Source organism: Wyeomyia smithii, chromosome 2, assembly GCF_029784165.1.
Source record: "Wyeomyia smithii strain HCP4-BCI-WySm-NY-G18 chromosome 2, ASM2978416v1, whole genome shotgun sequence".
In the NCBI taxonomy this organism is placed as follows: domain Eukaryota; kingdom Metazoa; phylum Arthropoda; class Insecta; order Diptera; family Culicidae; genus Wyeomyia; species Wyeomyia smithii.
Genome location: NC_073695.1, coordinates 2,006,587 through 2,150,765, shown reverse-complemented (window position 1 = coordinate 2,150,765; position 144,179 = coordinate 2,006,587). Strand labels below are relative to the sequence as shown.

Below are 144,179 nucleotides of genomic sequence, written 5' to 3'. Positions count from 1 at the left end.
TTTTCGCTGTGCGAATTGTAACGGCAACCATATGTCAAATTTTTATCAATGCCCAGTCCGTTTAGCAATTGTTAAGGCAAGGCAAGGTAAACAAAATTCAACTTCTCAATTAAAACCAACTTCAAAACAAAATTCTCCAAGCGTACCAGTGACGCATAGTTTACCTACTCCTTTGCATACCCGTTTAACTTATGCACAGGTTACAGGTAGTTCGAACATTATACCGCCTAGTGTTGGTAGTTCGAAAATGACCGTTAATATGGGTAAGCAAAACACGCTAGAAAATAATTGTACACCTATCACTCCAGCTAATATTGCTACCGAAAATATTTTTTCTAATGTCAACTGCCTGGGGCCTATTACGGCAGGTAAACTTTCTTTTTTGCAACAGGCAATGTTCGATCTTATGAACGCCATGTTGCAGGCAAAATCAATGTTTGAAGCCATTCAAATAGGCACAAATTTTACTATTAAAATTGTTTCTAATTTAAAATTTAGCAATGATTTTAAATAAAACAATTAAAATATTAAATTGGAATGCTCGCTCATTGAAGGCCAATGAGAATGAGCTTTTTAATTTTTTAACAGTAAATAATGTGCATATTGCAATTATTACTGAAACATTTTTGAAACCTAACATAAAATTAAAATATGATCCCAATTACGTGGTTCATAGATATGATAGGATTCAGGGTTCCGGCGGTGGAGTTGCAATTGTTATTCATCGCCGAATCAAACATCGTGCTCTTCCCCATCTTGAGACGAAAGTTATTGAAACTTTGGGAATTGAAGTTCAAACTGAACTTGGGATTTTATTTATTGCCGCAACATATTTACCATTTTAATGCACACGCGAGCTCAAAAATTATTTTAAAGGTGATTTACAAAAACTCACCAGAAATCGTTCGAAATTTTTCATAATCGGCGATTTTAACGCTAAACATCGTTCATGGAATAATTCTCAAAGTAATTCCAATGGCAACATTTTTTTCAATGATTGTTCTTCAGGATACTATTCTATTTTGTCTCCGAATAGTCCTACATGCTTTTCTTCTGTAAGAAACCCTTCAACTATTGATTTGGTGCTTACAGATCAAAGTCATGTATGTAGTGATTTGATCACACATGCTGACTTTGATTCTGACCATCTTCCAATAACTTTTTCTTTATCACATGAATCAGTTTTAAACCCTATGAGCTCTGTTTTTAATTATAACAAAGCTAATTGGGAAAGATACAAAAATTATATTGAGAGAAATTTCAATAATGAGCTTGATTTGCAAAACGAAGTGAATATTGATTCCGCTTTGGAAGCATTAAAATGTGCAATTGTTGATGCCAGGAATTATTCTGTTCCAAAGGCTCAAGTGAAATTTGATTCACCAATAATTGACGAAAATCTTCAACTTCTAATTCGTTTGAAAAATGTCCGCAGACGTCAATATCAACGTTCTCGTGACCCTGTTTTTAAAACTATTTATAAAGATTTACAGAAAGAGATTAAACATAGATTTACTCTTCTGAGAAATCAAAATTTTGAGACTAAAGTTGAAAAATTGAAACCATATTCAAAACCATTTTGGAAGCTGTCGAAGATTCTTAAGAAACCTTCAAAGCCTATTCCAGTTTTAAAAGATGGTGAACGTTTTCTTGTATCCAATGAACAAAAGGCTCAAAGACTTGCTCAGCAGTTTGAGAGTGTTCATAACTCAAATTTGAATTTTGTGAGTCCAATTGAAAATGAAGTCACACGTCAATTTGATTTAATTTCTTCCCAGAATTTTTTACCTGCAGAAATAATTGAAACTAACTTGAATGAGATTAAATCAATTATTAAAAATTTCAAAAATATGAAAGCACCTGGTGACGATGGAATCTTTAATATACTAATCAAACATCTCCCTGAGAGCACAATGGAATTTTTAGTGAAAATTTTCAATTGCTGCTTCAAAATTGCATATTTTCCCAAATTATGGAAAAATGCAAAAATTACTCCCATTTTAAAACCGGATAAGAACCCAGCTGAAGTTTCAAGTTATCGACCAATCAGTTTGCTTTCTTCAATAAGTAAACTGTTTGAGAGAATTATTCTTAACAGAATGATGTCACACATCAACGAAAATTCAATTTTTGCAAATGAACAGTTTGGATTTCGCCATGGGCATTCCACAACTCATCAATTGCTCAGAGTTACTAATATGATACGAGCTAACAAATCTGAAGGTTATTCCACTGGAGCTGCTCTTTTAGACATAGAAAAAGCATTCGACAGTGTTTGGCATAAATGTTTGATTGCGAAATTGCAAACTTTTAATTTTCCAATTTTCCTAATCAAAATTTTAAAAAATTATCTTACTGATCGAACTCTGCAGGTTGTCTATCAGAATTCAAAATCTGATAGATTATCTGTCAGAGCAGGTGTGCCTCAAGGTTCAGTCTTGGGTCCAGTCCTGTACAACATATTCACTTCAGATCTTCCTGATTTGCCTCCAGGATGCACAAAGTCATTGTTCTGCGATGACACAAGCATTTCCGTAAAAGGAAAAAGTCTTCGTGTCATATGCAGTCGATTGCAGAAAAGTTTAGATATTTTTTCTTCCTACTTGCAAAAGTGGAAAATCTCTCCCAATGCTTCTAAAACTCAAATGATAATTTTTCCGCATAAGCCTAGGGCTTCTTTCCTCAAGCCAAACAATAATCACGTTGTCAAGATGAATGGGGTTATTTTAAGTTGGTCCGACAAGGTTAAGTACTTGGGACTAATTTATGATAAAAAACTTATTTTCAAAGAGCACATTGAGAGTATACAAGCCAAGTGCATCAAATATACGAGATGTTTATATCCTCTCATTAACAGGAATTCTAAACTTTGTTTAAAGAACAAACTTTTGATTTACAAACAAATTTTTAGACCAGCAATGCTTTATGCTGTACCGATCTGGTCAAGTTGCTGCTCAACAAGGAAGAAAACGCTCCAAAGGATTCAGAATAAAATTCTGAAAATGATTTTGAAGCGTCCTCCTTGGTTTGGTACACTCGAATTACATAGACTTACTGGTGTTGAACCATTAGAAGCTATGTCAAATAAAATTATTAACAATTTTCGACAAAAATCGTTGCAATCCTCAATTGCTACGATAAGCTCTCTTTATAGCCAATAAGTTAGCAATTAAGTTAGTTGTAAGTTTACTTCCCCTTTTCTGACAAGTAGGTTTAAATCCCTACGAATGATAAGTCCTAATTGCGAAAGCAAACAAATCCTAACAATTGAAATTACAAATTTCTAACAGTGTTGAGAAGTCACCATTTGTGATTGGACACACATACTCATTATTTACTAATATTTATCATAAATACTTAAGCTACTAACAAATCCCCCCTTAAAAAAAAAAAAAAAAATTAAAAATCAATCGTGTATCGGTTTCAGTTGTCATTTCGCTGTATCGTTAGAAAATTTATTAAGAAATCGTTCTTCAGATGAAAACATTTTTCAAGTGGGGTATACGTGTTTTACTCTGTGAATCTTTTTGAAATTGATGGAAAAGGTAAGTCTTCGTCGTTTTCGAGCTGTATATTGTCTGGTGAATAGTGTAAATTGTATTTATTCAACAAAAACTGTGCCGTACGGATTTTGATCCTTGTTAATTGCTTGAATCAAAATCCGTACAGCGTGTGTATCATGCATATATTGTTGAACTTTCTTCTTGTTTTCAGCATATAATGGAAGAAAACAAGTATAAATATACGGCAAACAATTTCGAAGGAGCTGTGACTGAGGTGCGCTAGGGAAGTCGTACCGGGAAGCTTCGAAAGCTTCCGGCGTTTCGGTTGCTACAATAAGGTGTGCCGCAACGAAACGCTACGAAAAATTGCACTATTTCAGCTGATATAAAAAATTAGAAAACCGTGTGAAACTTTAGGAACAAATTGATCCTCAAAATATATTTATTCGTAAATTTAAAGATAAATTATAAATAAAAGATGTTCATTTATGTACTCTAATACTCTAATGGACTCTAATCCAGTCTATATCGCGTGTGTGCGGATTTCGATTCAAAAGTGTACGGGTTTTGATTCAGACAAAAAACTGTGTACGGATTTCGATTCAAAACATGTTCTATTAAAACATGATTTTTTCGAGTTTCAGAGTGATTTCAATCATTTTGCTCGGAAACAGTGATAAAATATAAGTAGACTTATAAGTAAACATGTCAGTTTAAAGCAATATGTGATTTCTTGATTTTATAATGACCGTCGAAGATTATCATGTGCTTAGGTGTACGGATTTCGGTCCAGCACGGTACAGCTTTTTGGCAGCGCTCTCACCGTGTATCGATGCGATCGCAATCAGAGCAATAGTTCTAAGACGCGTGGTGGAGGAGTTTTGATTGCTGTGTCTAACCGTTTTAGTAGCTATTCTGACCCCGCTCCCGTTTGTAATACTCTCAAACAGTTGTGGGTATTAGTTACAATGCCGCTTTACAAAATCAGTGTCGGCGTTATCTATTTGCCTCCTGATCGCAGAGCCGATGTTACTGCTATTGAAAATCATGTCCAATCCATCGGATCTGTTTTGTCTCGTTTGAACCGGGACGATCCCGCATTGCTATTTGGTGACTACAACCAGTCTGGTTTGATTTGGAGTTGTAGAAATGATAATATGCCAGTTATCGACTATATCCAGTCGCAGATCTCAGCTGGGAGCTCAGCCTTGTTAGATGGTTTCAGCCTAAACCATCTGTCTCAAATAAACTACGTGACTAATAGTAATGACCGACTCCTTGATTTAGCCCTGACTAATAATGAAACATTATGTGCACTTTCTGAGGCAGATGAGCCGCTAGTACCTCTAGACTTCAACCACCCTGCGCTGGCAATCACGGTCCAGCAATTAGTGCCCGTTGAATTTGAGAATTGTCCAACCGAACAAAATTTAGATTTTCGCAGAACTGACTTCGACCATTTGAGCTATTTAATTTCTCAAATCGACTGGCAATTTTTGGAAAGTGGAACATCAAGACTACACTTGTTCAGTGTGTTCCTGTTCGCCGGCCAGCACCTAAGCCTCCATGGTCTAACACTCGCTTGCGTCAACTGAAACGATAGCGGTCTTTGGCACTACGCAAATATTGCAGAACACGTAACCCGTTAACGAAACAAACATTCAATCATGCTAGTAACTCCTATCGGATTTATAATCGCTACCTGTACAAACGGTATACTCTTCGGATGCAGAGTTGTATCAGACGAAACCCCCGACGTTTTTGGTCGTTTGTTAACAGCAAAAGGAAAGAAGAAGGTCTACCGAAGAACATGTTTTTGAACAATCGTCAAGGAAACACGACATTCGAAAAGTGTGCTTTATTTGCTCAACATTTCCAGCAGATCTTCCGCTGCTCTACTGCTACAACTACAGAAATAGATTTAGCTTTAGATGGTATCCCCAGAGACGTCATTGACTTCAGCTCATTCACGGTTACCGACCGCCAAGTGGAAGCTGCAATCGACAAAATGAATTCCTCTTTCGCTCCTGGGCCTGATGGCATTCCTTCTTGCGTCCTGAAAAAATGTAAAGCTGTTTTCGTACGCCCACTATGCTTGCTATTGCACTTGTCGCTTCGACGATGTGTTTTTCCAACCAGTTGGAAAATATCACCCATGTTTCCGGTGCACAAAAAAGGTGACAAACGCAACGTGCAGAATTACAGAAGCATAACCTCTCTTTGCGCTTGTTCAAAAGTACTTGAAATCGTTTTTTATGATGCACTTTTCGCTAGTTGTAAACACTATATCTCGATCGATCAGCATGGTTTTTATCCAAAACGCTCTACCGCTACTACCCTAAAATGGTATCCTGCTCGCTAAGATGGAGAAACTTGGAATGACCCCCGCTCTGGTACAATGGCTGAGGTCCTATTTGGTAAATCGTACACTCTACGTGAAGATTGGATCGCAACATTCTGCTAATTTTTCAAATGTATCAGGCGTTCCGCAGGGCAGTAATTTAGGACCACTGCTCTTTGCCTTGTACATAAATGATGTATCGTTAGTGTTGCCAGAAAATTGCCGAATGTTTTTTGCAGACGATGTAAAGTTGTTCAAGACAATAAGAAATACTTCAGACTGTCTCGAACTTCAGCGACTAGTCGACGTTTTTTTAAAGTGGTGCTCCATTAACCTGTTGACAGTTAGTATCCTGAAATGCTGTGTGATTTCGTTCCATAGGAAAAATGTTCCGGAAATGTTCAGCTATACTATGCTTGGTCAAACTCTGACAAGGGTTAACCAGGTCCGAGATTTGGGTGTTACGTTGGATTCAGCCCTGTCCTTCAGGCCACACTATAATGAGATCATAGCAAAGGCGAACCGACAACTCGGTTTTATTTTCAAGGTAGCCTCGGGTTTTCATGATCCACTGTGCCTCCGATCATTATTCTACACTCTGGTGCGATCTGTCCTTGAAACAAACTCCGTAGTGTGGTGTCCATTCAACGCAAACTGGATTGCAAGAATTGAATCCGTGCAAAGGAAATTTGTACGGTACGCTTTACGTTTTCTTCCGTGGCGAGACCCGCAGCAGCTACCGGCGTACTCGGATCGCTGCCAGCTTTTGGGCATGGAAACACTGCAGCAAAGACGTTTCGATTCACAGGCTGTGTTTGTGTCTTCAAAATTTTAACCGGTGAAATCGACGCCCCGGAAATTCTGCAGCAGTTAAATTTATATGCTCCGGAAAGGTCTTTAAGGCGGAGAAACTTTCTATCGCTACCGCATCGCACTGCATCATATGGACAACACGACCCCGTTCGTTTCATGTCAGCTAGCTTCAACGTCGTAGCAGACTCATTCGATTTTAACATCTCAGTAACAACATTCAAACAAATTCTTCGCAGACGACAGGTTTAATTGTTTTTGAAGCGTGTTTCAATTGTTTTTAAAGTGTTTCTTATCGTTTGTAAATATTAATTAGCATTTAGTTAGTAATATATATTATCATTAAGACCACCAATGTGTCAGATGATTTAACAATAAATAACAAATAACAAATAACAAAACAAGCAGCATTTTATTTGAGTTAGTCATTTGTCTATCAATTGATTTTTGTGAGCATGAGCATGAGCATGATTGACCACCCGCGGTTGCTACTCCGTTATTGCCAGATCAGCTGTAATAACACAGAGAACCAGCGGATGATGTTTGGGATTAACATTCATCCTCAATGTGTTAAAACTGGTGACCTTAATCTTTATATTAGGCAATACCAGCGCCGGCCGCATCCGAATGCAGGTCAAAGAAGGAGTATGTATAGGAACATGTTGACGTGATACTCGCTTTCTTGGAAGCCGAGAACACCTCTGCACTTCCACGAGAAATCACTGGGATGTTGGAGGTGAGGGAAGGGTTTGCAGCTGGGTTCGTTTTGGTAAACGATGCGCTGATTTCGAGCACCGGGTTCATAACAACTAATATCGCGCCTATAAAATAATTATATTCACCGCGAAAATTAAAACGGGTTCCGAACTTATTCTGTTTGATGATGTCACACTGAAAAACGAAACGCACGCGACCTATAATTGAACGCACACTGGACCTATAATTGAGTTGATCCCGGACCTACAATTGAATTGAGACAACTCAAATGTTCGGACATCTCCTTACGAGGTCATAATGTAACTGTAACCGTATGTAACCGTGAAACCGAAACGTATCTTTTATTGATTTATATTAGTCAACTATATAATGTTACTAAAGCTACGAATCACGAAAGTTGTATCCACGTTAATGCCCCTCCACTCCTATGTTGTGTTGAAGTGACCCTTTTGGCTACCAACAACTATTACGCGTTGATGATCAATCTGTAGAAAATACGATCTCATGGATGGTATCGACGCGGAGTAACCAGATATTTGGTCACCAGCACATCTGGCGTTATGCCTAATAAATTTCTCGTATACTGTTCGTCTATTTAAAAAAAAACTATTTCATGATTTGGGACCGATTAAAACACGAAATACCATGGAAAAATGTGTGTGGTTTACTTGGAAGAAATACAAAATTTATAATTTCGTTCATGGAATCGAATTAAACCAACAAGCAATAAGTATGTTGTTGGGGCCACATACACGTGTGCGTGGTTTGTATCATAAAATATACAATTTCTATATAGCGCTTGAACGAGTCCGTTGATACGATGAGTAACCTGTGACACCTATGAAGTATGAAAACTGGCAGAGTTGCATGCATTCAAAGCCTTATAATTTGAAAAATGCAAATATACAACCATACATAATACAAACAGTGTTTATTTACAAAGGGCCAAATCAATAACAATCCGAGTATAGCTAGTTTCATTTCCACCTATAAGATTACAATATGGTGAACTGAGAGAAAAGTTTATTTGTAATAATATTTGCGCAAAAGCTAGAAAAATCATAAATTGCAAAACGGTAACGATCATATATTACCTAATCTCGCGCGCGGTAAATAAATATTTGACTATATAGTTGGACAATCGATATATAAGTGGAGCGGAATATTTAACTGACCGGTTCTGGCTCATTCATATTTACTAACGTTCTGCTTATCACGTTCAAAGATTTTTAGCACGCGCTCATTACGGAAAATAGTACATTTCGGTAAGCCGAGGTCGAGCGATTGATCGAACGGCTCAAGAAAATGAACCCAGTTCTTTGCGCGCTAAAACGGATGGTTCGCCCGAGACCGAAGTTTACCGAAACAGCACGATCCATCAATCTCGCGAATAATTGTTAACTATGAGGTGTTTATTGAGACGGTGAGTGACCGGTTCAGAGCCGCTTTCGGTAAAGAACTGTTTTGCCCACTTCTACTTCAGATTGCATGTAAAAGAACACAAACACCGATACTTATCTTCCAATTCCCTTTCCATTTGTGAATCGTTGGGCCAGTGCGAGCAGCAGTCCCGGTAATTTGATACACACTATCCAGATATGCACACTACCACCACAAAACTGCGAAACAAAGAGCCGCGAGACAATAACACAATCTAAAGTTTTCTGAACAATTTAACCAATTCCGCTAGAACAATCATAATTTCACCGATAAAACGCACTAAATCGATTTCACTACACTCGATTCCCGTTTCGTCCAATTTTTCTCCCGAAAACTAGGTATATGAATTTTTCATCATCTCTCGACGTTCAATTTTCCAACTTGTTCAACTCTTTCTACACACACAACACACAGTGATGAGAAGCACACTAAAACCAGCTGCAAGCGACGGTGGCGTAGTACCACTCTATATGCTATTGCAGCCATTTTGTCAATCGATGTTTACGGCATTACTACACTCAATTGGTGGATGTTTCGCAACAAACATAACACAACAAGCCGCAAACTCTTCCAAAAAACACTTGTAAATTTAAAAAAATAAACGCACTTCGCGATAACATTTATAACGAACACGCACAACATTAAAGCAGTTTTCTTCCTATATAACACGCGAGCGAAAATTTGTACGACCGATATCGGTCATGGCTTGCTCGAATCAGATCTTCAGATTATATCTTGTCTATCAATTGATTTTTGTGAGTGAAAAAAGTAAATTTTTACCCGAATGGATGGTACATTAAGGATCATTCTCTACCTTCCCTCTCCTTTGACGTCATCCCTGCCTTAAAAATCATCATCAACAGGCTTTTTTCAAAATCGAAACTTGTCTGAATGGATCTAAAGAACAAAGTTTCAATAAAATTTGAAATTACATCGTTCATTTTCTGCACTATGCAACATACTGCGCCGTTTGGAAAAGTTAGTCGTTTAATAACACTCGAAATGTGACTTTCAATGTTTCAAACCCGTATTATTAATGATTGAAATAGTATCACAATGAGCTTAACATCATTCAACAACTGTTGAGTGGGGAAGTTGCTCTTCGAACCAGAGAGGTCAGATCTTATTGGAGGATTTGGCAAAGCTCAACCTAGATCTGCCTAATATTGGGAACAAATGTACATACAGCAGAAATGATGCGGAGTCGATCATCGACGTGACGAAGAAAGCAACGTGCGCAAAACGAGGAACAAAAGACTGAGCGCCGCGCAGCATTCGGTTCTGCAAAAGCAATCTGCAAGGCTATGCGCTAGAGATGGTCGGCCGATGGTCGGAGATGGTCGGAGATGGTCGGCCTTACTTGACGGGTTCGGGTCGGGTTCGGGTTTGAAAATTTTTGAAAGTGTCGGGTACGGGTCGGGTTCGGGTTTTGTGAAAAAAATATTTTCGGGTTCGGGTCGGGTTCGGGTTTGAAAGCGTCGGGTTTAGGGTATGAGGGTATGAAAACCCGAAACCCGTCTGTAACATCTATGAAATCTCGGGTTCGGGTTTCACAATTTCGGGTTCGGGTCGGGTTCGGGTTTCAAAGAAATAAAATTTTCGGGTTCGGGTCGGGTTCGGGTTTGAACGAAAAAAAAGTTTCGGGTTCGGGTCGGCCTCGGGTTTCGACCGAAAAAAAAATTCGACCGAAAAAAAAACCATCTCTACTATGCGCGAGTGCCAATACGAACCCGTGGGGTAACTACAGGATCGTAATGACCAAGGCAAAATGCGCGCTGGCGCCTGCAGAGCGATCACCAGCGTTCAGACTTCAAAACGGTCAATATTTTCATTTAATCTCGCTTCCTTAGCGTGCGTCAAAGTAGGCTTACGCTCGTTAATGTTAAACAACCGTCGCCTCTCAAACAAAGACATGGATGGTCATTCGACACTCGCGTATCAGATAGATGCACACTGTCATTCGTTTGTCGATGTTGTTTTGGTCTATTTCTGTCTACTTCGTTCTACCCATTACAAGATCAATGATATAAACAATTTCCAAAATATCGTGCGTAATTCTTATTTCAAGAAAATATGTGAAAATACGTTTGTGGACAGAACAGCGCTGCCTGTGATCGCATAATTGTAACATTCGACATTTTATGGATTTCGTGCTTTTTATTGGGAAATGCTTAGAATAGTATGTACTTTTTAAATCTGGAAAAATATGCTTATGTTTGTGTGAAAAAAGTCGTAAAAAATACCAAGTTGTTTTGTCACATAGCGTAAATAACCGCATAATTGTCACACTACTTAACTTTTTCAACTTTTTTGTCGAAAAAGTTTCCATCCAAATCCACATCTGCATCCTTTGGAACTCGGAAGTTATTCTGGTCCGGTAAGCAACCACCGGTGATCCGTTTCTGATGTTCAGCGCATGCTTGTTGAATACATGAAAAACTTCTTTTTCCATGTGATATATTCCAAAAGTAGCTTGAAAGTGACGGCATAAATGTATCATTGCAAAAATTTCAACCAATTTGACTTCAAAAGTAATATTCAATGTATACATAGTGTAAAGTAGTGCTTTCTTCATGATACTAAGTTTAGTTAAAGTGTCTATTTGCGAGAATATATTAGTAACAATGCATTTAAGGTCAAAATATAAAAGTGCGAATTGCTCGAACAACCAATTTTGCAAATGTTACAAATATGCGATTATGGGCAGAGCGAGCCTTGGTAGCGTCAGAAGAAGAAGAAGACAATTATCGTAGTGAAAAGTGGTTCTGCCGTGATCATTCCGAAGCCTGCCAGTGATGCTGGAGCGTATAATCGGGGGACTCTTTCCACGCCACGAGCCCAGTCCTTGGCCTCCGGTAGTCGAGTGTCACGTCCGACGTTCCAGTATCTCAGGCACAGATGGTCGGTCAACCTGCCGAACATCCAATCCGTGAGCGACGACAGCCGTGTCGAGATCGAGGGAGAGGTAAGGATTGCGAATGAGGAACTCATCGTGATCGCCAACTTCCTAAAGGTGAGCAAGGCACCGGGACCGGATGCAATCTTTAACCTGGCAATCAGGCTGGCGTTAAAAACGGCTCCAGGCAGAGGTAAGTCTTACTGCCGAAAGCTGGGCAACCGCCAGGGAACGCATCGGCATACAGGCCTATCTGCCTGCTGGACACTGCGGGCAAGGTGCTTGAGAGGGAGAAACCTCAACAGACTGGTGAGGTACACGGAGGGTGTAAACGAAAATTACTTCCAGAATCGAGCACTTGTTTACAACACGCGGGAGTTCAAGTTCTCTGTAGGAGTTGTGATCGTCGGCTTTGCAGACGATATAACGCTAGGGGTCTACGGTAAGTCAATCGAGGAGGTCGAGTAACAGGCGGTGGTTAGAGTCGGATACTACACCATTATCTCAAAGCAATCTGAGAAGCTCTTGAGGGTTTTGATGATAAGCTCACATTTAAGAGTCACGTCAACTATGCTTGCAAGAGGTCTTCAACGGCTATTGCAGCACTATCTCGAATGATGTCGAATAGCTCAGCGTTGAATGGCAGCAAGCGTAAACTTCTTGCCAGCGTGGTTTTGTCCACACTTAGGTATGGGGGCCCAGTGTGTTCCAAAGCGCTAGGTACTAACAGTTATCGTGTTTCACTGGAAAGTACCTAAGGGGCTCATGTGCCTGAGTCCCGTCCGGCATGATGCCTATCAGCATAGCCATTAGAGAGGAGGTACAATGCTTCGACCAACGTGACATAAGACGCATACGAGGTACAAAAAGATCATTCTCGATGAATGGTCCAATTCTGCGAAGAGTAGATGGACGCACCGACTAATTCTGGTGGTATTCAAATGGGTCGAGAAGACACAGATCCTGTCAGGTCATGGTTGCTTCAGGCAGTTTCTACACAGGTTCGGGCATGTGGGATACCCCATATACCCCGAGTGCGTGAATGCGGAAGAAACTGCTAAGAATATCTTCTTTTCATGTCCTCGTTTTGCGCGTGCGTGGAGTGACAATATGGTAGAAAGCGGGCCAGGCACTACTCCGGACAACCTAGTTCGGAGGATGTGTGAAGACTCGAACTTCTGGACGGCGGTTTGTTCAGCTGCCTCTCAAATAGCTACAAAGAAGGCGACAGGACTTGAGACTTGATTGGCCAGAAGGTTGCACAAAGCATAAAAGTCGCTCCCCGAAACGTTACGATGACATACTCACCATGCACGTGTGAAGAAATTGTCGTGCTGGTTTCGGAGTAGACGGAGAATTCTCTCATTTATGGTGTCCACACTGTCGTATAAGTATCCTATGTATCTTAGGGCCTTTGGCAGGTCCTTCGTGAAGGTAGGGAGCACGGTTTAAGAAAAAACGCCGTAGTCTCCAGCCATCTAACGGTGTCGTTGTCGGCACAGTCAAGTTGTAGGATACCGTTTTTTAGATGGCAGCTCATGAACTTGGGTCTGATGGTAGGTGATTCCTGGTCCGCAATGCAGTCCAGAGTGGCGTCACGAATAGTTTTTAACTGTTCAGGGGTAAGTAGAGAAGCTGGATAGTCGATCGATCTGATTGACATGCCTGTTGCCTCCAGCATCTCCCTATAAGTCCCTAAGTTTGTCGCGGTGTAGTGGGCTCCATGCATGCCAAGTCCTAGAGCTTTTTGCTGCTCGGGCCCTTGGAGCCCGTGCTTGGCGACGTTGTCTCAAGCGACCGCTTGGTTACGACCTGGCCTGAGCGATTAGCCTGGTCGACTGGTTGACGAACTAAGCTAGCGGCCTCCTCGCGTGAGTGGAATCGGGCTCTCCTCTTTCCCGCTAGGATTAGTGATGAAACAGAAGGCCCTCCATCCAGTGATTTGCTGTCGAGGATGAAGTCCTTCTCCAGTTCCATCTCCTCGATTCTGCATGTTTCGTGCAGCCTTGTAGGGCTGCACGCCATGGGGCTAATTTGTTACGTGTTGCGGCGGCCTAATGCAAAAGGCTACAATACTGTGAAGGGAGCCAGAAACGTACATCTTCATATTGATTCTTGCAACTCGAACGAGTATGATGATCGTATGATAAAAGAACTGCCTGATTAACCTCTCGATGGCCGTTGTAAAACAAAAATGTCTTATAGTAAAATAAACAATAAACAAAGATTTTATTCCAAAAAATATTTTTTTTATTCTGATTAATATGAAACCAAAGTTTTAGAAGAAAAAAATGAGCAGATAAACATTTCATCAACTCCAACAACAAGCCCAATTTATGACCCGATATTGAACGATTGTTTGAACGTTTGTTATGTTTTGGTAAACAGTACACGCATTGTATTAGCTTATCAAGCCGAAAGTCATCTTCAAGTACCTGTTGAGGTGACATCGTGTGAAAGCTTATCATATCGTCGTTCGCCTATTGATTAGTTGTCGTTTGGCTTCGGTAGTATTCAATCGTCCCACCTCTTACCTGCTAGAGGTAATCGTTGTAAAAGTGCACAAAATTAACCGAAGAATGTAAACTTTGATTCAAAACCACCCAACTTAAACCAACCAGAAAACATGGATCAAAATCAGGAAACTGAAGCGGACTATTATGCGTTGAAAAAATGGGAGCTAGGATTTCTGAGAGTAAGTTCGAGTTGTCACAAGTACAGATAGCAATATTTAGTGACGTATCTTTAATCACGTACTACAAAAAAAAAAACAGAGAGAATGCGTGAATCTCGGACTGGAAGCGTTCTACGATAAGTACATGGCCAGAGTACAGCGAAGCTATCTGTCGATATTTGTTGTTCTACACACCTTCGTCAGTGTTGCTCATGTGGTAGTAATTGTTACTGGAGATGAAGTATGTTGAGCCCGCCATCATAACTCTCCTGCTTTAATGACCCAACATCCCATCGTTACAGCATCCCCGTGCCGCGATACATCCTGATCTGATTTGCTACACGTTCGGAACTTTGATAGTGTGGATTTCCCTATTCGCTGCCTTTAAGGAAGGATTGATCAAAGCTTACCCCTGGGTCCCGTATGTGACGTCATGTGCCGCAGTTTTCACGCTTATCATTACAGATTTGATGATACCCCTGTACCATGCTGTTGTGAGTTTCATTCATCCCCCGCTGAGGCCATCCTACGCGAGTCACATCATATTCGCAATCTACATGTTCCTTCCGCTGAGCGAGAATCTTCACACCATTATTCTAGGCAGTGCAACCACCGTTTCCTATTTAATTATAATGATACTTATCACTTACCGGCTGGAAACGGACATGGGCGTCAAAGTGGTCACGGAACTTGTCTATTTCGTATGTTTGAATCTGTTTGGATTGTACTTTAGGCTGATCAACGAAGCTGCGATCCGTAGAACCTTTCTGGACCGACGGGAGCTCGTCGAAGGAAATCTTTTGCTGAAGTTTGCCCGGAATCAGGAGGTCAGTTTAGAATTGGTGTTTATTTTTTGGTGTCACTAAAATTTGTTTCTCATTCAGAAAGAACTGCTACTCAGTATACTGCCGGAGCATACAGCGGAACTCATGGAGAAGGATATCCGAGTTATGATAGAGAAAATGCGCCATGGCCGGCGGGATACAATCAACACGCAGAAGTACTACAGAAATTTCATTCAGTTTTAGTTCTAGAAGTTTACTAATTTTCGTTGTTTTTTAGTTTCTTTAAATCAGGCACACAGTGGAGATCCATCAAGTAAGCGAAAGCGTCGTTTTGCCGTGAACAAACAACTAAACATGAATTTTCATTTCAGCAAATTATACGTACAAAAACATACCAACGTTACAATTTTATACGCCGATGTCGTTAACTACACCCATATCACGACTCAACTGCCAGTACGAACACTCGTTGATGTGCTGCACGAATTGTTCGTCAAATTCGACGAAGCTGCCAAAGAGTATAACGTGCTGCGGATCAAGTTCCTGGGGGATTGCTATTACTGCGTATCCGGCGTACCCGTGAAGAACAAGTACCACGCGAAAAGTTGTGTGGACTTAGGCTTGCGAATGATTAAGGACATTCGGGACGTTCGCATGTCACGTGAATTAAACATCGACATGAGGATTGGCATCCATTCGGGGAGCATCATATCGGGAGTGATTGGTGCCTGCAAGTGGCAGTACGACATCTGGTCCAGGGATGTGATCATAGCGAACAAACTGGAATCCACCGGTGAATCTGGGTATGTAAAGTTAAAGCTTTTCAATGAGGACTACTTTTGCGATGTGATGTGACCGAAAATTTCAGAAAAGTGCACGTTACTATGCAGACACTGGAGCTATTGGATGGAGAATACATCTACGAGGAAGGGACGGAAAAGGCCAAAAACGACCCGATACTAAATAAGCACAACATACAAACGTTCCTCATTGTTCCTCAATTTTACGATGACAGTAACGTAAGATAATGTTAATTTACTAACAAAAGACTATTTTGAATAATATTTTTCCCAGTATTATATGCTGCAAGATTCCACGCCCAGTAGTCGACTGTCGGTGGGAGTCAAAAGAAAAACGGTTCAGAACAAGGTAATGAAATGATCAGCATACGCATCCGTTCCTAAAAGTAGCGTTCCAATTACAGAAAGAAAGAAGTCTCATCAGTCGTAACTTCATGCAAAATTCGATGGAACAGTTCCGGGATATTATGAAGCAAACCAACGTTGAAATGGCACAAGAACTTGAACGCATGCCTATCGGTAGATTTCAGTAAGCCTTTTTTCAATTCCATCCACATTCATAAACCTAAATAATTTATCTATTTTAGGTTCAATAAAATCTTTTCAACTTCTCGTTCCTTAACACATCATACGACTTTGAACACGACATCTAACTTTAACCGGTACAGCAATGGTGATAGTCGTTTGGATAATATATCGCCATTTTTCATGTGCTTCGGAGAAAAGCGCTGGGAATGGCCGTACATGAAGGAACCCGATTTGATGCTGAAGTATAGCGTTCTGATGAGCTTTATTGTTTTCCTTTGCATTTTTATTATTCAAGTACTCAATAATGGGTAAGTAACGGAATTAACTCAATTGCTTAGAGTAAAAAATTCTATTTGCTCGCGCTGATTGTAGATTCGGTTTTTATTTCTGGATAATCATGCTCACGTCCGGTGCCGTACTGCTGACCTTCATTCCGATAACGTGGTTCAAAAAACTCTGGGACGTCTACACTCCGTACTCATCGGAAGATTTGCTTCGGGTGCGAAAACCACAATCCGCCATTTTGAAGCGACTCTACGAGTTCTCCAATGGTATCATGGAAAATTTTCCGCTGCGAACTATCATCTACCTGATCACGATAATTATACTAGCCGCCTGTTCGCTGATTTATCTGGTAAGTTAAATTATTCCACATCACTTGCCTAAATTTCTGCTTGCTTGTAACTGTAAATCATTCCTAAAATATTTTTTATAATATGGCACTTTCTGACAACCAAAGTAAGCATCGATTAATCGGTAATCATATTACAGTAGAAGTGCGCCAAAAATTATTCCCAGCATTTTTTTCGATCAGATTTGCCACTTTTTTGTAGCCCCTTTTCAGATTGCGTCAAAGAAAAGGTTGCTAGGATACTACACTCTCTTGTTTGTTGTAAAGTTAGAGCTTATCATCCAACGCAACTTTTAAAGAAATGTTAGGAAAAGATTTGTTTGATGTGTGGCTGCAAGAACCTAGAGATTTAAATGTGACAGCTGTAATTTTTTTCAAACCGAGCGTCTTTTGGATTCTTGTGGAGAAATCATTACTGAGCATTCCACGGGGCCGTTTTCGGCTATAAATTATAGAGATTCGGTAGTGAATTCCAAAGGTACTGCTACACGATGCACAAAAGTTATGGGATAGTTCACAATAACATAGCCGTGATAGATTTCTATGTAGTACAACTATTAAAATAGACTATATATAGTCCTCGCCATCTTCACTGATTTGGAGTTCGTCATTTTGAACTTTGTCAGCATTGTTTCAAGGCTTCCTCATCCAATGATATGGCATCTTTGGCTAAGGTAATTCAGATCCCGACAGTTCTTTGCGGTGCCCAAATCCTTCATCATGAATAGTTCAACCATGAATGCCTTTGTTTGCGTTGTCGAGAAAGGGGCCATCCACATACCACGCGGACAGATTTTCAACGATTTTGACGCCCCCCCCTCCCCCTCCGTGGACAACTGCCATATAAATTCTAAAAAAAATATATGGGCCGTGGACATTAGCCAACCCCCCCTCCCCCCAAAGCTGTCCACGTGGTATGTGGATGGCCCCAAAGTCAAAACATCGTCTACATGAACGGTTACAAAGATTCTGTTGAAGCCTTGGATGCGATAGTATACGCAAGGGCCGTACTTTACTTGAGTCAGCCTGTACTTCTTCAGTAGTTGGTTCCGCTTTCTGTTCCAGACGCGGCGTGACTGCATTAGCGGATTTTGACGGTCTTTGAATAGCGGGGGTGGCTCCATCCACTGGTTCGACATCTCAGGACCCAGGGATGAACTGCTCGCCTTACCAATTATTTCAACCGTGGATGTATCAAATCGACATAATCGGATGCAGGAAGTTGGTGAATAATAAAAGGGGGCAACCCTTGGCGTGATACAACAGAGTCATTGGAAGTTCGTGCTCTCGATCACTGCCGCCTCAACACCTGTGACCGAGGTGGATTTGAAGTTTGTCGCGATGGAGTCACTGTATCACTCGAGGAACTGCTAACGTTGCTTGTTGTAGCTTGCTCGAAGTCGCCGTCGTCCCAATCGCTTTCAACGACATCGATTCATTCAGCCAGAGCTCCCTCAGCAATCCGATTTCGACGGTAGCGAGAGTCAACAACGTCTTCAACGGCCAGCATGATGACCATCGGCTCGCTGTCATTAATTTCCAAAACTTGGGAAACACATCAGCTTCGTTGATGAAAGGGACATCACGGCTTTTGAATGCCTACTTTGTCCATGGATTGTAGACACGACAGCCCTTTTGTGTCCTCGTCGAAGCCAACCATGCGGCACTCGTATGCTTTGAGATCCAACTTACGGCTCTGTTGTTTCGAAATGGCAACAATATTTTTCGCCGCAACGATCTGTACAGCCATGCCGTTTTGCTGAAGGTGTAGACTTTCGTTCATTGATGCCAAATACCCAACTTTTCAGGTATAACTCTGGAATTTCTCGTTGGTGTAACGTTTGCGGTAAAAAAATGGACAAAAATTGCCGATTTTTCCTTCGACCTTCACACGCTTTGGTGAAAAAACCCATGCTACATCAATCACAGTAATCCATGAGTCAGCAGAAAAAAATTGACAGCTCTATCAGTCGAACTCTAACCGTGATGGCGAAAACAGTGAAGCTACTCCATTCAGAAGTGTGCGCGTTCAAAGAACGGTACCCCGTCGCGTCGAAAACAGACATTATGCGGCAGTTCATGAACACCGGATACGCCTGTTCCGGCATCTACAACATTTTAACACTAATGAACAACAATCATAAAAAGAGCCCGGTTCCAGACGGCTGACGACCCTGAGCGACAAGAAGCTCCAAAGGATACTGAAGAAGAAGACCGAGGGAAAAGTGGCTACATCGCTAGGTGTGCTCAGCCGGGAGGTCAGAGCAACCGGCCAAACTATGAAAAAGTACCTGGCGAACATGAACGTACATGTCAGGAAGCAAAAGTCCCGTTGACTGGTCTCGGAGCTGCAGGCAATGACGCAGCGGCGGCGCTTGAATAAGATGGTCAAGTTAATGTTTTCGGCAAATCGCGCGGTTGCGGTGGTGATGGACAACGAGATTTGTCTCACCCTGGATGGCGACGACTGGCAGGGCACTTCGTATTTTGTTTTCCCCCACGAAGGAAGTGAACTTTGAGGTGAAGTTCATTTCACACACCAAGTTTCCCAAGAAGGTGGCACCTTTGGCTGACAATCAGCGAGAAGGGAATGTCAAAGGCGCTCTTCTTTCGCCTCGGACTGGCCGTGAACGTGGAAATTTATAGTACGAAGTGCTTGTCGGAAGTTGTGTCGTTCGTCAAAATATACTATAAAGCAGATGACACGGTGTTTTAGTTGGATCTGGCGTGGGCCCATTACTCGAAGCGATCGTTGGAGGAGATAGAGCGGTTGAATATTGATGTGGTATCCTAGTTAATGAATCCGCCTACACGCATGCTTTCGACCGCCATGGCGAATGTTCCGGTTAACTGTCGGAAGGCCACTCGCAAGGGCGTAGAATTTTTTTTTTGCAAATAAGCTTACATATTTACCTTTCATGGAAAATTTATCAAACTCAATGATAGACCGCACCAATAAGTATGTACACACTTCGAAATAACTGAGTAATGAGTATTTCGATCTCTGAGTTCAACTTTTACTATACAAACATTTTCTCAAATATATTCACTAACAAATACTGCTTTATACTGATTCTCATCATTTACCGTATCCAAAATGGCGGACTTTTCCTCTAACCGTCTTCATAAAGTTCTGCACAGATGCTCTTCCAACGAGAGTGGCCATTTTGATCCAGTCTTTTTGAATTTTTCCACTTTATCTGTTTATCTGACATATTTCCTGAGGTTTGCTTTCACTAATGCCCAAAATGTCTCAACTGTGCGTATTTCCGGGCAATTTGTCGGATTCATGTGCTTTGGCACAGAAATGACCTCGTTATCTTCAAACCACCATAATACTACGGAACCTGTATGTTGACAAATCATGGGCAGCATTTTTTTTTGCAAGCATTCCTCAGTGTTCATAGTATCATTTTTCAGTTGTAATGAAGAACTGAAAAAAATTACCACAGTCGCATATTGCTTGCCATACAATAGCCTTTTTCCAAAAATTTTCGGTGTAAATAGACGTCCTTTCTTTCCCAAGGGTTTTTCCTTCTCGTACCGTGTAGAACTGTGATCCTGGCAAATTTATATAGTTCAGTTTTACGTAGGCTTATCATCATTTATGCAAAAGATGTCATCGTACAACTTTCTGGCTCTCGGTTTGGCCGATGCGGCTTGTTTTGGACTTCTTTTCGGCATGCGTTGCTAATTGTATGCCTTCAGACCTTAGCACGTAAAATGTTCGATACAGATGTACCCACCTTTTTCGCTACATCACGTACAGACGCTGAGTTTTTACGATCAAACATTTCGTTGATTTTCTTGTCAATTTCCGGACATACTGGACCACGTTTTCGGTCACTTCTCGGCGAATACTGGAAAGTGGGTTGTTGCAATAAAGTTCTGTTAATATAGATTTAAACACGTTTTGTACATGAAAACAAGAGAATTTAGAAGTCGGCTTTGATTTAAAATTCGAACGCTTCAACGTAAACACTAAGAGATAGATAAGCAAACCGTCTGAATACTGACTGTCACTTTTTTCAACGCCTGCTATTTGCCTGGAAAAGTCTACTTTAAAACGGATTTAGTTTAAGGGTGTTACAAAACCGTAATTCATCGATTGGTTTCAAAATAAATTTGAGGTTTTGACCGTGATTTGCTCTAGAGTGGGCCAACAACAGTTCTAAATCGCCAAGGTTTTTGTAACAGCTGTTGATATTCCACTGTATAGAAAAAAGTTGGTTGCTGCGATCTCCCCGGTTTGGAGATTCGAGTGGTTAGATTGGCCGATGGAATGGTGTTGGAGGGGCCCAAGACTCTGTTAGGTTGAAAAGCTCTGACTATTTCCTTTCTTGTAGTTTTGCGTGGCAGGGGTTTAGTGAGATTTTCACACGACCCCAGAAAAGGTTGAGGATCGGGAGTTAGTATTGACGGCATTACGGGGCGTGATCTGGTGGACGCCAGAGTTTCCAAAAAGGCCGGTGGTTCTAATTTTGGTAGATTGATTTTCGTTCTCAGCGGTTGGTGATATGCTCTTACGATTGCGACTAGGTTTTGGGGTTATAGGAAGTGTTGTTTGTCGATCGGTGTGAATGACGACGACCAAGCTGAACACGAGATTGAACAAGTTTTAGTGGGATTTCAACGAATCCATTGGATTCATTGGTTTATCGCCTTATGATATCGCTAGGTCTAGATTTTTAGTAGTACCCAGGAGAATGTTACCATTCAGGCTCAGAGTTTTTTCAAAATCCGAAAAGATAATTGGTGAATCAGTTCCTTTTCTTCTTTTTGGTTTCATATTCTTCTGTGAAGCGGTTTTTTCTTAGCTCCTGTGTTCTTCGAATGCTTGGATTTTGATTAAGATGTATTGTTACATTGGGTGTTAAATCTTGTATTGGTTTTTTTGTGTTAGCTGGTATTTTCCAGATTTGATTCTATTTTTTTTGTAAGATTTGGACTACTGCGACCATTGTTTTGATCTTTTGTGATATGATTGGTATGATTTGATTCACTCGTCTTTACATTGATCACTGATCACTGGGTTGGTACTGGCTTTGGTAACTCCGGCAAGGGCTTGCAGACCGTTTCAAAAATCATTCTTGCTGCGGGGTCCGAGATTCCCTTATCCACCTGAATCCGCTGAATGGCGTCGTCTTGTTGATATACCGGGCAACTGCAACTAAAGATCGAGTGGAGATTTGTTAGGCACCTGGGGCAGAAAGCGGTTGCACCACAAGGAGTGTTTTCCACAATAGCGTTCTTCTGGGCACAGTGACCATTGGCATCGCTGTTTTGTATGTCAAATAGTGTAGGCTGGGTAGTAAACGCGAGTTTTGCATCGGAGTAATACGATATCAATGTACTCCGGGATCCATGTGCTTTATGCTCTGCACCACTCAAATGGTCTATTTTTGTGGTAATGTTTCTTATAATTTTAAAATACTTTGATTATTCATGAGCAACATTCGTGCTTTATTATACTATGTTCCACTCCCTACGGCGGAAGTTGTTCACCTAACGTTTTCTTTTGATTTCGTAGATAGATTGCCAAATAGCTGGTGAATTACACGATCCGGAGGAGAGCGCGATCCTACAAAACCAAATTTTTGAAGAACTACCACGATGTACGAACTCCTGGGTAAGACAGAAGAAATCTATATAGAATACACTATCAGATTCTGAAATCCAGCGAGTAAAATTTTTAGGCTGTTACGCAGTGTCTTACGTTGGCAATCGGAATGGCGTTTCTTTTCCTCCGTATTCACTATATCCTGAAGGCGGCCTGCGGGATCGCAATCATGCTGTTTTATTCGTGGACTATCTTTTACCGATTTCACACCGTTTACGATAACAGTGCCACCATGAATCCGGGAATGAATCCCAAGGTTGCGCATCTGATGGTGATTGTGTTCACCGTTATCATATTCCACTGGATTGATCGTCAGTCGGAGTATATCGCGAGAGTGGATTACAAGTAAATTTTAACTTTTTCATTCAAAATTGTTTGATTTAAAACCAATTGTTTCAGCTGGAAACGGCAACTCTTAAAACAAAAGGAGGAAGCTGAAGTCACAAAGCAAACCAATAAAATCCTTGTGGAGAATATTTTACCTACCCACGTTGGTTAGTATTGTCAAACTTTATCATCAATATCATTACTCTTCAGCTGCTTCTACATTCTTCAGCGGAGATTTACATCAATCGACAGCTCAAAAACGAATTTTACAACGAAGAGTACAAAAATGTTGCGGTCATGTTTGCCACAATTACCAACATGGAAATCAATGGCGATATTTCGGCAGAAAATGAGAAAAGTGCCTTGAAGGTGCTGAACGAGATCATTTGTGATTTCGACGAAAAGTTGCAATACTTTGACGGTTACCTGAAGGTGGAAAAGATCAAAGTCGCAGGCTGGACTTACATGGCAGCTTGCGGTTTGGATCCGGGCCGTTGCGATTCGTCCTCTTCGCTGGGGCCGTTCTGTTCGGTGTCGGGAATCACTCGTACCTCGCTGATGACGAACGGCAGAAGGAGTTTGAATGCGCGAGCTTCGGAAACCGCCAATCAACCTGCGGATAGTACCAATTCTAATATTCGACAAAGTAACAATGTAACGATCGTGATGGCTGAATTTGCACTGGAATTGATGCGGGTGCTGCGTGATTTCAGTAATGAAAACTTCAAGCAATCAAACCCTGGGCTACTGAGGGTAGGAATTTCCAACGGTAAGGTTATGGCCGGTGTCGTGGGTTCGAGCAAACCGCTGTATGATATCTGGGGAAATGCGGTCAACATGGCATCGCGGATGGATTCTACCGGGATTCCCGGAAAAATTCAGGTTACTAAGGAAAGTGCCGAGGTTCTGCAGAGCTATGGCTTCCAGTGTGAATACCGGGGGAAAATTTTCGTCAAAGGTCGAGGCAAAATACCGACGTACTTTGTGAATGTTAACGAGAATTTCGAATTTGTGAAAAATTATTCGATAGATCTATCGACTCGGTTGTAGAATAGTAGGTATTTGCGTGCATATATTTATTGACTGAAATTTATTAAAAAACATTATTAATGTTGATCAAAGCAAAGTTGATATATATTCTACCTAAATCCATTTTTTTTCAATCAAAATCCATTTGAAAATCCTATAGATAGAATTCAAATCGAATAAAAATCGAAGTGCAAACCCCCTCTAAATCCATTAAAAGTCCTATCCAAATCCAATCCAAATCCAGTCCAAATCCGAATTCAATCCAAATCCATTCCAAATCCAATCCAAAGCCAATCCAAATCCAATCCAAATCCAGTCCAAATCCAATCCAAATCTAATCCACATCCAATCCAAATCCAATCCAAATTCAATCCAAATCTAATCCAAATCCAATCCAAATCCAATCCGAATTCAATCCAAATCCAAACCCAATTTATATCTAGTCCAAATCCAAGCCCAATTTATATCTAATCCAAATCCAATACAAATTCAAGCCAAATCCAATCCATATCCAGTCCAAATCCAATCCAAATCTAAACCAAAATTATTCCAAGTCCAGGCCTGATCCAATCCGAATCCAGTCCAAATCCAAACCCAATTTATATCTAGTCCAAATTCAATACAAATCAAATCCAAATACAATCCAAATCCAACTTAAATCCTATCCAAACCCAATCTAAATCCAAACCCAATTTATATCTAGTCCAAATCTAATCCAAATACAATCCAAATCCAAGCAAAATTCATTTTAAATCCAATCTGAATCCAACCAAAATCCAATCCAAATACAACTCAACTCCAATCCAAATCCAATTAAAATCCAATCCAAATTGAAGCCAAAGCCAAGCCAAAACTAATCCAAATCAAATCCAAAACCAATTGAAATCCAATCCACACCACAGCCTAATCCAATCCAAATTCAATCCAAATCCAATTCAAACTCGATCCAAATTCATTTAAAAATTCAATCGGAGTCCAGTCAAAACCCAATCCAGTCAAACCCAAGTGCAGCCCAAATTCACCGCAAATTTCCCCAAGCAACCAAAAGTTCGGATGAAAGTAGAATTCATAGACTAATCAGCCTATCTAACGATCATGAATAGAATTCTATTCAGCTCAATTTTTAAGTAATTAACCGTACTTTCAAGTTCGCATTTGTTGAATAAACTACGAGTAGCATGCAAAGCAGCTTCTCAACCGAACTAGAAAGTTCACATCAAGTTCGGATAGGTCGCTGTACAGAGCGCTATTCAGCTTGAAAAGAAAACTCCAAAAAACTCAAAATAAAAATCAATTTGCAATTTTTCAATTCCCTCCACTCATTATTCGTGTTGGTATAACCCCAAGATAATCATTTACTGAAGAAATCTAGATCAGAAGAATAATTGCCTGGCTCCATTTATTATTAAATTTCTTTTTTTTTGCAACTTACTACACCAAGCTTCGAACTCGTGTCTTCACTCTTTAAAGCCTAGATTCATACCACTGCTCCGTTCCCGCTATATGAGATCAGCATCGATTTTACTCGATGAGCTGATTTCTCTTCGTTATACACGTTCATAGCTAGGAACATACCGGGTCTCTCTTCCAGTTTGAAAGTTCAGATAAAGTACAGGCGGAACCTCATGCGAACTAGGAAGTTCAGAAAAGGCTGACGCGGAACTTTTTCTGAACTTTCAAGTTCAGAAAAAGTACAGGCGGAACGCAATGTGAACTTAAGTCTGACAGTTCTCTAGTTTGTTTTGCTTTTACTGCAGTTTGTTGGTAATGTAATTGAAAAAGGTTGTGTACGCAATATTTTTCTTTCAAACGTTTGTTGAAAATTTATTCTGGTAAGCAGTATATACAAAATATGATAAATGATCAAAATCGATAAAAACTTTTTAGATTAATAGATATGCTGTTTGCCGTAGTCGAAACGAGCCGTTGGTAAAATAGAAAACTCTCGGTGGTGTCCGAGAAATGGATTCGGACCTCCAGAACCGGCAACCTCATGCTGTGACCGAACGAAAAAAACACCCAAGATTTGGACAAAATGCTCAGGGATAAAAGCATCACGCGTAAACAAGTGTCTAACGGGAATTCACAGCTTACATTCGGTTTATTTTTTCTGTTGATAATTGATTTCCTGTAAGATAACAAAAGAAAGTGTTCAGATAGAGAAAGACTTTAAACACTCTAATATTACCTATTGGAGTTATAGCTTTGTTTTTCTTTTGCCGTTTATTTAGATAAAAAATTTCCGATGATAATAAAATAAACCACTTTTCTTTATTGTTTTTGAATAACTCATTTTTCATCACTAATCCTGGAGCAAACTTCGCTTTCGCCAAAGCCGAGTCGGAATCTAAAATGAACTTTAAAGTGGAAATGAAGTACGACATAGACTTCTCCTGAACTTTCGTGCTGATTAAAAGTACCGATAAAATGCTAGCCGAACTTTAATTTCCGGCGGCTTTGAAGTTCACGTGTGAACTTTATGTAAACTTCAAGGTTCCAATGAAGAGGAACAAGCAGCTTATCCTGAACTTTCATGCTGATTAGAAGTACGGATAAAATGGTAACCGAACTTTAATTTCCGATGGTTTGTGAAGTTCACGTGTGAACTTTATGTGAACTTTAAGGTTCTAATAAAGAGTAGTAAGCAACTTCTACTGAATTTTCGTGCTGATTAAAAGTACGAAGAAAATGCTAACCGAACTTTAATTTCCGGGGGTTTTGAAGTTCACTGGTGAACTTTATGTGAACTTTAAGGTTCCAATAAAGGGGAACGAGCAGCTTCTCATGAACTTTCAAGTTGCTTTCAGGTGTTGACGGTACTTTATTTAGAATGAAGTTCGGTTTGTGAGTAATGTGTCCTGTTGTTCAGCAAGAAAGTTCCACGGAACCAAATCTGTACCTTATGTGAACTTCTAAGTTCGTGTGTTAAGTTAAATCCGAACTTCTGGTTGCTTGGGTTCACCCTAGTCCCAATCCAATCTAATCGAAATCCAAACCAAAAGACAAATAATCCCTCTTTTGAATATTCCTGATTTCATTCCCTCTATGATACGAAATCAACACGTTCGCACATCTATCAACAGAGAGCTCTAGCATCTAGCAGCCATCTGACAGACGAGTCATTTCACGCACGTAGTTGTTACCGGTTTAGCAACTGGTAGGGATGGGAATCGGAAACGAAGGTATCGATATTTGGTATCGCGATATATTGAAACGAACCGAACAAATATATCGCAGTGAAAATATCGATATTTCAATATTATCGCAATATCGAAACGGGTGAAGTGCAGAACGAGAAAACGAACGAAACCGAGAATCAGGCAGTTTTGCTTGTGAGAGAGTTGCATCGGTTTGTTTATAAGCATAATCAATTTTCCAAATTTTCAGATGGATCATATATTTTCAACGGTGTTAGATAAAACAGTAAATTCATTTAAAATGGAATCAATCAAACGTAAATTCCTTGAATTTTAGGAAGTTGATGGAAATCAACTAGAAGACAACATGCGATTGGTGAAGGTCATGATTCTTATAAAAACACGAACGCAGCAGTTGAAAAATATGCTGCTTGTTGGTTCGAATAACAACACCAACCTTCCGGCGCAACAGTGTCCAGAGATTATCTATGATGAAAGGATCGTAGCTGTGACTAACTCCAAAGATTTAACGATATATTAATGAAAAATTTGCAACAAGAAAAACCTAGGGACAATCATTCATATTTTAATAATATTCATTTTCTCGACGATTTTCCGATTTTTTTTCATGATTGTCGATTCTAGTGATAAGAATCACGGACGGTCAGGGAAAATCCACACTACTGTATACGCTGCTAGAGAAAACTGTATATTAGAGAAAAAAAGCACTCATCGTTAAGGCAACTATCAACATCAAAATGAAAGAGCGATTATCGTGGTTTTGAAAATATTGGATGTATTATTTGTATTTCATTGTTTCTATGGCCACTAAATGCCCCGGTAGGATCTGTTCTGGAAGAAATATTTTGAGGGGCATATCACCATAACACCCAAAACCATAAAGATGACCTGTGAAAGTAATTTTATGAACTTTGAACCAATGACTGTTAAAATTCTGTTCAAATATTCATAAAATTGTTTAGTTTCGGAACATATCGCGAAAAACCAGTTTCCCGAAAGTAAATTTTTTTCCTAGCACCGTTGGCACTCATTTCTAAGTAAAGAAGTACTATCCTCGTCGGGCATGTAAGAAGTAGAAAAAATTGGAAAAAAACATTTTCACAAAAAAAAAACAATTTGCGTTGTAAATAGCGAATTTACGTGTGCATGCTTCAAAGCCACGCTTTGAGAAAGATACAAAAATCGCGCTGCTGGTCGTCGCACAAATTTCACGAATTCGCGTTGACGCTGTTGAGAGCGTTAGAAGAGATTTTCAAGGGTTTTGCACCTGCGGTTATTGCGGAAATCTCACATGTAATTGTCATAATGTGCGTAACAACAAAAGAATATTTCCTTCCTTCTTTCCCATGCTTTCGCCTGCAAATATCAGCAACACCGCCTACGCGAATTTTCTTCCGATATTTTTCGAGTATCAAATGAAAATATATCGATATCCGATAATATTGCTTGCTGAAGCATCGATGCCAAATACTCGATATAGCGAAGGAAAAGTATCGATACCCGCGGCATCGATAAAGTATCGCACATCCCTAGCAACTGGACGGACAGACATCGCTTACAAAGTGTTCGCAGTAAAATTTCTATCATGTCCAAGCGAAACAAGTCCAAGAAAAGTGATGAGGAAAAAATAAACGTCCGGGAAAAGCTCACCGAGAATTTCCTAGATCTGAGTTTGATGAATATATCGACAATCCCGGTGGATGAAATTGTAGGTAGCCTCAAATTGACGCTTGTTATGTCCCCAACTGAGTTGTGTTTTTGCTTGTAGAAAACATTGAAGCGCGCAACAATACTGGATTTATCCAACAACATAATTTCAGTTATCAACGTAAGTTTTTAACACTTTCGAAACAATCATAAAACATGAATTGACATTCTAGAAAGACTTCACATCGTTGGTTCAACTGACAAGACTGGATTTGAGCAGAAATCGCATCAGGCTAATATCGGATGACTTCGGCAATCTGGTTAATCTCCGACATCTAGATTTATACAACAATCAACTGGAGCGTTTGCCGCTTAGTTTCGGGCGCCTCAAAAAGCTCAAATATCTAGACTTGAAAAATAACCCATTGAATCCGGCTTTTGCGAAGATAATAGGAACGTGCACCGATCAGCGGGATTGTATCAATGCGGCACGAAAAGCGATTGCTTTTATGGCTGATATTGAGCAGCAGGTCGGTGTCTGCGTGTACCCAATTTGGTGTTTTGCGTGTGTTTGATGATAAGCTTCTTTCCGTTTTGACAGGTCATCGAAGAAAGAAAGAAGGATCGAGAGAAACGAGAACAAGAACAAAAAGAGCAAGACGAGGCTCGCCAACAGCAGGAGCCGCCGGTTTCTAAATCAACTCCAGGTGAGAAGGAGAACGCAAGCAAGAAAGGAAAGAAAAAAAACAATAAATCGAAGATGAATGTTAATGGGAAGGAAAAAACTGATGATAATGGAATCAACGTTGCAGTTCAGGGTAAAAAAAGGAAACAAAACACACGAAAGGTAGCAGAGAAAGCAGGTAAAAGTAGCGGTAAAAAAAACTGTTGGATAGTACTACCGGTTATTGCGGCAGTTTTATTTCTACTTTTCGCTCTGTACATGGAAAAAGTTTTAGAATATTATAAAATGTATATTATGAACTTTATCAACAAGATCAATGAAGAGTATGGAATATGACGGTGCAGTCACTATACAACAAGCTGTACTGAAATCAATAAACTTTAACACAATTTAGGCTGTTTATGATAGACAGGAAAGAAAAGAAATCCTATTGTAGTCTTGTGCAAAATGAGTTTTTCTGTTTTATCAATGCGCATAGGCACCGCAAGTTAATTTTTTTTTTGCTAGAAAAAACTGAATGAACACTAAGTTTTAATCTAAAAAAATGTTGTCGCTGGATAACTTACTGAAGGGCGTATTATATTACAAAAAACCTAAATTGTGTAAATAATTTTGAAATGTCTCAAAAAAGCGGATGCATTGAAAATGTTAGTCACAAAAAGCTTAAGTATTTGAATTGCTCTAAGAATCATTTTACATCATTGTGGTTATTCTCGATCATTCTTGAAAATGTTGTATTTAGAAACTTTAACTTTCTAATTAAAAAAAAGCAACTTGCATTTTTTCATCCCAGTTTTTATATCAAAAATTTCGGAATAACGTCTAATTTCAACAATGACAACAAAATATGAAAAAGGAAGAATAAACGTTTTCATGTTTTGATTTGAATTAAAGTAGCTTATTTTTCGAATTTCTAGACTTAAAATAGAAATAAATTAAAAAAGGATGCATTTGGAAAGTTATTTATGTCGAGCTTTCAAATTTTTACTGCATTTGTTATGGCATAACGTTAACGATCATCATTCGTACCTCTATCAGAGTCGAACATTTTACATATGTTTTGAGCAGAACGTAATGAAACGATTGGGAACAGAAAATACTACAAGGTATACAGCCCTAGGAATGTAAGAAATGGTGACGTGGGACTAAACACTGTAATTAGGGGATTTTTTGTTACAAAATATACAGAGTCTGCAGACAGAATCAATGTGTTTGCTCAGCGACTGTACATATTTTTATTTTCGGCCTCCCTGGAAATCAATATTTGGAATATATTCAACAACACTCAAAAGAACATCATTTATATTTGGCGATATTATGCCTGTAGTATTTTTTTGTGCAAAAAATATGTATTTGACAAGGCACAAGCATATCGTGCTTGTTGAAGAAGCACAAAGAATTTCTCGTAATGCGTCAAAGTCAGAATTAACTCTATATCCTCAAAAACAAATCCAATAATACTTACGTTATCATAATGAATGGTTTTGTTTTATTTAACTGTAATTAAATCAAATATATGGTATGGATCTTACTTTCAAAATAATATGGAAGCCCTTACAAAGGTTCATCAAATAGCAAACAGAAGAAAATATTTTAAACAAAATTATTAACAAGTTCCTGCAAAAAATCGTAGCAATCCACAATTACGTTTTTTTTGCTTGACAATTTTGTTTATTTGCCTACAACTACATTCGCTGTATTACGGAGACAGGAAATATACGTTTATTATGGTAAAGCTTAGAATAATCATATATCATCTAACAATTTTGAAATGTAAAAGAGATTCTGTACGAATCTCACTAAATAAACAAAAAAAATAACAAGCATTCGCAGGCTCTTACTCTTCTATAAATGTATATATTTAGGAATTTACTCTTTCGATACCATCCGGTCAAGATTATTTAGTGAATATCGAAGATAAAATTAAATAAATATCCGTTGCAAAAATTTATAATTCTTGTTGAGTAATTTATGGCAATCATATTTATGAGATAAACTTTCAATCACCATCAACAGCATCATTGTAGTTTTTCCTCAATTGCATACAAATAGAAATGTACGAACAAAAGTGTACCACTGCAATACGAATAGTACCGCTGCAGTACGAATAGAAGTGTACCGCTGAAATGTACGAATAGAAGAGTACCACTGCAATCATAGACGACGAGAGACCTGCGGTTCTTTACTCCACTGGTACTGTTGCTTTTACCGGCATGTTTTCTTTCAAGACATCAGTTTTTATTAGGTTCTTCAGAACCTAACACGCAGGTTTAGAAATTGTTCAAGGATGGGTATTGTTTCAAACTTTTAGGAAAACTTTTACCTTCGAGACATCACATTAGTCTAAGCTCATGGAAGCAAAAATAAATTGACCTATTGGAACGGGGAGACTCTGTCAATTTTTATTTCGAAATTGATACAGGGAATATCACAGGGAACGGATGGTGTCCATTCACGTTGTCTGTGCTAGGAATGCTCGCATGTAATTGGTTCACTATTGACGTAAATTTGTTATTGAAATTTTTCATCAATTTTACCGCTTAGCAATGAAATTAGAGTGATAATTAGCATATTACAAAATTGTTATACATTTCATCTATCCAACAACATATTGGTTATTATTATCCATCATGTGGTTATGCTGTTATTAACGTTTAAAATCTGACGCAACATTTGCCCGTTTCATTTCCAATTTTACAGAATGCATCCCAGTATAGTAAACAAAGACGTGTCCCACGTCAAAATAGAATTTGAATCTCATGCTCAACTTCTTATCGCACATTGCTTCATATCGAAGTACCGCGTTCTCTTAGGCGTCCCTAGGGACACTTCGTGCAAGTATAAGTAAGCAAACAATCTCCAACACATCGTGGCATGCTGTGGATGTATTCCGCACTCTCGCACACGACTCGACGATTTCGAGTGAGAAAACGGTACAAACATTGCCCACACGAGGCATAGCATATTCCGTTCGTTTACTGCCAGCACGGCCTGCGCAGTCTACGTTTCGATTCAACAGTTAGAACTTCATTGATGCGACCGGGCTATTTTTGAGTTATAATATTAGAAGAACGGTACCAGAAGGCACCAGTTAATCATCAGCGACAGTTGCAACCACATCGGAACATTTTGTTCGCTAGTAAATGTTTGATACCATACTTCAGAGAGTTACCGCCTGATCCACACTAAGCCGGCTGTGAGTGTACGCGAAAAGTGATGAATGTCTAGTTCATAGATTTTACGTTTGAAACTGCTAATTGTAGGTTCAGTTGTTCGTTGGACTTCATTGGTTTACAACCTTTCTTAGGTTCTAGTTCAAAAGTTGCATCGAATGTGATGCAAGTGGTTAATTTTCCCTATCACTAATTAGTTTAGTAGCAATAAGGTGTTCTAGACAAATGTTACCTGCAAAGTTTATGCTTTCCTCCTAAAAAAAGACACCAAAATACATATCGGTGCCTCTGAAAAAAAAAACCGGATCGGTTCAGTGATTGTCGAAAAAAAAAGTTCCATTCAACTGGGTAAGTTTTTATCAAATATGTTTTTTCTTCTCGCCACACGGAAAGGTGACCAACATTGACAAGAGCCGATGCACCTTCGCTTAATATAGACATAATAAGAAGCCACGTGTTTTCGGTGAAAATGAAGGGTTTTCATGAGCAGAAAGCACAGTGGATAAAGTGGTGTTGGGTACACTACCACATTAAAATAGGCGGGTTTCCCACGTATGGGAACGGTACACAGAACCACGAAGAAAGTGATTACATTGATAGTTTTTTCGCGAGTAAAGAAAGCATGTGAGAAAAAAAACTAATCGAATTTGGTCTGTTATTTGATATTGTCGCAGTAAACATGAAAAAAAAACACAAACCGCAAACGAGGGGTTCTCAGTTATGCTTTTTTCGGTAGCAGAGTAGGCTAATGATGCAACGATCCAATTGGAACAGTATCCTTAGCGGAATTTTGGAAATTTGACACATCGTCGGGTTCTATGAACTGCGAGTAAAATGATGCAACAGAGTTAAACAGTTACATGTCTACAAGTTCTAATGTTAAGTACAAGCTGGTGAAAATTTGGCACATGTGGTTCTCTAGCAACATGAGTAGCATGATGCAACTAAAGTTCAGTGTTACTGCTAGCTAAATGATTGTAAGCTAACCGACAGTTGCATGTGGCGCAAGATCGTGATGGCATCAAACTAAAGGGCGGGAGAGTGGGTTTATGTTTTACGGCGGCCTCACTCAACTGTTTGAATGTTACACGCACCAGTAGTGTTCTTGATTTAAATTTCTGGGATCCGTCGTTAAATTAATGAATTTTTAGGTGAAAGATAGTTTTTCATGAGTCACTTTTCCAATGATAGATTGCGTTCGAGTAGTTGTTGGGAAATATGCTGCGTCATGCTGATTGTTTAGAAATAATTTTCGGGCGTGCAAGTAATGTAGGTAGAAAGTAAATAAATGTACTAATGAAAATGACGCAATAGATTTCCAGCGTTGCTAATACTAGCGTTTAAGTCTAGTCATTTCTGATAGCAGACTTTTTTTATATCGAATTGGACATCATATCAAGAGTTGACTAAGTGAAACTTATAACTGAATGTGAAATCCTAATAGAAAATATCAAATATGCTGCATCACGCTGATAGCGCGTACTGTTATATGAATGATGATACTGGTCTCATTCAATATGTATTCATCGATTTCTTTATTAGATATTTTTGGACGATAAAAATATAGAAAGCGTAGACTTCACAAATATTTGATGTGAAAATACAGCTCCTTAAACGTTAATTGAGCTGCTTCGAGTTTTAGAAAGTTTACACTGTTTCCAGTATTAATGTTAAAAAAACCGGTTATCGAAACTAAAAAAAAGTCGTTTAAAGCAAAAAATTCCACGCTTTCTTGTTTTGTTTTCTACACTGGGGTACATTCTGTATAAGTGGAATAATGGAAATGAAACCGACCAAATGTTATGTTTGATGTCAAGCGGTAAGAACTGCATAACCACATGATGGATTACAAAAATTAATAGTCCGTCTGATAGATAAAATATTGGACAATTTTTCGATACGTTGGTTATCACTCATTGTTCAACAATTTTACGATAGAATTTCCGCGTTCAATAAACCAATCACTACTCTCGTCGCAGCAGACCAACTTGATGTCTGGAATTGATAGAGAATGGATCGAATTCTCTTTTCTTTATTTTACAATCCCAAAATCGACAACAATATCAAAAAGTGTAAATTACATCATTTGGGTAGCGACAGTCACTGAGCATCTAGTGGCCTAATTTTTTTAAGATTCGCACCAACAACTACTTGTCATACGGACTCTGTAATCTTGCAACTACAGTAACTGTTCGCTAGCTGGGACAGTTCGCTGTTGAAATGACTTCAAACGTCAATCATCGAAACGATCGGGGGCATGTGAATGTGGGAAATTAAAAAAAAAAGATGCTGCTTCCTGATTCTTGGTCTGGCCTTCTAGTTTGGGATCTAATAGCAACGGGAACAGTAATAACACGAACAAAACTTTCTGTCTGGCGATCATCTTAAAAAGAAAACCCCGCTGCTCATATCTATTTTCTAGTAAAATAATTGGTTTGAGCAGAGACAAAGTCTTACATAGCCCAAAAAGTGCATGCCCGATTTACGAGTTATGTAATTCTGTCGAACGTGCTAGGGAAAGTAAGCATTAAGCGACCAATCAGAAGTCGGAATTTGCGTTTCGGACTATTTTCGACAGTACAATAAGGTCGAATAATCAAATTACAACTTTCTGCATTTGGGTGGATGCATAAAAGGTTTTCCAATCGCTTGCTGCAAGAATGAAGGAAATTTATTGAGAAAAATATGTCCAATTTATAATATAATGCTTATACCATAAATTGGACATATTTTTCCCTTTTTCTGTTTAAAGATTTTTATTTTACACTCCAATAAAACCGAACTTCCTGAAAGACGTAGTTCTACGTCAAAAAAAAGATAGAGGTCCCTCTACTATCGAGGGGAAAACAAATAAAAAGGAACCTTGTTTTACCTGAAATTCTTGAAAGTTTCTCAACATGTCTGAAGAACCTTCCCAAAAAACGAAGAGGTTACAGATAAAAGGATTAGCTTTTTAGGCTAGAAATATTGCTCTATAGACAGTATCGGGTACTCAGTATCAAACCGCTGGGAATAGAAATGCTCGAAATAAGTGTTAACTGATTGAAAATTCAGTACAGAAAAATTTAAAAAGTAGAAGATTGTATCTGAGCAATTCGCGCTGGAAATGTGCCATTGGTGACACGAGATCTGTCAAAAGGATATTCTGCTGTCTAAATGATTGAAAGTAGTGAATAAAAAGTAGAGAAAACCACTTTGGTTAGTTCATATTGATGGACCCCCGGGCCCAAGAGGTTAACCATATTTTTGAAAAAGTTGGAATGCGCAAAAACTGGTCGCCTGCAAATAAGTGTATTCTGTTGAAAATGCATTAAAAAACCATTTTGCTCAAAGTTGTGATTTTTCGGCCCTCGAAAATCTACCAAGGGAGAAGTACATGAAATAGGGAGAATTAAAACTTTTGGTTCGATGCCAAATGACATAGAAATGCATAAAACGACGAGATCTGGTGTTATCTCGAAAAAGATTTTTGACCAAAAATCGATTTTCTGGGAGTTAGCCGTTTCCTGAGCAAACGACGGTTTAATATGAAATATTTTATTATTAATTATTTTAATGTAAAACAAAACTTTTTGTAATTTCCCATTTAATAAATATTGCTAGTCATGACACGAGTAACGCGCAACGTTAATGACATAAGTTTGGTCGGTTATTGAAATTCGATGAAGAAATATTTTTCATACACTCATTGCCACCCTAGTGTTGATACAATGGTTGCTATGATGAGTTTTCACCGTTTGGTCTCCAGTTTTCAAAATAACGTTCAAGCAGAAGAAGCAGCGTGTCAAAATTTTACTCGCGCAGCACGAGAATCTGACGTTCTCGCTCGTCAAGTTGGTAAAATTGATGGCTGTTGCCAAACCAAAACAAATATTTAAAAAGTGTTCGGGGAGCTACATCTCCATCCGGGACGTCGCTGACCAGCTCAATGAGAATGATACTTATGTTAAGCTGGATTTCAGCAGCTTCCAAGACAAGAGTTTCATACAGCAAAAGAAAAAGGGAAAGTGACCGAGGTTTTCAACGCCATAAAACTATCGAAGTTCCCGCAAAAAATACTTCGTTTGGCAGGCCATGTGCACGTGTGGTCAAGTGGCATTTCCATCACTACGGGAACCAACAATCAAAATTTCTATGTCCAGGAGTGCCTGGAAAAGCGGCTGCTACCATTCCTAAAGCAACATAATGGACCTGTGCTGTTCTGGCCGGACTTGGCCCAACAACCCAGAATTTTGACCTATCGAACCATATAAAGCCTTGGTCAAATGGTAATGGAAGGGGTTAAGCGTAAGGCGGGGCAGTTCGTATTTGGCAAACCAAAAGAATAGACGTACATGTTTTCTTTCAATTATATGAATTTAATTTTCAATTTTTTGACAGAAAATTTTCACTATTGTCAATGAATTTTTGCGCGTCTTTATTTTGAGTGAATTTTGATCTTTTCATTGATCAATTTATTTCGAATTGGTCATTAAGCTCTCTACAAACAGGACGTTGTTTTTCAAAAGTAATGATAGAGCTGTTTTGAAAAAAAAAATGGCCGACATTTTGGATTTCGTTGCACCATGCCGAAGACCGTAGTCAATCCTCGAAAGTAATTTTGAATATTTCGTACGAACCTTGAAAGAACAGGATTTTCTGAGATGAATCTTGCAACTGTAGACAGCCGCTGCTGCTCTTTCGAAATGGGGAATCCTTTACAATGCAGCTAGTTTTCCTTTTCGTGGTTTTACTGACCACTTCCTGCTTGCACGGAACATTACGGTGGATCGTGGAAGCTTCTCTAATCGAAACACCACTTTTTATTGCTTGGAGATACTTAGTAACAGGTACTTTAGTATATTTTTCACCAATTTTTGGCGTTTTTCGCATTTTAGCTGAAACTTGTTACAATAACACGATCATAACACATCTATGGTAACTATGATTCGCTGTGTTACTTCGATGTAAATAAAAGTCTATGATTGCTCATTTTTTAAAGGCACTATTATTCTACCCGTTCATCAAAAATCTGGTAATTTTAGCTCGGAAAGTGTGATGTCAGAACAGTTTTTGGTAAAGCCATTTATTATGAAAACGTTAACGAACCATGGCAAATCAGGCAGCTGTTATTAAAAGATATTTTTTACAGCTTTAATTAAGAATATTATAGTAAACGTCTGTTGCAACATTTCTGGTAAAGAACATTACTGACATCGTCAAAGAACCTATCAAAACAAGTTTATTTATCATGTGTCATTTGGTAGAAGATGTTTAGATGGTCCACTGGAGGAAGAGGTCTATATTAAGCAGATCTACCTAGGCTTCGCGATGATTTCATACAACAAGTAGCGGCAGCGAATAGCAGCAGCGTAATGGTAACAGCGTGAGTAATAGGTGCAGCGGCACTTCTTTTTCCTCTAGTAAAAATATACCTTTGCACGGTAGCGGCAGCAGATGTATTGGCCAGTTCTTTAGTTAAAGGCTATGCCGTATTTCAACAACACACAACCGTTTTTGGGATGTTGATGATCAAAGCCTGATGGCCGTCAAATCTTCAGCGTGAAAACAGCTTTGTGCGGTGTTATCAGAAGAGTGCCTTTTCTTACTGTCGGGCATAGCACAGAGACAAATTAAATATTTAAATGATAAGTCAAACTTATTGGGTACCAGCAGCGGTAGCTACAGCTGGTACCAGTAGCAGTAATTGTGTTGGCTATGTCAGTGGATACCGCGGCACTTCCAACACTGAAAAGATTCAAAATAGCATCTGAGGTCGGTTTATGGCCATTTAAAAACTCCCGGTTCCTGGAAAGTAACAAAAAATGGCCAAATACTGCTAACCATAGAGAAGGCTCAGAAGCCATTTTGAAATCAAAAATGGCAACTTTCGATCTGAAAAACAGGCATAAATGATCAAACACCACCATTTGAAATCATTTCTCATAAACTTTATTTCAACTCTCTGAGGCACTTTCAACTAAGCTGTGAATCACTTCTTGAATAAATTTAAAACCAATTTTTGCTTCACCATTTTCTTTTTTTTGCCTTTCCCTCTTGTTAAATAACTCTATTACTTTGAACTTAATTTAAGATCTTTTTTTTTTGATTCCGCGAGCGTTCTCGAGCATTTTTAGTTAATTCGGAAGATACTGGATTCTGTTTTTACGCGACTGTTTCTACGTGATTCCATTTTACACGATTATTTATACATTTTAGCGGGGTCTGAATTGACGATTTTTCTGTCCACGTGGAATATGAACGGCCCCTTATTGAACAAACTTGTCGAGCTACGACGTTTTTTATTAACTTATTTCGACGTATTCGAAGAAATGAGTATTACGCCCGTTGTGTGCGGATGAAATTATTTATATCATTGATCTTGTAATAAAAATTTTTCAACAGAACAAGATAGAGTAGACAGAAATAAGCCAAAATAACATCGCCAAACGAAAGACAGTCTGAATCTCTTCGATGCGCGAGTGTCAATTGTCCTTCTGTTCTTAGTACGAGAGCCGACGGCCGTACATTGACGAGCAAAAGCCTGTCTGAAGTTCATAGAATTTGCATATACTGAGTAAAGAAAAATGGACTGCAATATTCACCGCTTCTATTCTTTGTTTTTAACCTCCAGAATCAGCCAGCCTGACCTACAGAAATCATTGGTGAATCTGAATCTCAACGTAGTCAGTGATTGAATTAATAGTGAAAGTGGTGAATGCTTACGAATGTATCCGAGAATATGAATTTCTGTGGCTTGTCAGTACTGAGAGCAACGATTGAATATTTTTTGCAGTATGAAGCACGCCTACTATTCCTAAAGTAGAACTACTACCTACGCTGTAGCCTCCCCAGCTGGTCTCAAGGTACGATGCTGGCCTAACAAGCCAGTCGTCGTAGGTTCGAGTCTCGGCTCGGGAGAGACTGTTAGTGTCAGTAGAATCGTAGCGCTAGTTCCGCAATTGTCCTGTACACTTAACGGTTGGCTGCGAAGTCTGTGTATAGTAAACAGAAGGTCAAGTTCCGAATCGGAATGTAGCACCAAGGCTTTGCTTTTACCTGCGCTGAAAATCACTCACGTGAAACGGGACGGAATCCAAGCTTGGAAGGCCGATGGCTTCTTCCTGTATACTACCGCATTTCGGGAATGCCTCATGAAATTTCGTTAATTTTTCGGTTAACCTGCGATCAATTATTGTTAAACTGCTAAACCCGCATTAGAGCACCTAATTCGATCAATTTGCACATTTGATCTTACCGTGAAACCTTCAAAACGTTTTAATCTTGCTATTTTTCACATCACTATTTTTTTCTCCCGTCGTTGTTTAAATTTTCGCGCCGGTGGCTACTGGAACATTTTACACAAATACCGGCACGTAAGAGTCGCTTAATCACTGAAACTAAGTATATTTTTTTTAATAAACATCGCGATTGTAACGAGCTTTCCCGAAAAATCGGCCAAAGCTGAAACAAGTTTCAAGTCAACTGCGTGTGTCAAGTTGTGCCTCCACACTACAGTGCAGTGCAGTGTCAGCACTGTAAGTAGCAGGCTGCGCTAGCATTCAGAGCGAATAGTTAGAAATTGATTATGTTTACATTTCTAATGTGACATGCTTTTAGTGGTTTTAGCTGATCATCAAACCTGTTTTAAGAGCAGGTAATATGACGAATATAAAAAATGCTTGTACATAAGACATACGTAACACTGGCGTTCTTTTCTGGTACACGTTGCCCCATAGTACTCCGCACCTCGTCCTGTCAAACTGCGCGACGAATAATGAACAAAATGAACTTTCTTTTTCTCGGCTTTATCGAGCCTCAAAGAAAATCCCATGAGGAACCGTCAAAAAGATATTTACAAAATCAATGCAGCATTTTTCGAGTAGGAACGCGACAAATGCAGAGCTGCGCAGGAAAACTGCCTTCAAAAACATTTCAAACAGTGATTTTATACAGAGTGCGGTACCATTCGAGTAGTTCATTTTATACCATTTTTTTCGGAAGATTTTTCCTGAGTGTTACGTATGTTATATGTATGTGGTGAAAGTATTCTCAAGACTATCGAAATATGTCGAATAGCTTTGTTATTTTGAAAAATGAAAAATAACAATGTTCAGCAAAAACATGCATTTTTGGATGGTTGACATTTTTTAAGAAGGTTTAAAAATTCTAAAAAATCCGGGGAAAAAAGTTAGAATTAAAATCGTAATTTTTAGTGCCTAAGTACTACAGCTCTTTGGACTGGTATTTTTCCCATACATTCCATTTAAGAGCCAGTTCGCGAAGACCGCAACTAGGTCTTGTTTCGAGGTTTTCCGATTGGACTGAAACTTTCAGGGTTTGTTCATCTATATAATAGAGCAATGTTTTGCATATTATCAGATTTTTTGAAAAGGGGTAAGTGGGGTAAAATAACCCGCCAAAAATTAATGTCAAAAAACTGCTAAAAACGTAAAATTGCTATAACTTTGAGTAAACCGAACCGATTTTCATGAAAATTGGCATGTTTGTTTTACTCTATAAAAGGAACAAAAAGAGGGCTATAGGAAGTTGCTGTCAAGAATACATGCTGAGAAATTTGCATTTTTCTGAAAATAAAAATGGTGATTTTCACAGCTGTTTTTCTCTCACCAACAGATCTAGGATTAAAATCCAAACAATACGTTTTGTAGTGCAACTCAAGAGCTTTCATTTGATATATAAAAAAAATGCGCCGTTATAAAGATGCGTGAGAAAATCCAATTTTTCTATAACATGTTTTTGACCATTATTTTGTACCAATTGTGGGAGAAGCGTTACTCCGCTATAGTTTTAAGTTTTGTTGAAATTTGGCATGCTATGTTGAGTCAGACCCTGGACCAATATCAATAGTTACTAGAGCAACGTTTTCTTAGAAACCTAATATAATATTTAATCAGAATTAAAAGAAAATTTGATCATTCGTTATCAGTTGCTTGAAGAGCTAACACTCGTAAGTTTCTTGTTCTCCGAAATTCATGATTCGAGATCAAATACTTAGAACATGCTAATTATACTATATAAAATCTAAGAGAAGACAAACGAGGTACAACTGAATTCGCAGTGGATTATCACTTATCAGATTATTTCTTAATAAGTGAAACTGCAAACGTGAAAAAAATGCGAAATACAGCAAAGTGTCAAGCTAAAGAGAAAATCATGTCTGATTGAGTAAGTGAAAGTTTTGAGAATTTCTTAGTGCAATTTTAAAGAAAACAACAACTGCCGCATCTACAACGACTGAAACTGAACTGTATTGATTTTTTTTTTCTTCATCTATAGTTTATTTGACACGGCACAAATACAATTCAATGTTTAACGTTTATATCTGGTAGCTTACTTTCTAAAGTATCTTAATAACTAAAAGCAAATTTTTTATCCTCGCTGCCGACTACGAGCTGAAACTAAATCTAACTTAAAGCTATAATATTTTGCATTAAAAACACTGGTTTACTGTATGCTGGTTTTCATTGCCATAGTTAAGCACATGCTCCGCTGCTGGGCCAAGATATTACGGACTGGCATGTTGGGTTGTCTCCCTCGGGCCTTGAGAGTATCGTGCGGGTCTGATTGCTGTTTCCGGATCCGGGGTCTTAACGTGTTCTTGTCGTTAGGCTGGATGCAGGCGAAAGGGGGTAGGGTTTCAGGAAAACGTATATAAGGGACATGTAGGATAGGTCACGACTCGCCAAGACATCACGAACAGGAACAGCCGGCTGCCTACCTTCGGCCTGCAGGGAAGCTATTAATCTAGACCTGGCGTCACGGTGTACAGGGCATGACCAACCAACGTGCTCTATATCGTGATAACCTTCACCACAGGCACAGATACCACTTTCCCCGAGCCCAACACGACGGAGATGCGCGTCAAATCTATAGTGATTGGACATGAGCCGGGACATCACGCAAATGAAATCCCGACCTACATCCAACCCCTTGAACCACGGGTTCGTCGACACCTTGGGGATTATGGAATGTAACCACCTTCCCAATTCCCCTCTGGTCCAAGCATTTTGCCAACTGATGATCGTATTCTGACGTACAAATGCGAAAAATTCATTAAAAGCAATTGGTCTTTCATAAATTCCACCGTTTGTTGCGCCCACCTTAGCCAAAGAGTCCGCTTTCTCATTGCCCGGTATCGAGCAGTGAGAAGGGACCCACGCGAAGGGAATCTGATACGATTTTTCGGATAAAGCACTCAGATGTTCCCGTATTTTCCCCAGGAAATACGGAGAGTGCTTAACATCTTTTATCGATCGGAGAGCCTCAATGGAACTGAGACTGTCCGTAAAAATGAAATAATGGTCCGTGGGCATTTTTTCGATAATCCCTAGGGTGTACTGAATTGCAGCTAATTCTGCGACGTAAACAGAAGCAGGATTATCGAGCTAATGGGAGACGGTTAAATTGTTATTGAAGATACCGAAGCCAGTGGACCCATCAAGAAGTGATCCGTCAGTGTAGTACATATTGTCGCAGTTGATGTTTCGATATTTATTGGAAAAAGTTTTAGGGATGCTGCACGCGTAAATGATCCGGGATTCCACGAGTTTCTTCTATTATGGATGTATCGAAAAACACAGTAGAATCAGAAGTATTTGATAAGTCGACACGATTTGGAATATTCGAAGAAGGGTTAATATTTTGGGACATGTGATCGAAATACAATGTCATAAAACGGGTTTGAGAATTAAGTTCGATTAACCTTTCAAAATTTTCAATCACGGGACGGTTCAAGACCTCACATTTGATTAGAATACGAGAAGACAGGCTCCAGAAGCGGTTTTTCAATGGTAGTACTCCAGCTAAGATCTCCAAACTTACCGTATGGGTCGATTGCATGCAACCCAAGGCGATACGCAAACAACTATATTGTATTCGCTCCAGTTAGATCAAATGTATGTTTGCTGCGGAGCGGAAGCAGAAACACCCGTACTCAATAACAGACAGTATCGTTGTTTGGTAAAGCCTTATAAGGTCTCCTGGATGGGCTCCCCTCCATTGTCCGGTTATTGTACGAAGAAAATTCACTCTTTGTTGACATTTTTTCATCAGATACCTCACGTGACAACCCCAGGTGCCTTTAGAGTCGAACCAGATACCAAGATATTTGTGTACCAAAACCTGAGAAATCGTTTCACCCATTAATTGTGTTTGAAGCTGAGCAGGTTCATGCTTCCTAGAAAAAACTACTATCTCAGTCTTCTCCGGAGAGAATTCGATACCTAGCTGTAAAGCCCAAGCAGACAAATTGTCCAAGGTATCTTGCAATGGTCCTTGCAAATCGGCAGCTTTGGCTCCTGTAACAGAGATTACACTGTCGTCTGCAAGTTGTCTTATCGTGCATGAATTTGCCAGACATTCGTCGATGTCATTTACATAAAAGTTGTAAAGAAGGGGGCTTAAACATGAGCCCTGGGGAAGACCCATGTAGCTAATGCGAAAAGTTGCCAAATCGCCGTGCGTAAAATGCATGTGCTTTTCGGACAACAAATTGTGCAAATTTTTTTCAAAATTGGAGAAAATCCTTGTCAGTGAAGTTTACCCGAAAGAATGTCAATAGAAACGGAATCAAAATCCCCCTTAATGTCCAAGAACGCAGACGCCATTTGTTCTTTGCGAGCATACGCCAGCTGAATATCTGTTGAAAGCAACGCAAGACAATCATTCGTCCCTTTGGCGCGGCGGAAGCCAAATTGAGTATCCGATAGTAGGCCATTTGATTCAACCCAACGGTCTAAACGACGGAGTATCATTTTTTCCATCAATTTCCGGATACAGGATAGCATTGCAATGGGCTTATAAGAGTTGTGATCAGAAGCTGGTTTCCCTGGTTTTTGGATGGCGATCACCTTCACTTGCCTCCAATCCTGCGGTACAATGTTTTGCTCCAGGAACTTATTGAACAAGTTCAACAAGCGCCTCTTGGCATTGCCGGGGAGATTCATCAACAAGTTGAATTTGATTCTATCTAACCCAGGCGCGTTATTGTTACAGGACAGGAGGGCAACTGAAAATTCTGCCATCGTAAAAGGTGATTCTATCGCGTCGTGGCCCGGAGACGCATCGCGAATAGAGGTGGGCAATCCGCTCACGAACTAATCTAAAGAGCTGGTTCTTCAAAGTGAGCGAATGATCTATCGCTCTTTTTTAAAGAGCGGTAACTCACCCCTTACTTCAAGCAAAAAGCTGAAGCCGATTTTGTTGATCAAACACCGCAAGCGAGAGCCATATCAATGTTTTACACCCCAAGCGCAAAGCGGCGTGCGACACTGCAATAGAACTCCCAGAAAATAGCTGCCGCAGGCTGCCTGCTCTTCTATGTATGCATAACCATCCATCCGCCGCGGGAATAAAAAATTAAATCTACTTGCCACAGTTCACACACAGCACACGGGCTGGCTAACGCCGGAACGCAAACGAAAAGTGGAACGAAAAGAGCGAAAGAACTGGTTCACTGATCTTTTGAAACTATGCAGACAACCCGCTCCCGAGCTGATCAGAAAATCAGTTCTTTAAAAGATCGAAATCTTCTGATCGCGATCGGATTGCCTGCGAGCTGAACAAAAGAGCCATCGGAAGAACCAGTTCTTCTGAGAGCGAAAGATTTCGCTCTTTCAAAGAACTGAATCTTTTGATCAGCCTGCGAGCGGATTGCCAGATCAGTGAATCAGTTCTTTCGTTCTATTCGTTCCACATCCATTCGTGTGCGTACTCGGCGTTAGTCAACCCGTGTACCTGTGTATGGACTGTTGCAAGTTGTTTTTTTGCATGCTCTTGCGGCTGGCTGGTGGCTGGGTGATGAGAAATGCAAGTCATGCATATCAGGGCAGACGTTTGGTGGCAGCTTGTTTCTGGGAGTTCTATTGTAATTTTGCGCGCGACCTTGCGCTTGGCAAATCGGGTGTAAAGCTTTCACCTGGCTCTTGCTTGCGGTGTCTGATAATTAGCTACACTGATAAAAACCAAAAATTATGTAGGAACGAAAAGAGCGAGTGAGCAGTTAAAAAGAACTAGTTCATCTTAGTGAGCGGAACCGCTCTGATCCGCTCACTATAGTGAACCATTTTTCCCACCTCTAATCGCGAACAATGTTTTGCTCAGGAACAGAGTCCGGACATACTTTCCTGGCAAAATCAAATATCCACCGACTTGAAGACTCCTCGTTTTCGTTGACCGTTACGCGATTTCGTATTCTTCGGGCTGTGTTCCAAAGAGTGCTCATCGATGTCTCCCTCGACGTCTCGTTTACGAACCGACGCCAATATCCGCGTTTCTTTGCTTTAGCCAAACTTTTATGCTTGGTATCAAGCTCCGAATACCGTAAATAGTCACCAGGTATACCTCCCTTCTGGAAGGCCAAAAACGCGTCGGATCTTTGCGTGTAGACATCGGAGCACTTTTTGTCCCACCACTGAGTGGGAGGCCGCTCTTTGATCGTTACGCCGGGATATTTCTTCGTTTGAGCTTGCAACGCGGCGTCGAGGATTAAGCCCGCGAGGAGGTTGTATTCTTCAAGTGGTGGGTGATGTTGAATCGACTCGACCGCTTTTGAAATCATTTCCTCGTATAACTTCCAATCGACATTCCGTGTGAGGTCATACGGAATGTCAATTGGTCGCATGCGAGTTGACCCGTTTGTAATTGAAATAAGAATAGGCAGATGGTCGCTACCGTGAGGATCGAGGATTACCTTCCATGTGCAATCCAGCCGTAGCGACGTCGAACATAAGGATAGATCCAAAGCGCTTGGGCGCGCTGGAGGTTTCGGGATACGTGTCATTTCACCGTTGTTTAAAATAGTCATGTCGAAGTCATCGCAAAGGTTATAGATCAAAGAGGAGCGGTTATCATTGTAAGGGGAACCCCAAGCCACACCATGAGAGTTGAAGTCTCCCAAAATCAAACGTGGCGAGGGAAGAAGTTTTATTAAATCAAAGAGCAGCCGTTGCCCAACCTGTGCTCTGGGAGGAATATATATTGAGGCAATACAAAGCTCTTTACCTTGTATTGTCATTTGACATGCGACAACTTCGATGCCTGGAATCGAGGGGAGGTTAATACGATAGAAATAATAGCACTTTTTAATCCCTAAAAGTACTCCTCCATATGGGGTGTCTCGATCAAGGCGAATAATATTAAAATCATGGAAGTTGAGATCAATATTTGAAGTAAGCCAAGTTTCACAAAGGGAAAATGCATCGCATTTGTTTTTATTTATCAAAACTTTAAACGAATCTGTTTTTGGTAAAATACTCCTACAATTCCACTATAAGACAGAGATAGAATCCTTCATATACGCAGTTGAATTAGGCATCGAAGGATACAATCGCTGCAAGGAGGGCCATTGGGCAGTCAACTGCTTCAAAAATGATCTAACTGTTGGGAGGAATGCTGTAAAAAAAATTTTTAATTGGATCGGGTACATTGAAATTTTCAAAAATCCAGTCCACAATGTCAGAAAATTTCACTAATCCAGAGTTTGTTTCATCAACTGGATGTGCAAAAGGAACAACTGGGGTTTTAGATGTTCCTGGCAGTGCTGGGAACTCCTTCTGGGACTTTAAATTTGCAAGCCCAGGAGGATTTAGCTTCGGTTTTTCCAACTGTATTGATTGTTTGCGTAGTTTTCAATGAATTTCCCATGGAAGGTAATTACACAGACAAACAGACTCGATGACGATTTCATCGACCAGAAAAATAACGATTATTTTGAAATTTTGCTTAGTGAGCAGTAATGCCGCTTGTGTTGCTATAAGTAAGCGTGCACATTCTTTTAAAAAGCAGAGCAAAGCCTTGGTGCTACATTCCGTATCGGAACTCGACCTTCTGTTTTATTATACACAGACTTCGCAGTCAACTGTTTAGTATACAGGACAATTGCGGGGCTAGCGCTATGATTCTACTGACACTAACAGTCTCTCCCGAGCCGGGACTCGAACATACGACGACTGGCTTGTTAGGCCATTTTTTTTTTTTCATTTTATCGTGTTACTTCCAGAGTAAGCCGAAAGTAATTACATATGTTACGATGTGAGCAGTTTTTGAACACAAGATTTTTGAGAGCTTGTTTACCCCACTTACCCTTTTTTCCAAAAACCTCAAATTTCGATATAACATTGCATAAACAAACGTAACCTGGAAATTACAGCCCAATTGAAGAACAATGACACAAAACGGAGTAACGCTTCTCCCACAATGGGTACAAAATAATGGTCAAAAACATGTTATAGAAAAATTGGATTTTCTCACGCATCTTTATAACGGCGCATTTTTTTTATATATCAAATGAAAGCTCTTGAGTTGCACTACAAAACGTATTGTTTGGATTTTAATCCTAGATCTGTTGGTGAGAGAAAAACAGCTGTGAAAATCACCATTTTTTTTAGAAAATTACAAATTTCTCAGCATGTATTCTCGACAGCAACTTCCAATAGCCCTCTTTTTGTTCCTTTAATAGAGTAAAACAAACATGCCAATTTTCATGAAAATCGGTTCGGTTTACTCAAAGTTATAGCAATTTTACGTTTTTAGCAGTTTTTTGACATTAATTTTTGGCGGGTTATTTTACCCCACATACCCCCTTTCAAAAAATCTGAGAATATGCAGAACATTGCTCTATTATATAGATAAACAAACCTTGAAAGTTTCAGCCAAATCGGAGAACCTCGATACAACCTCCCTTGTGTCGCGAACTGGCTCTTAAGATGCCAACTACGCACTTCCAATCTTCAACGCAAATATCATTCAGCATCAGAGTAGCCACACACGTGACGTCGTCATATCTACTGTTATCTCTGATGAAATAAAAATTCACCCCAGGAGTGCCAACTCCTCCGCACTGACGTCATTTTTGCTTAAATTTGTTATGCGTAAACGAAACAAAAAAAAAACAAACCGCTCTGGAGCAGGTTTTACAAGCAAAAACAGTAGGCAATGAAATACATCACGAGCACATGTTCTGGCAGCACGAGCAGGTATTTGAGTTTTGAGTTTACCCTAATCGGGGACCTTGCAAAGAATTTCTTTATTGGATTATAAAACTCGGAATTGAAATTGTACCTAAAATTACTACTTGTGCAATTCAACAAGCGATAGGACAAATTTTTAACGGTGATCGAGTGAACATATTATGCCAACAATTCTCTCCGATTATCAAATACTCGTCCGGCGGTGAACGTTCTTGGCAGCAATTTGAGGGGCGCCGGGTTAACCCACATTAGCTGAAACAGGAAATATGTCAACCACAGAAGCAACGAAAAAAAACATGAAATTTTATCTCTCGTCGTTGCGTTGATTGGCAGTCACCGGAAAACAGTGACGCAATGTTGACACCCTTGAAATAATGCATCTAATGGTATCATGATTCACAATGAAATGTGCTAAAAGATGTGCCCAGTGACACCGAAAAGCGATAAAAGCCAATCAATTAGCTGGAGAAAGAAAAAGAGTCCAACAAGAGCAAGATTGAGTTCTAATTTCTGCCGTAATTATCATCACGCTGATAAAACGTTTGTTGGTTTGATAACCAACAACGTATCATAGATAAGACTCCAAGCTCAGAACGACAACCGACGAAAACGAGTTTTGCAGTTCAGTTTGCAGCAATCGTCACGAGGAGTTGCACATTCTTTACCTATCATATTACGTCTGAGGTGCCTGTTTCACATTGAATATTGAAAGGTTTGAATTTGCTGCGGTTAGCATTAGCAAACACTGAGTAAACAAATTACTAGTGTCAGTTCAGTGCGGCTTAAAGAGCGACTGCAGTGCACGTGAACAAAGAACTGAAAATTCAAATGAACAGCTAGCTGCTGAATGCAGTGTAAGTAAAACAAGGCGATCACTTTCAGCGAATGACTCCGCGCGGGGATCATAGTACTAGTTTTGCTTCCGTCAACAGATACTGGATCCACGTGTCACAGTATCAACAAGTCACAGCGAAGCCGAAGGTGATGCTTTTGATTCGCTTATCAGCGAGCTTAGATTCCGGTTCGATGTTGATAGTTGTTATCGAACGGACTGGGGGAAAACACAATCCGTTGTTGGTTCTAACATTTTTCCAATTAACGCGTTAGACGTTATCCATACCTGCGGGTGACGTCCACAGGGTGGTTAAAATAGATTTGACAGACAGATCGGTTCGGACCGAAATGGTAGTCCAAAAAAAAAGCAAAAATTTTCAAGATTTTTTACAATGTGACGCACTCGGTTGCTGATAGCAGAAAAATGAAAGGTCAAAGCAGCAACTTTCAATGTACAAAAATCGTCTGCCGCAGAGTTTCACCGTATCGAAGAACCAACCAACGCGCAGCTGGTTACGTATACAGGAATATGCGGGAGTTCTTGCTTCTAAATTGTGGTGGGGAAATGAATAATCAATGCGACACGTGATCGGACGGAATTGCGAGACGGTTTCCCAATCAGCAGTGGGTCACAAGCCTGTTGTCACAATTTGTCCTCAGCTGGCGATCGTCGTCGACTTCGTCGTCGTCGAAATAAATTAGTGTCTAGTCGATGCATGTCATAATTCGCTTTAATTGATTTGAGCGCACACGAATAGACAGGCGGTAGAAACAGAGCGGACGTTTGCTGTCTGCCGTTACAACTGCGCGCGATATCGATTTAGAGTTTAAAAAAGTCTCATGGCAATTTCAATTTGAAAATCACACTCATTCTGGTATCATCTCTTTTCATTTCAGATTTTTATTCAGTAAAAAAGAAGCAATCAAACCACTAGTATAATGGTCAATGTAAGTAATCCTTTGAGTTATCAACCGAAACATATTTTCAAAATTTTGATTTCTTGCAGGAATATACAGGACCTCCCGCTCAAGAGTTGGAGACGTTTCTCCCGAAAGATGCAAAGAATGGAACATCAAAGTAAGTTATTGATCCAACGTTTTCATTATTCGAGCACATGCTTCCGAACGATAACGGTTGCTAAACCTCTAATCCAGAAACTGTCTGACTGATGAGTACCAAGTGACACTTGATACGAGACGAACTTTAATAATTAAGTACATTAAACTATTCTGCTCATTCGATATGCTAGCAACAAATTTGTAAAAAGTAAACCTTGAATACCACTTGAAATTTGATTCCTTGTAAATAAAACCTATACAGCACTTGCGACGTAACTTTGTTTGCTAGACAATCATACGATACTGAAATAGACATTCCTTGAACTTTTGTAGAACAAATTTTCGAAAAATGTGACATGTGACTCAGCGGCATTTTCTACTTTCAAAGTAATTTGTTTTTATTGCCGTTTGCCGAATTTGAAGCGAACCCACGTTAGAATTTAGACCACATGAAGCTATGTCAGACAGTCTGCGACAGCATCTAAAACATACTCCCCTCCTCGATTGACTTAAGGCCTTGTTTGTCTCTTAACGTTTGGCCACTTCGTCAGATGTACACACCCTCTCGGTAAACAATGACATGCACATACTGTGAGTGCCGCACGTTGGCATGTGCAAAATGACGCATCACAAATAGGTGGGATTCAGCAGGATGAATTTTAAATACCTTGCTGGAGATTTTAGTGCAGCTGCTAATCTGAAAAAATCATAACTTCGAGATATGTATCATATTAGGATATAAGTACGAAATGACGACGTAGCACTTAATTCGTATTCATATATTATCTTAATTTGCGTCCCGTTTTATTATTTGTCGCACGTCATTCGTCACAGATAAGCCCCGCTTTATCTACGATTGATAAAGCTTTATCAGTGTTACGGTAGCAATATTCATTTAAAAAATAATAATAAAAAAGGTTTTCATACGCGATATCTAAAATGTTACCTATAGAGGAAACGCCAACTATGCCATATCGCGTCCATCTTCTGGCGTTTTTTTCTCAAAAAATCACAAGCGTGTAAAAAATTCTCTATCACTGGGCAAAGCTACGCACTAGCCTTTATCTGAGGAGCTTGCAAAAAACACCGCGGTGGATTCTGAAATATCTTTAAAAGAGTTGAGAGCTAATAAACTGATGTGAGCTTTCACACACGAAAGGACATCACGCACAATAACTACACAACAGAGCTCAATGCGTTGCTTTTACTGTATGTCTCTTAAGCATATATCAAATGAGGTGAGCATCTAGCTGGGAAAGTAGATTGCGTTGTTTACTTTGCATCTCGAAACTAAAAAAAAATCCCGCCGCCTGTCACGTATGTTTCTTCTTCGAATGTTATCAAATTTATCTCAGCACTCACCACTCTTGTTTCGATCAGCTGTGGTGTATTAATTCTCCTGCGAGCGGCAGAAACACAACACGAAACAGAAATAAAAGGAGCTTGTAGAAACACGCGGCGCTCATGCTGGGCAAGCCTGTCCATTTAAAATATGTATTAATTACAGAATTTCGTTTGAGAGGAAGGTACAAATTTTCAACATTATAGGGATCAAACTAACCTTCCCTCTACGCATACTCATAGTTTTGGGGAAGCACAGGATATTTTTTTTCTGTGTGGACTCATCACTGCGAACAGAGACATTTGATCTATTGTGATATTGCCCAGATGTTTTCTGTATTCCGCACTTCATATTATTGGCCAGTATCATTTTTATCCGTGCTTGGGTGTGAGATTTTACCCTTTCCGTTTCAAGCTCACTGCTCTACAATACCAATATCGCCAAACTATAATTCCCTAGAGTGAGACTTCACCTAACGTTCCTCTTTGGCCAGGTTTATTCTAATAGGGACAGCACAGGATCTTTAAGTTTAAAATGAATGAAGGTTCACGATTTCTTCCATCCTAACCTTGACGCTGAGATAAGAAAAAAATACTTATATCACAGAATCATGTACTGTATTCTAATGCCCACGCTACTTAAAGACAGCAAATTAAATTCAATACTACAGAAACACACCGCAAATTTGAAAACCTCGGTACACAAATTGACTAGGGGATCGAATGAGCTAGTAGTGGCTAGAAGTGAGTCACTTTTTAGTGTTTAGTGACTAAAACGTAACTAATCACGCCAAAAAGTCACCATTTTAGATCAAAATGGTCACTGAAGTAACTATTGTAGCTCGAAATGAGCAAAAAGTACTATTTCTGTATGGAAAAATACATTGGAAAAATTTACCAAATATTTGAACAGTTCGGTTCGTTAGACTTTTTCCACTGGTTGAATTAATCACCGTGAGCGTTTACTTTTTCGTTTAATTGGCTATTATCGGTGAAGTTTCATACGAACGAACAAACTGTCTAAGAACTGCCAATGTAAAGGCTTATTCTAAAAGCTGTCCGCGTCTTTAATCAGTGTTGCGCGTGAAATTACGTAACTAGTTAATTCCCTTTTCTTCAATCGGATGTACTCCTCTGTTTTGCAGTTGAAAAGAATTTTAAAAAAATCGAAGTTATAGCTCGTATTACAGCAGCTTCGATGAGCAACTCGTCTCATTTGTAATACATGGGCGAAGCGAGTCGATTCGACTTCTGTAATAGGGCCCTTTATCATCCATCCTCGTGTTGGGGCCTCAATTAGTTGGATACATTTGAACATCTAAAAATGCATTAGTTCTATGCGTTTCATAATCCGTACATAAGTACAACCATTTCAATGTGAAAAAACGATAGAAATTTTACTTTTCCTAATTTTAAAGGCTTGTATTAATCACTTTTTGGTCATTATTTGGTCACAATTTGAATGAAAAAAGTCACGAAGGTGACTATTATTTTACTCCAAGTCCGCTACTAGCCCTAAACCTGCTTTCTGCTCTCGTTAATAAAGAAGTACAAAAGGTGTGGAAATACACCAACTTTTATAGAAACACACTTCATATTCAAAAATACTCGTAAATAAACATTGTGATCGGATTTTAGATTGCTGGTTTCGCAATTAAAAAATTGCCTCATAGCACCTCGCCACGCTAATGAAATAGATAAAATTCAAAATCGTAAAAATACATTAGTCAGTATAGCTGCTACTTAGGCGTCGTACTCAATTTACGTGACAGGGAGCTGCGTAGCCGCAAGGTTACAGAGTTCGCTTTGTCAAGCGGATGGTCGTGGGTTCGAATCTTAGTAGAACCAGGCCATCCGATGTCAAAAAGGACTTAAGCATGGGTTTATTCTCAGGCTCCCCACCAGTTACCCTTCGTTTACGCTGAAATCTACAATACCTTTGCGTAACGTCCTCTTAACAAAAAAAAAGTTCCTCTTATCAATAAAACTGGCCAGAAGGACGCACGACGAAACTTCTCCAGGGAATTATAATTGGTGATATTTGGCAAGAGGAACGAGTATCGGTATAGTAGAACAGTAAGCGTGTAAGGAAGAGTATCACATTACACACAAGCACTGATGAACAATAATAATAAGCATGCCACTGCTCAGTAGCGGTATTGCTATTAACAGAAGTGCGGGATACAACAGACACCCGGGCATATCTAACAATAATAGATCTACGATTCTGGTCGCAGTGAGGAAGTTCATACAGGAAAAAAAGCTTACGTGACGCATGACTCATTCTAGATAAACATTTCAAAAGGTCCTATTAGCTTTCATCGTTTTTCCGGAGCGTCCTTTCATTTTGGTAATGGTTCAACTTTAGTAACTCTCCCAAGCGTGGTTTTCGTTTAGAAGGAGGAGGATCTAGGATCCCTCCGCTATCAACTTGCGCAAATAACGTGTCATAAAAGGTGTTCAATAAACCGTGGTGATTGAATGAAAGTGTTCGATCAAAAAATCGATCAACGCAGATAGGACTTTTCGAAATGTTTCTCTAGTATTGTTATATGAGGTGGAAGGGGGTAATTGAGAGACAGTTACGTAACTGTTATGTTTACTCAAAATTGCAAATTTGGAAAGGGCCAGGTTGTTTAGCGTTACGTTATTTTAGGGGGGAGTCATATCGAACGTTACTTATAGTTACATAGGAGGGAGGGGGTCTAAACCTAGGTTTTTAGAGCGAATGACGCCTAACCGAATTTACTAATGATCGATTCAGCGGTTTTAAAATCTGGAAAGGTTGACATCGCTCACTACCCCATCGTCTCAAACGAATATGTACTAACTTTATAGTATTATATTTATAACTATAACGGATGGTATTGGTCATTTTCGGAAACCATAGGTCGCCATCTTGAATTGAATTGCAATTGAATTTTCAGAATGATCATGAGGATTTAGACTTTGCAAAATTAAAAACTAATAGACCCCATATTGCCCAAGCTAATGGAATATAGCGGAACTAATATAACATGCCCGATACGTGAAAACCAAGATAACAACATGCTGATCATGTTTGGTGTTTTGGAGTTTATAACGAACAAATTCTTTGTTGTTACACGCTACTGTAAGACTTTTATCTACCGAATTTAATGATAATCGATAATTGATAATTGATAATTGAACGGTTTTAAGGTTAATAAAGATTGACAACATTCATCCACCCCTCCCATTTCTCTTAAATACGCCCCTGAGATATAGTAAAGTCTCAAGTGACCAAGTAAAGTGTCAAAACCAAGTCCCCTACTCAAAAACAACTATGTACACATTTTCATAATGAACTTTGCAATAATTTACAAATAATAAAATTTAGTAGAGCCCCTCTTACTACGCTCAGGACCATCATCATCATCACTACGCAACTAAGATACAAAAAATCAATAAAAAAAATATGGGTATTCATGTCGAGCTCGTAAACAAATACCCAGCCGTAAAAATACTCACCTCCATTGACGCGTAATGGAAGATACACAGTTTACGGCTGGGTATTCGTATACGAGCTCGATGTGATGACCCCTAATAACATGCTTGAAAACCAACGTATACATTAGGGTGGGACAAAAAATAAATGTTAGCTCCCATGCACTTTTCGTGTTCCTTATGAATCCCGATTTTTAAAGTTTGCATACGATTTTATATGGGAAAATCCACTTTTTCAATACTTATCCTCTAGAGATGTCAAGTTGGCTTTAAAAAAAATATCAATACATGATGTTTGTAGGAAATTTTCCTGGGAAAAACTCTTCTGAAGACCGTAAGGCGCTACGATGCTTGTAGAAACAGCTATTCACCCAAACTAATTGCTACAGCATGCTGCTATTGCAAACTTGCTTAAGTATGAGAAATAATTTCGCGTGGAATTAATTTTCAAAGTGTGATTTTTGCTCAGAGGATCTTCGGGGAAGCCTCCAAGATGAATTTGAGCGATATCATTTCTTATCACATGCAATTTGTAACAGCAGCATGCTGCAGCAGTATTGCTAGTAAAATTCAATGGTGAGCCGTTCGTCTGATATTCAATCAGTCTGGAGTGAATATCTTTTTCCACAAGCAAGGTAGCGCCTTGCGGTCTTCAGAAGAGTTTTTCCCAGGAAAATTTCCTATAAACATCATGTATTGATATATTTTTAGGAGCCGACTGGACATCTCTAGAGAAAAAGTTCGAAAAAGTGGTTTTTCTCATTTAAAATCGTATGGAAGCTTTAAAAATTGGGCGCAAATCTGGCGTTTCACCGATCGATCTGAAAAGTTACACAGTTGTTATAGGACCCATGAGGAACACGAGAAGTGCATGGGAGCGAAAAAATAACACTATCGTCTTTTTTCCCATATAACCGTGTCCCAGTCTAGTAATCGAGTTAGGTTTTAAGGAATTTACAAATAACAAATTTAACAACTCCCCCTTCCTCCTTGGCACGTTAATGGTAAAGATAAAGTTGAAGGTCGTTGACATACATCAGGTATTGTAGATTCTACATACCGAATTTAATGATGTTCGGTTCAGCAGTGTTAAAATCATACAAGGTTGATATCGATAACACCCCCCCCCCCCCCCATCCTTAGTATACCAATGAGATACGGAAAAGTCTCAAATGGCACAGTTATGTCACTAAAATATGCTCAATACTAAAAATGATCTGTATTTAAATTTGCACGTAGAGCAAAACTAATATATTTGTGACACTCCCCGTATTCGAATACATACCCCTATGTACAAATTTTAACGGTATTCGTTTTTGAGTCAATGGGTTAGTTTTGGTCGTTTTTGAGTCTAAAGGTCAGCGGTTCTCAACCTTTTTTTGTCCGCGTACCCCTTGGCGATATTTTCCATATCAATTGTACCCCCTGGCTTGGAATGTTCTTGCAGAGTGGGAAAGAGTAAAGGTAGATCATGTTGTGGTAGTCTAGTTAAGGTTCCAAATTAAACTGTAGCTTGTTTGATTGCTACAGTCTTGTTTTAGGGGCTAGATTGGCCAACAAATGAAGTATTATAGAGAATAATTGCTTTGTCCGCCATTACTGATTTTTCTTTCGCGTACCCTCTTAAGGCTTTCGAGTACCCCCAGAGGTACGCGTACCCTAGGTTGAGAACCGCTGCTATAGGTAATAGACAGACAGAAAGACATTTGTATTTATAGATATAACATTCCACCTCAGTTTTTGCGACCAAATTGTTGTAGAAGATCTTACGTTTCAGGTTTGCCCAGAAATTCTCCATTGGACGCAACTGGGGGACGTTGGGCAAGTTTGCCAACTAGGGTACCACATGAACATTTAGCAGCTCCCTCCCATCCGACGATCGCTTCGAGTAGTGAGACTACGCCAAATACTAAAAATTTCCTCGTTCAGGCCAGTCCGGAGCGAAAGAAGTGCGGCTTCAACATCCTCTTTTCACTGATGATCAGTCACAGCAGCACCTTCTTGGGGGACTTTGTGTGTAAAATGAACTTCACCTCGAAGATCATTTCCTTCGTGAGGAAGTAAAATAAGAAGTGCCCTGCTGATTGTTTCCACACAGGGTGAGATAGATCTCTTAGTCTATCACCACCACCACGTCACGATGCGCCGGGAAAATCGACTTGACCATCTTTTTCAGCCGCTGCGTCATAGCCCGCAGCTCCGAGACAGTAAACTGCCCGGGCAGGATAAAATAGCAAAACCACAACTCATCAATAACGCACCTATTTTGTTATGATTTCTTATCGTGTTATTCGAAAGACATTCACATTTCTAACACGTATATGAAATTAATATCAAATTTTGATAATATACCTTGTTTTGCTTCTGATTAGATGTTTGATTATTTGTAATATGTTCAGTGATGCATTTAGTATCCTGTGATTCGAGAATATCTGAACCGGTTATTTTCATGATTATTAATGCAAGTTATGGGTTTGTTATTAGAATATCGAGATCAGTACGTCTTGAACTGTCCTACAGATCAGACGTTTTTTCGGTTGCTTGTGGACTGGTCTTTGACTGCCTATAGCTTCAAAGTTTGTGTTTTGTCAGTGTGTCTTTTAAAGACTACCTGAAAGTTATTTCCCATCAGTCTTTCTCAAGACTACCTACTTTTGAATTTAACATTTGTTTTAACTTTTTTCGTATCACCTGAAATGGCTGGACGGAAAAAGAAACCTCGCATCGCTGCGGGGAGGAAAAGAGAGGCATCTCTTTCTGACACATCGAGTGTCTGTAGTGACAATCCTTTCGATATTTTGCCTGAGCAAGAAGCTGGTGAAATGGAAGTTACCAATAATTAAACTATACAAAATATAAAATCTTAAAAAAAGGAGAAAGTTACACCTATTGTGGTAACTATTTCTTCTGAATTTAATATATTCAAAAAGGAACTTTCAACGTTTGTTTCTGACGTTAAAGTTACCTATCAAATTGGCCGTAGAGGTGAATGTCGCTTATTAGCCGACTCAGTAAAGGGTCGTGATCGTCTTGTTCAGTATTTAACTGACAAGATGCACAAATTTTTTACATATGACACCAAGAACGCCAAGCCGTTCAAGGTTGTCTTGAAAGGTCTCACCAACGATCAAACCGTTGATGAGATCAAACTTACTTTAACAGAATTACTTGGCATAGCCCCTACCCAAGTAATTCTAATGAAACAAAAATCACGAGGCGAAAACAGTCAGAGAACTGGAATTTCCCTTGTTAATTATTTAATTCATTTTAACCGCAATGAGGTCAACAACTTAAAATTTTTTGAAAAAGCACATGCTTTGTATAATGTGCGTGTAAAGTGGGAAATTTATAGGAAGTATGGCGGAGGTGAAAAGCATATCACCCAATGCCGTACTTGCCAACGTTATGGCCATGGTTCCAAATTCTGTAACATGGACCAAAAATGTCTTAATTGTGGAGACTCTTCTCACAAAAAGGACACATGTCCTGTGAAAGAGAGTAAAAATTTTCGCTGTGCGAATTGTAACGGCAACCATATGTCAAATTTTTATCAATGCCCAGTCCGTTTAGCAATTGTTAAGGCAAGGCAAGGTAAACAAAATTCAATTTCTCAATTAAAACCAACTTCCAAACAAAATTCTCCAAGCGTACCAGTGGCGCATAGTTTACCTACTCCTTTGCATACCCGTTTAACTTATGCACAGGTTACAGGTAGTTCGAACATTATACCGCCTAGTGTTGGTAGTTCGAAAATGACCGTTAATATGGGTAAGCAAAACACGCTAGAAAATAATTGTACACCTATTACTCCAGCTAATATTGCTGCCGAAAATATTTTTTCTAATGTCAACTGCCTGGGGCCTATTACGGCAGGTAAACTTTCTTTTTTGCAACAGGCAATGTTCGATCTTATGAACGCCATGTTGCAGGCAAAATCAATGTTTGAAGCCATTCAAATAGGCACAAATTTTACTATTAAAATTGTTTCTAATTTAAAATTTAGCAATGATTTTAAATAAAACAATTAAAATATTAAATTGGAATGCTCGCTCATTGAAGGCCAATGAGAATGAGTTTTTTATTTTTTAACAGTAAATAATGAGCATATTGCAATTATTACTGAAACATTTTTGAAACCTAACATAAAATTAAAATATGACCCCAATTACGTGGTTCATAGATATGATAGGATTCAGGGTTCCGGCGGTAGAGTTGCAATTGTTATTCATCGCCGAATCAAACATCGTGCTCTTCCCCATCTTGAGACGAAAGTTATTGAAACTTTGGGAATTGAAGTTCAAACTGAACTTGGGATTTTATTTATTGCCACAGCATATTTACCATTTCAATGCACACGCGAGCTCAAAAATTATTTTAAAGGTGATTTACAAAAACTCACCAGAAATCGTTCGAAATTTTTCATAATCGGCGATTTTAACGCTAAACATCGTTCATGGAATAATTCTCAAAGATTCCAATGGCAAAATTTTATTCAATGATTGTTCTTCAGGATACTATTCTATTTTGACTCCGAATAGTCCTACATGCTTTTCTTCTGTAAGAAACCCTTCAACAATTGATTTGGTGCTGACAGATCAAAGTCATGTATGTAGTGATTTGATCACACATGCTGACTTTGATTTTGACCATCTTCCAATAACTTTTTCTTTATCACATGAATCAGTTTTAAACCCTATGAGCTCTGTTTTTAATTATAACAAGGCTAATTGGGAAAGATACAAAACTCATATTGAAAGAAATTTCAATAATGAGCTTGATTTGCAAAACGAAGTGAATATTGATTCCGCTTTGGAAGCATTAAAATGTGCAATTGTTGATGCCAGGAATTATTCTGTTCCAAAGGCTCAAGTAAAATTTGATTCACCAATAATTGGCGAAAATCTTCAACTTCAAATTCGTTTGAAAAATGTCCGCAGACGTCAATATCAACGTTCTCGTGACCCTGTTTTTAAAACTATTTATAAAGATTTACAGAAAGAGATTGAGACTAAAGTTGAAAAATTGAAACCATATTCAAAACCATTTTGGAAGCTGTCGAAGATTTTTAAAAAACCTTCAAAGCCTATTCCAGTTTTAAAAGATGGTGAACGTTTTCTTGTATCCAATGAACAAAAGGTTCAAAGACTTGCTCAGCAGTTTGAGAGTGTTCATAACTCAAATTTGAATTTTGTGAGTCCAATTGAAAGTGAAGTCACACCTCAATTTGATTTAATTTCTTCCCAGAATTTTTTACCTGCAGAAATAATTGAAACTAACTTGAATGAGATTAAATCAATTATTAAAAATTTCAAAAATATGAAAGCACCTGGTGACGATGGAATCTTTAATTTACTAATCAAACATCTCCCTGAGAGCACAATGGAATTTTTAGTGAAAATTTTCAATTGCTGCTTCAAAATTGCATATTTTCCCAAATTATGGAAAAATGCAAAAATTACTCCCATTTTAAAACCGGATAAGAACCCAGCTGAAGTTTCAAGTTATCGACCAATCAGTTTGCTTTCTTCAATAAGTAAACTGTTTGAGAGAATTATTCTTAACAGAATGATGTCACACATCAACGAAAATTCAATTTTTGCAAATGAACAGTTTGGATTTCGCCATGGGCATTCCACAACTCATCAATTGCTCAGAGTTACTAATATGATACGAGCTAACAAATCTGAAGGTTATTCCACTGGAGCTGCTCTTTTAGACATAGAAAGAGTGAGAAAGAGATTCGACAGTGTTTGGCATAAAGGTTTGATTGCGAAATTGCAAACTTTTAATTTTCCAATTTTTCTAATCAAAATTTAAAAAAATTATCTTACTGATCGAACTCTGCAGGTTGTCTATCAGAATTCAAAATCTGATAGATTTCCTGTCAGAGCAGGTGTACCTCAAGGTTCAGTCTTGGGTCCAGTCCTGTACAACATATTCACTTCAGATCTTCCTGATTTGCCTCCAGGATGCACAAAGTCATTGTTCTGCGATGACACAAGCATTTCCGTAAAAGGAAAAAGTCTTCGTGTCATATGCAGTCGATTGCAGAAAAGTTTAGATATTTTTTCTTCCTACTTGCAAAAGTGGAAAATCTCTCCCAATGCTTCTAAAACTCAAATGATAATTTTTCCGCATAAGCCTAGGGCTTCTTTCCTCAAGCCAAACAATAATCACGTTGTCAAGATGAATGGGGTTATTTTAAGTTGGTCCGACAAGGTTAAGTACTTGGGACTAATTTATGATAAAAAACTTATTCTCAAAGAGCACATTGAGAGTATACAAGCCAAGTGCATCAAATATACGAGATTTTCACATCCTCTCATTAACAGGAATTCTAAACTTTGTTTAAAGAACAAACTTTTGATTTACAAACAAATTTTTAGACCAGCAATGCTTTATGCTGTACCGATCTGGTCAAGTTGCTGTTCAACAAGGAAGAAAACGCTCCAAAGGATTCAGAATAAAATTCTGAAAATGATTTTGAAGCGTCCTCCTTGGTTTGGTACACTCGAATTACATAGACTTACTGGTGTTGAACCATTAGAAGCTAAGTCAAATCAAATTATTAACAATTTTCGACAAAAATCGTTGCAATCCTCAATTGCTACGATAAGCTCTCTTTATAGCCAATAAGTTAGCAATTAAGTTAGTTGTAAGTTAACTTCCCCTTTTCTGACAAGTAGGTTTAAATCCCTACGAATGATAAGTCCTAATTGCGAAAGCAAACAAATCCTAACAATTAAAATTACAAATATCTAACAGTGTTGAGAAGTCACCATTTGTGATTGGACACACATACTCATTATTTACTAATATTTATCATAAATACTTAAGCTACTAACAAATCCCCCCTTAAAAAAAAAAGAATATCGAGATTTGGTCTTTGTTATTAGAATATCGAGATTTGGTCTTCATTTGGACAATTGCGGGGTTATTTCTGACACTAACAGTCTCTCCCAAACCGATACTCGAACCTAAGACGACTGGCTTGTTAGGCTAGCATCGTACCTTGAGACCATCTGGGAGATTGTAAATGTATGTAAATCATATTATTGCAAAATGAGGTATTGTGTTATCGAGTTTTCAATATCAGGTTTTGATATTATTATGATATTTTCTCCTGCTCGGGTGGACTGCCGCTTCCTGACATGTATGTCCATGTTTGCTAAGGAAGTTTTTCACCGGCCAAAGCTTCATCGACATCCCGAACAAGCACACGCAGCAATGTAGCCACTTTTCCTCGGTCCTCTTCTTCAGCATCCATGGAGCTTCTTGTTTGTTCAGGGTCGTCAGCTGTCCGAAACCGGACTTTCATTCCATACTCTGATTGTTGTCCAATAGTGCCAAGATGTTGTAGATGCCGGAACGGACGTATCCGACGTCAACAAAGTGCCGCATGACGTCCGTTTTCGACACGGCGAAGTACTACTGTTCTTTGAACGGCACACTTCTGAACGGAGTAACTTCACTGTTTTCGCCACCACGTTTAGAGTTCGACTGATAGAGCTGTCAATTTTCTCTGCTGACTCATGGGTTACTATGATTGATGCTGCAGGTAGTGGTAGTTTGATCAATGCATGTACCCATGAAAAATCGGTAATTTTCAAACTTTTCGAATCACGCCGTTTATTGGATTCAGTGATTTTGTTATGAATTTTTGTGGATAACGATTATTGTTATATTGTTTCAACATTTTTCAATAATAGGCGCTATTTTATTTTTGTTGAGGCCAAATTCATTGTCGAGTGCCTTGATTTTATTTGGTCTGGGAAGTTTAGTCCTATGTTTATATTTTTTTTTTCACAGAGCTATGATATTCCTAATGAATTTCGGGTAGTGAAAAATCTGTTAAGTGGATAGATTTAAGGGTCGTGTTACAGATGCTTCGACAATCAACTCGTCACTTTTGAAAAACATGGTCGAGTGAAGTCTACTCGACCCAACCGAGAGATGTCTACTCAACCTTTGTGATGGGTCCCTATATTATTTTTTGTTAACATCCCTCCCTTATGTATGACTTTTAATCGTCCTGTCGAGTGAAGAAATAAGCTTAAATAACTAAAATTCGAAATTAGAAAGGCCTATCAGTTAGTTATTCAATATCACTACACACAGTCATAGCAATTATGAGAATTTAATTGCTAAAAACCACTGGTTTTTGATTGATTTACTTCGCTTAAAGATTGTTCGTTTGAAAAGTGGACTCTATAAAACTGATTAGAGTTATCGTGCTTCAAATTTTTCGAGCATTTTATCAAGCCCACAACATAACATTGATGGATATTGATATTGATGAATGATTTGTGTCTAGAGGAAGCACCAAGTTATCGTATTCTACCATTTTAATTGAACAGCTTAAGGTCATCATGCATTTGAAGGGTACTTACTCGACATTTCTATGTGAAATACTTATGTACATGGTGTCCATCAAATGTTGGTACTATGTTTTTCGTGTTCCAAATTTATTTGATCAGAATATCGAACATTTTCAGCAATGGTTTTCTTTGGCAGGCTTTCTGAAGTAGTCTTACGCCTACTTCAGTAGACCCGCCAAGAAAACCACTGCCAAAGACGTTTGACACCCTTTTATTTTCGATTACGAAACTGAAAAATATTTTCGAAAAATATTTCATATATTATTCATCCTAAGTAATAATTCTCGTTTTATTTGAGGAATGAGAGAAGAATGAAAACGAAGAATTCTAGTGATCGCCATCGAGACAACGATTTTAGTGCGTTTGGTGGAAAATCGTAAAAGCCTGTTATTTTGTGCTATACTGCAAAGAATGTCCTTTTGATTGAAACATAAAAAAAATAACTAACCTCCCAAGTAAAGTTTTTGAAATGCTGGTCATATAGAAATTTTTAAGTTTTTAATTGAAGATTTAATTTTTTTTAAAAATAGTTGATTCGTTTCTGATAAAATATCGAAAGTTACGATAGTGAATCATGTCTCTATTTATCCTCGTGAGTAGTGTCCCAACCTCTAGGCTTGTCTTGTAGAGATGGTCGGGTTTGATGTTTTTCAAACCCGTACCCGACCCGAACCCGAATTTTTTTTTTCGGTCGAAACCCGAGCCCGACCCGAACCCGAAACTTTTTTTTCGTTCAAACCCGAACCCGACCGGAACCCGAAAATTTTATTTCTTTGAAACCCGAACCCGACCCGAACCCAAAATTGTGAAACCCGAACCCGAGATTTCATAGATTTTATAGTCGGGTTTCGGGTTTTCATACCCAAACCAGACCTGAACCCGAAATTTTCAAACCCGAACCCGTCGGGTACGGGTCGGGCTCGGGTTTCGGGTTTCAAAACCCGAAACCCGACCATCTCTATTGTCTTGTGCTACACATTCGGCAATCGGAACTTGACCTTCTGTTTATATTTCACAGACTAGCTTGTTAGACCAGCCGGGAGGCATTCCTAGTACTAACGTTTAAATCTCTCAGAAAAATAAAACAACAACTACTAGAATAACTGATAAGTTGAAAACCGCAATATAGCTGAAAGTCAAAAGGTCCATGAACCGCCAGATAACTAAACCACCAACCAAACCAACTGCTGCTCACCGACTCATTTCCAGTTTTGGTCAAACATTTGCGATTTAGTTTGGATTATAATTCAAACCATTGTTGGCTTGATTAAAAACCCGACATTGATACCGAAGATTCCGGGAACTCTACGCGCGCGCGCGCATCAGGCAACACGCAAACGCACAGCTTCTTGTACATAAGGATAATTTATTTCTCCACTACATTGTGTGCTTAATTGTCTGCTGCTGTGCAGCTCTGCAACCGATTTTTTTTCGTACAAACTACCAAATATGCTGGGCAAACTGGAACCAGATATTGGGGACAACAAACCAGCAGTAAATCGCATTGACATGGAAAAATATGTTGTAGCAGAAATGAGGAATGCCAGCGCGAAAAGAGAAAAGAAGGATGCTCGGACATGCAGTGCCCAAAAAACGACGATGTAAGAAATAAATTTAAAATTTCCTACTGCGTTGCACCGCGAGCATGCCAACTCTTTTCGGAAAGACATGTGCATTGATTACGAAACTTTTCAGTAAGTATGGCATAGCCACTACTTATTATTGGCAATTATCCCTTTTGTTCTCGCTTAATCACACTTCTACAAACATATAGGCCCAGGGTTGACATATATATTCATGCATGATGGTGAAAAGCCTACGATTTCATCATTCGGGGGGATGAAACATAAGCGATGAAGCATAAGTGCTGCTGCAATGTGCGCGCAAAGCAAAGGAAAAACTGACGGTTGGTTGATAGCGTGGTTGATCTCGCGCAGCTATATACTTAGTATTCTTCATGCCGGAGAGAACATGCAAAAAAATTGCAAACCTGAAATCGATTTCAGTGTTGCAACATGCCCTTTGCGCAGCAACATGAAATGAAAACTTCAGTTCAGTTCGTTATCAGTCGGCACTCGATCAAGTTGTTGCGCCGTTGCACACCGTGGAACGAACGCTGGAAACATCAGCATTAGTCCCCTGCAAGCAAGCAGCCAGTATAACAATGGCCAGTGGTTATCAGTTTAATAACAACAATGAATCCGAAGATGATGTGAAGAGGTATTTGAACCATTAGTTCAACAAGTGTTACAATTTAGTGTTTTTTGTAATGATGTGATAGAAATAAGTGATAATATTTTAAGAAAAAAGTTCAAGCGCAAGAAAAACCGTTGTAACTCAATTGAAAAAACGAGTTTTTTTAACATTACATACAATTTTGACCTTTGTCTCAATTTTTTTCCAAAAGTGTGTAAATTTAAGTGTTAATGAACTTCTAGAAAAAAAATGGTTGTTACAAAAGCTTTTGGAAATATATTGGTTACACCAGTTTGTGTTTATATATTCCTCATTTCAAAAAGATGCGTGACACGATCAAAAACAAAAATCAACGGTCACGTGCAGGCATTTCGAAAATCGAGTTTTTAGGAATACATTAAACAACTTCTAGTAACTCTATTGAAGAAGTGTCCGCAACAATTTTGATTCAAAAAAAAAATTTTGGAAGTCAAGACTTGGAATTGAAATCAACAGTCACATGTGCTAAACAAAACTTTAGTGCATTAAAAAAGTGTCCGAAAGTTTTCAAACCAAAAAACAAAATATGTTCTGGAAGGTGCATCTGAAAATAAAATATAAATCAAACATTTATTTTATTTTTTTACAAATTGCGCCAACTCTCACATCTAATTCAATATGATTTTGGAAGTTTATTGAAAAACTAACATGTGAACAAAAATATTGTTCAAAAGTTAACAGTATCATTTCGTTAAAAAAAATACATACAGTAAAGTCTTTTTTACACTGTTTTATTTTACACGGTTTTTTACGACGATTCCCCAAATAACGTGATATTTTTTACGTCGTTTTCTAAAATAACGCGGTTTTGTTACACGTTTTTTGTACGAATTTTCGTCTTCGCGTAAAATTGTTACAGTAAGTAACAGTAACGGTAACAGACTATAGCAGGCTGTTTTTTACACAGTTTCATTTTACACGATTTTTTACGACGTTCTTCCAAATAACGCGTTTTTTTCACACGGTTTTTTTTGCACGGTGAATCGTGTAAAAAAGAGCTTCAGTGTATCAAATTTCGACCGAATATAGATGAATGAAATCATGCTTGGTACGTTCAAAAGTGTAACCATAAATCTGGAACACTCCAACGAAGCAAAAGCCGCCACAGGGTATTGGTAATCAATAAATCACAACACATGTCAACTTTGAATTAACTGCGTTGCTAAACTCTTCCTACACTGTTGGATCTTCCCTTTTGGCCTACTGCTGTGGTGTCAAACTCCAATATGCTGGTCGCCATTCAGTCGTATCAACTCCTCTATCAACGACTCTGAATATAGTCGCATCACAATTACAAGCGTTAGTCCTCTCGGGAAAAATAGATCACTACAAGAAGCTACTTGTTACTACATTCCGATTTTAGTGGTCTATCTTTTTAATCAATCCATTACACAATTTCCTACACGCCATGTAAAACAGAGTTGTCGCGAATCTACATGAAGAACTGATATCATAAAATGACCTCAAAAAGGCGAAATGTTTCAGTGAGATCGGAAATGAAATGCTAAAAACAAATTTTTTGACCTATTTTCCATGGAATGCCTTATATGCCTGCTTTGATATTCCCATTCTAACACTGAAGAAATAATACAGTGTGCGGCGGAAAAAAATACAAAAATTAATGGCGTTTCTTTCAAATGTTATTTGAAGTACTTCTAGGAAATACAATCGACATTTTCAAATTTAGTTATCTGTATGAGGCCCTATTCAACAACATTCACACTAGGGTGAAATGTTTTCAGGCTCTTGCTTCAACATACGCCCAAATTGAATAGTCGAAAGGTTAAGGTCCGGGTTGCTAGGAGCCACAAATCTTTCGTTAGAAACTTTAAATTTTCCACCAGACAGTGTTGGGTCCAATTTGACGTATGACATGGCGCTCCATCCTGTTGTAGCACAACGTATTGATCCTCAAAGAAGTTGACCTTCATCCAGGATAAAAAACAGGCGGCATTTAAAAACCGTTGGACGCTACCAAGCCAAACATCATTACACTAGCCGGATGTTGGTTTGGAACTAAAACTTTACTTTCTCTGGAACATCCTCAACTTTTGTCGACGAAATGAACCGGTCTGTATGGCTGTCGATGCTCAATAGCTTTTCGCCGGAGAATAGGATTATCTTTTCTTTCCTTTTTCAGCGAAGAAAGCAATTTTTTCGAACGAGTCACTCGTAGTTCTTTTATTCGCTCAAGAATCAAGTAGCGTTTCACTATTTCTGGAAGATGCGTGCAAGTCTTTTTTGATGAATCTTCGTTTGGGTTGCTCAGAAAAGGTGGCATCCTTGGCAAGTTTCCTTATACCGGGTTGCAAGAAAATTCGGCATGGACCGATTTGATCACGGTTTGAATATGTATAAACCGAGGACATCCACTTTACGGCTCTCGCTGCTTGGGACCATCCTTCAAAGACATTTTGATGCGATAAACTGTGGCCGAATGACATGGTCTCGGCAATCTCTTTCACACACTGTCCAACAAAACAGGTCATTAAATACACACACTAACCCAATACTAACGTTTAACCGTTAACTAAAGTTTGGTTTTTCGTCAACAAAAAAAAACTTTCACGATTTTCCAAAATTCAAGCTATGTTTAGAAAGCTATGAACTTGGAAAAATTGATAAACACAATGTAAAATTGATTGAACAAGTTGAAAAAACAAACATTTTTCTGCATGAAAATAACAAGAATTAAGGTTAAGAAATGAGCAAACTAATGACTCTTAAAATATTACATTTTGGATTTTTTCTTCTAATACTATAAAAAATGTGGGTTATGGTTTGAAATTGAATTGTAATAAAAAAATAGAGTTCTGTCTGTCCGTTTAATCCATATATATAGGCTTAGAAATGACAGAGCCGACCGGCATGAACTTTGTATGTAGGAGTTTTTAAGATCGGGGAAGGTTTTTATGATAGTTTGAGACCCCTCCCTTCTCTGAAAGAGAAAGCTCCCATGCAAATGAGACACGAATTTCTGTATAACTCGAGAACTAATCAACCAAATGGAACCAAATTTAGCATGTAGATGATTCAATAAGCAAGAAATTTTTCTATGGTAATATGAGACTCCTCCCTGCTCTAGTAGGGAGTGCTCTCATACAAATGAAACACAAACTTCTGCATGACTCGGAAACTAATCCAGCAAATGTATCCAAATTAAGCAAATGTTTCTATAATAAAATGAAGCGGGAGGAGGAGTCCATACGAATTTCTGCATAATTCGAGGACCAACCAAGCAAATTTTTACCAAATTTAGTATGTTGAGGTTTTAGGGGGCAAAAAATGTTTTTATGGTAGTGCGACACCCCATCCTCCTCTGAAAGTGAGCGCTTTCATGCAAATGAAACACGAATTTCTGCATAACTCAAGAACTAAGTAAGTGAATGGAAACACCTCACATATTTCGAGTATTTTGTCTCAATACACACGAAGCTCCATAAGCTGCTTAAAAAAGGGTACCTACCCTACACTGTTAGCGTAGGGAAATCACCAGAGAAAACCTAGCTGGAAGCTATTCCAGTGCCAATTTTTGACACACAAACATGTTAAACATGTTCTGATTCAAAGTAACTGTCACTCCTCGAAGAATCGGATCTCAAACCGTAGTAGAAGAAGATTATGATTTGTTACATTTAGTCTAAAAAATACCAAGGGTTGTATGCAAAGCCACGCACCGCACCGCAAGTTTGACGTAGAGGTTAAGGTACATAAGGTTGTTTGTTACATTACTCGTACATATCAAAAATGTTTGAAACTTTGTGCAAATAGTATAATAAAGGAAAAAAAAGAGTTGAAGTGCTACCGAATTTCAATTTTCACAAACATCACTGAACAGAAATGGAACAAACACTATCCAGCTTTCCATGAGCGATAAAGGCGGACAGTGCACGCAGCCAATTTTGACATTTTCTGTAGGTCAAGGAATTTTAAATCGCAGTAACGGAGTAGAAAATATAACAACGTTGTATCGTAGCATAGCAACTTCAATAAACAATGGCCGTTCTGTTGTGCAAATTTAGTCGTGCGCATGCGCTTATCAAATAAACAAAACTTTTTCTTAAAGTTGCTATGCTACTTTGCAAATTTTTTATGTTTTTCACTCAGTTACTGCGATTAAAAAATACCCGACCTACAGAAAATGTCAAAATGGGCTGCCTGCATTGTCCGCCATTACCGCTCGTGGAAAGCTGGATAGAACACAAACAAGTTTCAACAGTCAGAGTGTGCAGAATGAAATAATACTATCCTTTAAATTCTAGCGCAAAACGAGAAAATATTAAATCTTCAATAATGTGATTGTTGTCCTTATAAGGATAATTGTCTTCCAATTTCATATCGGATATAATGTTGATCCATGGGGGTGAAGTCAAGCAGTCTGTTGTAATGTTGGATCCTCTAACCGAAACATCCAACTCAGTGATGTAGTCTACAAGTAACAAGCTCGGAACAATATTCTCTAAGAACTTACGCTTGCGTTTGTGAAACACACTCAGCTGGGCAGAACTGGAAAGAACACTGATTCTTGCTTTTGATTGGCATTTAGAAGCAAGCCGATTGCATAATCTGCAGATGGAGATTATCCTGCACCACCGCCGACGTTTTTTGTTTAATTGTGGGGAATCTTGAAAATAAGAGTGAGTACACCTTTACAACATGCAGAATTGCGGCTGTAATATTCACCTGTGAGTTCAAATTTAACCTTGACTTCACGCAAAACTAATGACGCTATCGCAGGATGAAATAAAAACCATATTTTTTCTTAGATTACGTAATATGCTAGATACTTATAAACAATAACCTAACATACAAACTCGAAAATCAAATTGCTAACGCGGTTACCAACCCTCACCTTCTGTTGCTTGCGCATGCGAGCAAACGTCAAAGCACCAACGGTTGGTTCCCAAAGGAGGCGATGTTGGGTACGCTGCTTCAATAAGCAATCTGACAGCCACATCTATACCCTGTGTTGATCGCATAAGTGTGCTACCCCGACAGATTATTTTATTTCCTGATAACACAGTTGAAAGCTGGTTCCACACTGAAAGTTCAACAGCCCATATATCTTGAATGTCAGTATCCCAAAACGTTTGAGTGTTGTCAAAATATGGCAACTTTCCATTAGAGGAAGTGCTGGGTGACCCGCTACTGCACAAAGTCAGTTTCTTACTAGAGGAAGTTCCGTTGCACCAGCTGGCCCTGCCGCGATTACTGGTGGTATTACTGCTGATATCACTACTGCTGCTGCTATCCGCTGTTATTGCCATCCGCTGCCACTGTTGCTGCTGCTAACAAGAATGGTTGTAGTCACTGTTTAGAACTAATGTGAACAGTTTCGACTAAAACAAGCTTTTATATAGGCCAAATAGTACATTCTAAATTACTAGGTCTATAATTCTGTCGACCGTGCTTGGAAAAGCAATCATATAACAACCAATCAAAGGTCGAATCCTGCGTTTTGACAAGGCTTGAATAATAAAATTACAATTGACTGCCTTTGGGTTGATCCTTAGAAAATTTTCCAACCGGTTGCTGCAAGAACGAAGAAAATCCATCGAAAACTAACCGATTTATTAGCATTCGAAATTTGACATGTTTTTCACTTTTTTCCGGTTTAGATTTTCACTTTACATCCCTATGTAGCCGAACTTCCTGAGAGATGTAGTTCTACGTCAAAAGAAAGACTTGGGATAAAAATAGCCAAACAGAGGATGTAAAGCACGTATAAATAACAGGAGGGTTGTGTGCAAAGCCACGACCGCAAGGTTGAAGTAGAATACTTTTACAAGAAAGATAACCTTGCGTGTCAGTCATTTTTTCTAGTAAATAAACGTTATCAGATCAATCAAATTTTGCGCTTCAACAAGGATTGACAATTTTCAATAATATAGTAAGTTGCTTGTCATGGTTGGGGCTTGACAATTTTTAAGTTTTGAGATGAAATTTTTTCGGATGTCGTGCTCATGACTGAAGAAAAAGATTATTCAGTACGTTCTGAGACACGGAAATAAAGTAAAATTTATAACTTTTACAAATTTAAAAATGTAAATTAACTCATTATAAAATATTAGCTCTTCAATCAAGTTTTTTTTCCATCCTGAAAAGGACAATTTGTTGTTCAATTTAGTATCGGATAAGATGCCGATTACATCTTTGCGTTATCACTGATAGTGCGAACAAAGCATTCGTTGTGATAAAGTAAACAGTGAAATGCTGATATAACACTCAAAACTAGACGGATCACGTGTTGTCAAAACGAGTCAACTTTTCATTGAAGTCATTTACTAGTGCCCACTACCGCACAGAGACTGCATTTCACTAAAGTGCCTCACTGCATCAGCCGCTATCGATGCTGAGATCCCCTGCAACTAGTGCGCTATCCATATCCATGCCACAGTTGTGGCCGCTATACGCTGCCATTTGGTATCCGCTGTCCATGCATCAGCTGGCCCAGCTGCTATCGTTGCTGGGATCCGCTGAAAATAGTGCGCTATCCATTCCTACGGCACAGCTGTGGCCGCTATCCGCTATAGCTGGTGCTGCTGCTAAGGGAGGACGACTGCTGTTGTCGCTGTCTAGAACTATTATGAGCGGCTTCGATTGATTGATTGATTTCTTTTGAAGGGACTTCAACCCCAATCGGTCATTCGTCCCTAATATGAGCGGCTTCGACTGAAACAGGCTCTTATATAGAGATGAAAAGCTTATCGATAGTTATCGATAGGAGTAAGAAATCATCGATAACTATCGATAGCCGCATCAGTCGATATTTCCCATCGTTACTCTTATACTGACAAAGAGCACATTTCAAATTCCAAAGTCTATGTTTTTGTCGACTGTGTTTGGGAAGCAATCATGTTAACGACTAATCAATCAATCGAATTTTGCGCTTCAACAAGGATTGACCATTTTCAATAATATAGTAAGTTGCTTGTCATTATTGGGGCTTGTTTTTCAATTTTGATTATGCGAAGAATTGATTTTTATGCAGATAGAAAAAGTTTCGGCTGTCGTGTTCATGACTGAACGAAAAAATAATTCAGTACGGTCTGACACACGGAGATAAAGTAAAATTTATAACTTTTACAAATTTGAAAATCCGAATTAACTCATTAGAAAATATTAACTCTTCAATCATGTTTTTATCTCATCCTGAAAAGGACAGTTGTTCATTTTAGTATCGGATGAGATACCGATCACATCTTTGCGTTATCATTGACAGTGCGAATGAAGTGTTCCTTGTGATAAAACAAACAGTGAAAAGCTGATTTAACACTCAAAACTAGACGGCTCACGTGTTGTCAAAATGAGTCAACTTTTCATTGAATGCATTTACTAGTGCCCACTATCGCTCAGAGACTGCATTTCACTAAAGTGCCTCACTGCATCAGCTGCTATCATTGCTGGAATCTGCTGCAACTAGTGCGCTATCCACTGCTACGCCCAGACTTCCTGTGCACGTGTTTTCTTTCAAGCGACGAGAGAAATCTTTCTCTCGCTCGTAGAATTTCCATGTATGTGCGACGAGACGAGACACGTCACATGCAATTTGCAGGTTGCTCTTTCGCTTCTCTTTTGCACTACGAACTGAGCGAGACGCCCGTACTGTACATACTTGATACAGCTTGTGCGCTACAGCTCGTGACTCGTGAGACTTTCTCGTGTACACAGCAGTGCTGATAAAAGTCGTTTTCCCCAGCAAAATTCTTCGGTAATTAAAGCCAATCATTTTCAATTTTCACTTCCAATGATCGCAGCACTCTTTCAAATACACTACATTTTCGTCCTAGTAACGTGCTGTTATACTCAGATGAAATAGATCGCGCGCATGGTTCACGGTTACGGAATAAAATTTGACGACAAATCCAACCAAATGATCTTCACTTCAAAGCGAAAAAAAAAAAACAAACAGTCCACTCAACCAAAATAAACCTCACTGAAACACTTTTTCACTGACACTGACCGATGCCTTGACAATCTTCGTTACCTGATAAACTGATTTTGTTGTCTTGTTTCCATCGCATGAAATATAATGAGATGTTTTGACAGTTCACTTCCATGCAAAAAGCGGGAAGGGAGAACTCTGAAAGGATTGTAAAAAAATAACGTTTATTTATGCTTTTTTTCACTTTCACTCAAGAGTGTCAACAAATATCAACCCTGGTACACAGACTTCCTGTACACGCGCTTTTTACTCAAGCGACGAGAGTTTTCTTTTCTTTTTTCGGTCAGAGACTGCGGCGCACCATACGATGTCTCATAGCTTTACGAACTGAGCGAGACGCCCGTACTGTACCTTAGTGAACTTGTATATTAGAGAAATGACAAAGCATTCACCGTTAAGGAAACATCAAAACGGGGGAGCTGTATAATTTTGCATTGCCGTTATCCGTTTTGATGTTGACAGTTGTCTTAACGGAGAGTGTCTCCGCGTCTCTCTGGTGTATAGGCTGCCTAACGTACCTACATACGATATCTGCCGTCAGACCCTTCTGTAGGTGTATTAATCGGAAGAATTCACAAAACTATATAACTACGATCAGATTATTACGAACCTTCAGAACCTGATTTGCAATATCTAAACACTAAGGTCACTTTTTACGCGGCTTTTTTACGCGGATTCCGGAATTTATTCGGTGTTTTTTACGCGGATTCCGGAATTTAAGCGGTATTTTTTTTGTGCGGATTTCGGTTCCTCTTCACTCGGATTGCAGAATTTACGCGGTTTTTTTTTACGCGGATTCCGGAATATACGCGGTTTTTTACGCGGCATGTATTTCCCGCATAAAAGGCGACTTTAGTGTACTCAATTCGAAAATTCTATCCAACATCAACATGTACTAGAAAATATAAACAATTCTAAAGGTTTTACTATTTTTAACTCCGGAAAACTTATGTTGTAATTTCAAACCACATTTTTTATTCTTAGAACTACAAAACAGAGTTCTATCATAAGATAGTCAATGACATCTAAACCGACGAAAGAAACACTTCTGTTAACCAACGTAACACACTCTGCATCCGGTGAAAAGAAAAATATTACTCATTTTCGTACCGTTAGCATAATAAGTATAGTAACAAAACGTTCTTAATTCATGTTAACAAAAGTCGAATGAATTAATCATAGAATTTTGAATTGATAAATAAATGAACTAGGTTATATCATTGATAGTTCTAACAGTGTTTTGATGCATGCTGCTATAATTCCGTAAATAAAAAAACATAAAATCCCCTGCCTATATCCTTCTGCGCAAAATTAATTTCCTTCTCGCACCATTTGCGCGAAACAACATGCGAGGCAAGCTCGCGAGACGAGCTCACGAGATTTTGCACGCAAGCTGTCTCAAGTACGCGTCGCCCATGCACCGCACTCGTTAAGTTGAGAGAAGAGGTATCTTCGTGTACGTCGCAAAAAATTCCCAAGTTTTCTCGCTCGCACGCTGCACACAGCACGTAGCGACTGAATGAGAAACGAGACTTGTAGCGCAAAGCACACTGTCTCTTCTTTGTGCGAGCGAGATTTCAGGAAGTCTGGCTACGCCACAGCTGTGTCCGCTTTCCGCCATCGCTGGTATCCACTGCACTGCTACTGCTGCTGCTAAGGAATGACTGCTGTTGTCGCTGTCTAGAACTATTATGAGCGGCTTCGACTGAAACAGGCTCTTTTATAGGCCAAATAGCATGTTTAAAATTGCAAGCTATATGATTCTGTCGACCGTGCTTGGGAAGCAATCAAATAACGACCAATCAGAGGTCGAATTTTTTGTTTTGACAAGGCTTGACTATTTTCAATAGTACAATAGTGTGAATAATAAAATTACAATTATCTTCTTTTGGGAAGAATCTTAAAAGATTTTCCAATCTATTGCTGCAAGAACGAAGGAAATCCATCGAATACTAACCGATTTATTAGCATTTGAAATTGGACATATTTTTCACTTTTTTCGGTTTTAGATTTTCATTTCACATCCCTATGTAGCCGAACTTCCTGAGAGAAGTATTCTACTTCAAAAATCCGCGTCAAAACCACGTAATTTCTGAAATCAACAAAAAAACCTAAATTAATCCACCTAGCGGTCAGACCCAGCCTTTCTCATTCAAACTTATTATTTATGAAAATAGATTTACAAGAACGCTTCAATCCAATAAATGTATATTCACTCTTAAGGTTCTAAAAAATTGATGTTGTAATCTATACATATAAAAATGCAGTCCGGTCTGTCTGTCTGTCTGATCCATATAGGCTCGAAAACTACCGAACCGATCGGCGTGAAAATTTGTATGTATGGGTTTTTGGTGCCGATGAAGGTTCCTATGATAGTTTGAGACCTCTCCTTCTTCTGAAAGGGAGGGGTCCCACACAAATGAAACACAAATTTCTGCCCATCTCGAAAACTAATCAACTAAATGGAACCAAATTTGGCAGGTAAATGTTTTTAGTGGTAAAAAATATGTTCATAATGTTTTGACACCCCTCCTTCTTTTGGAAGGGAGGACTGCCATACAAATGAAACACAGATTTCTGCACATCCTGAGAACTAACCAACTGAATGGAACCAAATTTGGCAGGTGAATATTTTTAGAGGTAACAAATATGTGCATGATGGTTTGACACCCCTCTCTTTTCTATGAAGGAGAGGTCCCATACAAATGAAACACAATTTTCGCACAGCTCTAGAACCAATCAAGAAAATACAACCAAATTTGGTATGAGAATGTTTGGAGAGGTAACAAATATGTCCATAATGATTCGACGCCCCTCCCTCTTCTGGAAGCACATGTTTCTGCACGAATTTCTGCACATCTCGCGAACTAATCAACTAAATGGAACCATATTTGGTGATTGAAAGTTTCCAGTGGTAACCAATGTGTTCCATAATTGACCTCAGGTAACATTTTGGATTGTAAGATGGCAACATACGGTTTCTGGAAAACAGCCAAAAATGGCCGATTTCCACCCAATGTAATAATATCCGGATCTAGAATGATACACAGGAGCTCAAATCGACCACAGATACCATTTTGAATTCTAAGATGGCGACTTCCGGTTTCTGAAAAACAGCTGAAAATGACCAAATACCACCCAATATGAGTATCTCTGGAGCCAGAATGTTGCAAGAAGCTAAAAATTGACTTCAGACACCACTATGAATTGTAGGATGGCAACTTCTGGTTTCTGGAAAACAGCCAGAAATGGTCGATTTCCGCCTAACATGAGTATCTCCGGAACTAGAATGATACACAGCAGCTGAAATCGACCACAGAACCCATTTTGGATTCTAGGTTGGCGACTTCCGGTTTCTGGGAAACAGCCGAAAATGATCGAATAACACCCAATATGGGTGTTTCTTCAATCAGAATGACGCTCAGAGGCCAGAAATTATCTTAAATACCATTTTGAAATCCAAGACGGCGACTTCCGGTTTGTGAAAACAGCCTAAAATACCAATCCAATCAGGCACCATTTTGGATTGTCTAATGGCAACTTCTAGGAAACAGTCGAAAATAACCGAATAATACTCAATATGGATATCGAGATGATGCATAGAAACCAAACATTGACCCTGGACACTATTTTGAATTTGAAGACGACCACTTTTAGTTTCTGGAAAACAACCAAAATAACTAAATACCTGTGTCAGATTGATGCCAGAAATTCTGCTGAAAATGACCAATAGCACCCAATATGAATATATTAAGAATTAAGGCGATGTACAGAAGCCAAAAGTCGAGTATGTTGTCATTTCGATAAAACCAGTCATTTCAAACGGTTTGTTATTTTACTTTGATCATATCCTATGGCCGATTCTCCGTGCATTTGCAGACTTTAAACACATCGCAAGGAATCAACAAATTTGGAACGTTCAAATAGTACGATACCGCATTTAAATTGTATTGAGGTCACAAATATCGATCAAAGCAGATATCGTTTTAAATAGTCTTTGAATTTCTTTCCTTTCCATAACTTTTGAGCCACATATCAAATTGTTATGAAATTTGTTATTTGTAAGTTTGAGAGATGACTCGTTCATATGACACTAGTTATGTTCAAATAAGTCATGTAATTTTTGAGATAATAGACTTTCGTTGTTTTATTAACAATTTAATACATAACGGTGGCTTATGTTCGATTATAATCAAATGAAATGGGAACGTATAGGGCAGCCAAACTTTGAAACCACGTGTTCAATCATAATTCATCAGTTAACGCTTAACTAGTCCGCTCGTCTGATAATAATGTTGATTGTGTAGTTGCTGAGATAATGAAGTTTCGTGATTTTCACATTTCGGTACATTACAGACGAAGTTACAGTTCGATTACATTAAAATCAATGGGGTAACAGCTAGACTTATCAATTGACATTAATTTTGTGGAAATCGGTTCAGCCATCTCTGAGAAAAGTGAGTGAGTCCAAGTAGTCTTCGGAATATGTTCCTTTTCAAAGCTGGATTTCACATTTTAAAACATAACAGTCAAAGTAATAGTCCGATTGTAAAACAAATCAATAGGGTCTTATGGGGCAACTAGACCTTCCATTTGACACTGATTTTATGAAAATCGGTTCAGCCATCTCTGAGAAACATCAGTGAGATTAAACAGTCTTCACAACACGTTTTTTTTCGTAACTTTTGAACCACTAGTTCAATCTTTATAAAATTCAAAAGTTAAGGGTTTTCAAGGTAGTCAGTTCATTTGAAACCAATTTTGTTCAAACCGGTTGTGTGGTTTTAGAGATAATGATGTTTCATGATTTTTACATTTTGTTACATAACCTCTAAACTAAAAATCCGATTACAATAAAATTTAATAGGGTCTCATGGGACAACAAGACCTTTCATTTGCAATTAATTTCATGAAAATCGGTCCAGCCATCTCTGACAAAAGTGAGTGAGAATAAAAATCTGCACATACACACACACACACACACACACACACACACACACACACACACACACACACACACACACATACAGAAAATGCTCAGCTCGTCGAGCTGAGTCGAGTGATATATGCCATTTGGCCCTTTGGAGCACTTTTATATCTTCGGTTGTGCAAGTGATTGCTATACCTTTCTAGGAGAAAGGCAAAACTATACTTGTAGAAATATTTTAATCAAACCTCGGAAAATATTTTCTGCAACAAAAAATATTGGTTAATCGATTTGAAATTACAGATCCTTTCAAAATTGTGTACACTCCTGTGCAATGTTGAGTGAGATTGTATAACGGTGCGTTTATGAATCACTTTTATTCAACTCTCTTATGTTTTGAGTTATGATTCTATAAAACCCTGCCCTGAACAGTGCTAATTATCTCTTCCACTCTGTGAATGTTCAACAGATGACACATTAAAGTCACTATACTGCATCCCCTAGAACCTTGACTGTTATGTTTTAAAATGTGAAATCCAGCTTTGAAAAGGAACATATTCCGAAGACTACTTGGACTCACTCACTTTTCTCAGAGATGGCTGAACCGATTTCCACAAACCGAAAAAAAATCCGGGCTACTACGATGTAACAAATGCGATTTATGCATTATTTGAGGAATTTCTTATCACCGTTCTCTGTTCATTCTCGGCTGATCCGGCAAGCTTCGTTCCGTTCATTTTTTGACGTGGGACTACGTCTTTGTTTACTATACTGAGATGCATTCTGTGAAACTGGAAATGAAACTGGCAAATGTTGCGTCAGATTTCAAACGTTAATAACAGCGTAACCACATGATGGATAACAATAACCAATATGTTGTTGGATAGATAAAATGTATAACAATTTTGTAATATGCTAGTTATCACTCTAATTCAATTGCTAAGCGGTAAAATTGATAAAAGTTTCAATGATAGCTTTACGCGAACAATGAACCAACTACATGCGAGCATTCCTAGCACAGACGACGTGAATGGACACCAACCGTTCCCTGTGATATTCGCTGTATGAATATCAAAAAAAATTGACAGAGTCTCCCCGTCCCAATAGGTCAATTTATTTTTGCTTCCATGAGCTTAGACTAATATGATGTCTCGAAGGTAAAAGTTTTCCGAAAAGTTTGAAACAATCCCCATTCTTGAACAATTCCTAAACCTGCTGTCAGAACGTAATAAAAATTGATGTCTTGAAAGAAAACATGCTGGTATAAGCAACAGTACCAGTGGAGCAGAAAGCTGCAGGTCTCTCGTCGTCTATGATTGCAGCGGTACTATTTTATTCGTACATTTCAGCGGTACACTTTTATTCGTACTGCAGCGCGTGGTACTATTCGTATTGCAGTGGTACACTTCTGTTCGTACATTTTTATTCGTGTGCAATCGAGGAAAAACTGCAATGCTGCTGCAGATGGTGATTGAAAGTTTATCTCATAAATATGATTACCATAAATTACTTAACAAGAATTGTACATTTTTGCAACGGTTATAAGTTATATTTATTATATTTTATATTCGATATTCACTAAATAATCGTGACCGGATAGTATCGAAAAATTGAATTCCCAAATATACAAATTTATAGAAGAGTAAGAACCGGCGAATGCTGGTGAACTTTTGGTCCATTTACTAAGATTCATTCCGATTTTTTTCTTACATTTCAAAATTGTTAGATGATATTTTATTATTACAAAGTTTTCCATAATAAACGTTTATTAGCTGTCTTCGTAATACAGCGAATGAAATTGTAGGCAAATGAAAAAAATTGTCAAGCAAAAAACAAAAATGGAAAAGTTGATTGCTACGATTTTTTGCTGAAACTTGTTGATAATTTTGTTCAACATTTCTTCTCATGTTTGTCAATTAATGAATTTTCGTAAGGGCTCCCATATTATTTTGAAATTAAGATACATATTATAAATTTGATTTAATCAGAGTTCAATAAGACAAAACCATTCATTATGATAACGTAAGTATACTTGGATTTGGTTTTTTTTAGCGTTAATTCTGACTTTGACGCATTACGATAAATTCTTGGTGCTTTTTTAACAAGAACGATAAGCTGGTGCTTTGTCAAATACATGTTGATTGCACAAAAAATTCTACAGGCATAATATCGCCAAGGATAAACGATATTTTTTCGAGTGTTTTTGAATATATTTCTGAAAATAGATTTCCATGGAAGATTGAAAATAAAAGTACGTAAGTCACCAGGCAAACATTGCAAGCATTGATTCTGTCTGCGGAGTCTGTATATTTTGGAACAAAAAATCCCCTAATTACAATGTTAAGTCTCACGTCACCATTCCATACAACCCTAGGGCTGTATACCTTGTAGTATTTATTTAAATTATTTAAAAATTTTCTAACTGAGACTGATCTTGAGATTTGGTGATAGTCTGCAAATATATGATGAATCGAATTTTGGATACGTTCAAACTCAAAAGATAATTTATTTGAAATTGTTTTATCGGAATGAGAAATTCCTCGCCGTTTGGCTTCATTTCATCACTTCGGTTCTGATAATACTCATATTGGATGGCATTTGGTAACTTTCAGCTGTGTTACAAAAACAGAAAGCCACCATCTTGGATCTAAAAATGCCATGTGGAGCCAGTGTTTTATTCGACAATTTTTGACTGCTTTCCGGAAATCTGAAACCTCCACAATAAAAATATTACTTGCTCCCAAAAACCTTCACATGCCAAATTTGGTTTAATTTGCCTTTTATTTGTTCTTAAGTTATGCAGAAATTTATATGAAATCCCTCCTTTCCAGAAGAGAGAGAGGAGGTACAAAACAGTATGGAAATATTGCTAGCCCACAAAAACCTTTTTTGCCAAATTTGGTTCCATTTGTTTGATTAGTTTTCGAGTGCAGAAATGTGTGTTTCATTTGTATGGGACCCCTTCGTTTACGAAGAGGGAGGGGTCCCAAACTATCTTAATCACCTTTCCCGGCCGCGAAAACGGTTCGATTCAGTAGTCTTTGAGTCTATATGGAACAGACAGACAGACTGTTGTGAGAGGCAGTAACGTAGCTCACTGTTCCGGTCGCCAAAACTTATTACGAACTCCAGGAAGAGCTTGGAAACACCATCAAGAAAATAGTGAGCCATGTAAAAATTCTTCATGAGAAACCCACTAACAGGTCAGCTTACTGATAATCTCCAAAAATTGTTTCAGGATCCAATGTTTAAAAAACCGAACTCCACAGACAGTGAGCAGAATTATTCTGACTTGGTTTCTGCAGCATGAAACGCTCATCTCTAATTGAAAAGAGTCATTCTTATGTTCTTGAAGTCGTATTTAAGAAAAAACTGGCAACCAAACAAATGTATTTTGTTGAACTTTTCGAAAATAGATAATATTTTTTATTGCTTTTTCATGAATTCGAATCTTTTTCTCAGTCGCTTTTAATGTGATAACCCTTCTCGACTGAGCCCATATACCAACCTTCTTCGTTGGTCGTTATTTTATTGCTCACATCGCTAGTGCCAAAAATGGTTCCTGTGAAGCTGTAATTGGCTTTTTTGGAAAATTCGCGTAATTATAAAATATGCGTCTTTTGCAGACTTAATTCACATTCATGGATGGTCCCTAACCATTATTGATGTCACGCTAAGGTTGGAAAATATTAATAAGTGGCCCCGCTGTCGAAAAACATGATACCTCCCATCTGGGAATTACGATCAAATTAATTTAGTTTTGGAAATTTACTATAGGTACGCTGAATAAACGAATTAAGAAAAATTTACAACATACCGCGCAAAAATAATTTTTTTTGATAATATCTCATAAAACATTGCGAAAATTTTGAAATCTTCGTAGAAAATGACATGAATTTTGAAATTCTAGTAAACTCAAAATGCCAAAATTTTGCGAGCAATTTCAATGCCATATCAAGAATTTTCACCGTTCGCCCTAAAATGTACAGTAATGTGTACGGAGATAACGATATTGAATTGGAAAAAAATTCTTGATCATCATTACCTATAAAAATCAACTGGAAACTTTCGTCTTCTCGGAAAAATTCCCCATGCAAAATTTCACCGATCATAAAAAATCGATATTACATTTCATAAAGTACACTGATGGGCACAAAAATGTAACCTCATTTGCAATCTCTCCGACGCGCGAAAATCAATTGACCATCTAGTCATTGTGTGGAAGCCGATGGGCGTTCTTCATTCACGATCAAGTGTTGACCTTTTTTAAAATGGTGTTACCAAATAACGAGCTTCAAGAAATCCAGCGGCTTGTTAATAGATCCAACCTTCCTTCCATCACGCGAATGGTGGTTCGTAGGCCAAGTATGATGACAGTTCTACAAGGTATGCTATTCACGTCGATGCATTAGTATTAGTGATCGTTATGAACTTTTTCCAATTTTGTATGAAATTTGATTTGATTTTGCATTTTGAACTAAACTTATAAAACATACTTTCCTGGAAAGTTATAGAAATGATGTTGAAACATATTTTATTTGTGGGGAATACATAAACATGCTGCGGTTTAGGTAAAATATGCTGTTTTTCATCAATTTGCCGGTAACCTTTTTGCACTTTTCGTTTTTTTCTTGTACTCTAATAGCGCTTCTAAATAGAGTCGCTTATGTTTCATACAGTAACAAAAGTCATGAGCTATGACAATGACTAAGATTATGCTCCAACTATTAGAAATATAGCTGTAATATTTCACTCCGTAAATTACAAAACACAAAGACTTGTGTACTGCTAAGCGATCTATTAACGAATAATTTTTACATTACATCGAATAAGACTGACTGGTCAGACACACCTGTCACCTGTCTAGTTTATGTTGTACATTTGTGACAGCCCTATGGTTATGATAATGCTGTTTTAACTCTATTATTATTATTACACGCTTCTCCTTTGTGAAAAAGTTCGCTACTAAGCCCATTCGCCATAAAGCTGTGGAGGCTTAACTAGATGACCACTCCGAGTTCGTTTTAGTCCTTCTTCCGGTAACTCCTGACTCTCCTGCTGTTCGAAACCTTCGAAAGGATCTGATTCGTATCCTTCAAAGAAGCCAGAACCATCAGATGCAGTGTCATAGAAGGAAGTTGAATGTGACTCAGTATCAACTAGTTCGTTTTCTGAAGGATCACTATTTCGAGCTGAATCATTTTTGCACTCACCCCTCTCATTTGGAAGAATAATACTCCCGTTATTTGGTGTGTTCAAGCGATTCAGACAATGTTCCTCCAAAAGCAGCTCACTAGGATCGAGATCATTATTTTTGGTTTTAGATATGAAACGGCGGTTTCTACGGAAGTAGTTACTGAAGTTGTCTTCAACAATATATGATCTATCATTCACCTTTCGCACAACGCTCCCATAATGCCACTCTTTTCCGTTCTTTTTGAAAATTATACGTTCTCCCTCACTCAGCACTGGCAAAGATTTTGCGTGCTGATCATAGTAGATCTTCTGACTCTGTCGTTTCTGATCAAAACGATCCTGTATAACTGACTCTTCCAAGTTATTACGATGTAAAAGCTTTGCATCAATTGGCAACCCTGTCTTTATTATACGGCCATATCCATAGCACCTTCCTCAACACAGCGTTTCAAAAGATTCTTTGCAATAGCTACACCCTTTTCTGCAAGGCCATTACTTTGGGGATATCTTGGACTAGAGAAAATAAACCGAAGGTTGTAATCATTAGCAAACTTGTCACAGACTTCTGAGTTAAACGGTACATTATCACATCATATTTTGGTTGGGTATCCATAGAGACAAAATATAGCATTCAATGTTCTCACAACCGATGAGGCCGACTTATCCACTAGCACTTCTGAGCACATGAATCCAGAGTACGAATCAATCAGAACAAGAAAACTTTTACCCGCATAATCAAAAATATCAACGGACACTTTATGAAAAGGGTAGTCAGGTTTATCGTCTTGCTTCAGAGGCTCTTTTTGATTGTTGCGCTTAAATTTTTCACAAACCATGCAATCTTTGACAGTCTCTGAAATATCCTTGGTCATCCCAGGCCAAAAAACATGCAACCGCGCACGAGCCAACGTCTTTTCGATCCCCATATGAGGTGCGTGCAACCACTTGCAAAGCATGTCTTTGCTCAGCATGTCTTTACCAGGAGTATAAATAATAGACATACCAGCATATTTAAGTAAGAACATAAACATTCGTTGCAGCCTAGGTCCTTCGAACTATCAGTCTGAATGACAACTTCCTTTATCGGGTCGTAAATAGCCAACACAGGAGAACTCGATATTATTTCCAGCAACTCTTTGAGTTCACCACCATGTGCTTCAGTCCATTCCCATTTTTTATCCTTCCTGGTCAGCTCACGCAAGAGAGCGGTCCTCTTTGACAGATTCGGTATGAATTTTGCTAAGTATTAAAACAATCCCAGCAGCCGCATTACTTCTGTTTTTGTTGTGGGAGTCGGAAACTCAGTAATAGCGCGAATGTATTTGTTATCTGGTCGAATTGTTCCATCCTTAATTACGTGCCCCATAAACCTGATTTCACTGCATCGGTACTGGATTTTATCTGCATTGAAGCGAATATTGTTTTTCATTGCTCGTTCAATCACCATCTTCAACACACGATCGTGTTCTTCATAATTCTCGCCCGTGATAACGATATCATCGAAATACACCTCCACGCCAGGAATATCACCAAAAATCTGAACCATTTTCTTCTGAAACATTTCCGGTGCACTATTAAGACCAAACGGTACACGGTTCCAACGAAATCTTCCAAACGGTGTCATGAATGTCGTCAAGTCCGAGCTCTGGCGATCAAGTTCCAACTGCCAAAACCCACTCCTGAGGTCAAGGACAGTAAACACTTTTTATTAGACAACCTGCTCATAATGTCATCAACTGTAGGAATGAGAAAATGTTCCCGCTTGATGCATGCATTGAGAGGTTTGGGATCCAGACAAATTCTTAATGTTCCGTTTGTTTTTTCCACTATCTGAATATTATTTACCCAATCCGTAGGATACTGTACTGGTGCGATAATGTCTTGATCAACTAATTCACCTAACTGATCCTTCAATCTGTCGAGCAGACTGAATGGAATTCTTTTCCGATAATGCAATAATGGAATTGAACCTTCCTTGAGAATTGATCGATTGAACACGTCCCAGGACATTTACCTAGTCCTTCAAACATCTGCTTAAACATTTCTGTAAACTCAACAACATTAGACGGCAATATACTTCCAAACTGAACCGCGCAGGTACGCTACATCAATCCCAAAGCCACACATGATTACAGGCCCATCAGTGGTTCAAAATTGCTATCAACAACAATAAATGAGACAATATGATTTTCACCTTTGTTCATATCCACAAAGTCACTTGACCATGGACCTTGATTTCGTTGGCGCAATAATCCAGTATTTTAAACTCATCAACACTTGTTATCTTAACTTTTATTCTCTTAACAAGATCAAATGGAATACAGTTAATATCTGAACCCGTATCGAGTTTAAAGTAAACTGGCCTGCCATGAATGAAGAATGTTTTCATCCATCTAATCCGATTGACACTTCGTCCATTTACATCGTCTCTACAATAGAATGTATCTGATAAGCCTACCTGTTCAGTACTGTCATGCTGTTCTAGCTCGTGCACAACACAATTACCTGAGTCACGCCAGTCAATTGATCTGATTGTTTTAACTGTTGTTTTCTTCTTGTCTTCCTCCTTTACTGCACGGTGATCGCCAGTCGATTCATTTCCTCCAGCTCTGCAAAATTTTTGAAAATGACCGATTCTTCCACACTTATTACACTTGATCTTCGTTGCCGGACAAAAACGCAAATGCTGATTGTTGAAGACGTGACCACAATTATAACAGTAGCGCTTGACAACAGCCACCTCCGCTGAATCATTTTTTGAGACTTCCTCTATAAGTGTCTTAACCTCAGCTTGACCCAAATACTTCCGATCCAACAACAGTTTGTTTGTTGCCGCAGCTTCAAACACCTTGCAAATATCCACAACCTTGGACAACGGATCATCTTTTCCATCCAACAACTTGAGTTGTAACTTCTTATCCTGAACTCCTATTATGATACGATCTCTAAGCATTCGATCCGCATAAGATGTATGGCAGTTCATACACTCGAACTCGCAATACTGCAACTGTGTTCGCAATTCGGTTTCAAAATTCCCGAACGTCTGTTTTTCCTTTTGGGTAATCATGTTAAATTTAAATGCTTCCATAGCTACGTTTTTTCTCGGCAGACAGAAGTCATCGAATGCCTTGATAACGACAGCAAGTGTCCGACGATCGGCAACATTCGCTTCAGCTCCAGCAATACCGTCTCGTACAGCAGCATGTTCATTTCCACCTCCTACATCCGCTTGAAGATCGACTGCAGGTGCACCACCATCCGCGACAACAGCAGCAACTCCAGCACCATCACCCGCAGCAGCTTCCATATCAGCAACATCACCAATACCACCGAACATACCGTCGAAACTTCCGTCGTTCAGGAACAATGTGTTGAATATTTCAACTCCACGCTGACCAATCAACCACAGGAATGTGGCTATCTTACTTTGCTCCGAATCATTTACCTTGTTGTTAGCAATCATGTAAATAGTAAATGTTTGCTTCCACTTCGGCCATTCCGCTGCCAAATTTGTACAGTCAAGCGGCTGCGGAAGTCTTTGTTCTAGAGACGACGCCATTTTACTTTTCTTCCTCGCACGTGTGAACAAACTATTTATTCCAATGAGGTGAAGAATTCACCGATTTTCCACCTTGTTCACTATCCAGCAGTTCAACGCGAATCCGTGAAACAACTTTCCGACAAAAGTTTTCCGATTTTTCACTTCTGACACCATGTAATATTTCACTCCGTAAATGACAAAACACAAAGACTTATGTACTGCTAAGCGATCTATTAACGAATAATTTTTACATTACATCGAATAAGACTGACTGGTCAGACACACCTGTCACCTGTCTAGTTTATGTTGTACATTTGTGACAGCCCTATGGTTATGATAATGCTGTTTTAACTCTATTATTATTATTACAATAGCATTTTTATATATTTTATTTCGACATATTGTCACAATTTTTCACACTAAATCTAAATTAATATCAATTTCTAGTGTGTTTCAACTGGAGAATCACTCTTCAACCAAAAAAATCAGATATGAAACAACATAAAACGAGAAATTTCCTAAAATGTTCTGAATTCCATACAAAACGCGAAATTTTTCATAACGAGATTTGTTTGTGTGCGTGGATAGACAAAAATGTAGCATACCTTGTAGAACTGTCATCATACTTGGGTTCGTAGGTTTTTTTTTCACTTTCCGGATGATCAGCGTCTCCGTTCTTGCGTCAGTCTTACGTTTCGGTTCTCTTCTCAGTCGGTCACTTGCACCGCACTAGTGATGGGAAACTTATCGATACTTATCGATAATATCGATAAATGCGGGACATCGATATTATCGTTAATTTTTTGACGTTAACGATAATTATCGATATTATAAGGGTGAGCACAAGTCAGTGCGGCTGGTTACTGGAGGAGACCCAAAAGAAGGAGACCTCAACTACCCTACCCCAGGAGTTGCTTTTGCCGCTAGGTATTTGTTGGGTGCTGCTATTCGACAAGATTTAGCATTGTTGGGGGTGGTGTGAAGGTTCGCCTCTGTCACTGAGTTTCTGAGAAAAAAAGGTAACTAAAAAGGTATTTATAGTTTTTAGTTTCCTAAGAACAAATGAACTCGACAACATAGTACTGGAGAACTTCAAAAAAATAACTAAACTTTTTGCACCATCTCATAAAAAGCAATGATACGAAATTGTAATAAAATGCATTTTTTTTGGCTTGCCAACTCTTTTAATATGATGGACATGCATAGCGGTAGTCTATTGGTAACTCTCTGGTAATTGTTTAGTTTAACTGGGAACTGTTTAAGTTTAAAGTATCTGTTAGCCAACAAACAATTTTTAGTTCCACTAAAAATCCAAATCAACAAAATTGTTGCGCCAAAAAAAGTGTGCTGATTTTTACAGCGGGTAGACAAAATAATTGAGATGAATAAAACTCTCTCAAATTTTAAATTGCCAAAACTTTGCGAAAAATGAATCAATTTTGATGACCGGTTTCATTTCACTGGAAAACTATCCTAGTTTCCTAGTATTACTTGGGAACTTGGCGTGACCAACCTACACCGAAAATGTTTCGTATTTCAAGAGTGTGTGTCAAAGTGTACATTTTAGCAACTAAATTGTCTATCTAAAATACTTCATTTAAAAGAATCTGAGATCACCGATATTATCTAAAATCATTTTTCGTTTTTTAAATTATATTTTTTTCAGAGTAGGATCCTTAAATCATTTTTTATATTTTTGAAGGAAAGTTCAGATAATTTTTACTAAGATAAATTCATTCATAAGAAAAAGGTTCAAATACAGTTAGGTTTTCTTACGCGGGGGATACATGCCTCGTGAAAAAACCATGTTAAATCAAAAATCCTCTTGATAAACCGCTTCAATTCAAAAATTCGTGTAAAAAACCACGTTAATTTGAAAATCTGCATAAATAACCTTTAAGAGAAAATCCGCGTAAAACAATCTGACCTTTTTAAATGTTAATCCAGATAAATTTTCAAACGCAAGTTTGCAAAGTTGCTTTGTTTAATAATACCTACACACCCACAATGTTCGATTGAATTCTGCTAGAGTGCTGCAAGCTCAAAGAAAATTAGTACCCAACAGGGAAAAAACCGCCAAAATCAACACCCATACTTAATAAATTCATACCTCGATGATTCCTTGGCTAATTTTCAATCTATGGCTACCATTGAACTCGAGATAAATTCTGATTTATTGACAACATATAAACCTGAGTGAAACAGAATGTCAGAAAAAGTTCTACGCGTTGCAAAAATGTACACTTTGGCAAGCACTTCGGAAATCTGAAACATTTCCAGTGACCCTTGGCCACGTCCAGTTCTCAAGTAATACTAGAAAACTAGGACAGTTTTCCAGTAAAATGAAACCTGTTTTGTCAAAATTGATTCATTTTTCGTAAAGTTTTGGCCATTTGAAAATTGACAGAATTTTGCCTGCTTCAATTATTTCCCTGATTATACAACCTTCAAAACGAACTTCGGCTTGAAACTACTCCGTAGAAAGCACTCCCGGCGTGAAACCCGAAGACTTTCCAAAACAAACTGCTTAACTCGTCCGGTTGTTTGAATTTTCATTCTCAGTATCGTAAGATTTGTCATTCAAGGTCTTAACACAATGGATACGTTGCGGCTGCATTTGCGGCAATTTGACAGTTAGCCCATACATTTACTGTCAAATTAACGTCAACGCAACGTAAACGTATCCATCCTGTTTGGGCCATCACTGTCTCTGTTTTTAACAGATTTACATAGCAGAATTGCATTTGTTAAATAACGTTTGCGATGAAAAAATGGATAAAAATTGCCGCTTTTTCATGGGTTTACCTTTAATCGCACTGACGAAACTACTCATGCATCATCAATTATAGTAACCCATGACTTAAAAAAAAATTGACAGATTTATCAGTCAAACTTAACTGTGATAGTGAAAAAAGTGAAGCTACTTCGTTCAGAAGTGTGCGCGTTCAAAGAACGGTACCCCGCCGCGTCAAAAACGGACATCGTGCGGCACTTTGTGGACGCCGGGAATGCTATTCTGACATCTACAACATCTTGACACTATTGGACAACGATAAGAGCATCGAAAGAAAGCCCGGTTCCGGACGGTCAACGACCCTGAGCGACAAGAAGCTTCAAAGGATGCTGAAGAGGAAGACCGAGGGAAAAGTGGCTAAATTGCTACGTGCACTTGGCCGGGAGGTTGGTGCATGCGCTGAAACAGTGAAAAAGTATCTGGAGAACATGGACATAGGAAGCGGCAGTCTCGTCCACTCGTCCACTGGTCTCGGAGCTGCAGGCAATGACGCAGCGACAGCGGTTGAATAAGATAGTCAAGTCGACTTTCCCGGCGAAACGCGACGTGGCAGTGGTGATGGACGACTAGACCTATCTCACCCTGGATGGCAACGACTAGCAGGACTCTTCGTATTTTACCTCCCCCACGAAGGAACTGAGCACCGAGGTAAAGTTTATTTCACAGACCAAGTTCCCCAAGAAGGTGCGGCTGTGGTTGACAATCAGCGAGAAAGGGATGTCAAAGTTGCTTTTCTTTCGTTCCGGGCTGGCCGTAAACGGGGAAATTTATAGTACGAAGTGCCTGACAGAAGTTGTGTCGTTCATCAAGAGATACCATAAGCGCGAAGACACGGTGTTCTGGCCAGATTTGACGTCGGCCAACTACTCGAAGCGATCGTTGGAAGAGATGGAGCGGCTGAATATCGATGTGGTACCGAAGTCGGCGAATTCGCCCAATGTCCCCCAGCTGCTTCCCATCGAGAATTTCTGGGCAACCTTGAAGCGCGAGATCTATTCCAACAACTTGTCGCGAAAACGGAGGAGGAGTTAATAAAAAAACGAAGAAAGAGCTTAAAAACATGACTACACGCATGTTTTCGTCCGCCATGGCGAATGTTCCGGTTAACTGCCGGAAGGCCGCACGGAAGGACATCATATTTTTTTGCGAGGAAGCTAACATGATTACCTTTCATGGGAAATTCATCCAACTCAATTATCTCTAAGACATCACCATCACCATCTGAAAAAAGTCCATTTTTTCTACCGCAAACGTTAGCTGTCAAATTATCGATACTTATCGATAAAATCTATAAAAGCCCTGAAATTATCGATTGTTATCGATGTTTGTTTTGGGCGATATTTCCCATCACTACACCGCACTACAGAGCGTCTGATGCTTCCGATGCTTCCGAATGACCAGCTGGACCGCACCACGACTTTCCCCATACTTCTCAGCAACGTTGAGACTCCTCACGCTGAAAGTAACGCACAATCAACTCTCGGACCTGTGTTGAGATTTGTTTCCCCACCAATTTTCCGGAAATTTCCTCACACACAAAAACACATCACCATGCACGAAAAGTTAACTAAACAGCTACGAACATAATGTTTGTGTCAGATGTAAACAGCCTTGACATCTGGATCCGAGTGGTCCATGAATTTAAAAACACCATGAAACAAATTTACCTCCTCCTCCTCCTAACCCCACTTAGCTTGGGTCACAAACCTCAACTCCCCCTGAAAAAAAAAAACGTAACAAACAAAACAGATTGTTTGTTTGGAACTCCAAGTGATTTTTTATGCAGCAGAGCTTTCAGAACATTTCAGAATGCCACAAATAGAAACATTTTGACAGCTCTCGCTGCAAAACTTTGGGCAATGTTTTAGTGTGTTTCTAGTCTACATTTTTCATCAGTCTTTCAAAAAAAATGCTACGTCGATTTTAGTCCAACCCCACGGCTTGTCCCAATGTTCAATATTGGCACACTGACTTCAACCGCTTTGAAGCCTGACTTCATCGAGAAGACAAAACTTTTGGGATCAAGTTTTTCTCATACACCCAGTTGGCCCCTTTATGATACAATTTTTTACAACTTAAGTAATGATACCACATAGATATTCGTTTGTCGATACTCAAATGTATTTCGGAATTATTTTCTGTTTAGAAAAAAAATACTTTTTTCACCAAACAGGAATGTTTAATTAAAATAAACAAAATTCGCATGGAATGTGTGGCGGTTTTCGTGCATAACATTTTTCTCTCAATGGTTCGCATCTGCGAAGTCGCGATGAAAAAGAAAATTTCCAATTATACACTATAGTGTTAAACACTTGAATTTCACTCGAATCGTGAAAAGTATCGCTGCAACTGAAAACATGCGTCGAAACTAAAACTCTTATCAGCCAACCGATTACCAAATTGTTTGTTTTTTCCTTGCAGATACAAGATCACTCCGGCCAAGCCTGATGTGGAAACCGCGGCGGTGCAATCTTTCGATCCGTTTAAGGAGCGATCCTTGGAACATCCTACCACGTAAGTGTCCCATTTTTAAAAAAGAATACTTCTGTGGAAACTTATCGAAATATGTTTTTCATCCCCAGCGATGGCGAAACGTTAACCCATCTCCTGAAGGCCTCACTCGGAACCGGAATTCTGGCTATGCCAATAGCCTTCAGCTATGCTGGCCTCGTAGGTGGAATATTCGCAACAGTTCTAACGGCACTTATCTGCACACACTGCGCCTATGTTTTGGTACGTGATTTTAGTAACAAAAACTGTTTCGTTACATAATATTACCAATAACTTTTTCCCCTCACCAACAGGTCAAATGCGCCCATACCCTCTACCATCGAACAAAATGCACGGCAATGACTTTTGCAGAAGTAGCTGAGATCTCGCTGGAAAATGGACCCGAGTGGGGCCGCAGGTGGAGTAAATTTATACCCAAGTGTATTACCTACGGTCTGTTTGTGACTTACTTCGGAACATGTGCCGTGTACACCGTCATTATCGCTACCAACTTTCAACAAGTCATCGAGCATTACACAGGATCGGAGATGAATTTGCGAGTCATGATCGCCATGCTTCTGGTGCCCTTGATCTTACTTTCGTGGATCCCTAATCTGAAGTACCTGGCGCCGGTTTCGATGGTCGCGAATGTTTTCATGTGTGTTGGATTGGGCATCACCTTCTACTATCTGGTTACCGATATGCCGGCACTGAGTGAAAGGCCCATGTTTGTTTCTCTCATGAGCTGGCCGTCGTTCTTTGCGATCGTGATCTTTGCTATGGAGGCAATCGGTGTTGTAATGCCGCTGGAAAATCAGATGAAGACTCCGCAAAACTTTATCGGAATTTGTGGTGTGCTGAACCAGGGAATGGGTGGAGTTACCTTGATTTACATTCTGCTGGGATTCTTGGGATACGTGCGATATGGAGACCAAGCGTTGGGAAGCATCACCCTTAATTTACCAGTTGAAGAAATGTGAGTGACCAACATTGATTCAAGATGTGACACTAACAGTTTTCGTTACAGACCCGCCCAAGCCGTGAAAATTCTGATTGCCTTAGCTGTTTATTGTACATTTGGACTGCAGTTCTACGTTTGTCTGGACATCGCATGGATTGCCATTAAAGATAACTTCACGAAGCGCCCCACCCTGGTGAACTACACGATGAGGTTTGTGTTCCTAAGCAGTTGAACCACTCGAACAAATTATGATCGATCATTTTCAGAACCATTCTCGTAACTGCCGCGGTGTTGCTGGCTGTCGCCGTCCCTACCATTGGACCATTCATCGGACTTATTGGAGCTTTCTTTTTCTCAATCCTCGGTCTGCTCATTCCTATTCTGATTGAGATGGTCACCTATTGGGAGCAAGGCTTTGGCAAATTCAACTGGGTTATCTGGAAAAATGTACTTGTATTCTTCTTCGGACTCATCGCACTGGTTTTCGGCTCCAAGGGTGCCATCGAAGACATTATCCAACTCTATGTTAAATAGACTGAGTAGCATTTCATATATTCAAATCTCGCAGCTGCAATACTTATAACAAAAAAAAAAAATATATAAGTGTGAGGCACATAATGCGTCCTGCCGCGACTGCATTTTTATGCTTTTTGTACTATTAATTTTAGATAATGGTAATGACTTTTGTCCCTAAAAGAAAAAAAAGTGCTCTACAAAGTTGTAGGATAGTTAAAATAAAGACCCTTCGACACAAGTGCTTTACAGTTGCAGTGATAGAATTTAAGACAAGTGCCTACTTTCATTCAGTCTAGTGGAAACCAGGGCGAATAAAAATAGAATGCAATGACTTGAATTAAATCGTTTAGTGCATATGGTAGGGATTTTACTAAACTGTAGTTTAGCGGACACGACGCTTGCGTCAGTGAGATGAAACGTAATTGTAAAGACGGAAGTATTCGTATCCGCAGATTGAATGTTGTTTTGCGGATATCAATACACCAAGCAGTGTGCGGCCATGGGACCTAATAGATTCCGGCTAGGCATAGGTTATTTTAAAAATAAATAAAAATAAAAAACACGAAGACACACCAATTAAACCTAACGTTGTCATTAGCAGAAACATTATATGCAGTATAAAATTTTAGCAAGCAAAATTCTTTTTATAAAAGAAATCAACGAAATAGGCATACAATTTAAATGGCAGCAATGAATAAAGTTACTATAGACACAATTAGATTTTCTTGTAAGACTCACAACCCCTGCTGTAATTGTGGTTTAATATAAAGAGCAACCAGTTCGTTGCAATCACTGGTTAACTTTGAGTTGTTTTTTTTTTTTTTTTTTTTTTAAGGGGGGATTTGTTAGTAGCTTAAGTATTTATGATAAATATTAGTAAATAATGAGTATGTGTGTCCAATCACAAATGGTGACTTCTCAACACTGTTGGATATTTGTAATTTTAATTGTTAGGATTTGTTTGCTTTCGCAATTAGGACTTATCATTCGTAGGGATTTAAACCTACTTGTCAAGAAAGGGAAGTAAACTTACAACTAACTTAATTGCTAACTTATTGGCTATAAAGAGATCTTATCGTAGCAATTGAGGATTGCAACGATTTTTGTCGAAAATTGTTAATAATTTTATTTGATATAGCTTCTAATGATTCAACACCAGTAAGTCTATGTAATTCGAGTGTACCAAACCAAGGAGGACGCTTCAAAATCATTTTCAGAATTTTATTCTGAATCCTTTGGAGCGTTTTCTTCCTTGTTGAACAGCAACTTGACCAGATCGGTACAGCATAAAGCATTGCTGGTCTAAAAATTTGTTTGTAAATCAAAAGTTTGTTCTTTAAACAAAGTTTAGAATTCCTGTTAATGAGAGGATGTGAAAATCTCGTATATTTGATGCACTTGGCTTGTATACTCTCAATGTGCTCTTTGAAAATAAGTTTTTTATCATAAATTAGCCCAAGTACTTAACCTTGTCGGACCAACTTAAAATAACCCCATTCATCTTGACAACGTGATTATTGTTTGTCTTGAGGAAAGAAGCCCTAGGCTTATGCGGAAAAATTATCAATTGAGTTTTAGAAGCATTGGAGAGATTTTCCACTTTTGCAAGTAGGAAAAAAAATATCTAAACTTTTCTGCAATCGACTGCATATGACACGAAGACTTTTTCCTTTTACGGAAATGCTTGTGTCATCGCAGAACAATGACTTTGTGCATCCTGGAGGCAAATCAGGAAGATCTGAAGTGAATATGTTGTACAGGACTGGACCCAAGACTGAACCTTGAGGTACACCTGCTCTGACAGGAAATCTATCAGATTTTGAATTCTGATAGACAACCTGCAGAGTTCGATCAGTAAGATAATTTTTTTAAATTTTGATTAGGAAAATTGGAAAATTAAAAGTTTGCAATTTCGCAATCAAACCTTTATGCCAAACACTGTCGAATGCTTTTTCTATGTCTAAAAGAGCAGCTCCAGTGGAATAACCTTCAGATTTGTTAGCTCGTATCATATTAGTAACTCTGAGCAATTGATGAGTTGTGGAATGCCCATGGCGAAATCGAAACTGTTCATTTGCAAAAATTGAATTTTCGTTGATGTGCGACATCATTCTGTTAAGAATAATTCTCTCAAACAGTTTACTTATTGAAGAAAGCAAACTGATTGGTCGATAACTTGAAACTTCAGCTGGGTTCTTATCCGGTTTTAAAATGGGAGTAATTTTTGCATTTTTCCATAATTTGGGAAAATATGCAATTTTGAAGCAGCAATTGAAAATTTTCACTAAAAATTCCATTGTGCTCTCAGGGAGATGTTTGATTAGTATATTAAAGATTCCATCGTCACCAGGTGCTTTCATATTTTTGAAATTTTTAATAATTGATTTAATCTCATTCAAGTTAGTTTCAATTATTTCTGCAGGTAAAAAATTCTGGGAAGAAATTAAATCAAATTGACGTGTGACTTCATTTTCAATTGGACTCACAAAATTCAAATTTGAGTTATGAACACTCTCAAACTGCTGAGCAAGTCTTTGAGCCTTTTGTTCATTGGATACAAGGAAACGTTCACCATCTTTTAAAACTGGAATAGGCTTTGAAGGTTTCTTAAGAATCTTCGACAGCTTCCAAAATGGTTTTGAATATGGTTTCAATTTTTCAACTTTAGTCTCAAAATTTTGATTTCTCAGAAGAGTAAATCTATGTTTAATCTCTTTCTGTAAATCTTTATAAATAGTTTTAAAAACAGGGTCACGAGTACGTTGATATTGACGTCTGCGGACATTTTTCAAACGAATTAGAAGTTGAAGATTTTCGTCAATTATTGGTGAATCAAATTTCACTTGAGCCTTTGGAACAGAATTATTCCTGGCATCAACAATTGCACATTTTAATGCTTCCAAAGAGGAATCAATATTCACTTCGTTTTGCAAATCAAGCTCATTATTGAAATTTCTCTCAATATGAGTTTTGTATCTTTCCCAATTAGCCTTGTTATAATTAAAAACAGAGCTCATAGGGTTTAAAACTGATTCATGTGATAAAGAAAAAGTTATTGGAAGATGGTCAGAATCAAAGTCAGCATGTGTGATCAAATCACTACATACATGACTTTGATCTGTCAGCACCAAATCAATTGTTGAAGGGTTTCTTACAGAAGAAAAGCATGTAGGACTATTCGGAGACAAAATAGAATAGTATCCTGAAGAACAATCATTGATTAAAATTTTGCCATTGGAATTACTTTGAGAATTATTCCATGAACGATGTTTAGCGTTAAAATCGCCGATTATGAAAAATTTCGAACGATTTCTGGTGAGTTTTTGTAAATCACCTTTAAAATAATTTTTGAGCTCGCGTGTGCATTGAAATGGTAAATATGCTGTGGCAATAAATAAAATCCCAAGTTCAGTTTGAACTTCAATTCCCAAAGTTTCAATAACTTTCGTCTCAAGATGGGGAAGAGCACGATGTTTGATTCGGCGATGAATAACAATTGCAACTCCACCGCCGGAACCCTGAATCCTATCATATCTATGAACCACGTAATTGGGATCATATTTTAATTTTATGTTAGGTTTCAAAAATGTTTCAGTAATAGTTGCAATATGCACATTATTTACTGTTTAAAAATTAAAAAGCTCATTCTCATTGGCCTTCAATGAGCGAGCATTCCAATTTAATATTTTAATTGTTTCATTTAAAATCATTGCTAAATTTTAAATTAGAAACAATTTTAATAGTAAAATTTGTGCCTATTTGAATGGCTTCAAACATTGATTTTGCCTGCAACATGGCGTTCATAAGATCGAACATTGCCTGTTGCAAAAAAGAAAGTTTACCTGCCGTAATAGGCCCCAGGCAGTTGACATTAGAAAAAATATTTTCGGTAGCAATATTAGCTGGAGTGATAGGTGTACAATTATTTTCTAGCGTGTTTTGCTTACCCATATTAACGGTCATTTTCGAACTACCAACACTAGGCGGTATAATGTTCGAACTACCTGTAACCTGTGCATAAGTTAAACGGGTATGCAAAGGAGTAGGTAAACTATGCGTCACTGGTACGCTTGGAGAATTTTGTTTTGAAGTTGGTTTTAATTGAGAAATTGAATTTTGTTTACCTTGCCTTGCCTTAACAATTGCTAAACGGACTGGGCATTGATAAAAATTTGACATATGGTTGCCGTTACAATTCGCACAGCGAAAATTTTTACTCTCTTTCACAGGACATGTGTCCTTTTTGTGAGAAGAGTCTCCACAATTAAGACATTTTTGGTCCATGTTACAGAATTTGGAACCATGGCCATAACGTTGGCAAGTACGGCATTGGGTGATATGCTTTTCACCTCCGCCATACTTCCTATACATTTCCCACTTCACACGCACATTATACAAAGCATGTGCTTTTTCAAAAAATTTTAAGTTGTTAACCTCATTGCGGTTAAAATGAATTAAATAATTAACAAGGGAAATTCCAGTTCTCTGACTGTTTTCGCCTCGTGATTTTTTTTTCATTAGAATTACTTGGGTAGGGGCTATGCCAAGTAATTCTGTTAAAGTAAGTTTGATCTCATCAACGGTTTGATCGTTGGTGAGACCTTTCAAGACAACCTTGAACGGCTTGGCGTTCTTGGTGTCATATGTAAAAAATTTGTACATCTTGTCAGTTAAATACTGGACAAGACGATCACGACCCTTTACTGAGTCGGCTAATAAGCGGCATTCACCTCTACGGCCAATTTGATAGGTAACTTTAACGTCAGAAACAAACGTTGAAAGTTCCTTTTTGAATATATTAAATTCAGAAGAAATAGTTACCACAATAGGAGGAACTTTCTCCTTTTTTAAAGATTTTATATTTTGTATAGTTTCATTATTAACAACTTCCATTTCACCAGCTTCTTGCTCAGGCAAAATATCAAAAGGATTGTCACTACAGACACTCGAAGAATCAGAAAGAGATGCCTCTCTTTTCCTCCCCGCAGCGATGCGAGGTTTCTTTTTCCGTCCAGCCATTTCAGGTGATACGAAAAAAGTTAAAACAAATGGTAAATTCAAAAGTAGGTAGTCTTGAGAAAGACTGATGGGAAATAACTTTCAGTAGTCTTTAAAAGACACACTGACAAAACACAAACTTTGAAGCTATAGGCAGTCAAAGACCAGTCCACAAGCAACCGGAAAAGCGACTGACCTGTAGGACAGTTCAAGACGCACTGAACTTTGAGTTGTTATTAAATGATGTATGCACTTACCTTACACATCGTAATCCTCTGAGACTCACGCTTGGGACAATTCTTCGTCGACCTGAATAAACCACCTCACACGTTGCATTCTAGCTCTCTGAAAATATAACGAAACAGAAGTCACACATATTAATAAATATTTCACACATAATTTTCGGTTTGTAATTAATTGAATTGGATACCAAAATTACGATAATGTAATACAAAACTCCACATGCCTTTTTTTCTTGTTTAATCATGAGAAATTTAGTTCAGTTTCAAGAGCTATGCTCCTATCAGTACTATGTTATATTATATTGAACAAATCACCGCTTCAGCTGAAATTTCATAATCGGAATCGCAGCGAACGACTCAACGAAAACTGTGCCTTTATTTACAGCCTAAACTAGTTCAATTGGTCAAATCTCCACTTCAGAAATCATGATTTTCTACAGTTAATCATAAACTATGAAATTTGACAAAAAAAAAACGGCGGAAATCTTCATGAAAGCTTTCAGATGCAACAGAAACTGTACAAATCACTGTTGAAAAACTAATAGAGTTCATTAGTTTGTTTGCATGCTAAATAAATTAGAGCTTATCTTTTTGATCAGGATATCAAGAAATTATCTACTGATTCGATCGTATCCGGATATATTGACAATCAATATCGCTGACAAACATACAGTAGAATTTTTTCCCTTTCTCGGAATCATGAATCATGTTGACGTAATTACGTCTTACGGCAACATAGGGGTGCAAATTGGAAAAGCCGAAAAAATCGAGAGCGTCAAGAAAATTGTCCACTCTCAAATGCTTAAAACTCAGTCAGTTTTTAATGGATTTCTAATCGTTTGAAAAATTACCTATGTGTTCACTAATCAGAGCTGAAAGCAAGACTAAATACCCAATCACTACCTTTCTTCCCCAGCACACTAATGACACTAAAGAATATGAACGACTACCGAGAATTCGGATATTTTGTATCGGAGCTTCAGCTAGGTTGAATTAAGATTCACGAAGAAAGTGACAGCTGTCGATTGCAGCCTTCCATAGCCATCAGAGAAATACGGCGGACCACACTGGTGTTTGGAAATTACCTTTCACAACGCTGGATTTTAGATCTCCCGTCTATGTGACAAGCATCAGCATATCGGTACCACTACTGAACATGTCATGTTAGTGATTCTGGCGCGTTTGCTTTAAGCCGTCTAGGCACTGCTAATAATTAATGGCGCGTGTGAAGGTAGCGTGTGTTTACTTGTAATATATTTGTTGTTTGCTTGCTTGCAATGAGTGAGGAGGTAATAAGAGCACTAGAACCATATCGTGTTATCGGCAAATGGCAGTCTGTTATGACGATAAATGAAACAAATTTACTGATACTACTATTGTGACACACTAATGGCACGTTTTAGCGCCTCAAAATCATTCAATTGAAGTAGTTATCTTCCAGTTGATCTCGAGGTACGACGCTGGCCCAACAAACCAGTTGTCGTGGGTTTGAGTTCTGGCTCGGGAGAGAGGAGCGGCGCACAGTGGGACGGATTCAAAAAAAGGCGGACATTAGCTTTTACGAAGAAACTATTAGTTTTCTGATAATTGTGTGTTCACAAAAGTTTCATAATTCTTAGAGTATTTTCATGCTGCAATGCAATATTTGTATAGATCTCGAATAAATCATTTTTGTTTCGAAATACGAACCAAAAACTTTTATAAAATGTGTTCATCAATCTAGTTGTTTGATGAATTTTTGTCGAAGAAATAAAAATTCTACTTCTTAAGGAAAAAAAGTTATTGAGCTCCAAATTAATGACCCCCTTAAAATCAGTTTTTTTACTCTATCTCTTTTATTTTAATTTTTACAGAAAAATAATATTCTGAAGAAATGAGAGTATTATAAAAATGCATATTTTGCAATCAGATGTGTAGTTCTAGCTATTTTAGTTTCTGATTTATTGCGGATTTTCTCTCATTTTCTGGCAATGTTTAAGGGGGTTTACTTTAAAAGTGCGCAAGTATGCGCAGCCGATCTCAGTGACTTTCAGTAGTATGGTTAAGAACCTTTCATTCCATAAACGTATCATGATGGAACATTGTTGAACTTTTAAGAAAACTGCAAATAAAATCCGTCGATTAGTATAGCAGCTAATGTTGACTCACACGAGAATACTGTACTACTGCGTTATGAATGTCAGTTGTGAGCATAATATCGTATGGATCTGAGTAAGCGTTGCATTTCTACTATTTACATGCATAATCTTGAGTTGAGAATATTTAAGCACGATATCATGCTTACAACTGGCATTCATAACGCAACTTCATTATAGTACAGTATTCTCGTGTAAGTCAATATAAACTGCTATACTTATCGACGGTTTTATTTGCATATTTCTGAAAAGTTCCACGATGTTCCATCGTGATACAGTTATTAAATGAAAGGTTCTTAACCATACTACTGATAGTCACTGAGATCGGCTGCGCATACTTGCGCACTTTCAAAATAAGCCCTCTTAAACATTGCCTGGAAATAAGAGAAAATCCGCAATAAATCAGAAACTAAAATAGCTAGAACTACACTTCTGGTTGCAAAAAATGCATTTTTATAATACTCTCATTTCTTCAGAACATCATTTTTCTGTTAAATTTAAAATAAAAAAGATAGAGTAAAAAACTGATTTTAAGGGGGTCATCAATTAGGAGCTCAATAACTTTTTTTCCTTACGAGATAGAATTTTCATTTCTTCGACAAAAATTCATCAAACAACTAGATGTTTCACATTTTTTTAAAAATTTTGATTTGTATTTCGAAACGAAAATGATTTATTTGAAATCTTTACACATACCCCCTTAATCTCAAATATTACATTGCAGCATGAAAATACTCTAAGAATTATGAAATTTTTGTGAACACACAATTATCAGAAAACTAATAGTTTCTTCGTAAAAGCTAATGTCCGCCTTTTTTTGAATCCGTCCCACTGTGCGGCGTAGCGCTAGCCCTGCAATTATTCTGTACACTAAGCTCGCTTTTTACGCGTTTTTTTATGCGGGTTTTTTTACGCGGATTCCGGAATTTACGCGGTTTTTTTTACGCGGATTCCAGATTTTACGCGGTTTTTTTTACGCGGATTCCAGATTTTACGCGGTTTTTTTTTTGCCCGAATTTCATCATCGGGAGGAAACTCACCCGCAGAACTCATTTTTGGAAGGCGAATCAAGAGTAAAGTTCCATCAATCATAATTTTCAGCGAGGACGGAACTGTCCAGAATAAATAAAGCTCCAGAATAAATAGGGTATAACTGCCTTAAATGGACCACTTAGTAGCGTAGCTGCAAATTTTGCAAGAAAAAGTGTTAATATCTGAACTGAATTAAGTATTTCATTATGTATAAACATGAAGTAACATGTTTATCATCTTTTCTGTATGAAAAACAACAAGATAATACCTCTATTTTCTTATAATAAAAGAAATAAATCATCGCTTCAGTTTCCTTTAATGGGCCACCGTTTCCTTATTTGGACCACAACAATTTCCTAATGTGGGCCAGGTCTAAATAATACATCTCTTCAACTGTAGCAGCCGCTGATGAAACTAACTCTAGCTTACGCACTGAGAGTTCTGGATGGCGGTTCATGAATCCACAGTACCATTTACAATCTAACACAGACAATATTGCAATAGCATTGAATAACATGAAAGTTTACTATTGTATCAACATACCGGCTTTCATCTTGCAGTCCGAACGACGAGGGTTTTCTGAAATGAATCTTGCAACTGTAGACTGCAGCCGTTCTTTCGCAATAGGGAATCCGTTACGTGATATCCGAGTTATCCAGCCAACAATTGAATCCTAATTCCGCGACAGTCAATGCAGTTGGTTTACCTCTTCGTGGTTTTTCTGACCAGTTGCTGCTTGCACGGAACATTACGGTGAATCGTGGGAAATTGTAGCGCCTGTAAGCTTCTCTAGTCGAAACACCACTTTTTATTGCTTGAAGACACTCAATAACAGCTGCTTCAGTATATTTTTTACCAATTTTCGGCGTTTTTCGCCTTTTAGCAGCAATTTTGTACAATAACACGATCATAACAAATTTATGGTTACTATGGTTACTATGATTCGCGGCGTTATTTCGATGATAGCTCTTGTTCGAAATGAAGCATGTCGGAATAAAGAAAACAATATTATTTCCATCCTTATTTGGGCCACTATTTTTTTTCAATATTTTAAGTGTTTTTTTAGTAAAATTTATTGCTTATCTTTTAAAGACACTATTATTCTACCCGTTCATCGAAAATCCGATTAGTTTCGCTCGGAAAGTGTGATTTGAAGTTCGTATCGATAAAATATCAACAACCCTAACTCCCAAAACATTGTTCCTCAAGCAATCTCAGTGGATGTCTGTAATCTACACCTTAAAATTTATTGCCGGGTCTCGGTAATTTTTGCCGAGAACGGCACCACTGAGTGCTCGGTTGAAAAAATAATGACAGCTGTCACATTTTTTCGTAAATCTCGGTTCAACCTAACTGAAATTTCGGCATACAATATCAGCGAGCTATCACTGCCGAGATTACGAATATTTTGTGCTGAAATTTAAATTAGGAAAACCGAGATTTACGATAAAATGTGACAGCTGTCATTATTTTTTCAACCGAGCACTCAGTAGTACCGTTCTCGGCAAAAATTACCGAGACCCGGCAATAAATTTTAAGGTGTAGATTACAGACATCCACTGAGATTGCTTGAGGAACAATGTTTTGGGAGTTAGGGTTGTTGATATTTTATCGATATTTGATATTATCGATATTTGCTCGTCACAATATCAATATTTTTGACCGATATTGGCGCATTTGATATTATCGATGTTTCGATATTGCGGCTCGATATTGCTGTCCGATATTCTCGGTTGCCATCAGGGGAGTGCTGCCGGCAAAATTTTGCCTACCGATCATAAATTCATCATGGCATCAAAATTAAATTTAAAATGCTTACACACAATATAAGATATTCATTGAAAGTGCACATTATACTGAAAACAAACGTTAAGCAGGGTGACACTCAAAACTCGAAATTAAATTCCCGGTTTTTCCCCGGTTTTTCCCGGTTCGTTCAAATATTTTTCCCGGTTATTTGTACTTCAGAATTCTGCATTTTTTCATACAGTTAAGGGTTAAAAAAGCGTGACTGACGATTTACATCCCATTATCGAATTACATTCTAATATAGTAACTTTTTAAGCGTGTTCACGCTTATTATAATCCAGAGATATTGTTGCAGAAATTCGAAAAATGTGACGGACGTCATCTTTTTCAAGAGGATAACGTTTGCGGTAAAAAAATGGTACCCCGCCACGTCAAAAACGGACATCGTGCGGCACTTTGTAGACGCCTGGTATGCCGTTCCGGCATCAACAATATCTTGACACAATTGGACAACGCTCAAAGCATCGGAAGAAAGCCCAGTTCTGGACGGCCAACGACCCTAAACGACAAGAAGCTTCAAAGGATGCTGAAGAGGAAGACCGAGGGAAAAGTGGCTAAATCGCTGCGTGCACTTGGTCGGGAGGTTGGTGCATGCGGTAAAACAGTGAACAAGTTGTTGGAAACATGGGCATACATGTCAGAAAGCAGCAGTCCCGTCCACTGGTGCTAGTCTCGGAGCTGCAGGCAATGACGCAGCGACAGAGGTTTAAGATGGTCAAGTCGATTTCCCTGGCAAATCGCGATGTGACAGTGGTGATGGACGACGAGACCTATCTAACCCTAGATAACAAAGATTAGTAGGGCACTTTGTAATTTACCTCCCCTACGAAGAAAGTGAGCACCGAGGTGAAGTATATTTCACAGACCAAGTTCCCCAAGAAGGTGCGGCTGTGGCTGACAATCAGCGAGAAAGGGATGTCAAAGTTGCTCTTCTTTTGCTCCGGGCTGGCCGTGAACGAGGAAATTTCCAGTACGAAGTGCCTGCCAGAAGTTGTGTCGTTTATCAAGAAATACCATAAGGGCGAAGACACGGTGTCCTCGCCAGATTTGGCGTCGGCCCACTACTCGAAGCGATCGTTGGAGGAGATGGAGAGTTTCTGGGCATACTTGAAGCGCAAGATCTATTCCAACAATTTTGTCGCGAAAACGGAGGAGGAATTAATAAAAAACACAGAAAAAGCTTGAAAACATGCCTGCACGCAGGTTTTCGTCCGCCATGGCGAATGTTCCGGTTAACTGCCGGAAGGTCGCTCGCAGGTGCGTAGAATTTTTAAAACTTATAAACAACGCATATAATACTAATTACCGGGGACTCCTAGGCCAAATTAAGTTTGTAGGAACCGTTTTTACCTCAACCACCGAAGATTCAATATATAAAAGAATTACACTTAAACACATTAGCTTCAAGAGCACGGGCCGTGGCATTCTTCTTTCTGGCTTCTTCATCTTGATCTGAATTCTCCTTCTTCTTTGTCTTCAACAATTCAATATATCGGCTATGTGAAACGCGAGCGTAATAGATTAACGACTTGGTGATATCAATTTCGTCTTCACCACCGGCATCCTGTACTGCATCGTACACCAATCGCTGGATCAAAATCTCCTTAATAAACACGGTCAAGTTAGGACGTTTCTTGCCTAAATCAGCTATCAGATCTCTACAGAAAGTATCAAGGCGTTTTTCACTACGGCGGTAGGAAGTCAGCAATGTCTCCGTCGAATGCATACCCAACAGTTGTGAGTATTCTTGGCGAAACCTGTCAACTACAGTTCCCGCGAGATTATCTTTGTGAACCATTTGCTCTAGGCAAAATTCGAGCCGTTTGACTGCTACTTCCGGGGAGCTTACCGTGGTTAATTAATTTTCAAGAGAAAGATGAATAAAAACAAAACTGATATAAGCACTGCGAGAAATGAGTTAAATATACTGGCAGCCGGGGTGAGATTGTGCCATCCAGCCCGTGACCTGTCAGCCATCTCTTCCGGGTCAGAAGACCAGTCTTTCTTGGTCGTTTTCGAGAAAACTTATTCCAGGAATTTTAGTGATCGCCATGAGATAGCTGACAATCTCACCCCGGCTTGAAATATTCAGTGAAATTCCCGGTTTTTTTTCCCGGCTCCATACAATTCCAGGTTTTTTCCCGGTTTTCTCGGTTGGGTGGCCACCCTGGTTAAGGCTTGGTTTTCCATTGATAAATATATTTATTCGAAAATAGGTCAATAGAAATCAAAGGACGTTTACTCTATTTCAGCTATTTTAGGGCAAACCAACTAAAAAGTAGGTACCAGAATTGTTGGTATTAGAATCATTAAGTGCTAGATGGAAAATGTAAGCAGTTCGACAGAAATATGGTTGCCATATTTCTTTTTTATTGACAGCATGTATAGAGCGAATTTCCAGAAATTTGGGTGTGAAACTTCTCGGGGCAATAACCACCACATTAAACCGATCAAATGCGATGTCTTGGTGTTACATTGGGATGGCAGGATCGATGAATTTCAGTAAAGAATCGGTGTTACATAAGCGATAACATGAATGTTCAGGTAGGATGCTTCAGTAACTGACTGCTGATTAGTCAATGGATCAGTGACGATTAGGAGACGCGGCTCACGAAACGTCGGTTTAATCTGATTGGAAAATGCACCTTGCGTAAAGCGATCAGCAATCGGCCCGCTGTCCTAACGGACGAGATGAAATAGCAAACACTTCGCCGGAATATGCAATACTAAAGCAGGTATTAGACGACGAAAATATTTGCTATTTTTGGTACGATTTTTATTTGCACAAAAGAAAATCTGTATTAAAAAATAGCAAATATTTGCTTCGTCTAATACCTGCTTAAGGTGAAACCTCATTGAATCCAAAAATGGCCGACTTCGAGTCACCACTTCGAATTTTCGAAAGCACAAGACTCGGAAACAGTTAATGCGTTCTCTGTGAAAATGTTATTTTATGTTTGCTGTGGTGAAGCAAACATAAAAAAGAATTTTCATAGGAAACGCAATGAGTATTTCCGAGTCTTGTGCTTTTGAAAATTCGAAGTGGTGACTCGAAGTCGGCCATTTTTGGATTCAATGAGGTTTCACCTTAAGGCATGAAACATGCTGAACACCAACCCGACCGATCGGGTGAGATTCTCGCCGTAGGTTAATGAACAACTCTACTCACGGCTGTTTGTAAACCTTCGGCAAGAATCTCGCCCGATCGCTCACGTCGGCGTTCAGCTTGTTTCAGGCCTAACTAAAATCCAAACAAAAAATATATGAAGGAAAATATCGATAAAATATCGATATCGACACGTATTATCGATTTCAATATCGATGCCGCTTTCAATATCGATAAAACGAATATCGATATTTTATTTTCAATATCGACAACCCTATTGGGAGTAACATTTTACCCAATCTAAACCGAGGTAGGCCTGATCAGGGATGCCGGGTCATTTTTCCAAATGTCTTAACGTTACAGTAAAAAATGTCTTCACATGGCTTTCAACTCGAGATGGCTCGTTAGAACCGACCAAAGACTGAAAAAATTTTACCGGCAAATCGAAAACTGCCGAGCAAAAAAAAGGTCACCATCTGTGCAAAATGCGGAACATATTTACGGGTTCGCCACAGACGGCAGAATCACGAAAGGCAGAAGCACGAAAAGCAGAATCATGAAAGGCAGAACTCTATGACCGTACACACAAGGCAGAATATTTCAAAAGGTAGAATTTCGAAGGGCACGAAAGGCAGAAACACTGGTAGCAGAACCTGACTCACGATAGCCAAGTGCGTGATGGCAAATTGGTGCGAATCCTGGTCACGGTATCAAAGCTGCTGCTCTACTTTTATTATTTAATATTATTTAGTAACCAGACATAATAACTGGTCATACAGCAATGACCAGTTTTGATGGGAGGTGCAAATCAAGCCTAATTATTAGATCCGAAACGCGCAAACTGGTTTGGCTCAGGTCCTTAACCCTTTAACGGGCCGAGCCTAAAAAATGACATTAAAATTTAATGTTTATTTCTGATCACTAATCATAGCTCGTAATTATTAAGCAGGAAACAACGAAAGTTGTTGGTGGCAATATAGTTGCCACTGCCTTATGGAGGGTTAAGACTCTCACGGCATCGCGGAGAGTAATTTTTCGATGTTAGGTATAACTTACACTAGTCTCAACGGCTTGTTGGTTATAAATAACATAAAACAATTCATGCGACGAAAACGCATAGGGCAAGGTGGTTTCAGCGGTCCGAGCCGGCCGCCGACCCGCCGTCGGAAGCGGCGGTCTCTCGCATACAAATAACTGATCTACTGGTTTTCTAGGATTATTCAAACAGATTTTCTTTCCCTTAGTTAAGTCCGAACGAGCGGTAGCGAGTAAGGACAGCACACACTTGATGATGATGATGATGATGATGATGGTCCCGCCTCTTACCCCTACAAAGGTTTGAGGTAGACGATTTATCTATTAGATAATTAGTTATTACTTCAATGCAACCAGAAAGCAAAAAAAAACGGACTGGTTTTGTCAATACAGATATAAAATCCTCCATAATATTCCAATGCTTAAACGGCTGTATTACTGAATAAAAAAAATTTAAACACAAATTTCTAAGCCGTTCTACGACCAAGATTACCAAATTCTAATTATTTTACTTCTTTCAATCAATTGAACATTATTCACATCTGAATTAAGCCAACACCCAATCTAGCCCACAGCTAAATTGCTACAGTCCCAACAAGGCCATTCCCGCCGAACTCAGCAAGCAAAGCACAGGTAAACCGTGAACTTAACATGAGACTCATGAGGATGTCCCCACCTAGGGAAGTCTAGAAAATTTCCAACCCGAAAAAGTCCTAGAACAGCTAGGAATTTCAACGTCCAAAGACAATCAAAAGTGTCATAATTTTCCCGAGTAATCCGACGTATGTCCAGAACTACTTAAAAGTTTATTGTGTCACAAAAACTCAATTTTCATAACATACATCAGCAAAATACATCTGTATGTATGTAAATAAAAAAAAACCTTTATTTTTCAAAATGTCAAATATTAATTTAAGAAAGGTAGTCAATTATATCTGTGTAACGCGCGCGATTCTCAAACCTTTGTAGACTTCTCATTTTTTTTTTTTTTACTACAACATTAAATACAAAATCCATCATTATCATCGGGACGAACATAATAGTTTTTACAATGCTTAAATAAATACTAAAAAGCTATTACAGCAAAAGTCCACATAAAATCATCCGTTATAAAAACTTCGTCAATTTAGTGCGTGAATTGTAAAACATTTCTGTTTAGCTGCCTAAAAAACAGCTTTGACGTGTGAAATACATTGTCTCTTGAACTCAAGTAGCGTTGCTGCACGTTTGACCTGTGTAGGCATCGAATTGAACACCTTAATTCCTTAAAAAATAATGAATTCTGCGAAGCTCCAAAAATAAAATTTGGTGTTCGAATTTCTGTCGCGTTTCTAGTATTGTATCTATGAATATCACTTCCTCTCACAATTCGATCACACAAATATCGAGGCAGCAATCCGTTAACTATTTTAAAAATGAACACCATCGTCATGAACACAATTCGCTGCTTCACAGATAACCATTGCAAGGCATCCAACATCAAGGCCGAGGAAGTGAATCTACTACATCTCAAAATTAACCGCATAACTTTATTCTGCAAACGCTGTAACCTCGATATTTGAGTTTCATTTGCCAAAAATAAAATGGAAGAGCAAAAGTCCAAGTGGGGAGAGATGATTGATTTATAGAGATGAATCTTGCTAAAAGTACTCAACTCTTTATTAAAACGACAGAGAATTCCATATTTTTTGGCAATTTTCTTGATGACATTGTCAATATGAATATTGAACTTAAGTTTGTCATCAATAGTCACGCCAAGATATTTCATCTCACGTACGCGTTCAAGTGTCTCGCTGTCAATTTCCACAGAGACATTTTCAGTAACACGGTTGCGCGAAATAACCATAAATTTAGTTTTACTTATATTCAGTTTTAGTTGTTTGAATTTCAACCATCTACTCAGCGAACTTGGACAATAGAGTCGGCCAAAGGCCGCGAGTATGTGTTGTTAAAAAGAAAACAGACCATTTTTTGATTCTGCCATTCGTTATTCTGCCTTATGAAATATTCTGCCTTTCGTATTTCCGCTTTTCGTGGTTCTGCCTTTCGTAGGAGACCCATATTTACATATTTTCTTATGTCTTCACATACTTTCGAATGTCTTCCATTTGTCTTCACAAACAAGGATGTCCTCATCGCAGGGTAAATGTCTTGCACTTGAAGACATGTCTTCCAATCTGGCATCGCTGGGTCTGATAATCATCATTGCTGGCCACGCTCATCTTTACCGTAGCATGAGACATTATAAAGGATAATGATGCGGCACGTACTGAATAGGACACTAACTTCAGTAACGAGACTAACTTCAGTAACGAGAAGTTCATCGTACAGAATAAAGTTGGATCTGATACGATTATCAAATCTACATGGTAAAGAGTTTAGATGCAACTTAGCTCATTTAAAAATTAGACAGAGTTGGAGATAATGATACGGATGATTCGTTACCGAGCAGGTTCGAAATCCTAGTTCTGCGGGAGTACCAATGAAGAGAACAAGGAAGGCCCCAAGTAAATATGACGATTATATTGCTTATTAAAAGTAAATTAATAAATCAACAGGTTATAGTTTAATTCATTTTATTCCTAGGGGGGATTGTAGTATATTAGTTATTTTTACAAGACAAGACAACACACATATGTTGTAAGAACAATAAGTGTTGTCTTGTCTTGTCCTGCGTCGCGTAATGTCATCGAAACATCGAAAATACAGTTAATAAGAGTGTAGTACCGTGAGGATTTAAGATTCGGGAATCAGCATTAGAAAGGAATTCGTGAGACGACATCCTAGCGAAGAGGTCGCTTTTTATATGGGTTATAACTTTTTTTTGGTTATAAACCCTAACTATCGTTTAGTCTTAGCAATAACGGCGGATCGATGACTGACAACGAGGAGTTTTTCATCACACCCAAGTCATTCATCTCTTCAATCTTATAACGTTCGTTGCCTTCGTGTACAGGTCTGTTTGCTCGGTAGTGAAGATTGATGTCGACTAGTCTCTGGATTATTAGCTCATCTAATGCAGCCGCATTCCGCCGGTTTCCGCTAGGGATTTGCAATTCAAGTCCTCCAGAACTTCGACCAATCAGACTGCTTCAGACACAGCTGCGCCTAGTGCAACATATTCCACTTCGCTCGAAGACATTGGCACCGTTGGTTGCTTAGGACTTATCCAGGAAATCGTTGAACCGTGAACTTAAACAGTATATGTGTCGGAGGTCCAGTGTGCGTCAACCTGTAACGTAGGCCCATGGTGATTGTTCCTCTGAGGTACCTGATAATCCACTTCAATGTCTGCCAATGGTTCTCCGATGGTGTTTGCTTCCCATGTAACTCACTGGATAACACAGACGCGGAGGGACGCACAACATTAAATACATAGTGCTGCCCAGCAGCTCTCGATATAGAGTTCTCCATTTGATTCTGTATCAGTGTGATGCACTAATGCTAGTGAGATAGTCTTCTTTGTTAACTGTAAGAGATTTTTCTGTTAGCTCTAAGAATCTCGAACAAAAAAAAAATTAACAGAGATGAATTCACACTATCTTAGATTGCAATGGTGCTAATGTTCATCAGATCTTGCTGCAATCGAACAGATCAAACTTCTTCAGAATTTTGGTAATGGTAGAATCTTGGGACAGCCTCAGGTCGCCACGGTCCACTTTGTATTCAAGTCTTAAGAACTTCGCTTCTCCGCAATCAGTCATCTTGAACTTATCGGAAAGACGACGCTTCAAAATTTCAATTGTTCTGATGCTCCGGTCGACTATCAAATGGTCATCCACGTGGAGCACCAAATAAATTTCATCGCCGTCAATGGTAGACAAGTAGAGACAGTAATCATAATTGGAACTGCGGAATTGAATGGCAATGGCTAACACCACTCGAACTAAGGACAGCTTGTCTACTGGGACGAACGTATCGTCGAAGTCAATGCCAGGGAGTTGAAGAAATCCCTTAACCACCACTTACTTACTTAGATGGCCGTACGTCCTAAAACATGGCCTGCATAACGTGGTTCCGCCAATTCACTCGGTCCTTGGCTGCCTGCCTCCAGTTCCGCGGGACCCGGTACTTTGCAGATCGTGCTCCATCTGGTCCACCCTTCTCGCCCCTCGCCTTCTCGTTCCCGCCGGATTTGAAGCGAACACCAATTTTACAGGGTATCTATCCGGCATTCTAGCTACATGCCCTGCCCAGCGTATCCTTCCAGCTTTAGCCACTTTCTGAATACTGGGTTCGCCGTAGAGGCGCGCAAGCTCGTGGTTCATCCTACGCCTCCACGCTCCGTTCTCCTGCACACCGTCAAAGATGGTTCTTAGCACCCGACGTTCAAAAACTTCGAGTGCTCGCAAGTCCTCCTCGAGCATTGTCCACGTCTCATGCCCGTAGAGAACGACCGGTCTTATTAGCGTTTTGTACAGGATACACTTGGTGCGAAGACTCAGATTATGCGACCGTAGTTTTTTATGGAGGCCATAGTATCCCTTAACCTCAACCACCAATCGTGCCTTATAACGAACCGGTCGTCCGGTCTCAACCTCCTTGAGTCGAAACATCCACTTCGTTTTTAGCAGTTTCACGCCAACCGGACACACCATCAGCTTCCATACATGATTAATCATCATGGATTCCAGTTTGTCCTGCAAGGTTGATACCAGTGATCACGATCCTCTCGAGCATCAATCTTGTTGCATGTTTCAGGAACATTTGACGAGTAAGGAGAACCAACAGCATTTGAAGCCGGTAAGATAACTAAGGAACTTACCGAGTAACCTGCGCACCCGTTCGCTGCGCCATGTGGACTGCCGCTTGAGCCGAAAGACATATTCAGATCTAAGTGCGAAGGAAGCGAGGATTGCCTAGTTGCACCACGGAAATGGTTTGTTACGCTGCATCTTTGGGCCCACCTTCGGACTTCATCATCACTGTCGATCGGATCCTTCTGGACGATTTCTTTCGCAGATACCATACCTTTCTCTTCCTTCTCTGGCTCGTAATTCAATGACACCACCTGTCTTTCTTCAGCATAATCTGCAGCTTTGATTACCCACGGATAGCAGCTCTTAAACTTGACGTCAAGAGCAATCCTCGTCCCATAGTCGGTAGCCATTGCATATCCGACCATGAACAGTTAATGACGGTTGACATACAACTTCTTCTTTGTTGATTCGGTATCCACGCAAAAGTTTGGCATCCAAAGACACGCATCTTCTTCAAGCTTGGTTTTCTTCTGTACCATAACCCAGCTGGGGTGACGTTTCTGGCTTCGGTTGACTATGAACTCGGCAGACAACACAGCTCCACACCAAAGCGACTTTGGTGCGTTGGCTTCAATCAACATCGTACGTACCTTTTCAATGCAGTGTTCACGTCCTTGATCCACAGTGAGTTTTGAATGTTCTGTTCCACGCGCCGCTGTTGTCATCGCCTCAAATTTTTGAAATTTATCAAACACCGCTGACTTCTTCCGCAGTAGATACACCATAGCAAAATGGGAACGATCATCGATGAGCGTTACAAAAATAACAGCAACATTTTCACTGATGTGACCAAGACGACGATGTCATCATAACACCACAGTTACTCTTTCCGTTGATTGAGCTGGCTTCTTTGGCCACCGAAGATTCTTCGCTCTTTGCCACACCAATGTACACCGGTCGATCCAAGATTTCAACGGACGAAAAAATGCTGCTTCGAATTTACCATATGGTCACTGGCCCCCAAATCCAACAGGAATTCTATCTTATCGTTGTTTCCTCCATTATCCGCCATTAAAACAACCAATCTTGACTCGACAGCCCGTCCGTCAGCAAAGTTGACCGGAAATCTCTCATCATGTGACCACGTTTGCCGCAGGTGTGTCAGTTGCCGTTAAAACTTGGAGCTTATTGCCTACCTACGTTGGTCTCCAGTGAATGCCGTGGGTTTTTCATCGTTGGTGTGTACCCTGTCCAAACGCTTCGACTCATCGCACAGCAACCCAGTGTTCATAACCTCGTGTGTCTGTTCGTTTTCGTAGGATTCCGGTAGAGTCAAACTCAATGCTGCACAGACATCACTCTCTTCAAGCTTCGGTCACCCGGACAGTTTTAGGTCATCCGTATAAGTTTTCAGCTATTGGGGCTTATTACAGATGTCACCTCACGGTGAGAACGAAGTGAAAAAATCTCAGGGTGAAAAAAGACGCGTGCAAATCAAATGGGAATCACTTTCACCGTGCCTATTACGGTTGTCACTTCACCGTGAGATGACTCCCGTAACAAGCCCCATTACCAAGAAACAAACCGACGTAATTTTTAAGCAAATAATAAAAGCAACAGCTCCAAATTACTCCCTTGAGGTACACCGCTCAAGTGAACAAACGAAGTTGAGATACACGCTCCCAATTTCACACGAAGTGATCGGTCACACAGGTATAACCTAAGTTATGCAACTAAGTTGTCAAAAAACACCAGGCAGGTTTATTATACACAATAGTATACGACGATAATTTCTGTAGAATGCGTCTTTCAATTCCATATAAACCATCGAAGTCTTTCAATTCCATCACGTCCAGTGGACAAGGGATTTTTGGGCTTAATGACCGCGGCAGTAATCATCGATTGCGTGATATCGAACGTGTCCAGAAGTACCGTGAAGGTGCCATATTCTGCGCAGTTAAGATTATTTCAAAAGTTCAACCCTAGTTCGCAGATTTTTTACATGCATTCAAACAAATAATAGGTCCCACATGTTGTATGACTTTCGAAAATACAGAAAAAAACAAAAAGTTAGACACATGTACAACCAAAAACAACAGTATGAGAAGAAAATTTTGCATTTATGTTTGGTGCCTAATTCTGCGCACTTGTTTGAGCATGTTCCTAATTCTGCTCAGATTTGTTACTAAGTCTGCGCAGCCAAAAAATAACATTGATTGTTTTAACAAAATTGTTTATTTAAAAAAAAACATTTTCAACATTTTCTGTAGAAGTTTCTCCATCATTTGAAGCCTTTGTTAATGTTTGTTTTTGGCGCTTCTCTTGTACTAACTGTTTTTTCTTTTCACCTTGCAAAACTCAGTGGTCTGAAGAGAAACGTGCGATTTATGGCCATCTATGAAAAGTAAAATGGGAAGAGCTACCTTGTATCGCAGTAGCCATGGGTGGAGAACATTTTTTAAATATTCATAAAAAATCTCATGCCACCGATACATTTTTCTCAATAGACCAACCATCCGGAGTACTATTGACGAATTCTGCCGGCAGACGGTTTCCAACGAAACTAGGTCGCCCAATCGATTTAAGGTAATGTGCCACAGATGTCTTTAACCTCTGAGAATCCACCGGAAATCCAGCTCTCGCTATCTGAATAATCCAATCGACAATCCCGCCTTCCTCTTGCGTTGTGAACGCTTTTGGCCTCCCGGAACGCGTCGCAGAGTTTAACTAAACACCAGCTGAAAACTTTGCACGAAGTGTGCTTTCGAGAATCCCATATTTCCTTGCGGCTCGGCGTATGGAAAAGCTGTAGAATTAATCCACCTGCAGAGTCCGTGGGATCACACGAAAAAGGAAAACTGTGATGAAAAACCAATAAAGCACGCGGTTTGCTGAGCGAATAAAAGAAACGTGTATTTCATATAGCGAGGGTAACGAAAGAATGAAGAAAGAACAAATCAATGTAACGTATGTTCGAAGGTAACGATCATCTTGTATAAACAAGGTGTGTATCTTAAGGTAGTCATTTTTGTCCAACACTCCTCCTGAATGACTACCGACAGTTAGTCAGATAGTCCCACTGAATCCACAAATTTCTTCAGCAATGCTGGTCCCAAAGGCTTCGTAAGTGCATCCGCAATCATGTCACCTGTAGGACAAAAGATAAGTTTTACTTCTTGCCGTTCGCAAAGCTCACGAATGTAGAAACTGTTTGTATCGATGTGTTTAACACGACCGCTGATCCGTTCCGCTTTAGCAAAGCTAAGACATCCTTGGTTGTCTTCATTGATGATCGTTGCACCACTCTGCGGTTCGTTTAAATCCCGTAACAAACGTCGTAGCCAGACTGCCTCCTGACAGGCTACCGTGAGTGCATTGTACTCTGCCTCTAAAGAAGACAAAGCAACGCTATCTTGGCCTTTGCTCATCCATAAGAGTGGCCCACCACCGAAAAAGAACACTACTCCCGTTGTAGAACGTCGAGTCTGCCTATCTCCAGCCCAATCCGAGTCTGAATAACCAACCAAATTCCAACCATCTCTAGGACCAAACGTCAACTTGTAGTCTTTTGTCGAATTCAGATATCGTAAAATCCTTTTTGCTGCGGACCAATCACCTTTCTACCAAGCAAGCCCACACTAACGGATAGATCAGGCCTTGCATTCACAGCCAGGTATAATAGTGCTCCAATTAAACTTCTATATAGAGTCGTATCAGTAAACATTTCGCTATTGTCGTTCGCTGTGGTGTAACCAGGATCCATCGGCGTCCGTGCAGAATGAGCATTCTGCATCCTAAATTTTCTGATGAGGTTTTCAATATAGGCTGTTAAACGTAACGTGTAATAATCGCCAACTTTCTCAATTTCGAAACCGAGAAAATGCCTTACAAAACCAAGTGACGTAATGTCAAATCTTTTTCTTAATTCAATGAAAATTTTATCGATTTCTGATTCATCGACGCATCCCATCAACAAATCATCAACCTACACAAGCAAATAGATTGTAACGCCAGCATTCTGACGTACGTAGAGGCACGAATCGGAATCACATTGAGGAAATTTAAGCTCGAGTAAAACTGCGTGTAGTGCCTTATTCCAACAACGTGCAGATTGTTTGAGCCCGTATATACTTCTTTGTAACTTGCATACGATACCTTGTTCTGCTACTTCAAACCCAGGTGGCTGCCTCATATACAGCTCCTCTTCGATCGTACCATTTAAATACGCCGTTTTTACATCATATTGCTTTAACAACAGCTTTTGTTTAGCTGCAACAGCCAATAGCGCACGAAGAGTCGACTGACGAGTGACTGGAGCGAATACTTCCGAGTAATCGATCCCAAATGCTTGTGCGTAGCCCTGAGCTACAATACGCGCCTTATGCTTGACCACTGTTCCTGTTTCATCTCTTTTTAGCTTGAATACCCATTTTGATCCAATAATTCTTTTTCCTATAGGTCAAAACAACAAGGCTCCACGTTTTGTTTATCTCATGTGCTTTCATTTCCTCACGCATTGCTTCCTTCCATTCGGGAACAGCCATGGCTTCTTCGAAGTCGTAGGGTTCTTCATCACTCGATACTTGTCCGACAATGAAATCATCGTATCTACTTGGTAATACTCCACGTCCATGCCGGTCCTCTCTCCTCATTGATTGTTCTGCTTCGTAATCGTCATAACCAAGAAAATCACTCGTGTCACTCGCATCTTCATACACCGAATCCTCACGAGTATCAAGCTCTACCGCTTCCTGATGACCATTATCTATAAATATTTCATTTTGGTTTCCGTTTTCAGTATCCGATTTAGCTTTCTGTTCAGTCTCTGGTTCCATCATCTTCTCCTCTTGTTGCTCTGATCCATTGCCTAATTCCAAAAAATGTGCATCTCGACTAATAACAATCTTATCAGTTTCACGATCCACGAAACGATACGCTTTATGATTATCAGCGTATCCCAAAAAGACCAACTTTTGTGCTTTTGGCTGGAACTTCTTCCTTTTTACGTCTGGAATGTGCACAAAAGCGTGACATCCGAAAATACGCAGTTTCGAAAGATCCGGCTTTGATCCGGTCCACAACTCAAACGGAGTACGGTCTACTGCTTTCGATGGCATTTGGTTTTGGATATAGACAGCTGTAAGAACTGCTTCTCCCCAAAAACGTTTATCCATGTCTGCATCCAATAGCATACAATTTGCCATTTCTTGTAGCGTTCGATTTTTCCTTTCAGCTGTACCGTTGGACTGAGGTGAGTACGGAGTTGTATACTGTGCTCTGATCCCCTCAGCTTTATAAAATTCCTTCAGTCTTTCGCAGGTATATTCTCCACCACCATCTGATCGCACAACTTTAGCTTTGCGACCAAACAAATTTTCCGCCCAACGTACGTACTCTATTATTTTGTCAGCAGCTTCACTCTTAGCCTTTAGCAAAAATACTACACAAAACCGGCTATAATCGTTGATAACGACCATAAAATACTTATTGCCACTTGGTGTCAGGTTTTCCATAGGACCGCTGAGATCGGTGTGTATGAGATCTAGAGGCTGCTTTGACTGACGCTTTATTATTTGAGGAAAAGGATTTCGTGTTAATTTTCCTTTGAGGCAACATTCGCACACGATCCGCTCTCCACAATCTGTCAACGACATACCATTCGCCAATCCCTTAGACTGTATATCGCTTATAACATCCACGCTCTGGTGTCCCATTCTACGATGCCAAGTGTGTTGACATAGCCCATGGTGCTTCGAAGTAGCTACCATGCAACGCTCTGCTATTTTCAGTTTGTATTGATTTCCAGCCGTCTCACCGACCGCAACAACAACACCATCAGTTGATTTAATTTCACAGTGATTCGCTCTGAAGATAACATTGAAACCTTTTACTGCTAATTTCCGGACTGATATGAGACCTCCTTCCAACGTAGGCACGTACAAGACATTCTCCAGTGTAATAGCTACACGATTTCCCAAATCGTTCACACCGAAGACAATGCCACTGCCACATCCAGCAGATTTAGTTTTGCTTCCATCAGCCAACGTAACCTCGATTATGACATCTCTCTTGAATACGTTGAAGAAACTGCGGTCATTCGTCATATGACAAGTGCAGCCACTGTCAATGGTCCAAGCATCAGGAATTACATTTCCTGCCAGAAAACATACCGCGCCACACACTGAACTGCTCTTTCCTGCTCGATTCTGTGACACTGGCTGAGCCTTTACGTGCTTCGCTTGTTGCTCTGTAGCATGTTTCTTCGACCTCTCCGAGTTTTCTTCTTTCTTCGATGCGAGAAACTTCCGACAATTTCTTTTGAAATGCCCCGACTGGTGGCAGTAAAAACACTTTTTACCTTCAGTTTTCTGAAACACGTTCGTTTTCAAAGCCTTCTCTGATGCTGCTTGCTTTACCGATAAGCTTTCGCGTTTCTGGTATTCATCCCGCAATCGCACTATCACAAGATCCATCGTAAGTTCTTCCTGACGTCGATTTTCCAATGTGGTAACAAAATTACTATACGATGCCGGCAAGCTGCGTAACAGCATTATTATTCGTAGCAGCTCCCCCAGTTCAACACCAGCATTATCGAGTCTTTCGAATAAGTCCTCCACCTGCTCGATATGTTTTTCTACATCGCCGTTTTCATCCAAATTTAAACCACACAGTTGCTGAAGGAGTGACGCCTGGTTCCCGATCGTTGCTTTCTCGTGGTGAGATTGCAAATTTTGCCACATCTCCCGTGCAGTTATAGCCTTTTTCACAAAACGTAACTGACTATCCTCCACGAAAAGTGCAATGGTCGTGCGAGCTTTTCGGACATTTTTATTCCACAGCTCCAACGCCGCACCGTCAATTTCCTCTGGTTTGATCTTTTTAACAACGTCCCAAATGTCATCTCGTTCAAGCATCGTTTGCATTCGGTACTTCCAAGATACATAATTGCTGTTGTTGAGTTTGGCAAACGTAATTTTCACGCTTTCCGCCATCTTATTATCTGCTCCTTTTCTCCGCACACAGTCCTCGGAAAATAATGATTATTCTGGTACACAGCTTTTCACGTTTATTCACCAGATTTAACTTAATCGATACTGGGACCGATAACCTGTAGAATTAATCCACCTGCAGAGTCCGTGGGATCACACGAAAAAGGAAAACTGTGATGAAAAACCAATAAAGCACGCGGTTTGCTGAGCGAATAAAAGAAACGTGTATTTCATATAGCGAGGGTAACGAAAGAATGAAGAAAGAACAAATCAATGTAACGTATGTTCGAAGGTAACGATCATCTTGTATAAACAAGGTGTGTATCTTAAGGTAGTCATTTTTGTCCAACAAAAGCCTCTTCTTACTTTGTCCACATTCGCAAGCATTTTGTTCTTATCATATTACATGTGCTTCCGCCTAGTTTTGCCAGAATTCATCTCTGTGAAACTGCGTATAGTTAGGAACACAAAAAACAAATTTGGTGCGTAAATCTGCGCATTATTTTTTTGCACTTTTTCAGTACTGTGCGCTACTTAGCGTAAGCTAATATTTCATTTTACCTAAATCATGACTAATACTAACTTTTATTACCAATTACGATGTTTGTTTAAATCGTTGCACTCGTTTTAAGAGGAAATGAATAAAACTATTTCCTGCCGTTGTCTTTTCGTTACTACGAACAAAGGTGTTTGCGACGTTGATCGTATTGACAATTCAGTTTTTTTTTTCTTTTATTCGCATGTATTCTTGATATTATTGTGACCACTGACACAGAATCAATAATTCTGTTTAAGAAAAATAAAATATTATGCTCATAGTTACAAAAAATACAATAAAACATAAGTATAACAAAAATTGCGCAGAATTAGGCACGGTAACGGTACATCAGCAGGAACATCAACAACAATAGCTTGCACTTATAGCTGCTATAAATGCCTATACTTGCACTACCCCATGATCAAAAGCGATGTTCGGTGCAAATACAGAAGTAAAGAATTCAGCTAACTGTTCACATGTAACAGCATCCGAATACGATTTATAGTCGTCAAGAAATGTGGGCGATGGAATGACTGAATTTTTCCTCTTTAAATTGACAAAATTCCATAAGATTTTAGGATTATGCTTTAAATTTGATTGAACTTCCAATACGTACGATTTGTACAAGCACCTATTTAATCTCCTTTCTATAGAACTCCTGTATATTTAACTCTGACGACATCTCATTACGTTTCTCTGATTTAAAAAAAAATTCAGTGTTCAGAACTCATTTCTGGGAGTCTGAGCTCCAATCACAATCTAGTCACTGGATATCGGATGACCCAATTCGTTGTAAGCTACGGCTATGAAGACCTTTAATCATTTTACTTAGTCCTATGTCACCATTTCATACAGTCCCTTGGACTGTTCGAGTTTGAGTTTGAGCGTGTTTGCGGTGAGCACGTGCGTCTCCGTTTGGATGTCTCGTTTCCAAATATTTGAACATAGAAAGTAAGTGCTTCTAATCGCGACTGAGTTTATCAACCTCAGGTCATGTTTGGTAAAACTGTATTTTGAAGATTTCGCACTCAAGCTTCTGATTTGCTGCGGTCTCTACCAAGCACCGAGTTTGCATATGGCTATGGTTTATTAATTTTTTACTTTCTCGCTGCTGTGTCCTCAATAATTTTGTATAAAATTTCTCGAAGATGCTGAAAACTGCTCCATAGTGGAGATATTGTGAAAGATAATTTATAATAATAAGCGCCAAAACCACATGAAAAATTGGAAGAACATCAAAATTCACTGTTTAATTGGTACTATTTCAAGTAAACTTAAAACCCAGACTACAAATATTTTTTTCTTTACATAAACCGTGTCAAACATAAAATAGATTAACTCTAGGCTAGCGATGACGTATTAATATGATGTTCCATATCCTCCGACACGCTACCATTCAATGGAACCGATCCGCGATACTCGCTCTCATCATCCTGGTCCTGATCGATTGCTTCCGTCTTTTGGCTTTTCAGCCGCAGCTCAAAAACCTGTGTGATGGCCTCGCGGAAGCACAGAAAGTTATACTCGATAACACCCTGGCGCGAAAAGTTCTCTTCGCGAATGATACAGACTAGTGCAAGGAACTTGTTGACTTCGCGCAGATACAGAACGGTACTGTTGTTCATCTTGATAAGACTGGAGCTCAGATTGTCGAATGCTGGAACGTCCGGGTCGTCCTTTGAACTACAATTATCACGTTATAGTGATATGTTAAAAGATAAAGGTCTAAACCAAAATGATTACCCATAAATACAGGAAAGATCTATCACAACGTCTATCATATCGCAACAGAGCTCGTAGCTCTGCATATCAACTGGTGAACAATCGGTTGCAATATAAATCTTTGAAACTACATCAAACAGAAAGGCTTTCTCGATTCCAGAGTTCTAAAACATACTTTTCCTATCATCAATGACCTAAAATTGTATTTTATATACTTACCGAAATGAAGATATTCAACAAGTTTTCCAACGTTGGCAACTGAGGAATTAGTTTTTGAACCACCTTCGAGAACGCCTCGAAGATCGAGTGGTCGTAGATAGAGGTAAGATGGAAGCTAAGATGAACCCCCTCCAAGCCAGCATCCGCCAAATCGTCCGTAGCTCTCGAGTGGATATCGCGTTGCGATTCCATTTTAAAGTCATCACTCACACCGTCCACTTTGTGTATGAAAACCTCAAACTTTATCCTAGGATTAACTTTGTACGCTTTCGTAACCGTCTGATTCAGTTTGGCCAGCGCTTCGATGTAATCATCCTGTGCGTCAATCACAAAAACGAGCGCCCCACAGCCGCCAAAAATCATATCCGAATCGAACGTGGGATCGAAAAAGTCTATCTGCCCTGGAAAGTCCCAAATCTGGAACTGCACAAAGCTACTGTTGTTGATGTCGTCTTTGACGATTTTGTTTGTCGACTCGAGAAAGAGTGTTTCGTTGGGTGACATTTTGTGGAAGACCACCTTCTGGATAGAGCTCTTGCCGGATCTGCGCAAACCCATTAGCAAAATTCTCGGTTTGTCTTCTGCCGATCGCGAACCGTTATCCTCGTGATCAAAGTTTCCGTAGCCAAAGTCTTTCGGGAACGATCCCACCTGATATCCCATTTGTTCTTCCTCATCCTGGTAGCTCTGCAACAGACAGCACACAAGGTCAAGTATTTACGTGTTTGGGTTACGTATCACCAGACTTACCATGATTGAATGAAGAAGTTAGTAAAATAGACGAAAAGTAAAAAATTTCAATAGTTATCGAACCGACTCGGTTTTTATCAATTGAATTACTGTAGCGAAATAATAACAAATAAATGATGAGGCAATGAGTTCTGCTCCACTTGCTGTAGTCAGCCTGCCTATACACCAGAGTAGGGAACCTGTATATTAGAGAAATGACAAGACACTCACCGTTAAGGCAACTGTCAACATCAAAACGGATAACGGCAATGCAAAATTATACAGCTCGCCCGTTTTGATGTTGACAGTTGCCTTAACGTTGAGCCTCTCGGCGTCTCTCTGGTGTATAGGCTGACTAACTTGCTGTCAGTCGGTCTCGACAATGTTGTTTTTGCAATGATTTGCTTTGCCTCTTGTGGTTGTGTTCAGAATGTTTCCATGGTGTTCGTGAAGCACGGGGTAACTCAAAAATGACGGCAATTGGACTGACATTTGTAAGGTTTTAGGAACAGGAATTCAATCTTGGATTGAAGCGTTTCCGAAACCCATTAAAATTAAAGAAAACTATCAGCAATCTATATAAACATATTGGATAACAAATTTATTACAACTATTTCTTCTATTTTCGATTTATTGACATCCTATGTAAAAATTCAATTTAATTAGTTGTATTCAAGCATATTTTGATGAGAGCGGGGGCCTAGTGTGGTTGGTAACGTCTCCGCCAACCACGCTCGGTTCGAATCCCACCGCCGACATAGGTGTCGATGGTTGTGAGGTGGCGTGATCCACTCACAACCAACCCAACTGGTCTAGATTCAATCCTAGCCGACACCGGGAGATTTTCTGAGGCGAAAAAATCTCTGGGATCACGCCTTCCATCGCATGAGGGAGTAAAGCCATTGGCGCCGGTCCGTTAATAAACGGGTCGTGAGTTAATAAACGGGTGTGGAGTCGCCTCCCTGGGCGTCGGTGATTGGCCACAACAGTGGCGGAACTAGACCGACGGAAAATAAGCGAGAATAAAAAAAAAGCATATTTTGATTGAAACATTACGATTTGCTACTTCCGGTTATTCGCCGTTAAAAAAATATTTCGTTTCTTCATTGCACTATTTTACATGTTAAAAGCTGTGCTGCTACTGCCAACAAGGTCATTTATTCTATGAATACAGTCACGGCATAATGCATCAGCTGGATACATTTGTGAAAATTCTCGTTACCGGAATAATAGCAGCGATATTGTTTGCAATCGCGCAAGGGTGAGCAACATGAAATACTACAATTGGGTTGTTTAGCTATATCAGTTTTTTATATCATCTGAAAGATCTGCATTTTCTAAGTAAAACGTGATTTAAAAAAAATTTCTACCGTTGTCCTTCGCTTTTTAAACCACGATTTAAAACTGCTCGAAATCGCTACAATGACAGACAGTTCGCCCATATACCAACTGTCATTGTAGCGATTTAGACCGAGTTTTTATTCTTCATTTAAAAAGCGAAGGATAGTGACATGAAGTTTAAAAAAATCACGTTTTGCTCGGAAAATTACACTCTTTCAGATGATATATAAAAATCGAAAATCCATGAATAGCTAAACAACCCCATTTTGCCAAATACCTCTATAACATTACTTTTTGCTAGGCAAGGTGATGTTCTTGTTTTTGCATCAATTAATCCGAATGCATCTCGCCCTGCAACTGCTGGCGCGAGTCCTACTGTTGCAGCCGGAGGTTCCCCAATAGCCCTCGATTTGCGTCTTTAGGAAGAAGGTTGTAAAGTTTCGTTGTAATTTATAATTCAGTTTTTCGTTTACAGTTTATGCTATGTATCAAAGAAATTCAAATAAACTATTTTCTATTTTCTCTAAGCCAACTATAATTGGAAGAACCATAACAAGAACTGACTAAATGATATTTATGTAAGGAGTACTTCACGTGACACGTAACACGTTGAACATTTATTAAAAATTTGTTAGAGGAATCGAATCATTACTCCCTGGAAATTTCGATGCATGAAATTTGATAAATTTCCTTTATTGCAGGTTTCAACATTATATGCACTTCTAAGGTATTTCCTAATAAATACCTTAGGAGTCATAAAATGTTGAACCCTAGTGTAATATGGTTTAACTTCATCAAAATTTCATGGTGATTTGCCATGCGGAATTTCAAGTTACAAAAACACGCAACCTCACTTTTATGTCCCCACTCAACAGATTTTCTCTTCAATATATACTGCGAAGTTCATTTACTTCTGTGTAACAGTTCGTTAATAATACTTCAGCAGCAAAAAACGCCATTTAGTTACTACATCCGGTTATTCATTTATTTATATCCGAGTTGAAAAACGCGCCCATTGTTATTGCAAACCATGTTTAAACCATGCGATATTGCAAAGCCATTCATTCTAAAGATAGCCGTAATCCAGCGTAGTTATAATGTATCAGTTCAAGCTGCTAACGAAAATATTACTAATTGCAACAATCACAGCAGCACTAATGATTACAATAGTTCTAGGGTAAGTATTTAGATGAACTTTCATAAAATCATACCCTAAATTTATCATTTCTTAATTTTCAGCCAAAGTGACGGTCTCGTTTTTGGTGCATTAAATGCAAATGTATCGCAACCAGCTACCTTTGTTGCGAATCCAAACGGTGGAAACGTAGATTCAGAAATACCAGTCGAATTTCGTCTCTGAAAATTACCTCAGTTATTATGTTGGTATAAAAATAATTCATTACCAGATAATAAACATAGTTTTTAAGATAGTTTCGATAAGTATTTACTTAATTTTGCCCTTCTACATTCACTAACTATTACATATAAAAAAATGTATTTTACATGGAAAAAATGTCTCATTTTTCAACATCGGTTGTGTTTACTTTGCCAGACGAAAAAGTTCGTCTCATTCAGTTTTTTCGAGCTCTAATATTTGCACATCATCGCAAATATAATAAACCGGCCATTTTGCCTTGAAATCCGACTGTTTAACCATGCTAAAGCTTGAATACCTTACGCTCCTCAAAAACGCCGATCAACACTTTATTGACAAATTGTTGCGTTTTCGGACGCATTGATCAATTGTTAATAAACGCGACACGCACCTCGTGCATACTTTCTTTATGTGTAATCGTCTTTGGTCTTAACTAGCTGACCCAAATTCGGTGAAATAATTAGCTTATACTACACTATACTGCCTGTAATCGCATAATTGTAACATTCGACATTTTATGGATTTCGTGCTTTTTATTGGGAAAAGCTTGAAATAGTATATATTTTTTACATCTGAAAAAATATACCTATGTTTGTTTGAAAAAAAAAAATCGTAAAAAATACCAAGTTTTTTGTCACATAGCGTAAATAACCACATAATTGTCACACTACTTAACTTTTTCAATTTTTTTGTCAAAAAATCACAAGAAGGTTGTATGCAAAGCCACGACCGCAAGGTTGAAGTAGAATACTTTTACAAGAAAGATAACCCGGCTGCTTGCGTGTCAGTTGGCAGTATTGTAATTTCTTTTTGTCTGATATTTTGAATGAAGTTCATTGGATATTTTTAAATTTTGTGCAAATGAGAAGTTGAAGTGCTGCCGAATTGTAATATGCACATTTAATACGACATCATTTACCGGGAACGGAACAAAGGCTACGGTTATGCAGAACGCGAATGCCGGCGCGATGCGATTCGCCTTAGCGTGGTGAAATGTACAGCTCTTTTCAAGGCGAAGTAGAGCTATACATTTCAACAGATTTCGCCTTGCCGAATCGCATCGCGCCGTTATTTGCGTTCTGCATGACCGTAGCCAAACACTAAGCGACGCAAACACGTAATAATAGTCAGAGTATGCATGTAGATGAAGATAATTAACTTTGGATTATAGCGCAAAACGAGAAAATATTAACTCTTCGAATAATCATTTGTGTTCTTCAAATTTCAGTTGTTCAATTTAATATCCGATGAAATGTTTGTTTATTATCTGATGAAGCTCTTATATAGGCCAAATGATGCATTCCCAATTTACTAGGTCCATAACTCTGCCGACCGTGCTTGGGAAAGCGCGGTATAACGACCAATCAGAGGTCGAATTTTGTGTTTTGACAAGGCTTAAGAGTTTTCAATAGTACAATAGTTCGAATGATAAAATTGCAATTTCATGCATTTGATAGGAATCTTAGAAGATTTTCTAATCGATTGCTGCAAAAACGAAGGAAATCCATCGAAAACTAACCGATTTATTGGCATTTGAAATTTTTCTCACTTTTTTCAGTTTCAGATTTTCATTTTACATCCCTATGTAGCCGAACTTCCAGAGAGAAGTATTCTAATTCAAAATTAAATCTTCATTAATTCATTTGTTGTCCTTATAAGGACAATTGTTCAATTTATCATTGATAGTGAGGACTAAGGCGCACGGTCAACACAATGAGAAAGGTGTTTTCACATTGAAAACTAGACACGGCTTTACTGGAGGAAGTGTTGGCAAATGCATCTACCGCTAATACCACCGCTATCATACGAAAGCGCGTCGTTTCATGTGGGGAATATCAACAACGAAAAATGACGCGCGTCTAAGCATAACCCGAACTGTTTCGCCGTGCTGCTCCCATTTACCTTTACATCGGCCTCAGGGAAGTACCGGCTGCATCTGCATCTACCGCTGAGGCTGTCACTATACTGCTATTGGTACTAAAAGCTATTAACTCTTCAAATAAGTGTGTTATTTGTTCTCAAAAGAACAATTGTTCAATTCAAAATCGGATTTACGCAATCGCATCTCTGTAATATTACCGACAATAATATTCTTCTGAACAAACTGATACAACTTTCCCATTAGGCCTCTGCCATAATAGATGCGAAAAGTGACGCGAACCGATTCGCTCAGCTGTAGGTTAATGTACAGCCATCAGTACAGCTGTACATCAACCTACGACCGAGCGAATCGGTTCGCGCCGCTTTTTGCGTCTACTATGGTAGAGGCCTTCGAGAAAGTTGCTGGCTGATGTATTCACTTCATGCAAGCCTGCTGCTGATGCTTCCCGCTACCACACTGAAACAGCATTTTAGTGAAGGGAGTGTCGTTGCATCAGCTGACCCTGCTACTATCGATGCTGATATACCCGCTGCAACAGCTACGCTATGCATAGCCATGCCACAGTTGTGGCCGCTATACGCTGGCCTAACTGCTGAGCAACTGCAACGCTATCCGTAGCCATGCCACAGTTGTGGCCGCCATTGGTATCCGCTGTACCTGAATCTGCTGGCCCTGCTGCTATCGATGGTGGGATCCGCTGGAACTGTTACGCTTATCCGCAGCCATGCCACAGTTGTGGCCGCTATCCGCTATCGATGGTACCCACTGCTCGCTCCCGCTGCTGCTAAGGGAGGACTGCTGTCGTCGCTGTTCAGAACTACTATGAGCGGCTTCGACTAAAACAGGCTCTTATATAGGGATGAAAATAGGAATGAATTATTTTACGTACGTGGTGGAATGATATAACTTGAAAAATATGTGTGACTTCATTCTGGTTCAGAGCGATCATTTGATAAGCTCCACCTCTTTTTTCAGTTTCTAAAGTTTTTCCTCAGTTCCGTAGCACGGATGCACAAAAATGATTTCTTGTCGAACCGGACCGATAGCACTCTCATTGAAGCAACAAAATAACATGTTTTGTGTCGTGTTGTGCAGCTTGGTTGAAGAAAATGTTCCCGTCCCCGTGTCGCTTGTAAGCAGATTATTGCGTTCAGTAGATAGTGTATCCAGCGAATAAACACCGATGGTGCTCTCACACACGCAACGGTTTTAACCCGTATCTTATTGCGGTTTGTAACATCAAGCGATTTCGTTTGCTCGCTGTTGCGTGTTGCATCATGTTGCAACTTGGCAGCTGGGAGATGGCGAAATTCTGTTTACGCTGATTGATTGAATCGTCTTCATATTAGCTCTGCATAGTCGAACTAACTGCTTTTGTGAATGCGTTCTAACAGGGCAGTTTATTATTCAATGTCGGTTATGCTGATCGCAGCGTTTGCGCTGCCCCTACAGTGGGGAGTTTACTAAATAAAGTAAAAGTTAGACAACTACAACAGAGTTTGATTGCATCCCGCACAGAATGTCTGCTTGTGTTCATGCCAGAAAACTATTAACCTTCAATTATTTTTTTATTTGCCTTAAAAAAAGCATTTTGCTGTTCAAAATCGGTTGCTAATTACAACCTTTGAGCTGCCCTAACATTGGGGGAATTAAGATACACGGACAACATGTGGAAGCTATTTCACATTCAGTAAATAAGACGGGTGCGACAAATTTAAATTGCTAGGATGCAACACAGAATACTTGCTTGCGTTGACAAAAATTATTAACTTTCAATGACTTGTTTATTTGCCTTCAAAAAGGCATTTTGATTTCCAAAATTGGATTTCCTGATGGCAATCTTCATGCTGCCCCAACACGGGGGGAATAATGGCTGTCTGGCGACACACGCTGAGAAAAACCGCGCTGCTCCTGAGACGTGGTGACCAACCACAGAGCTAGTGCTGCTGCTAAGGAAGGACGACTGCTGTTGTCACTGTCTAGAACTATTATGAGCGGCTCCGGCTGAAACAGGCTCTTATGTAGGCCAAATAGCATGTTTTCAATTGCAAGGTATATGATTCTGTCGACCGTGCTTGGGAAGCAAGCATATAACGACCAATCAGAGGTCGAATTTTTCGTTTTGACAAGGCTTGACTATTTTCAATAGTACAATAGTGTGAATAATTAAATTACAATTATCTTATTTTGGGACGAATCTTAGAAGATTTTTCAATCTATTGCTGCAAGAACGAAGGAAATCCATCGAATACTAACCGATTTATTAGCATTTGAAATTGGACATATTATTCACTTTTTTCGGTTTTAGATTTTCATTTCACATCCCTATGTAGCCGAACTTCCTGAGAGAAGTATTCTACTTCAAAAGCTTTCATCCAAATCCACATCTGGATCCTTCGGAACTCAGAAGTTATTCTGGTCCGGCCAACCACCGGTGATCCGTTTCTGATGTTCAGCTCATGCTTGTTGAAAACAAGAAAAACTTCATTTCCCTTGTGATATATTCCAAAAGTACCTTGAAAGTGACAGCATAAAAGTATCATTGCAAAAATTTCAACTAATTTGACTTCAAAAGTAATGTTCAATGTATATATAGTGTAAAGTAGTGCTTTCTTCATGATACTAAGTTTATTTGAAGCGTCTATTTGCAAGAATATATTGGGAATAATGCATTTAAGGTCAAAATATAAAAGTGTCATTTTCTCGAACAACCAATTTTGCAAATGCATATGTCAATTGCATAAAATTCACAGGACAATTCATCTAACCAGGCCATGATGAACTCAAATGAAAATCACGTAGAGTTTACTTGAAAAAGACAGTGGAAAATATTCACATAACTTTTCCGGTAACTATAACGTGAAAATTATTTTGAGTGGATATTTGCCAGATTTCGCAAAAAGGTCATTACTGCGAGATTGGCTGCCTGGCCTTTACCTACCTACACCCGGCGAGAGCAAGAAAAAGGCCATCACTTTCAATTCTGCCAGGATATCCAAAAATGAGAAAAATGAGTGACAGATTTTTGCCAGACTTTTTATTTTCGTTTTGCCAGATTTTATTCAAAACTTAGTGGCAACGCTGGGCACAGGGAACACTGCCCGTTTTGATATATATTTTCTTCTTCCGTTGTAAACGAGGAAATTCAATAAATCGTTCTCTTATAACTCGTTACCTTCTACCGTGCACACGTATAATATATTCGAGCTGTTTATCCCAGTGCTTCGTTCTCGGTCAACAAAGTTTAAGATTTGAGTAAAAAACCTTTCAATTATTCGGTTTCGCGACAGAGATGGTGTTTTCAACGGTGAACGTGAATTACTGGTCGTGGTCGTTTAAAGTGCAAATGCTGATGAGACGCGAGGAAACGTGGAGTTGCGTCGATCCAGGAACTCCGTATAGTCCGATAACCAACGTATAACGAGAGGGTGATTCGAAGGCGAGAGCGACAATTATGGCAAAGACGACTGCGAAAACCACGTGGGAACCCGATCAGAAAAGCATAACTAAAAAATTACAAAATTCTATCAACGAGATACAAATAACATATTTTGATACAATTTTGTATTTTTCCATAAAATTTTGATAACAAAATTGAATCTGAATGAGTTATAATAACCAAACCTGAAATGAAGTAGTTCTGAAACAAGTCTAACTAAATTTTTAGTTTTTATCAAAACCTGTTGTTTCTAACAATGTTTGTTATTATATTGTTCTATATACTATCTTATTTTGTTAGAATGCTGATACATTACTAACAAATTTTGATATGTGTTTGATACTAGTAGAATCATTTCTATTATCATTTCTGTTATTTTAACACCTAACGGGATCAAATTGAAAACACAGCCTGTAAGGTTTACAGCTTCTGTTACATTTTTGTTTTTTCGTTCTGATCGGGAAGCGTTAGAAGGCGCATCATCAAAAGACCACCCTCACGAGAAAAGCTTCGTTGTCGTAAGAAATTTGCAATGCAATTTATAAACAAGGTGAAAGTATGGAAATATTTTTATACGAATTAGAAGAGCTCTATTCGCGCTTGGAGAGTTCTGGCAAACAGCTTTCGCATTTTATGCAGGTGGCAACGATATTGCGAAGCCTTTCAAAAGCTTTCGATTCCCTCACCACTGCTTTAGAGAGCCGATCAGATGAAGAACTTACGCTAGAGCTCCGTCAGATCAAAGCTCATTGACCAGAGCGAAAAATTATACGTGGAAAAGTGCCTGAAAGAAAAATCCAAGGTGAAGGATTTTGGTGTTACGTGAGGATGACTTAAAAACCAGTTCGAACGTAATCCGCGGATTGTAAGTTCTGAACAAGGCGGTGGATACTCCAGCAAAGCTCTTAGGCGGTTCTCTGCAGACGAAGCTATAAAGGCAGAATATACAGCGGTATATTCTCTGCAGCAAAATGAAGTATCAGAGCGAAATAATCGGTCGCTCAGTGAGAAAGGACGGTGCTTACTGCTGGATGCGGGAATGCTCTTTCGGTTCTGAGCAGAAGCAATGTATACGGCTTTGTACCTTCGAAATTGCTTCACATCAGATGCTGTCTCTCGAACGCCGTATGAAATTTGGAAAGGTTGGAAGCCAGACTTGGGTGTTTGGATTTAGGGGGTACGTGACGATTCCCCCAGCAAAACGCAAAAAGCTTGATGTCAAGGCTGTCAAAATTATTTTTGTCGGCTATAAGGCGTACCAGATTGTAAACCTGCTTACTCGTTAACGGGATGGAGTACATCAAGTGAAAGAGAACACAGTCGAACCCAGATCGTATCGTGAAGCCATCTCTAGTGCACAATTTGCACGAAGAGATAGGGTCGCACCGGGAAAATGGAACCTGGGACCTTACTGCGCTTCCAACGGCAGGGCCTTTGAATGTATAATTGATTTATAAGTGCAAAGTGAACGAAAATGGACACGATACAAATCACGCCTAGTAGCGCAGGGGTTTCGTTAAAAGTTCGAGACAGACTACGATTCAGTCTTTGCATCCGTCAATAGGCAGGTTACTCTCCGGACTATGCTGACGGTGGCGAGTGCAAGAAAAATGTTTGCCAAACTGGTCGACATAAAGACCGCTTATCTCTACGGGCAGCGGCAGGAGAAAATTCATATGCGCTAGCTCGGAATCTGGAGCAGAGAGCTGATCACCAGTCAGCTATCAAGTGCAGCGGAGCACCTGTTCCTTACCCCAGTCACGGATGCGAAAGGTGCCATCAGGTGTAACAGAATATTTAGTTGTCACTGATATCAGATAGCAGTACACTTTATACAGAGTAGGGAGCGAATTTTTAACTAAGTGCGACAAAAAGTTTTATTACATATTTGAAAATCATATTTTAAAATTTTTAATAAACTAAGTTCTTTTAAGAGCTTTGAGTCAATTGAGCAAGGGTAATGTTAATTTTTAACACGGATGTAAGTGTTAATTTTTTTATGTTCTAAGGTTCTACGTCAACTTTACGGTCGTGGACTGACACACAACCCTTGTGATTTTTTAATCACATTTTTTCTAGGCTTTCTAAATAAAAAAATCGGCAAAAAACATGCGCATTTATAGAAGCGATTGAAAGATTTTTAGATTAACCGATTACACCCTCATTAGTGCTGAATCCTTTTTCAGAAAATATCTTGAGGTGCGTAGAACTGGAGAGAATAAGACGGATTGTCAGTAAGTTCATGCAATTTTCGTCTTGATGAAATAGTACTTTTTTCATCGATTTTAGAAAATTCTTTATCGGAAAAAATATATGTGTACTTTTTTCTTTTTTATTTTGAGTAATCGACGTTCAAAATTTAACCATTTCATATGTTTTCCACAAGCTGCTACAGAAAATTTTTATTAGAATATCTTTATGAACTGTTCAAATGATTTCGTTTTTTTAATGAAAGATAGATTATTGACTTTCACATCCACTTTTGGAAAAGCTAAAAATGGGTCTGGTCGCACACCGACCACTTGTTCTTCGTCTGGCCTTTACCCCATTACCACATTTACCGAGATTCCATAAGAAACGATCATGGCAACGCTGAAGCGGTCGCGCTGCCGCCGCTGTTTTTGTGCAAAGATTCACGAGTGAACCGACTTTTCCATTATCTGTCTATAAACTGTCAGTCGGATTTCATTTTCGTTTCATTGTTCGACTCGTCGGGTTTGCTTCCGAAGGTTAATCAGCTGTCATACGGTACGGTAGTGCATTTCTCTTGAACAAAACGAACAAAAGTGTTATTGAACGTTCGGTTTTGCAACAGAAAACCACTAACATTTGTTATTGCTAAATGTGCAACCCAGCAGTGCGTTGCAGTGAAGTGTTATCGTTTTAAGTTATGTGTGATTTGTCCAGCAGAACAGACTGAGAAAGCAGACTGTGCAAGGTACGTATAAGTTATCTGCTAGGAAAAATCAATATTTTTGGATTCTGCAGGCCATAGCTGTTTTCCCTTAGTCATGTTTCTATCCAATTACTGGTTTGTAAAATTTTTATGCAGTTGAATTAAGTAAGAAAATTTAATTATTTATTTATTTATGGTTGAGAAAACATTTTCGGTTTTCAATCGATTTTTCCAAGAAAAAGTTTAATTTTTTTTGCTTTCGATTAAAAATTAAATTATATAAATATCATTTTGTCGTGAAACAATACTCTGTTTTTGAACAGCGGTAAGATTATTCTCAATGAAAAAAATTTTTGAACAGGTGTGTGTTTTTTTAATTAGATAAAGTTCAAGGACCTGCAAACCATGTTTTAAAGTGTAACTGAGTATCAGACAGACAAGGTCACGGATATATCTATATCTTGCATAAATGAAAGGTTTTTAGTAAGCTTTTTTTTTCAATTGCTTTTGGGTGTGTACTGTGCAGACATAAATTGTACTGCACATGTGCAGGGGTTGACTCATTATGATGACAAGGTGAATTTGCTATTTTAAACATTTTATTACAGTTTAATGTCTCACATTTGAAAAGAGTAAGCAAAACCTGCTTGATCGATGAGCAAATATTTCACCTGTCAGTGTGGTCTCGTAGTAAGGTGTAATTTGAATCGTCAAATTTCGACTAGAAACTCAGTTTGACTTGAACACAAACTTTTTGTTTTATGTTGATTTATTACTGATAATGTGATTCTTACCTATACTTGTAATCTAAAATAGTCTACATTCGACTGTATTTATCAACGCAATACTTATACCAGTCATACGAGTCTGGCACTGCGTCATAGCCTGATAGGTCTGACGATGGTGGTGGCGGTGATGGCGCGATCGCTGATTTCCCTTCTGATTGGCTAGTTTCGCGAAGGCACGGCGCTAGACACCAGAAACTTGTTTGTAAAATTGCACGCTTCGTCCGATACTATAACGTTGACGTCTGCGTCTACGAGTTTACACTCAGTTCCTTGTTATGCTACTTCAGCAAATAAACAACAACAGTTCTGCATTGTAAATGCAGTATCAGCCGCTAGTATCAGGATGACGAGAAACGGACACTCGTACACCTAAGCCCTGGTATATAAAACACCATTATTCTACATCTGATTGTAGTTCGTAGATATTACTCTTTTGAGGTGCCCCACCTAAAATAAAACAATTAAACTTTCATGTATTTTGCATTTGATTTCGCACATCACATGCTTCATAATATTGCGTAGCAGCTTTACACCTAGATCACAAATAACGCTCAAGGCCGTGGCCTGTTCGGCCACAGGAGATCGCGATTCTTGGTATTCATTTTATGTATTGTTGGTTATTTTTATACCCGAGCTTCCGGCATCAATAATATGGAACATTGCCGGCCGGGTGACGATTGATGTGAGGCGCTACCCATCTCAAGTGAAAGATGATTAGTTACAATCAATCTGAGAAACACGTACATCGCGTGGGTATAGAAATGCCGTTGTCTCCCAGGATAGTAGATGGCTATATTAAGTAATGTTAATTACTTTAATGTGACCATCTACACTACACTTCGTTTTGCTTGTCGTTGACGCGCCAAAGAAATATACTAATAATAGGAAGAGCAGCACGCCAGCTAAGAAACGCGTTGAATTGCAGTTGTCCCAATATAGCAAACTAATTTGAAAAACAGCAAATAAATTCATAATGTGTTTTAACGTATAACGTTTTTTCACTTGGAACAAGTAGTTTGTTGTTTTCGCAGCGTGCGAGAGAGAGCAAATTGGATTGTTGCGAATGAAACGAACCGTAGATAATTCTATGATACGCGTACTACAGTGAGAGGTCACGCAGTACGGGTGAGAGATAGTAGTGAAAATATTCACTGCTGAAAAAACATGTTTCATGGTAAACACATCAATCCTAACAGTCATTTGAACTTATTATAACTTATTACTCTGCGGCTGTCGACGTATTTCTGCATTTACCTGGAGCACCGAAATTCGCAGGAGTGGTTGACAAGCTGTAACCCTTTATAACTATATTGCCACCAACAACTGTCGTTTTTTCACGAGGTATGATCAGTGATCAGAAATAAACAATAAAATTTAATGACATTTTTTTAGCCTCGGCCCGTTAAAGGGATAATCTTTCGTTTTTCCCGGTTTGAGCTTGGGGCAACATTTTTCTTTTCTTTCTGGTTTTGTTGACTTGTGCGATCCTCCCCTCAAAAACATTTGTTCGTTTTCGTCAACTATGAAGACCCGGGAAGCGTATGAACTCGGGCGCTGCGAGCGAGCGAGCCACGCGTGCGCAGACCCGCGACCCGACAGCCCCGTAGCCCGAGTCATTCCAGTCTTCAGAACTAATCCTTATCTCGAAGATACGGATTTAATTTTACGACTTCCCTTGCCTACATTGATCTATCGACTTTAGACTCTTAACCTTTGGAGACCTGCTCGGATTCAGTACAAGCTGAGTTTGCGTGCCCTAGTCTTGGATTTTCAAGGTCCAAGAAATGAATATCGACACAGCAATTTAATATCATGCCCTACCAGCCTGTCCAACCATATTTATGAAAAACTTTCATGGCTAGTATGACTGTTAAACAGAAAAAAAAAATCTTCCGATATCTCTTGTTGGCTTCAAATATTTGCAAAATAAAACCGAAAATGATCAAAGCGTAGATATTTGATACTGATTTTAAAGATTACGATGACAATACTAATACCACATCAACGTAAACGACAAGAGAGTGTGAAGTTTCCAACACTTTTATCATAGATTCAAGGATGCTGGTGCCCTGCCAAATATTTTGACCTGAAAAAGTGCTCCGCCGAGCAAAAGGTCTTTGAACCAAGGTTCCAAAAATTTAAATTTACATTTATGGGACCTGGAAATTTTACAAGATGGAAGAGCAAATCGTCTTTGAAATGAAGAGTAATGGGAATGGAAGTTGCCAGTTTTTTTTTCGAGAAAGCGTTTTTAGTTTAAAAATCAACCATAATTTTTTATATATATGTTGAACTGTTTTAATCAATAATGGTAAGGCAAAACAAGCTTCGCTGCAAGTTATTGCTATTTCAAATCTGTTTTTTTGGGTTGAATGGATTTGGATTGGATTTTCAAATTTGAGATTTTTATTTCAGAGGTCGCTTTTACGCGGGTTTTTTTGCACGGCTTTTTTTACGCGGATTCCAGAATTTACGCGGTTTTTTACGCGAATTCCGGAATTTACGCGGTATTTTTTTTTTTGCGCGGATTTCGGTTTTTCTTCACTCAGAATGCAAAATGAACGCTGGTTTTTTTACGCGGATTCCGGAATTTACGCTTTTTTTTACGCGGATTCCGAAATTTACGCGGTTTTTTTTATGCGGCGCGTATCCCCCGCGTAAAATGCGACTTTAGTGTATTTAAAAAAAAGTGAATAGAATGTTTAAATTCCATAAATTGGAAAAACGGCATTTTCGATATTTTTTTAAGATCTTAGCCTTATTTAAAATTTTTAAAACTTTCCACAATATAGAGTAAAATTTATTTGAATTTTTCGAAAACAAATTTTGCGGAAAATACAAATGGGACGGGCTTCCTATGCGCAGCAGTATACAAGGCTAAAATTGCAAAAAATATTAAGAAATGCTGTTTTTCCTATTTATGGTATTTGAAACTTTTTTCCCTATTGAAGGCAAAGTAGTGAGTTTCGCTGAAACAGAACTCGGGTTCTTCTGAAATACTAGCTGAAATAAAAATCTTACATTTAAAAGACTGTAAAATCACAATTGTGTGTCACTTTTTTATCCTTGTTTAATCGAATAACTGCTAATAATTAGTTATATTAGTAAGATTGTAGAGTAAAACTCATTTTGTATTGTTCTTAGAAGTTGAAACAGTTTCTAATGTACATATGAGAATTTATGATTGATTCTCTCACTTGTAACTCTTTCTCGAAAGAGAACTGGCAAATTCCATTCCCAAACTTCGGACCGATTTTCGACCTGGACTAGGACCGGAACCCGGTTCTATATTTCAGGTTCAATTTGCTTTTCCATCTTGAGAAGTCCCACAAAGTCGATATTTTTTTTTTTTTTTTAGATTTGAAAAGCAGGGCTGATGAAAGTAGTCAGATGGTCGAAAAAAGGTGAATTTAGTGACTTTTTGATTAAAACATCGGCTACTGATGAAAAATGTGACCTTTAAGTGGCCAACATGTAACCCGGCACCTCCAACTCCTCCGCTTCTTAGTCCGCTTCTCGCCTCCGCTTTGCTGCATTTTCATTCTCGTCTACTTCCTTTTTTCTTTGCATTCAAGGCCTATACTTAATTTGCTAACGACGAAACCCCCAACTCGCAGTGGTTTGAATTGTATGGCAAGGGCGGTCATCAATCATTTTTGTACAGTAGTTCTTGAAAACTACTAAAATCGACAGAATTATGTGTTTTTTGACTATGATAAGCTTGGGACTGCCATCATCCAACTTTTTTCAATTTTCTGGCATTCCCATCATTATGCTTAATAGGGTGTCAACATAGGGAAAAAATTTGAACAATAAATTAAAAAACGTGACAGAATTCAAAAGTTTCGCCTTCTCGAAAAAAGTCCCTCTGCAATATTTAAGCTCAATCGGGTTTCGTTAACCCTCTTGTGCCCAGAGGCGCCTTTAGACGTGTTTCAGTTAAACCTCTGAAAAGCTTCAATAAAGACTCAAAAAGGTTTAAAAGATTCATAGTGATTTTACCGAAGTTCGTCTAAAAACTAACTTGGGCACTAGAGGGTTCCTATCTTCATTGGATACAAAGTTACAGAGTATATTCTATAAAAGTTTTTTTTCTGTATGGACTTCCTCACTGCGACCAGAATTGTAGATCTATTGTGAGATATGCCCGGGTGTCTGCTGTATCCCGCACTTCTATTAATAGCAATACCGCTGTTGAGAACTGGCATGCCCAGCAAACCCGAAGTCGTATAAGGATGTTAATTCTAGGTCGCTCAAATGTGCATGCCAAGTTTAAAATTACTCAAGATGCAACATGAAATTTGTTTGTATCGTATAAAATTTAAATCCTATAAGACGCAATATCAGGTTATATATGAAGCAATTAATCGTGTCATATGAAATTGTAAAGCGCGTCATTCCTCCAAGTCGTATAGAATGCAATTTGAAGTTTCAAATGAGGCCATTTAAAATAGCCTGCGAAGTTATACAAAATCGTAAGACTTTTGTTTTTACAATGCACGTATATGGCCTCCAGAATTGTACACATAGGCGCATTTCATGCATCTTATATGGTCATTTTTTACCAGATAAGAATTCACCTAACATCATCAGTGCGTCTTGAACTGTCCTACAGATCAGACGTTTTTTCGGTTGCTTGTGGACTGGTCTTTGACTGCCTATAGCTTCAAAGTTTGTGTTTTGTCAGTGTGTCTTTTAAAGACTACCTGAAAGTTATTTCCCATCAGTCTTTCTCAAGACTACCTACTTTTAAATTTAACATTTGTTTAAACTTTTTTCGTATCACCTGAAATGGCTGGACGGAAAAAGAAACCTCGCATCGCTGCGGGGAGGAAAAGAGAGGCATCTCTTTCTGACACATCGAGTGTCTGTAGTGACAATCCTTTTGATATTTTGCCTGAGCAAGAAGCTGGTGAAATGGAAGTTACCAATAATGAAACTATACAAAATATAAAATCTTTAAAAAAGGAGAAAGTTCCACCTATTGTGGTAACTATTTCTTCTGAATTCAATATATTCAAAAAGGAACTTTCAACGTTTGTTTCTGACGTTAAAGTTACCTATCAAATTGGCCGTAGAGGTGAATGCCGCTTATTAGCCGACTCAGTAAAGGGTCGCGATCGTCTTGTTCAGTATTTAACTGACAAGATGTACAAATTTTTTACATATGACACCAAGAACACCAAGCCGTTCAAGGTTGTCTTGAAAGGTCTCACCAACGATCAAACCGTTGATGAGATCAAACTTACTTTAACAGAATTACTTGGCATAGCCCCTACCCAAGTAATTCTAATGAAACAAAAATCACGAGGCGAAAACAGTCAGAGAACTGGAATTTCCCTTGTTAATTATTTAATTCATTTTAACCGCAATGAGGTTAACAACTTAAAATTTTTTGAAAAAGCACATGCTTTGTATAATGTGCGTGTAAAGTGGGAAATTTATAGGAAGTATGGCGGAGGTGAAAAGCATATCACCCAATGCCGTACTTGCCAACGTTATGGCCATGGTTCCAAATTCTGTAACATGGACCAAAAATGTCTTAATTGTGGAGACTCTTCTCACAAAAAGGACACATGTCCTGTGAAAGAGAGTAAAAATTTTCGCTGTGCGAATTGTAACGGCAACCATATGTCAAATTTTTATCAATGCCCAGTCCGGTTAGCAATTGTTAAGGCAAGGCAAGGTAAACAAAATTCAATTTCACAATTAAAACCAACTTCAAAACAAAATTCTCCAAGCGTACCAGTAACGCATAGTTTACCTACCCCTTTGCATACCCGTTTAACTTATGCACAGGTTACAGGTAGTTCGAACATTATACCGCCTAGTGTTGGTAGTTCGAAAATGACCGTTAATCTGGGTAAGCAAAACACGCTAGAAAATAATTGTACACCTATCACTCCAGCTAAAATTGCTACCGAAAATATTTTTTCTAATGTCAACTGCCTGGGGCCTATTACGGCAGGTAAACTTTCTTTTTTGCAACAGGCAATGTTCGATCTTATGAACGCCATGTTGCAGGCAAAATCAATGTTTGAAGCCATTCAAATAGGCACAAATTTTACTATTAAAATTGTTTCTAATTTAAAATTTAGCAATGATTTTAAATAAAACAATTAAAATATTAAATTGGAATGCTCGCTCATTGAAGGCCAATGAGAATGAGCTTTCTAATTTTTTAACAGTAAATAATGTGCATATTGCAATTATTACTGAAACATTTTTGAAACCTAACATAAAATTAAAATATGATCCCAATTACGTGGTTCATAGATATGATAGGATTCAGGGTTCCGGCGGTGGAGTTGCAATTGTTATTCATCGCCGAATCAAACATCGTGCTCTTCCCCATCTTGAGACGAAAGTTATTGAAACTTTGGGAATTGAAGTTCAAACTGAACTTGGGATTTTATTTATTGCCGCAGCATATTTACCATTTCAATGCACACGCGAGCTCAAAAATTATTTTAAAGGTGATTTACAAAAACTCACCAGAAATCGTTCGAAATTTTTCATAATCGGCGATTTTAACGCTAAACATCGTTCATGGAACAATTCTCAAAGTAATTCCAATGGCAAAATTTTATTCAACGATTGTTCTTCAGGATACTATTCTATTTTGTCTCCGAATAGTCCTACATGCTTTTCTTCTGTAAGAAACCCTTCAACAATTGATTTGGTGCTTACAGATCAAAGTCATGTATGTAGTGATTTGATCACACATGCTGACTTTGATTCTGATCATCTTCCAATAACTTTTTCTTTATCACATGAATCAGTTTTAAACCCTATGAGCTCTGTTTTTAATTATAACAAGGCTAATTGGGAAAGATACAAAACTCATATTGAGCAAAATTTCAATAATGAGCTTGATTTGCAAAACGAAGTGAATATTGATTCCGCTTTGGACGCATTAAAATGTGCAATTGTTGATGCCAGGAATTATTCTGTTCCAAAGGCTCAAGTGAAATTTGATTCACCAATAATTGACGAAAATCTTCAACTTCTAATTCGTTTGAAAAATGTCCGCAGACGTCAATATCAACGTTCTCGTGACCCTGTTTTTAAAACTATTTATAAAGATTTACAGAAAGAGATTAAACATAGATTTAATCTTCTGAGAAATCAAAATTTTGAGACTAAAGTTGAAAAATTGAAACCATATTCAAAACCATTTTGGAAGCTGTCGAAGATTCTTAAGAAACCTTCAAAGCCTATTCCAGTTTTAAAAGATGGTGAACGTTTTCTTGTATCCAATGAACAAAAGGCTCAAAGACTTGCTCAGCAGTTTGAGAGTGTTCATAACTCAAATTTGAATTTTGTGAGCCCAATTGAAAATGAAGTCACACGTCAATTTGATTTAATTTCTTCCCAGAATTTTTTACCTGCAGAAATAATTGAAACTAACTTGAATGAGATTAAATCAATTATTAAACATTTCAAAAATATGAAAGCACCTGGTGACGATGGAATCTTTAATATACTAATCAAACATCTCCCTGAGAGCACAATGGAATTTTTAGTAAAAATTTTCAATTGTTGCTTCAAAATTGCATATTTTCCCAAATTATGGAAAAATGCAAAAATCACTCCCATTTTAAAACCGGATAAGAACCCAGCTGAAGTTTCAAGTTATCGACCAATCAGTTTGCTTTCTTCAATAAGTAAACTGTTTGAGAGAATTATTCTTAACAGAATGATGTCACACATCAACGAAAATTCAATTTTTGCAAATGAACAGTTTGGATTTCGCCATGGGCATTCCACAACTCATCAATTGCTCAGAGTTACTAATATGATACGAGCTAACAAATCTGAAGGTTATTCCACTGGAGCTGCTCTTTTAGACATAGAAAAAGCATTCGACAGTGTTTGGCATAAAGGTTTGATTGCGAAATTGCAAACTTTTAATTTTCCAATTTTCCTAATCAAAATTTTAAAAAATTATCTTACTGATCGAACTCTGCAGGTTGTCTATCAGAATTCAAAATCTGATAGATTTCCTGTCAGAGCAGGTGTGCCTCAAGGTTCAGTCTTGGGTCCAGTCCTGTACAACATATTCACTTCAGATCTTCCTGATTTGCCTCCAGGATGCACAAAGTCATTGTTCTGCGATGACACAAGCATTTCCGTAAAAGGAAAAAGTCTTCGTGTCATATGCAGTCGATTGCAGAAAAGTTTAGATATTTTTTCTTCCTACTTGCAAAAGTGGAAAATCTCTCCCAATGCTTCTAAAACTCAAATGATAATTTTTCCGCATAAGCCTAGGGCTTCTTTCCTCAAGCCAAACAATAATCACGTTGTCAAGATGAATGGGGTTATTTTAAGTTGGTCCGACAAGGTTAAGTACTTGGGACTAATTTATGATAAAAAACTTATTTTCAAAGAGCACATTGAGAGTATACAAGCCAAGTGCATCAAATATACGAGATGTTTATATCCTCTCATTAACAGGAATTCTAAACTTTGTTTAAAGAACAAACTTTTGATTTACAAACAAATTTTTAGACCAGCAATGCTTTATGCTGTACCGATCTGGTCAAGTTGCTGTTCAACAAGGAAGAAAACGCTTCAAAGGATTCAGAATAAAATTCTGAAAATGATTTTGAAGCGTCCTCCTTGGTTTGGTACACTCGAATTACATAGACTTACTGGTGTTGAACCATTAGAAGCTATGTCAAATAAAATTATTAACAATTTTCGACAAAAATCGTTGCAATCCTCAATTGCTACGATAAGCTCTCTTTATAGCCAATAAGTTAGCAATTAAGTTAGTTGTAAGTT

At 38.8% G+C, this 144,179-nt stretch overlaps 4 protein-coding genes and 1 long non-coding RNA gene across 7 annotated transcripts; 3 read left to right on the top strand and 2 right to left on the bottom strand.

Annotated features, from left to right (window-relative positions):
- The first annotated feature begins 14,215 nt into the window (after nt 1–14,215).
- Nucleotides 14,216–24,150, top strand: LOC129725853 (adenylyl cyclase X E). The gene is made up of 15 exons (XM_055682180.1): nt 14,216–14,402; nt 14,482–14,622; nt 14,684–15,208; nt 15,266–15,381; nt 15,444–15,479; nt 15,538–15,969; nt 16,035–16,185; nt 16,241–16,315; nt 16,371–16,495; nt 16,554–16,802; nt 16,867–17,128; nt 22,656–22,754; nt 22,822–23,090; nt 23,145–23,239; nt 23,302–24,150. The coding sequence occupies exons 1-15, from the start codon at nt 14,334–14,336 to the stop codon at nt 24,120–24,122; spliced, it is 3,465 nt and encodes a 1,154-aa protein (XP_055538155.1). The 5' UTR covers nt 14,216–14,333; the 3' UTR covers nt 24,123–24,150.
- Nucleotides 24,151–28,768: 4,618 nt separating this feature from the next.
- Nucleotides 28,769–29,980, top strand: LOC129725862 (leucine-rich repeat-containing protein 59). Its single transcript, XM_055682201.1, has 4 exons — nt 28,769–28,967; nt 29,028–29,087; nt 29,140–29,436; nt 29,508–29,980. The coding sequence occupies exons 1-4, from the start codon at nt 28,845–28,847 to the stop codon at nt 29,925–29,927; spliced, it is 900 nt and encodes a 299-aa protein (XP_055538176.1). The 5' UTR covers nt 28,769–28,844; the 3' UTR covers nt 29,928–29,980.
- A 2,593-nt stretch (nt 29,981–32,573) lies between these two features.
- Nucleotides 32,574–95,217, top strand: LOC129725858 (proton-coupled amino acid transporter-like protein pathetic). 3 transcript variants are annotated; one of them, XM_055682193.1, is made up of 8 exons: nt 32,574–33,112; nt 50,467–50,517; nt 50,577–50,647; nt 92,872–92,964; nt 93,033–93,183; nt 93,255–93,916; nt 93,968–94,111; nt 94,168–95,217. In XM_055682193.1, exons 2-8 carry the CDS (start codon nt 50,509–50,511, stop codon nt 94,433–94,435), a joined length of 1,398 nt encoding a protein of 465 aa, XP_055538168.1. In that variant the 5' UTR covers nt 32,574–33,112; nt 50,467–50,508; the 3' UTR covers nt 94,436–95,217. The 3 variants fall into 3 exon arrangements, with proteins under 3 accessions (XP_055538168.1, XP_055538169.1, XP_055538172.1); XM_055682194.1 differs by lacking the exon at nt 32,574–33,112 and adding an exon at nt 49,412–49,589; XM_055682197.1 differs by lacking the exons at nt 32,574–33,112; nt 50,467–50,517; nt 50,577–50,647 and adding an exon at nt 65,873–66,032.
- A 4,472-nt stretch (nt 95,218–99,689) lies between these two features.
- On the bottom strand, nt 99,690–104,060 carry LOC129725865 (uncharacterized). The gene is made up of 3 exons (XR_008728185.1): nt 103,932–104,060; nt 103,368–103,792; nt 99,690–99,760 (listed from the first exon to the last, which is right to left on the bottom strand). It is a non-coding gene; the product is annotated as an uncharacterized LOC129725865 (long non-coding RNA).
- Nucleotides 104,061–122,225: 18,165 nt separating this feature from the next.
- Nucleotides 122,226–123,873, bottom strand: LOC129725860 (ras-related GTP-binding protein C). Its single transcript, XM_055682199.1, has 4 exons — nt 123,693–123,873; nt 122,943–123,629; nt 122,745–122,887; nt 122,226–122,684 (listed from the first exon to the last, which is right to left on the bottom strand). Exons 1-4 carry the CDS (start codon nt 123,693–123,695, stop codon nt 122,342–122,344), a joined length of 1,176 nt encoding a protein of 391 aa, XP_055538174.1. The 5' UTR covers nt 123,696–123,873; the 3' UTR covers nt 122,226–122,341.
- Nucleotides 123,874–144,179: the final 20,306 nt, after the last annotated feature.

What these genes read in the sequence shown, in the direction of transcription:
- LOC129725862 (XM_055682201.1), top strand. Translation starts at nt 28,845, where the DNA reads ATGTCCAAGCGAAACAAGTCCAAGAAAAGTGATGAGGAAAAAATAAAC. An exon ending in CAATCCCGGTGGATGAAATT is followed by an intron (nt 28,968 to 29,027) that starts GTAGGTAGCCTC and finishes TTTTGCTTGTAG; the next exon opens with AAAACATTGAAGCGCGCAAC. An exon ending in ACATAATTTCAGTTATCAAC is followed by an intron (nt 29,088 to 29,139) that starts GTAAGTTTTTAA and finishes TTGACATTCTAG; the next exon opens with AAAGACTTCACATCGTTGGT.
- LOC129725860 (XM_055682199.1), bottom strand. An exon ending in TGTTGAATATCTTCATTTCG is followed by an intron (nt 122,888 to 122,942) that starts GTAAGTATATAA and finishes AGTATGTTTTAG; the next exon opens with AACTCTGGAATCGAGAAAGC. An exon ending in GATCTTTCCTGTATTTATGG is followed by an intron (nt 122,685 to 122,744) that starts GTAATCATTTTG and finishes TGATAATTGTAG; the next exon opens with TTCAAAGGACGACCCGGACG.
- LOC129725858 (XM_055682193.1), top strand. An exon ending in TCCTTGGAACATCCTACCAC is followed by an intron (nt 92,965 to 93,032) that starts GTAAGTGTCCCA and finishes TTTCATCCCCAG; the next exon opens with CGATGGCGAAACGTTAACCC. An exon ending in AATTTACCAGTTGAAGAAAT is followed by an intron (nt 93,917 to 93,967) that starts GTGAGTGACCAA and finishes TTTTCGTTACAG; the next exon opens with ACCCGCCCAAGCCGTGAAAA.
- LOC129725853 (XM_055682180.1), top strand. Translation starts at nt 14,334, where the DNA reads ATGGATCAAAATCAGGAAACTGAAGCGGACTATTATGCGTTGAAAAAA. An exon ending in ACACAGTGGAGATCCATCAA is followed by an intron (nt 15,480 to 15,537) that starts GTAAGCGAAAGC and finishes TTTTCATTTCAG; the next exon opens with CAAATTATACGTACAAAAAC. An exon ending in GAATCCACCGGTGAATCTGG is followed by an intron (nt 15,970 to 16,034) that starts GTATGTAAAGTT and finishes CGAAAATTTCAG; the next exon opens with AAAAGTGCACGTTACTATGC.